The sequence below is a fragment of the Mytilus californianus genome, unplaced genomic scaffold (genome assembly GCF_021869535.1).
Source record: "Mytilus californianus isolate M0D057914Y unplaced genomic scaffold, xbMytCali1.0.p SCAF_13, whole genome shotgun sequence".
Lineage (NCBI taxonomy): Eukaryota > Metazoa > Mollusca > Bivalvia > Mytilida > Mytilidae > Mytilus > Mytilus californianus.
The window spans coordinates 28,766,499-28,910,677 of NW_026262615.1; the positions used below are offsets into that span (position 1 = coordinate 28,766,499).

The 144,179-nt window shown below is 32.5% G+C and overlaps 3 protein-coding genes across 4 annotated transcripts; 1 reads left to right on the forward strand and 2 right to left on the reverse strand.

The window, feature by feature from the left end:
* Positions 1 to 28,829: 28,829 nt before the first annotated feature.
* Positions 28,830 to 95,940, forward strand: LOC127723918 (zinc metalloproteinase dpy-31-like). The gene is made up of 16 exons (XM_052230636.1): positions 28,830 to 28,835; positions 74,001 to 74,108; positions 75,450 to 75,627; positions 80,188 to 80,329; positions 82,018 to 82,087; positions 83,037 to 83,240; positions 84,433 to 84,568; positions 85,014 to 85,148; positions 86,154 to 86,224; positions 87,157 to 87,308; positions 88,744 to 88,862; positions 89,549 to 89,708; positions 90,445 to 90,533; positions 90,941 to 91,154; positions 91,718 to 91,843; positions 94,434 to 95,940. The coding sequence occupies exons 1-16, from the start codon at positions 28,830 to 28,832 to the stop codon at positions 94,525 to 94,527; spliced, it is 2,004 nt and encodes a 667-aa protein (XP_052086596.1). The 3' UTR covers positions 94,528 to 95,940.
* Positions 95,941 to 98,086: 2,146 nt separating this feature from the next.
* Positions 98,087 to 111,342, reverse strand: LOC127723476 (calmodulin-A-like). The gene is made up of 5 exons (XM_052230129.1): positions 111,175 to 111,342; positions 105,991 to 106,018; positions 105,537 to 105,680; positions 103,213 to 103,467; positions 98,087 to 100,786 (listed from the first exon to the last, which is right to left on the reverse strand). The coding sequence occupies exons 1-5, from the start codon at positions 111,175 to 111,177 to the stop codon at positions 100,698 to 100,700; spliced, it is 519 nt and encodes a 172-aa protein (XP_052086089.1). The 5' UTR covers positions 111,178 to 111,342; the 3' UTR covers positions 98,087 to 100,697.
* Positions 111,343 to 113,322: 1,980 nt separating this feature from the next.
* On the reverse strand, positions 113,323 to 127,893 carry LOC127723473 (uncharacterized). 2 transcript variants are annotated; one of them, XM_052230124.1, is made up of 3 exons: positions 127,732 to 127,893; positions 115,312 to 115,396; positions 113,323 to 114,718 (listed from the first exon to the last, which is right to left on the reverse strand). In XM_052230124.1, the coding sequence occupies exons 2-3, from the start codon at positions 115,386 to 115,388 to the stop codon at positions 113,443 to 113,445; spliced, it is 1,353 nt and encodes a 450-aa protein (XP_052086084.1). In that variant the 5' UTR covers positions 115,389 to 115,396; positions 127,732 to 127,893; the 3' UTR covers positions 113,323 to 113,442. The 2 variants fall into 2 exon arrangements, with proteins under 2 accessions (XP_052086084.1, XP_052086085.1); XM_052230125.1 differs by lacking the exon at positions 127,732 to 127,893 and adding an exon at positions 117,552 to 117,663.
* Between the last annotated feature and the right edge of the window lie 16,286 nt (positions 127,894 to 144,179).

Genomic DNA, 144,179 nt, shown 5'->3' on the forward strand with positions numbered 1-144,179 from the left:
AACAGTACACAAAACACAACATAGAAAACCAAATACTGAGCAACCCGAACCCCACCGAAACCGGGGATGATCTCAGGTGCTCCGGAGGGGTAAGCAAATCCTGTTCCACATGTGGCACATTTCGTGCTGCTCATTTACATTTATTTGTTGTTTGTGTTGATAACTAAATAATTTAATTTTGGATGTAACGCGTCTTCTGATTGGCTGACGTTGTTTTGTTTATCAGCTCATAGACATAATTTTGTCATGTGACCGTGACGTCATCAACGTTTTCTTATGGTTAACTCGGGTTTAAAATGGAATTTAGAATTAAATTATAAGAAATGACTGTAATATTTTTTCTGTCTATTCGAAATAACATAAAAAATGTGGTGCACACTTTTAACCCTTTGAGCGCCGAGACGTTGTTTTTTTACATTGTTACGTTGCCATACATATTTGAATGACGTTACTATAAACGATACGTAACGTAACGTCAACACATTACATACAAGCACATGCACGTTATCCTCGTTAATCGATTGATTGGACATCTCATAAGGCATTTGCCTCAATGTAGTTACAGCCCTGTAATAAAAGTGAGGTAAGTGTTCCTGAGCCAATATACCTCAAGTTAAATGAAACCCATTTTCAGACATTTCAAGTATATTTAACATAATATTTATACCTTTATTATTAAAAGATTTGGGAAGTGTTTCCCGATTTTTTTGTTTGAAAAAAGATGAATTTTATGAAGATTCTGGTGCCACCTCATACTTTCAAATAGCATTTATAAAATGGCTTAAAGACCTGCCGAGTTATTCATTTTCAATACATTGTAAGTCAGGTTATTTATTTTCAAACAACCACAGAACAAACAATTTATGTTTGTGATTATCAAGGCTGAGTTATTTATTTTCAAAATCCTCCTGCCCCCCCCCCCCCCCCCCCCCCCCAGAATATCAAATGGTCGTCCCCTAAATTCGGGGAAATCCAACATCCTCAGGACTAATCTTTTAGTTTGAGTACACGTTACGGATCTTGCGGATATTCAGTGATTTTTTTTAGTTTTTGGGTTGGAAATCGAAGTTATTTTATTTTATTACATTTCTATTTCTTTTTCTAGAATACTATAAAAAAAAACACGACAATATGGAAATAGATAAAGGTTTTGATAATATGATAAATATTACAAACAATAAAGATATATTGAAGAAAATATAGTTCAATTACTGTTACAGTATTTTGATATAAAGAATCATGCAAGATTTGATATCATCGAAGGATTCAAAAGACGATCAGTGTTCTTATCTTCATAGTTGGCGCGGGTCTTTTTTTTTATAAAGCACCATAGATGAAGAGTACGACTTAACACTTTGTACTATACATCGCCACAAAAATCGGGATTCTAGTATATAGCATTTTAATGATTTATGACTTAACCATCAAAGTCTTAACTGATTGATCAATAAATCGAATGACAACTGCGTTCAGCGGCAAATATTTCATGAATATTGACAACAATAACTTATCTTTTTTCTGATAATGTATAATCTGAAATAAGTTTACTTTTGCATTACAATTGTGTGACTTACCCTTCATTGTTATTTGCCGATTTTGTTTTGAGGAATGTCACTTGCCTGACTAAACAAGTAATAGTGAACTTTTAGCATCAGTTTTGCTTCTTTTAATGTATAGCCTAAACTGATCTTTTATCTTTTTTGTATTCAAGTCAATATTTTACATGTCAAAGGCATGCGGAGTTCCATTAATTTCGCTAAATCTGTATTTTTTTATGCAACATTTAATGTCTTGATTTGATGTTTATCTGTGGTTCAAACTGTCTTGACCCTTTTATGAGTAAGCTGATTTTTACAGATAATATTGAAGTGTTATGAACACAATTATAGGTACAGGTTTAAAGAAATCCTTTGCTGTGTTAAGTTAAACAGAGATGCGGACTCGATGTAAATGAGAATTTAACTCCAGGACACAAACAGCTAACAAAGATATATAGAGGTCAACTTACAGTCTTAAAAGATAGTCGGACATTATACAATATTTCAAACACTAAAAGGATAAAGTATACATAGTCTGTGAATAAATTATCAGAGACTACTAAAATTTGCTATCGGCATTCATTTCCTAAAAAAAATATAGCAGTCGGATATTAACGAACACAACCTCTTGGACAATAAAAGAAAACACTCAAATATTAACGAAAACAACGACTGGCACAATAAATCAACTCTGACATGGGTGAAAACATTCGCCGTTGACTGACACAGATAAATGGTGCCGGGTCGAAACAGTCCTCATATCCTATCCCTTGCATTACGATAAAGTTAGATAGAAGAATGCACTTGTGTGAAGAATAGACGATTTTAGACGACCCTTTATTTTTTTCAGTTGAAAAATTTGAAATAAAACTCTTTTTACAAGAATGGACATTTTCAAATTACATGAATTAATCAACCCTTTCTTGTGTGTTTTTAAAACTGAAAAAAAAAATGCTTTGTTATATGCAATATTCAGGTTCCATCATAAGGAAAGCTTTTCACATAAAATTTAAAAATAAACTATTGGACTAGATGATCACGATGAGGACGTGGCACAGCGAATGTTCGCTCCCTCGAGATTTGGATTTTTGCAAGCCAAACGGAAACATTTCTTACAACACTGTGGTCTCGGAATTACAAGAAAGGCCCCATTATATTTTGTATACTTGTATCTCTTTTCCTTAACTCTATTGATTATATCTTGATCTTTTTCATATATAGTCATACGTTTTAGTTACAAATGTAGATTAGGGTCTTGTTTAATCTTTCCTACTAACAAAACAAAAAACAAAAACAAAAAAAAGATTCAAAATGCTGACAATAGTTTAATAGTTTTAATGGATCAGATGGACTGAAAAAATCTACATGCTGTAAATAACTTCTGTATAAAAAAGTTTGTATATCAATTTTGTGTGTTGGATTTGAATTTTCAGTACTAGTATTTAATTTAGCTTAACTTTTGCATAGAATCATGCACTGCCGTGCGTGTTTATATATTGTGTTTCTTTAGCTACTGTTAAACAATTTTGGTTGTGAAAGTAAACAATTCATGATTTTCTTTTGGTACCAGTATTATTTTGAAAAAGTCCGTTATGATATGAAAGTCATGCTATTGGGTATGGTTACAAATGAGACACCTATAGCCACCAAAGACATCAGGACAAGGCTATAAACCACGGGTCGTCGTACTGCCTTCAACAATAGTTTTGTATATATGATCTCACCCAGTTTTTGGTTGGGTTCGTGTTGTTCAGTCTTCAGTATTCTATTGTTTGTGTGTACTGTTAATTGGCTTTTGGTCAGTTTTCGTGTTTTGCCATGGCATTGTCAGTGTGTTTTCGACTTGTGAGTTTGACTATCCCTAAGGTATCTTTCGTCTCTCTTTTATGTATGCAAGACTGTCCTTCATGTAATTCAATGTGAAACAATTAGAATGAGAAAGTTCACGACATGTTAAGCTTTAAGCATTGAAGGATAAAAAAATAAATATGACAAACAAAGGGTTATAACGACAACCATGCACTTGGCCAAAGGCTTCTTCCTGGCTTTGGAAAAGTTCAGTATTTGTAGGCGCTGATCCCCTCTTCTAACCTTGAACTGTCGGTGTCGTGTACCAGTATAACATTAGAACACATAGCAAAATATATTTGAAAAAAGTTTGACTTGTCAGAATTGGACCAAGCACAAAAAAACACCTATCACAATGACAAAAGACAAAAAGTAAAAAAAAATAAAGGATATGTTATTCAAAACACGATCTTAACTAAAAATAGAAAATGTTTTCAAACATTGAATTGACAACAAAGTGGGACGCATGAACAATTAAGGCAGAGTATGAAATTTGTATATTAGAATGATAAATAAAAAATTCAGGGTATGATTTGGCTTTTCGCAGAAATTGTTTTAAAAGACATTGTCGAAATTATTAATAACTTTAATATTTTGGTATTTTTAATACTAATGAAGTCAACATATGTTTACACCAATAGTTAATTGGTAAGTTTCTCAGGAAATACGTTGGGTAAAATAGTGCATTCAAAAACATATATTCCAGAATTCGACCGACTTTATCTGCCGAACTAGCCTCCTAAATTTGAACAAACAGTTTTTATTAAATATATTTACAGAAATCAAACTGTGATATCAATTATCGAACGATTGCAATCTGTAACACTCCACATTGTGAAAATCGGTAAAAATACAATGGTTTTACTACAAAACGTTACCAGTAATTTCGAGTACCTGCCACTTTTATACACACAAACGTCACACACAGCACCAGTTTTGATGACGTCATTCGGATAAACGTTACAATTTGAAAACAAAATAACAATTGTTTTTTTTATACTGTCAACCATGTGAACTAATTTCACTAAGTTAATTTAATAAATAAAGGCATACATAGTTTATAATTGGAGTATAGCTTGTGTAAAAATTTGCACGTTGCCTCTAAAAAAAAAATTGTTTTCAACCAGGAAAATTCAATATATATTTGTGACTTTTAGAGTTATTCTTGTATAACCGAACAAAGTCAGTTATTTTTCTTCAAACCTTTTTATGGTTTCGGCAGTAAAATCATGTTTTTTATATACATTTTTAATGGTTTGTGGGTTCTGCTAAAAAGCAACAAAAATGTCGTTTTGGCGTGCTAGCGGTAAACGACAAAAATGTCGTTTTGGCGCCGAAAGGGTTAAAATAACCCGCTACGCGGGTTATTCAGTATGCACCACATTTTGGATGTTATTTCATTATAGACAGAAAAAATATTACAGTCATTCCTTAAATAACTTCCATATTCTCGTAACGGTTACAAATACTTTATAAGCTGCACTTTGTCTTTTCTAAAAAATGAAAATTTTCCCATCTTGAATTAATCATCTTTTCATGTTGGAATAGAATAGGATTACAAGGTCGTAGGAATATACTCACCAGAGCATTTCCCACCCTACATGATGGTCTCGATAGAGGGTTTTTCGATTCTGTATTTTTTAAATTTATTAAACCATTTTTCTCTACTGAATTCTTTCTGAATTTGGCCCCTTTTATCTATTCTTTATATTTAAGCACCCCATTATTCTCTATTCTTTATTTTGTTAGCCATTTATTCTGCCCTTTTTTCCCATTATTCTCCATTCTGTAAACCCCACCAAGACCCTCCTACAGTAAGATTTGCGCTGATGGGGCAACTGTTTGGCTATGTTGGGTACATAAATGCCTAGCGACATCTGTTTTGAACAGAACATTCAAATAGAAGATCCTGTGTTTTGAGAGTATCATACTCCTAGTATCTGAATTACATGCGAAACCCCTTTTAACAACTATATTTTAACAGTGAAAAAACTTCTTAGTTAAGGTGGTACATAACACTACAGGGAGATAACTCTGTAAAAATCAGCTGAATGTTTTAATCACGTTCCATTGTTAAGGAAATATTAAGCTTCTCAATGATCAAAATTAGTGTTTGTCAAACTGCTATATATCCAATGAAATTTTTCCGATAAAGTGTGTGGTTCAAGTTTTTTGAAATTTTTATATTTTTTTTTCAAAGGGTCAAAGTAAATATTTTGTCAAAATTTTATGAAAATTAAACGAGCCAAATTAATTTTAGTCAAGGTGTTTGGTACAACCTTAAGCTTCTAAATTGATCTTTTGTTTACTTTTTCTCATCCTCAATATGAAGAAAATGTTTACCTTAGGGTTAAAGCAAACAAACATCAATAATTCTTATATGATTTGAATATCTACAAATACTTGTGGGATTGGTCCGTTTAAATGTTTTCCTTGGTTTACACTTCGACAGGCGATGTTGCCGAAACTAATTTCATAACCTATTACTTCCTTATTCTTAAAACTTTCATTGAAAGATACCAAGACCTTGTTGATAAAGATTCCGTATCAACTTCACAAATAATACATGATGGTCTTGAAGTATATATTCTAGGTACTGACGTTGTTTATCATCTTAATTACGTGTTATATTGGTTTTTTTTGTCTTTGTATATCTTCAATCTTTACTGGTTTGTCCATTTTTTGTAATATCCTTTTGGCGTGGCTCGGTATTTACACATCCCGCCATTGTGTTATTGTGCTATGGTCATTTTTTGTGTTCTCGTATTTCTTTTTTGCTTATGTGCTTTGTCTATAGTGTTTAAATGCCATTTTGATTTTCTTTGTTGACATAGTTGTTTTCTTTATAGTGATTAAGATTATCACACAATGTTGACTGCTGTACCCCAATTTTTGAATTTTTTACCTATTATGTTTGTTTGTTTTGTTTACACAATATAATGAAATTCTATGCGACTGTCATACAAGTGAGAGGTTTAGCTAGCTATAAAATCAGGTTTAATCCGCCATTTTCTACTCAAGAAAATGCCAGTACCAAGTCAGGAATATGACAGTTGTTTTCCTTCCGTTTGATGTGTTTGAGCTTTTGATTTTGCCATTTGATAAGGGACTTTCCATTTTGAATTTTCCTTGGAGTTCGGTGTTTTTGTTATTTTACTTCTTTCTATGTAAACACTATTCAGATTTCACTTTGATATATGCATGCGCGATGCAATGAAATCATGTGGTTCCAAGAAAGAAAACAATAACAAATATTTGAATAGTTGAAAATTATAAGGATTGAAACACGTATTGTCTAGGGGAAAGCGATGAGTAAACTGAGACACTGACTCATTGATGCAACATACAATCCATTGAAAAATGAAATCCCCAGTTTACGCATCAATAAAGATGTGCTTAATCTTATAAAACATTGACATGTAAATCAACACAGCTATTAACCTTTCTGGAGCACCTGAGATTAACCTTGGTTTTTAGTGGGGTTAGTGTTGCGCAGTCGTTAGTGTTCTATGTTGTGTTTTGTGTACTGTTGTTTGTCTTTTCGTCGTTTATCGTTTTTTGCCATGGCATTGTCAGTTTGTTTTTCGACTTATGGGTTTGAATATCAATTTGGTATCTTTCGCCTCTCTTTTATTTAGACGAATAATGCAGCACCCCTTTTTTGGATTTAAACTTAATTATCCCTGATTACAAAATTGCTTAAATGGGGAAAAAAGTGTAATGCAATGCAATAAAAATACTATATTTTCAAATAACGAGTATCATTTCATATTGTAAATATATAATGTTCAATTCAGAATGTTAGTTTATTTTTGACGATTTTTTTATTGTCTGCCTTTTCTGCGACAATTTTCTTATCCTTTTAGTCTTCTTTTCGGGCAGCAATTTCCCCAGCTTTTTTAAGTACAAACATTACACCGTGCATACATTCTTTCTTATCGAAATCAGATGCAGCACAGAATCGCTTTCCTTCTTCAAAAGCACATTTTCCGATTTCCTTATCACCCTCAACATCCTTGCATGTTTCATAAACAGCCTTTAAGAAGTCAGCGAGAGCAGCGACCTTAACTCTGGCGTCATCTCTAGCCTCTTTTGGGACATCTTTTCCAAGAGCATCGGAAACAGCATCAACCTCTCCTTCCAAACAATCTGTTACATCTTCTTGTTGCATGCAGTCGTCGACGGTTTCTTCAACTTTATCTTTTACTCCCTCGATATCGAATGTTTCGACAATGACTTCAGTAGCTAATGCTTTGAGTGGTTCAAACCATTGGTCGTCCTTTGAAAGTCCTCTCTTATCACTTTTCTTTTTTCCATCAGCCATTTTCTTTGCCTTTCTAAGAACAAACATAACACCACCCATGCACTCCTTTTTATCAAAGTCAGAAGCTGCACAAAATCGCTTTCCTTCTTCAAAAGCGCATTTTCCTAGTTCTTCTTCAGGGACATCTTTGCATGTCGTATAAACAGCTCCTAGAAAGTCTGAGAGAGCAGCTACCTTAACTTTGGCGTCATCTCTAGCCTCTTGTGGTACATCTTTTCCAAGAGCATCGGAAACAGCATCAACCTCTCCTTCTAAACAGGCTGTTACGTCTTCTTTCTGCATGCAGTCTTCAACGGTTTGTTTAACTTTGTCTTTCACTCCTTCCAAATCGAAGGTCTCGACAATCACCTCGGTTCCGAGATCACGGAGGGGTTCGAACCAATCATCATCTTTTGATACGCCTCTTTTGTCATCTTTTCGGTTAGCGATTTCCCCAGCCTTTTTAAGTACAAACATTACACCGCCCATACATTCTTTCTTATCGAAATCAGATGCAGCACAGAATCGCTTTCCTTCTTCAAAAGCACATTTTCCGATTTCCTCATCACCCTCGACATCCTTGCATGTTTCATAAACAGCCTTTAAGAAGTCAGCGAGAGCAGCGACCTTAACTCTGGCGTCATCTCTGGCCTTCTTTGAGACATCCTTTCCAAGAGCATCAGAAACAGCATCAACCTCTCCTTCCAAACAATCTGTTACATCATCTTGTTGCATGCAGTCGTCGACGGTTTCTTCAACTTTATCTTTTACTCCCTCAATATCGAATGTTTCGACAATGACTTCAGTAGCTAATGCTTTGAGTGGTTCAAACCATTCGTCGTCCTTTGAAAGTCCTCTCTGTTTAAGACTTCTGGCGTTGATGATGCCAAATATGGCAACGGCTAACAGGAACAGCTTCATTATGCTACAAATAAAAAGGAATATGAAGTTTTAATTTATATATCTATATGTTTTTTTCATAACTAGGCTCAAATAGTATGTTTACACGTTATTCATAAAAAGTACTTCATATTTTATCAGCTTGTGATAGTCATCTTTCTGCATGCAGAATTTTCCGAGCATAGTGCAATTGACCAAAACCTTACAGACAAATAAATGGATTACTCTGTTTGATACCTTGCGATATTTGGGGATCTGGATGGGGTTTACAGAATAGAGAATAATGAGCAAAAAAAGAAAAGAAGGGCAAACAAATAAAGAATATGGAATAATGGGGTGCTCAAATATAAAGATTATAGAATGTTGGGCTAAACAATATAGAATAGAGATAAATGGTATAAAAATAAAGATACAGAAAAGACTCCCCCCCCCCCTCCACACACACATTCAACTTTAATCTAAAACATTTTTCCTGGCGAGCAGTAATAATGAGTAATCTCTGCTTGGAGAATAAACTTAAAACTATCAAATGATTTGTGCTGGAAGGAACAATACGGCAAAGTTCCAAAATATCAATAACGCTATCGACTTGAAAATAACTAGAATAACACATTCAACAATAAATTCTATGAAATGAAAGGACATATTTACAACTGAAAATGCAATAATTTTTTTTTTTAAATTGCACTGAACGTCATGCAAAATTCATATATATTTTTTTAATTCCTAAAATTAAATAAAGCGTTTTTTTTTTCTGTGGGAATTAGTTACAAATGTGTTCCTTTCTAAACAGATATTTAAAAAAAACCAATTTATTTACTAATTCACATTTTTTGGCCTACCAAAATTTAAAAACAATGTTTTTGCATTGAAATATGGATAAAACAAAAAATTCAATATATCTGGTTTAGAACAGACCAATAGAATTAAACATCTTCATTAATTCAAGACATATGAAGTCCTATAGGACCAATCAACATTAAAATTAATATCAATTTCAACCAAAAAATGGGAACGCCCTTCTCCATTGATCATAGCAAACTGTTTGCATTTCTGTCAAAAATTAAGTCTTGGGTTTAAGGCGTTCTGAAGAAATTCCAACGTTACTGCCAGAAATAACAAAGCTCTTCTTTTTCATGCACAATGTTTTAAAACGACAACAAAATTGAAATGTAGAGCAAATAATAGAAAAACAAAGGATATGGAGTATCCATCCATGACACAAAATCAGTACATGCACAGCAAATAAAAAACACATAAAAAGCAAAGGAACAGCGCGTTTATTGCTGTTCTTCATCTCAAAGTCACAATGAGGCCTTCAACACGAAGCAAAAAAAAAAAACAACAAACTTTCACCTCACTGCAAGTTTAAGACGCCCCATAGCACCGGCTTGAGCGGAATTCTTTGCAAAAATAATTTGGATAGACTTTGTAGGATGTAACACCACCTAATCGGGACCGGTCAAAAAAGTATAGTTGTTTAATATATTTTACTTACCCCTTTAGTGTTATGCTTTTGTTGGATAGTTGTAGAATGGTGACTGTTCCAAACAATTTTTACTTTTATACACCCTACCCTAATACGCCAGTCACGGTTTGTTTATACTGTGTGACAATTCCGAAAACTATGGACCAATAGGAACAAGCGCGAATTACAATCGTACGATTGAAAAAGAAAAAGCTGAAATGTAAATAAAAGTCAGAAATAAATTTTAACAATTGAATAAGTGTTGAAAAGGAATACACAAAACAATAGATATCGTCATCACGACTTAGGCATCGACCAATGTATTTATCTTTTTATTGGGAGCATGTTTTTATTAATCAAATTGTTTGATTTTTAATTGCGTGAAAACAATTGTTTAAGAAGGGAAGTGAAAAAAATTTTTCCATTAAAATTATGGAAAATAAAATAAAAACAGCATTTCGTTTTTGAAAAAAAGTAATCGAAAAATCGTTTGTCCCGAAAAAAAAACAATCCCCAAAGATGAATGGTTGGTGCCTTAAATTGTACTTCGGGATGACAGAATTTTTTTTTTCAATCAACAATTTTGCCCGTAAATACAAGTGCACTTTCAATGACTCTGAGAGGGTTGACCAATGTACACATAGTGTTTGATCAATAGATTGGATTATTGACACTGGTAATTCAAATATAAATATAGGTCATTTTCACAATTTCACACCAAACTCTACAAAAAAATAAATCTATGTTGTCATTCAATCTAAGGGTTATGCTAACTTATAAAGCTCTAGAGAATAAATATTGCAAATAAAGTTAACGAGGACAAACAACGTTGATAAATTAACAAGTGCCTCGGAATAGGGACACGGGAAACACCCAGGAATCGTACATGAAAACTTATATTCATCCGAAATATATGAAAACACTTCGCGCTGAATGTTTTATTTATGTAGTTATTACCTGTATCAAAATTCAAATATTGGTCGTTTCATCTGTTTCGTTTTCAGCTATCTTAATTACCTGTATTTTTTAATAGAATATTTACTCTTTTATTATCCAATATAGTAAAAACAATTCAGACTAAAAATAGACAATTTAATGCTAGCTTAAAGGGGACGTTTTTCAATTCAAAGATCATCAAACACCATTTCACTTGCAGTTGCTGGCGTTATATATTTTAACGAACGAACTGAAACTAAATTGTCAACCTTAATTAGGGAGCAATCATTTAACTTCAAGGGGAGGGTTATGGTTTTTTGTCTGAGTCTGAATTTTTTATTGCGCAAAGCGAACATTTTTTTTCAACGCTATCAATCAAATTATTTTTTTTCAAATTTTAACGCTATAAGGTATTGGGAAAATCTGGATTCAGAATATTTTTTTTTGTCATCTGCTTGACCACAATATTTTTTTTCATCAAATTGGGGATCAGAGATATTTTTTTAGGAAAAAACCATACCCCCCCCCCCCCCTTGAAGTTAAATGGTCGTTCCATAAGTAATTGACTCAAGACCTCTTTATATCTTTACTACCCTTGATTAGCATGGTTCATTTCATGAGTAAGGCCCAATTTTCAAATATTATTTCAGAAAGAAAAATATTGATCGCTACATTTGTATAGTATTTTGTGCAAGTTTCAAAATATTTTGAAATATTTGACATGTCATTACAATATTTACAGTAAAAAATGTATCATAACACCTTGTATATATCAAGTTTCCAGGATTTTGTTGGTTTATAGCTAGTGTATTTTGCATGTATTTTCTTTTATCACTGGGACCTGTGTACAAGAATGTGCCGTTTTCACCTTTGACGTGGTATTTGCTTTTTTATCAAATCTCTTTATAATTTATAGATTTTTTTTTATCAATGATGTACTTTTAAAACATAATATTTCCAATATAATATCAAAGTACTGAAGTACTGAACATCGGATGACCGCAAGTTCTTGTGGATGGTCACAAGCACTTGTCTCAGAAAAAAAATCACATCTCTATACCTGAAAGTGAGGTTAATTTACAGAGATATATTTTTTTTCTGAGACAAGTTCGTGCGTGGATGATGAATAAATGACAGGGAATTCGACCTCACCGTAATAACTATTATAGTGTAGTGATACAAATCAGTATACTCTGGTTTGTTATTAAGTATTATATTAGTATTTGTATATAACAGTTACATGTATATATAATTTTCATCCATTTGTATATCATTCTATTCTACTATTCTAATAATAGTGCAGTGCATGGTGGACACTCTTCTATAATAATTCGATTTTTCTAATAGATTGGATTTGAGTAGGCATTCATATTTTTCCGCAAAACGTTCTTGAGATATTCTTCCGCATGCCGTTAACACAATTTTTCTGTACGTGTGAATAGATATTAATTATTGTTTACTTATATATATATTTCTAACGACAAACAGCTTCATATTATTAATTTATGTTCTAAAAAAATATTTTTATGAATATTCATTGAAGAAAAGAATTTATAACAAGCGATAAGGAATGTTATTTTGCACTCGATAATGTCCGCGTATTTATAGATCGGTTACCAGTCAAAAACGAAAGTTACGTAAGTAGAAATCTATGTGGCAACAATTCATCGGGATGCCCTCACGGTCATCGCGATGTAAAAACGAAGACACTAGTAACATGTGAAAATATAAATAATGTACGGAGGACTCAAAGTGCCAGTGTAGTATTCAAAATATATTGCAAAAGTCTTCCGGAAAGCGCATAAATGACCGTGAGACCTTCCTGGTCTTTCAATGTCAACAATATTTGGCTAACAATTAGACTAGGTATCGATAAAGATACTTTCCCAAAACAATCGTCGTTTTCGAGTTGAAAGGACGACTTAAAGTGTCACTTTGCAATAACAAATCGTCGAAAATTCGGATAAAAGGACCCAGGGCATTCCCTAGACCTTCCTGATCATTCAGTCGTCCTAAAATACAATTTAGAATGGAAACGGGGAATGTGTTAAAGAGACAACAAGCCGACTAAAGAGCTGAAAACAGCTCAAGGCCACCAATGGGTCTTAAAAAAAATGTCATTATAATACTTTTAAAGTATGCATAAAGTTAGCTAGCATATAGATATTAATGACTTCAAGAGGAATTCATCGAATCATTTCGTCTTCGATATGTACGGAGGACTCAAAGTGACATTTTTGATATTCAAAATGTGTTGCAAAATTCTACCGAAAACCGCATAAATGACCATGAGACTTTCTTGTTCTTGAAATTCAAGGGATAAACAATAGCTCGTATTTTAACCCCTTCTTTATTAAATACCATAGTTACATTAAATGAACAGATCAGGATGGTCCACGGTTTGCCCTAAAATCTGATATCCTATATTAAAATAAAAATTTATAATCAAATCAATTGTTTTTTTCTTTCTGTTTAGTGTTTGATTTGGATAGTTTTGATAACTTCAAACGTATGAGATCATTCTGATTTGCAAAAAGATTGTGGTAATACATTATGTACTTGTGTAGGCTTGGATAGAAATATATACAACATTAGCAGCTCGTGAAGGTGAAGCATACAATGTGTCTTATTTTTTGCGACATTAGCAGCTTGTTAATATGCATATACTACTGGTATTTGTTGTATGGGCTTGGATAATAGTATTGTAAAGTATTTATTTACAGTCAACATAGGAAGATAACAGGAGCTCATGATGAATGGTTTGCTAAATAATCATATATATAAATTTTGATTTAATTTTATATGGATACAAGGTTTATGAAATTTGTTCTGTCTTAGAATATTTATGGGTTTGTGGTGAAGGCGACATCGGAATCAAATATTATACCAACATAGTTTTCCTTTTCGTGGTAAGTTTTTTTTCAAAAAGAGCCAATATTCTTTTTTGATTTAATGATAAAATAAATGAGTTGGAAAGGCGACTGCACCTTTACTCAAAATAATAAAACCTTACTATGCATGTATTATATATACTGTTATAACATGATGATGAAGAACAAATATGACGAATGCGGATGGCGGATTCAGAAAGAGTAGAGGGCGTCTCTCTATCTCTCTCTCTCTCTCTCTCTCTCTCTCTCTCTCTCTCTCTCTCTCTCTCTCTCTCTCTCTCGATAATTCTCTCCCTCTCTTGTTTACTCACTCACTTTCTCGTTTGCTCATTGTCTCTCATTAACTTAGTCATATTTTCTCACTCAAAATCTCGTTCACTCAGTCACTCGCGTCCTTCTCCTCAGTATGTCTCGTTCACTCTTTTATTTGCCTCGATTCTCTTTTGTTCGCTCGCTCACTATCTCGTTCACTTACTTACTGTCTCTATTGTTAGCTAACTGTTTCGTTTACTCATTCACTCTTATTTGCTCACTCTCTCGTTTTTTTACTCGCGTGTTTTCCATCAGTATTTCCCTCGTTCACTCACTATCTCTTGTTCGCTTGCAGCGACACTTTTTCGTTCACTCACTTTCTCATTCACTTACTCAGTCGTTCACTCACTTACTCATTCCCTTGCTCTTACTGATTCATTTAAAAATTCTCTCTCGTTTTTTCCTCCATTCACTCAATTATTTTTTCTCGTTCACTCTCTCACTTCCATTACGTCTCCCAGTGAATTTCTAATAACTTTACGATGCCGAAGTAATCAAAGAGAATCGGATGGCTGTGACATTACAAGAGTTCTACTCCTTCAGGGATGTGGATGCCACAGTCGATCGGGGCGGACACTAGTATAAAAATATGAAGACGAGGTATGATTGCCAATGAGACAACTATCCACCAAAGTTCAAATAAAGTAGATGTAAGCAATTATAGGCAACCGTACAGCCTTCAACAATGAGAAAAAACCCATCCCGTATAGTCGGGTATAAAAGTTCCCGACATGAAAAATATACAACAATTCAATTGAGAAAACCAACGGCCTAATTTTTAACAAAACAATTTACGAAAAATAAATATGACAGACATGACCCAAAGACAACAGTCCACTGAACTACATGCTCCTGACTTGGGACAGGCACATAAAGAATAAGGCGGAGTTAAGCATGTTTGTGAGCGCTCAATCCTTCCCTAACCTAGAACAGTGATATAACAGCACAACATAAGAACAAACTATAAAAATCAGTTGAAAAAGGCTTAACTCATCAGATCGGTACAAAGCAGAAAAACATGAAACTTAAACACAGACCGGACGTGGCAGGGTATTTATTCATCCCTCATCCCTAACAACAAAAAGGACAGTAGTTACTACCATTGTATGAGAATGATTGGTACACATACCTTCAGTTACCTTCATTAGGTTTGAGTATGAGAATGATTGATACACATACCTTCAGTTACCTTCATTAGGTTTGAGTATGAGAATGATTGATACACATACCTTCAGTTACCTTCATTAGGTTTGAGTATGAGAATGATTGGTACGCATACCTTCAGTTACCTTCATTAGGTTTGAGTATGAGAATGATTGGTACACATACCTTCAGTTACCTTCATTAGGTTTGAGTATGAGAATGATTGGTACGCATACCTTCAGTTACCTTCATTAGGTTTGAGTATGAGAATGATTGGTACACATACGTTCAGTTACCTTCATTAGGTTTGAGTATGAGAATGATTGGTACACATACCTTCAGTTACCTTCATTAGGTTTGAGTATGAGAATGATTGATACACATACCTTCAGTTACCTTCATTAGGTTTGAGTATGAGAATGATTGATACACATACCTTCAGTTACCTTCATTAGGTTTGAGTATGAGAATGATTGGTACACATACCTTCAGTTACCTTCATTAGGTTTGAGTACAACGTTTTTATGTTAATATAAGTAGACATTTTATTACAATATAAAGAAGATATTATGTGGTATTTTAACCTTTTATATTTGGCAATTTCATTTGAAATAAAGACGTCATTTTATTTAATTTTCATTTTCACTTCGCTTGTTTAATAATATCCGATTACTTTTCTAGTTCAGTAAGCTTTATTCTTTGCTTATTTTGTCTCCTTAAATTAAGATAGTTTGAACCAGTTCACGTGTAATCAGTGAAGCATTAAATATAAACATAACCTTAGTAGGCAATATCAAACGAAAAAGACTTCAGTTTGGACATCCATCAAAACAGTATGTTTATTTTTTTATCTTATGGATATATATCTTTAAAAATCACTACAAGTATTGAACAAAACCACAATCTGCACAAGGTACCAGTAACTCGCTCAAAAAAAAAGAAACAAAAAACAAACCATACAAAACAATAAAAAACACAAACATAGGTCTATTCGTTTCACCACAAATGTGGGATACTACTGATTTTAATTTCCTCCATTAGGGAACACCGTCTCAGACACCCATCATCGTATTAACAGGTACAACATATAATTCACAGAAACTTTAGTGCAAGCAATTTTTACAGATATATACAGTTTAAATACATTTTCACAGATGTGCAGCTTTACAGATGTATAGTTTATACAATACAATACAATATACAATACAATACAATACAAATATGTTTATTATAGTGACATTGTGTATGACAAAAATATGTAAAATATTAAAATATTTCAATTAAATTACACCCGTCTAATGGACCTATAAGTCCCTTTGAATAGATACTAGTATATATTAATTCAGATTGACAGAAGAAATTTTATATACATGTTGATTAAAATCGAGAATGGAACTATGATGTGGAATGTGTCAATGAGACAACAACCCAACCAAAGAGCAGACAACAGCCAATGGGTCTTTAACACAGCGAGAAAATCCCGCTCCCGGAGTCGGGCTTCAGCTGGCCCCTAAACAAAAATGTGTACTAGTTCAGTGAAAATGGACGTCACACTAAACTCCGAAACATATAAATGAATTAAAATTTAAAAAAAAAGCATACAAGACTAACAAAGGCCGGTGTTTAAATATAAACGTTGTCTGCGTTTTGTTAATGACTGTTCTAAGTATCGAGCTGTTTTTCGAGGATAATCAGACAATAATAATTTTAACTTTTCATTGTTATTCAAATTAAATACTGTTATATTAAGTCCAGATAATAATTAATTGCGTAGTCCCTTGTAGAATTGACTTTCAACCAAAAAGTGTAGTTCATTTTCAACGTGTCCGGAGTCACACATTCTGCAAATTCGTTGGTATGCTGGCTCACCAACAAAACGTCCTGTTTCTAACCTTAGTGGGAGAATACCACATCTAAATTGTGCCAATACCGATCTTTCACTGGGTTTTAAACTGAGTTTAAATTTAATATACGATTCTGTTGAATATGTAGATTTAAAGGTTCTATATGAACGCAATTTCGGAAAGTTAGATAAATTTGTATGCCATTCTGTTATATGCATCTTCACCTGTATACAGTTTATATGAACATTAAAATTGTGTGTACTAAAGAAGCTTTGTGGTAAAATATAAATACACGTACTGATGTGTTACCGACTTTTTGATTTCTGAATTCAAGGGGCAAAAAAAAAGAGGCCACTTCATACCTTATCCTTTATGGTTAAGAGATATAGGTTTTTTCTAAACACACGGTATTAAACATGTTATGTATAATTAAATATAGCTTTGATTTGACCACATTTGATCGCCATTGAAATAAATACTGAAATAACAAATCTTCGATGCAAAATGCAAAGATGTAAAAGCTACTAGTAAATGCAGTCATGCACTGTAAATTCAGAAATATATAATATATAATATGCAAAAAAATGCGAGACTAATTATTACGATTTCAAGAAATGCTGCAGGCAAATAATGCTATCAGAATTTTTGCAAAAAAAAGAACAAAAAAAAAGAACTTCGGAAAAATGTCGGAATGATTTCTGAATTTCTGTATGACTGGAGTATTTCACACAACTAAAGCACATCGGAACAATATTATATTGTAGCTATGCAATGTCTCTCATACCCCTTCATATGATTTATGTTTGCTGTACAAATCTAATATGTAATTTTCAAATAAATTTTATAATTATATGAGACTTTTGTTTGTCCGAGTCACAATTCTTGACCTATTTGAATCCGGAGAATAGACTGGACAGGTCAATCTATTTATCATGTATGAGGTCTTATTTTCAAATATTGTGTGAGGGTTGTTGAACATATTGTTAGTACTGTATTAAGTAGAAGTAACTAAATATTTAACATTAAACAACAATATTTATGCTAAAAATTGTATGATGTGACTTTAGTTAAAGCATTCTACCTTGAAATGATAAAAGAAAAGTAAACACCGTTAGTAAGAATTATCCCATATTTATGTAAATTTAACTCCCCCGCTGGTAGAGAAAGTTTGAAAACGAAGCCGTTTTTTTTTAAAGTAAAAATTAAAAAGTTAGCAAAATTGACCTTGTAAATGTAAGTTCTCTGCAAGGAAACCATTCGTTAAAAGTATGTTTCCTTCAATCACTTTTTGACAAATTTCATATTTTATATAAACTTAATCTCATATATTTGAGCAAGGTTATAGAAATACCGCGCTCTCGTATATCCCAATCTTTTGCTTGCCCGAACAATATTTATTTTCAATTTTATTAAAAAGGATTTTTGAAAACTATGCAATTATTAAAAAAAGAACAAGTTTCAGATGTTTAAGCAACTCCACTTTAGTCACATAGAACATGAATTACATTTTGAATTGATTAGATTGATTGGCTTCGAACTAGTTTTCAGTAACTGCGAGTACTCTTATATCGGTGCTTATGTCTATTGTTTTTATGTTAGTTGTTTTGTGGTTCGTGCTAATGGATTTAGTTAAGCCAATTGCAACTGATTTTTACAGTTTGTTCTTATGTTGTGCTATTACACCACTGTCCCAGATTACGGGGAGGGTTGACCGTACACAAACAGGCTTAACCCAGCTACATTCTCTACGTGCCTGTCCAAAGTCAGGAGACTGTAGTTCAGTTGTTGTCGTTTATTCATGTCTGTCATATTTGTTTTTCATGAATTATTGTGTTATAAAGTCGGGGCATTTCATAGCCGGCTAAACGGTGCTTTTTTTCTCATTGTTGAAGATCGTACGGTGACCTATGATTGCTTATATCCACTTCATTTGAACTCTGGTAGATACTGTTGTCTCATTGGCAATTATACCACATCTCCTTATTTCATTTTATATTTTATTTCGCCACTGGTCACATACGGACCCCAAAAAGAATTGCTGAAGGTGTCTTTAACTTGCACAGACTTCAGAGTGTGGCAGTCTCCCACAAAAGAATCGTATTGATGATTGCCTATGAGACAACTATTCACCAGAGTTCAAATGAAGTGGACATATCTTCATTATAACGGCCATCTGCTATTAATGTTTTTACAATTGTTTATCTATCTGTATCCTCAGTTATAATCTTTGGATTATAAGACATTTATTTTGTTTACATCAGTAGGAAGTTTTACGGTTTTCAGACTTTTTGACAGCCGATAGAACGTCCATTATAGATCATATCTTTTTTCTTAAGTCTGTTTTGGTGTGCAAAAGATCGTCTTATCGTATGTCACGTGATATCATCAACGAGAGGTACTAGAAGTCGTTCATTCTAACGAGTATCGCATCCAATGGGCATATGCATACACATGACGAATCTGATAAATTGATTGTAGTTTGCTAAGCCTCAATAGGCGATTATTTCATGTATATACAAAATAACAAAAAATCTAGTATACGTAAACCACCCTATACACATTTTTGTCCACCGTTTTGTGACGCCGAAATCATCTGACTAAGTTTAACATCTAAACGTGTTTAGGGTTTTCAAACACAATGTGTTCATGAATTCGGGCGTTTATATTTTTACTGTATAGACATTTTATGCGCTTAAGCACATATTGTTATGATTTCAATTGTTCCTTTATAATAATCCATTCGTAGTCTTTTTGTGTAGATTTGAGCCCGTTTTCGCCAAACAAATGTCTATTGTTAGAATTTATAAAAAAACATTAACCCACTTTTCCTAGATGTTTTGTACTCGATCCTGTATATGTGATGACTTCGTTATCTATTTGGATAGCTCTTTCTTTTATGGAAAGAAAAAGCGACTTTTCTTTACATATATTGGCATATAAATATTCATATACAAAAACACAGTTCCCATTAGAATGCTGCACTAATATAATCGAGTATAGCAGTATATTGTTACACGTCTAACATTTATAAACCGCCCCCTTTTTGTATTACAAAATGATTATTAGAGTTAAGTAATTCAGTCCCATTGGCATCAATATTAAAATTTGACAGCAGGAACTCATTTTGTTTTTCTTTGTTTGATTTTCAATTATTAACCAAATCGTACAGACAATAGCTATACGTAGTCCGTGTATGAAATAACCTAAAACATCATGATGTAATAAGGTATTAAATATAAGCATAATCCCAACCATGTCACACTAACTACAGACCCATCTCATAAACACCGATATGATGTAATATCCTAAAATATATTATGTAGTGTTGTCAAAAAACCTAAAACACATATGAAATATAAACCGACGAACAGCACAGTACTGGTTCAGAATGTTATTCTCCAGCAACGACCAAAAAATTACATATGACATATTAACCGACGCACAGCACAGAACTGGTTCAGAATGTTATGCTCAAGCAACTACCAACAAAACACATATAACATATTAACTGACGCACAGCACAGTACTGGTTCAGAATAGTATGCTCCAGCAACGACCAACAAAACACATATAAGATATTAACCGACGCACAGCACAATACTGGTTCAGAATGTTATGCTACAGCAACGACCAACGAAACACATATGACATATTAGCCGACGCACAGCACAGTACTGGTTCAGAATGTTATGCTACAGCAACGACCAACAAAACACATATGACATATTAACCGATGCACAGCACAGTACTTGTTCAGAATGTTATTCTCCAGCAACGACCAACAAAACATATATAACATATTAACCGACGCACAGCACAGTACTGGTTCAGAATGGTATGCTCCAGCAACGACCAACAAAACACATATAACATATTAACCGACGCACAGCACAATACTGGTTCAGAATGTTATGCTACAGCAACAACCAACAAAACACATATGACATATTAACCGATGCACAGCACAGTACTGGTTCAGAATGTAATGCTACAGCAACGACCAACAAAACACATATGACATATTAACCGACACACAGCACAGTACTGGTTCAGAATGTTATGCTCCAGCATCTATTAACAAAACACATATAACATATTAACCGACGCAAAGCACAATACTGGTGCAGAATGTTATGCTCCAGCAACGACCAACAAAACACATATAACATATTAACCGACGCACAGCACAGTACTGGGTTCAGAATGTTATGCTCCAGCAACGACCAACAAAACACATATGACATATTAACCGACGCACAACACAGTACTGGTTTCAGAATGTTAGGCTCCAGCAACGACCAACTGAAACCTAAGACCTTGCCGGAAGCCTCAACAAGAACCATCAAATTGATGTGATACGTCTGGATTTCAGCAACGCCTTTGATTAAGTACATCATCAGAGACAAGTGCCCAAATTTGGACACAACGTCACGAGAGAAAACCTGTAGAGTGAACATCTTGGACTGTCTCTGGAAAATGAAGGTGTGCTGGATAGGGACAAACGTTTTGTCCTGCAACAGGAACCTATTGATCTTTCAAAGAGTTGTAACATTTCATGTAATTTTCTAAGCAAATATAGAGCACAAGTAACTCGATATGAACCAAAAAATGAAAATAAATATTTTATAATTTGAGCGATGAAGTTAATTAATTTTAATCAAACATTTACACCGTAATATTGTTGCTTGCGTTACGTTCAGTGACAAATTCGTTAAGCATTTTGAGGACAGTAACAATTAACGGTGAAGTGGGTCATTACGTTATTCGACCTGTCATTGAAAAAGGGTACAGTATGTTTGATAGGGATAGGTAGTTGCTTATATCAACGTAATGTGGACTACTTATTTCATATTTTACCTTGGAACAGGTCTCCTACGGACCCCGAACAGAATTGCCGCAGGTTTTCTTTAACTTAAAAGACTTCAGAGTGTGGCTTGTTTTCGCAGAAGTCTCTGATTTAACAACAAAATTGGCTGCATATTTGTACATCCCGCACAGCCAAACGACAATCCCTTCGTATGGCGGAATAAATCAATATACAAACATATTGACGTGATAATTCTATGACATCGATACATGTTTTTGAGAATTTCGATGCTGACTAAAGATTAAGCGAAGTACATGTACTTAGATTATTACCCAAAAACATAGGTCTATATTATACCTTAGCTGGGTTTTTTTTTGTTTTTGTTTTTTTTTGTTTGTTTTTTTTTTTGGTGTTTGTTTTTGCGATATTTTGGATTGTTTTGTTTTTGAACGTTTTATTGTTGTTGTTTTCAAGCTGACTGGTGAAAACGGAGCATGTTGTGAGTCGAATTGATATTGTCTCGATGTTTCACGTGATTGTCTATACACGTTGGCATTATTCCTGTCTTTTGCAGTGAACAATGACAGTCATTTTATAACAGTATTTACATGTATAAGATTTATTGTTGATACAGTGTTCTTAAAATAATAAGTTTTTATACGATGTATAATACCCTGTATTCAATGCTCCATATTGAGGTTATCCAAAACTGAGTCAAGAAATACTCTTACTGGCTCAGTGTGAATATTCATAATTCCAAAAAATGTAATTTTGGGAGAATTCTACATTCCAAAATTTATATTTAAAATGCATTTGCATATACTGGTAAAAGAGATGCAAGTGTGTGCCTGTAAGAGGGGTATACGAATGCGAGAAAAACCTGTACAACATAAACTTTATTTCTCAGTTTGAGCCTCGTGTAATTCGGAAGTCCGTAGATCCACTCCTGTAGTACTGTACCTATATATTCTAAAATGATAAAAAAAATTGTATCAGTGAATTTTACGTATTCAAATTAATGCGTCAATAACATATGGGGTCATCAAATTGAATTATCAGTGTCACATGTGGTATGACGCAGGTATTGGTCATTATATCTTGTGTTATTTCAACATCATAATATTTTCATAAGGATAAACATTCACGTATACCCAAAATTATTAATACGATATGTACATATTTAATTTTGACATAAAATAGTTTGTTTACACAATATACCAAAAGGTGTACAGGTGACAATTAAATTGTATAATATATACTAAGACATCTTTGTATTGTTTTATGTTGATAAGATTATCTTCAGAAATCAGTGTATCTGGGGGAGTCAAGAAACAAAAAGAAAAAGGGTAACAATATTTAAAATTAACTGATAAGGCTTAATTGCAAAAATAAAACCGAAAATTGATTTAAGGTGGGACCTAACACTACAGGGAGATAACTCTGTAAAAATCAGCTAAACGTTTTAATTACGTTGTATTGTTAAGAAATATTAAGCTTCTCGATGATCAAAATTAGTGTTTGTCATACTGCTATATAACCAATGAAATTTTTCTGATTAAGTGGTTGGTTCAAATTTTTTGAAATTTTTATATTTTTGTCAAAGGGTCAAAGTAAACATTTTGTCAAAATTTTATGAAAATTAAACGAGCCAAATTAATATTAGTCAAGGTGTTGGGTACCACCTTAAAAATTTCCAGAATTTATGTGGTTTTGGTGATGATGATCTTGTGTGTGATTTATAAAATTAATGGCATCAATCATTTATTTTTATAATCAATATTTTTGTGAATGAAACAAAAATGCTCTTGAAATGCAACGTTTTTAGCTTGAAACAAAAGTTCAAAAATATTGAGATCTACAAATGTCAACAAGATTATATAAATGCTTAACACTAGTAAGCTGATAAAATAACATAATATTATAAGTATACAATTTAATGTTAGAAACAGGGGAAAAGTGTTAAGAAAATAACCTATTTCTAATAAAGACTTCAGCAAGTCGCCTATTTCTAAAAGGTTTTAGAAGGGTTTTTTCCCCTATGGGCTCCAGAAAGTAGCATATTTCTTATAGGCTTCAGAAAGTCGTCTTTTTCTAATAGACTTTATAAAAATCGTCATTTCTACTAGGCTTCAAAAACTCGTGTTTCTAATAGGCTTCATTTGGGGCCTTTTATAGCCGACTATACGGTATGGGTTTTTCTCATTGTTGACGGTCGTACAGTTGCCTACAATTGCTTACATTAACTTCATTTGAACTTTGGTGGTTAGTTGTCTCATTGGCAATCATACCACATTTTCCTTACTTTTATATTCAGCAAGATAGCTTGATTGTATATAATACAGTGGTGATAGAAACATATTGTCCTCGACCTAAAGCCCTTAAAGGCATGGGTGTTTAACTTTTGGATAAGATTAAAAATTCTATTTAAGTTTACAACTATTATTTTCTGATATTAACCTTTCATGCTTTGTCTTCTTAATAGAAGGAATGTTTTATGCCATGTTTATAAAACGACACTTTAAACAAACAGGACACGAAACGATACCTTTCTTAAACAATATTAATTTTAGTCAACATTGTTATAAAACATTTACATTTTGGATTTGTCCCGAATCACGTGCTGTATACATGCATCAGCATTAAATTTCTTATACAATAGCAGTTTAATAAATGGGACTCAATCACAAGCTTTCTCCAGGAGAACAAGTATATATTTCTTGACCATTATCATACAAGAAAGCATTATATGTGTAAATATTTGATACTTGACGTCCAGCAAACAATTTTTAATTTTATGTTATTACTCAGTCAAAGATTTCATATCAATGATGCTTAACTATAGACATTCTGCCCAATAAAAAAGTCAAAATATAGAACTTTGATGAAAGTGCAAAAGAACAAAATGTTGATTGATGTATGCTAACCAATAATTTGGTTGATTGTTGTCCGTTTTGAGTTGATAAAACTGTTTATTTTTGTTCCTGCAGTATAAACACAAATAACCGTTTAAATATGTTCCAATCACCAACCAGCCCTTTTACACACTAGTTAGTTATATCTCCGCTGGACTTTCCGTGCATGAATACGACGAAAAGACAAACAAAACAGTTCACAGAGAACTAAAAGAGCTTTTCTGGATTTACCTTCATCAGGAACGCCGCCGAATATTTGAAAGCCAAGGTTGTTTAAAGACTGAAACAGATGAAGAGCTATATGACCAAAAACGGACCTTAAAATAATGGCCGAACCAATCTAAGGTCAACTTTGCCAGAGGGAGCTGAAAAAACTGTGAATTATCAATTAAGAATTATTTACCAAATAACATTGCATTGTTGAATAGAACCTTTTACATATACGGAGCTAAAAAAACTGTCATTTTCATGAAAATTTTGAAAGACAAAACTATGTGATCTGGTCAATCTGTTATAATTGTACAATTATAACAGATTGACCAGATCACATAGTTAAAAAAATGGACGCAAAGTAATTGAAAAAACTCACATTGACCCTTGCAAATAGGTGAGCTGAAATGTTTTAGCTGCCAGATACCTTTCCGTCAAATAAATGCAATTGGCACTCATACCACATCTTCTTATTTATTATATATGTCTATTCCATGGGTAGTTGACATTTTATTTTTGGAAAGAAGTCATCATTATGATCCTCAAATTACCGCAAATGATTTTTTTAAATGAAGTCTTGTTTTGCTTCAATTTTCTGTGTTGTGTGTAATTTTGTTTTGCAATGTTTGTTGGTAACTGCCCTGTCTAAACTTTAGCCAGAAAAAAAAACTGTTTTCATTTTAATATTTCTTATCGCACCTCGGGTAAATTATGTCGTTATGATTGGTTTAACGCCGTCACATGGTGACCCCCTATGGATCTGTAGGGGGTCAGTGGATTTCATGTGGGGTTCATGACGTCATGCACGTTTACTATTGATGGTGACGTCATCGATTAATATTTTTGTATTTCATTGCTTATTTTGTATAACTTAGCAGGAAAAGTCCAATGTGCGATAAATTCATTTAACGGTTCACTACTGACCCCCTACGGATCCATAGAGGTTTAGTAAAATCCAAAGGATAGTCGGCCTTCGGCCTCACCCCCTGTTTTCATTTTGATATTTCATATGAGGCCATTATTAATGGTCTACGAAAGAGAGGCGGAAGACGCTAAGAGAATGATTAAAACTGACAAGTCGAGAGAAACTGACAACACTATCATGGCAAAAAAAAACCAAACAAGTTAAGGATGTTCGCTCCTCTTGTTTTTGAATTTTTGCCAGGTATTCGGAATCCTCTGGTTTTATCCATGTAGTGCCATTAAAAAATTTTGCCCACTAACCCCTACTTTTCTTTTCATAATTTGATTAAATATAGTTTAAAATGCCATCTTTGAAAATCTTATTAAATCCTTGTTATTTTTTTATACTTTTAGATAGAAAAAAGGTGCCAATGTTAAATGTATGAAAAATCTAGAGAGAATCATTTCCCGCCAAATTTTCAATGGCTTATATCTCGAAAACAAGCACACGGACCCTTCATTTTTATCTGCTTTTTTAGTTCCTTTATTTATATACTATCAATTTATAACAGTCTTTTAAAAAGCTTATTATTTTGAAACAGAGTAGCGAACATCCTTAACAAAATACTACATTATAAACTAAAGACTAAAGCAACTCTCAGATGCACCTACAGCCCCACCAAGTCTAGGGGTGATCACAGGTGCGCCGGAAGGGTGAGAAGATCTATATAACCAATGATCTTGTATGTAGTTCCTCGAAATATGATTTTGAATTGCTCTCTTTATATTTTTTCCCTTTATAGATGAGATGTTACAATAAAATTTGTAAATCTTATTGCTAGAATATCCAAGTCGGTGACCATAAAACTGTTTTATGTAATCAAAACGGAATTTTATTTATCAACAACATATGATTTTCTAAGGAAAATCTATGGATTTAAAATTGGAGATTTTATGATTTAAAATCATATTTAAAACGGTTTTCGTCAATTAATGTGCTTTCTATACAAATGTTCACCTATTCTGAAATAAATCAATTAGTAATATTTTAGGAAATAAAAGAGATAATTGAATTAATGTTTTTTTCGATTTTCAGTAATAGCTCAACGAGCAAAAGTTGTATGCAAATTTTACCAAAACCTGTGACATAGCCTATTTACTGTCCCTTGACCTGAAATCGATTTCTATAGTCTTTTATAAGATTGCATAAACAGGTGGAATCAGAGGGTAACGTTGACGTTCTAATCAATTGTCGTCATCAAAAGGTTAAGGGTCAGACACTTCATATAGTTTAAATAGTTATTTAAAGAATAATCGGTTGTATTAATTCACAATAGTTAAGTTTTTCCTATACATTTTTCTTGTCAATATTTTGACACAAATATTGAATTTTGATGTTATATTAATATTAAAATGATAAACGTCCTTTGTTTCGATTTGAATAAAGATGTTATATTTCGATATTATTTGAATATGTATTTACATATTTTTCTTGTAAAATCACGTTACAATATTCTTTTCACATTTAAAAGAATTGACTGTTATTTAAGTGTTTTGTATGACAATAGCACAGTATAGAATAGAGAAGGAAAGTTTAAATAATTTTGGTTATGAAACAAGTAACAAACGTGAGAAATTAAATAATCGGAATCGCAAGTTACAATAATCGAAATAATATAAAAAACGTAGATGTGGTATGATTGCCAATGCAACAACTATCCACCAGAAACCAAATGACGAATATGTATGCAACTATAGGTCGCTGTACGGCCTTCATCAATGAGAAAAACCCATACCGCATAGCAAGCTATAAAAGGCCCCGCCATAACAAAATGTAAAACAATTCAAACGAGAAAATCAACAGCCTGATTTATGTTCAAAACAGCAAACGAAAAACAAATATGATATATTGTACGAAACGACATCTATTGAATTACAGGCCCCTGATTTGGGACAGTCAAATACAGAATGAGGTGGGGTAAACATGTTTGCGGACGTCCGACCCTCCTTTTATCCCGCAGTGGAGTAACAGAACACCATAAGAACAAACTATAAAAATCAGTTGAAAATGGTTTTTCCGTTTGAATGGTTTTACACTAGTAATTTTTTTGGGCCCTTTATAGCTTGCTGTTCAGTGTGAGCCAAGGCTCCGTGTTGAAGACCGTACTTTGACCTATAAAGGTTTACTTTTACAAATTGTAACTTGGATGGAGACTTGTCTCATTGGCACTCATAAGACATCTTCCTATATCTATTATAACTCAACAGACCGATAAAAGACAAAACAAACAACGAACAAAAACACTAAAGACACAAAGTACATTGTACAGATGTGGGAGTACTCTAAGTTAGTGGATAGAATAGAGAATAGAAACGGAGAATGTGTCAGAGAGACAACAAGCCGACCAAAGTGCGGAAAACAGTCCAAGTCCACCAATAGGTCTTCAACGCAACAAGAAAATCCCGCTCCCGAAGACAGGCTTCAGCTGGCTTCTTAAATATAATGTGTACTAGTTCAGTTAAATGGACGCCACACTAAACTCCGAAACATACAAATGAACCAAAGTTTTAAAAGCACACAAGGCTAACAAAAGTTAGTCAAAAGCTAGTTCAAAGCCAATTACAACAAAAATCATCATTTTGTTTATAATAATTATCTATCAGTTAATGGCTTTCTCACATGGTATTAGTTTCTGTGTAAAATCAAAGTAAAACGATCCGTTTTTTTTTGCAGCTTTTACATGTAATAAAGCGCCTCATGTATCAAAGTTTTATACATTCTAGTTTTCAAAAAGTTTTGGTTGGTTGTACCTAATGAAGGTAAGTCCAGAAAAGCTCTCTAATTTATAAAGATTGCAGCACAGATGGGAATAAATGTATACAATATCGAAGTAAAATTTGTATTCATGCAAAAATCGCATAGTGTGTCCACAATAAAAGTTGGAGAAACAACGTACCATGCAGTAAACGTTTATGTTTGTCGATCAGGTTTTCAAATGTTCTGTTTCTTTTTATATCTCAATCGTGCTCACAAATTGTTTTATCTATATTTGGTTCTATCTCGAGTGTACTTGTTGAGTGTTATTCCAGAATTTTGATTCTTGCCGCTGAAATCGATATCAAACTTTTACATACCATAATATAAAAAATGTTATCTGGTGTCCTTTAATTAAAGAAAAGTTCCATGCTCGGATATCATACGATTTGTTATGATATATATGTGAGCATCGAAGTATAAAGATGAAATTGTGTACTGCATTTCAGCAGTGGATACTTTATTAAAAAGTTTTAGTATACTCAAGATATAAGAAGGGAGATAATTCAAACAATAAAGATAGTAATCTATAGTCAGCTGATAGTATGAGTGACAAACTGACAACCAAGACCTTCCTTTACGTGGAAGAATTACATTTCGATGGTAGCGTATTTCATTTCAAGAAGAATAGTTTTAAATTGTCTTCCAGTTGCAACTCCAAATGGAATTTATTCAAATGTACCCACAATGATTAATATGTTTTGTTAGAAACTGTAGATGAACATTGAATTCCATGAATGTCGTATAGCCGGAAACAGTTAAGACTGTTGTCATGTTATCAGAGATTTTTTTAAATTACGGTCGAGAAAGATGCATGAAAGACTTTCTATCTTTAGTAGCTTGATAATTGTTATGCCTTTTTTTTTTTAAAAGATGTACGTGAGATCACGAGACCTGAAAACAAATATACAAGAGAAAGACAATAAAGAAATCGACAATGTACATGGGCTGAGATGCATAAAATTACTTAAATTAAGATTTGTTCCGAACGGACGGATTTGTCTACATGTCCCACGATAAATTAGTACTACGATTGGATATCTTAACTTAAGTAGTTTTATGCATATCAGGCCAGCACTTTATTTTAAATTTGAACTAACAAGTCATAATAAAATTATATTTAATTACCTGTACACAATACCTTTTGTTTAAAAGTACATCTATTTTTGCTGAGAGTATGTACACCTGGTAGAAGTACATTTTTCAATTTGACATTTATGTAGCATTTTCCTTCAATTAAACATTTTGTGTATTTGCACTTGATCAAGGAGAAAATGAATTGAAAAAGAATGAATTAAGAAACAATTAAACATTTTTTTTTTAAATTAAGGAATTACTGTCTCAATGATGAAAATTAATTATAAGGAATATGAAAAGTGCCATCCAAATACAATTTTAAAACATAAAGGAGAATAGCGCATTCCCTCTGGAAACCTGTTAGAAAACAAACACAGCACACAATTACCATTACAAACAATCATGACAGTATAAATAAATTCAAATTAGGTACACAAATATCTATGTAAAAATAAGAAGCAATGATTTATGACGTGGGATTGAAAGAAATTCAATCCTCCGCATGTTGTATAGTCCATCGGCCCAAGTAGGGTTTAGACATAATAACATAAATGAAATACACAAAGACAACGCAAAAATAAGAAATTGAACTTTAATGTTTGAGATAAAAGTTGTATTTTTTTTTATCATGACAGTCCCTGGCTTAACAGAGATATTATCATGAGTTGGTCCTATTTTCTTGATCATTTTACCCCAACTGAGCGTTTATTTTGCATTTTACATAATACGTGCTATATTTTCTTGAATGGAGTTTATAGCGGTGGGTGTTCCACATTAACCTCAATATGAGGATATGGGTCCTATTGGTAAGATATCCATTACAACAATTATTTCGATTTAGATTTAAAAAAAAAGCCCCAAAAAATCATAATTTTCAAGTTATAGACGATAAAAATTCATTACGCGTTTTTCTCTCGCAAAACGTATATTCAGGAACTGCAGAACCCCCCCCCCCCCCCCCCCCACCCCCCCCCCCCCCCCCCCCCCCGAAGCACCTATACCACCCATTTTTTTTGGTTTGATAGACATAATTGTTCAATTTTTAGTTTGAGCATAGAGTTTTGTGAACTACTGTTTTTCTTTTTGTCTTTTTTCTTCTTATCATGGAATCGATTATATATCTTCCACTAACGTTTTTTTTTTGTTATTATCTTTGTAATTTCTTCTCCTTGTTTTGTGTTTTTTCATCTACTTCTCTTTTATGAAGTATTACAAATAAATTATAATATAAATAATAAATAATAAATCTTTGTATTCATTATCTGCATGAGGCAAATGAAAAGTAGTGCTTAAATTATTACATTCGCTCTTAAGGTGGTACCCAACACCTTGACTAATATTAATTTGGCTCGTTTAATTTTCATAAAATTTTGACAAAATGTTTACTTTGACCCTTTGACAAAAATATAAAAATTTCAAAAAATTTCCACCAACCACTTTATCAGAAAAATTTCATTGGTTATATAGCAGTTTGACAAACACTAATTTTGATCATTGAGAATCTTGATATTTCCTTAACAATACAACATGATTAAAACGTTTAGCTGATTTTTACAGAGTTATCTCCCTGTAGTGTTAGGTACCACCTTAAGTAAAAGAAAATAAGGCTTTATAAATTTCGTGCGTCCAAAGCGCTTTTCTGGATTTATCTTCATCAGGAACGCCAGAACCTTTTACATTTGAAAGCCAGGAAGGCATATGACTTAAAGTATTGCTTTGCTTACTAAGACGGTTTAACTTTGATAAAACTGTTGTATCATAACAAATAGAACTTATTTTTGATTTATTTCTAAACTATACTCCTTTGTATAAACATGTTTTATTTCAAAATATTCTTTCGTTAATATTTAAAAGAAAAAGAAAAACATTTTCTTGTGTAAAATCGAACATGTCGAATGCTAAATAAGAATTTTAAAGAAATAACTCAGTTAACTAAATAAGTAAAACAAAATAAATGATTTTTTGATCAATACAAAAAAGGAAAGAAATCAGTATTATTTACGTATATAACAACCATTGTTTTAAAAATTACGATGCAAAAAGTAATTACAATAGAAACAAATATGTACAAAACACAATGTTTAGCCTATCAAATAACTGTATGACAAATAATATATTGACATTTGTTATTGTAATCGTTTTGTGCCACTGTACCAGTCACAAGGAGTTATAATTCGATGGCGCAGCTGGACAACGTAAGTCTGTAACAATTTATTAACTCTTATTCATGGCTGTGAATCAGAAAGATGAAAACTTAATTTTTTTTTCATTTTTTAATTTATTCTTTAAACAAAAGTACATGTACATTCTCAAGTACGTGTTTGCTTTGTGTGTAACTCATGATCATTAGACCCTGATAATTCATTTCCGCTGAAGCGTCGGAAAGGAGGAAAGAAAAAGTGCCGAATTGATATATCCTTAATCACGAATCATCATTTTGGAGAATTATGATTCAACGGAGTAAGGTTGAGATTTAAAAAAAAAAACTTGTTAAATCCAAACACATGTTTTTGTGTCTGTCCGAAGTCCTATAATCCTCGTCCTTTTTGCTTTCATTGTTAAATTCTTCAATTTCAAGCATTCATTGCTATTTTGTCTTGAAGTCAAATGAAGTGACAGTCATTTCGTGTCAAAACTATACCTTATCCTGACTTGAGCTGAAAAAAATCATCACACCTTTAATTGCATATATTAGAGCGTTTCCAGAAGTTAGGTATAGTACACACAAATGTACTTCTGATCTGAACAACAGGGCAAATGTGCCTTATTATTTTAATTTTACATATTTTTTGTATTGTTCATGAGAAACTTTCATCAAGAGTTCTACAACCGGATCTCAAGTTCTTAAGCTTTCATTTCATACTATAATCACCCAAATGTTTTACTTATTGACAAAGTTACAGCTATGCATAGGAACTATTTGGTTTAAATCTTGTATGTTCTTTCAGACTGGGTCCGAATTAGTGGTTCTATATCTCAGTTAAAATGCAGACTGATGATCACGTAGCTCTTAGAGTTTCTACGTATTTATACATCCCTGGCATTCAAATGTTAAGCTTTAAGCGTTCCTGATGATAACATTTTTATAAAGTGTTATTTTCATTGAATGTATTCGCTACTTTCTCAGACTCGAGGCGATTTAGATCGACACATTGCATATTTACTGGTCTATCGTTGAAGACCGTATGTTGATTTACGGATGTCTCTGGTTTTTATGTCGTTGAATTGATGTTTCGTTGACGTATACACGATTGGTTGTAGAAAGCATCCTATTTTAGTAAGATATATCCCTCATTATATTGTACGACCGACTTAATGAATATATTATGAGTGACTATCCTAGCATGTGTCTTAGACTGTAAGTTAAAGCTATCATTAGGTAGTTCTAAACATGATAGTCTAAATTTTTGTGCCTGTCCCAAGTCAGGAACCTCTGGCCTTTGTTAGTCTTGTATGTTTTTTTTAATTTTGGTTCATTTATATGTTTCGGAGTTTAGTGTGACGTCCATTTTCGCTGAACATTTACTTTATATATTTACTTTAAAAATATTTTATTTTAAAAACATCATGTACATGACATATACATATAAATGCAGTAATATATACAGAAAATACAAAGGGATTCGGAAACAAGGTTTCCCTTATATTAATCCGTCTCCCTGTCAAAAGAAAAAGGGAAATATCTGCTAATAAATAGTTGATATTTTCTCTTCAGATCTACTTTATATATTTCCGACTATGCACTTAATTGTTTTTATCCTGCAAACAGTTGTCTCTGAGCTTCATAGAAATCGACATTAGTTCAAACGCGGACCGCGAAGAGGACACCCAAATAAATTGTTACGCCAAAAGAAATATTCAGATAACCGCTTACTCAACGTGGAAGCGGGGGTACCAATTTGTGTTCCTCGTATTTGTACAATAGTTGGCTGATTGCAGGATAAAAGTGATTTTTCGTGAATATATATTGATTAACCATTGCAGTTTTATGCAATCATTGAAAGTTATAGATGCTCTAATAGACTTGCAGCGTAATTAATTTTTCGCGGTATATCTACTAGAATGTCCAGCTCATACTTTAACTGTCATTCACAATTCCGAATTCAATGTTTCATTCAATCTATCTCATATCAAACATTACAAACATATATCGTAGATATCCTCTACAGAATTATAAGAGACTATGCCAGTATATCGTTGCAGTAGATTCTGAATGAGGTTAAAATAATAGAGAATAATAGTCCAAAATTTTTTTTTACACTTCATTTGAACTTTGGTGGATAGTTTTCTAATTGGCAATCATGCCACATCTCCTTATTTTTATAATAATTGGATGCTTTCGTATAAAGAAAAAGAATAAGGAGCAAAGAAAAAAAAGAATGAAAAGAGAAAAATAGCATAAAACATTAAAGAATGTAGAAATGAAGATCTCCATCCGGACCCTCAAATCTGATTCGTATATTAATCAAGAGGGAAAATGGATTTATTATTTCGATCAGTATACATATACATGTACACAGATAATTCTTAGTTTCTTACGCCATATGGAACATTATCTATTTTCTTTCTGAAGTTCTGTAATCAATAATCATAGTTTTCATGTAATCAAAATTGAAATTAGTTAAAGTCTAGGGGTAACTGTAAGCAGTTAATGCTTTTCTGATATTTCTTGATCGTTTTTAATAAGAGGCGAAAAATATCAAATGGAGAATCCCAACTCTATAGCCGGATACGAACAGACAAACAAAATCGTGGCAAAAAACGAAGAAAAAACAACCAATATATATATATATAATCTACATAATATTACCTAAAATACCAAATATTAAATTTCGCAAACCCCATTGTAAACTAGGGTTGATCTTAGGGGCTCTGGAGGGGTAAGCAGATCCTACCCCACATATACATCATCACCCGTTTTGTTGCTCATGGAATTTACAAATCTATATGAACATATTACACATTTTCTATTAAAAAATACATAATTATTAAATATTTGCCTGTTGCCTATTAAAACTATATTTCATATAGTCCTATAACATGAATACGACATCGTATTTTTTTGCATTTTGTAACGTTTTTAACGTTGGAAAGCAAACTTGGGCACCACATCGATAGTAAAAGCAGCAAATACCAAAAGTAGTAAAAAGAAAATATCAGAAAACACACAGAAATTGAAAATATTGTCCTCGCCGTCATTTGTTATAGGATTGTTATTGCATGTACTTACTGTAAGATGTGTCTGGAACAGTCAGTCAAGTGGAAAATATTTCCTCTCAAATGATTTCCTTTTATTTTTGCTATAAGTATACAAACCATTTAAAATACCATCTCTAAATTCTCTCAACCATTGGAAATCTATATCATCATAAATATTTGGAGAAATGATATAAAATTAGAGATTTGTTGTATGCTTATCAATGAGGCAACTACCCATCAGGTACCAAAGGATGTGGATATAACAAAGAGCAAAACTCATAATGAATAAGAGTCAGCCGTAAAAGACCCCGACATGACAATGTAAAAAAAAATTAAACGAGAAAACTGACGACCTAATTTATGCCAAACAATAAACGAAAAACGAATGCGTGTATAACATACAGAGACCAACGACAACCTGTCTTGCAATTCGAAAAAGCACGTACAGGCACATACAGAATGTGGCGTGGTTACACAGCACTGAACCCTCCCCTTAATCTGAGACAGTGGTTTAACTGTAAAACATAAGAACAAACTTAAAAAATCAGTTGGAAATTGCTTGACTCATCAGATTGGCACGAAACAAAAAAATAACAAAACAAACAAAACAAAAAACAAAAACAACCCAACTAACAAAAAAACAAAAATATTTAGTTATGTTTTATGCTATTAAAAATACCCAAAAATTAATGTTAGTACAAATAAAAACAATATTCAAAGATCTTACTACAATGTAAACTTGATAACTCTATTCAAAGGATCAATGCGTTTACATGGATCATATCAAAAACATTTTAAGTATATGTACACTTGAATTACCTCCCTTTGAATACAGTCACCACATCTTACTTCTACCAGGTAGACACAACCAATTTACTTTGTGTCTGTACGAAAACCAATGAAAGAAATAGTTTACCTTATAATAACATCGTGTTTATATTATAAGGTATTTTTTTCTAGATAGAAACTTTAAACTAAAAAGTGTCCCATGAAATGATACGATTAATTCATTGATCATCGATTTGTCAACGAACGTCCAGTGACAAATATGTCATGTACATATAGAACTATTACGAATAAATAATAAATTCAGTAGATGGGCTCAGCAAAAAGGACGTCCGGTATGAAGGACGGGAACTTTGAATTGCAAATAGAAAAAAGGGTATGTTGGATAGGGAGATAAATTTTGTCTGACAGGATATAATAAACCAAATAAATATTTACAAAATAACGAATGTGTAAAACCATTCAAACAGGAAAACCAACGGTCTAATCTATATAAAAAAGAGAAACGAGAAACACTTATGAACCACATCAACAAACGACAACCACTGAACATCAGGTTTCAAACTTAGGACAGGTGCAAACAAAAACAGCGGGTTTAAACGTTTTAATGGGCGCCAACCTTCACCCTACCTGAAACAAAACCAAAACGGATCTAAACTAAAGCCCCAATCGGACAATGAATCAGAGCTATGCAATAGGGAGATACATCCCATAATTTAAAAGGATTTCGAAACCTTATAACAGCAAATTTAAATAGACATCTTCTTCTTCTTTAAGTTTCTAGCGATCCTTCAATTATTGAAGATTATTCGCCGGGCGTCGACTATAAAATTTTATAATTTACATTGTAGCAAGAAAAATAAAAATAAAAAGAAACAAAATCAAAAAATCAAAATAATGTATGTACATTTGAAAAATTTCATTCAGATAAAACTATATACATTTGATAACAAAATAGTTAGGGATAGAAAAGGGGGATGAGAGCAGATTCTGAGATCATACTCTTGAATCCCTGTATTGTACTGCATGATACTATTTGTTGTGGCAGATGATTCCAATTTATAACTGTTCGTGGATAAAATGAATATTTATAACTGTCTTTATATGTTTGTATTTGCCTAAATGAGTGTGGATTGCTATGTCTAGTTCTATTGTCTAGTGGGATCAAAAGGTTATATGTAGGGACTGCAACAATTTCGTGTATAATTTTGTAGAAGAAGACAAGTCTGTATCGTAAACGCCTAATTTCAAGTGGGTACCAATTTAAGTCTGTCATCATTTCAGTAACTGAGCTGGTGTTATGGAAGCGGTTGCATGAGAAGCGCGCTGCTCTTCTCTGAACTTTTTCAATTTGTGAAATTTGCTGTTTTTGATGTGGATTCCAAATAGTTGAGCAGTAATCTAGTTTTGGTCGGACAAGAGCTTTAAATGCATGTGCTTTAACTTTAGGTGAGGCTATTTTTAGGTTTCTACGAATAAATCCAAGAGACTGATTTGCTTTTGATGTCATGTTATCGATATGTTTGTCCCATTTTAAATTTGATTGAAGAGTTAGGCCTAAATATTTTGTAGAGTCAACTTTTTCTAGAGAGTGATTGTGTAATTTATAAGTGAAGTCTAAAGATTTGCGTTTTTGAGTTACACTGATAATGTTGCACTTATCAGGGTGAAAATGCATTAGCCAGTCCTGCTCCCATCTGCCGGCCGCTTCCAAGTCAGACTGTAATTTATATGTGTCATCTGGTTTTTTAATTTCCCTATAAATAATACTGTCATCTGCGAACAATCTTAATGTACTATGTTCAATATATTCTGCCAAATCATTTATAAATATTAAGAATAAAATTGGACCAAGCACTGTGCCTTGAGGTACCCCAGATGTTACAGGAATTTTATTTGATGTTTCACCTTCAAGGACTACTGTTTGTGTTCTGTTTGTTAAAAAATCTTGAATCCAATGTAATGCATTTTATACATGAGATGGTGGTGTGAAACTTTATTAAATGCTTTTGCAAAATCCATTATTATGATGTCTGTTTGAATGTTTTTATTATTTGAATTTGCAAGATCTTGAATAAATGATATTAGCTGAGTTTCACAGGAGCGAGATGATCGAAAACCATGTTGTAAGTCATATAGTATTTTATTTTTATTTATTTTTTTTATTTTTTTTTTGAAAAACTGTAAACCTTCTTATTTTCGCGGATACTTTATTTCGCGTTAGCCCTTTCTAGTCCACTTCGCAGCGATTCAATTTCGCGATATTCAAATTCACTTGATGTAATAAAATAGGGAAATATCCAAGTTTTACATACTCGCGACGAGTTATATTCACGTTATTTTTCTACTCGCGAAAGTTCGCGAAAATAAATCATTCAATCTTTTTGGGGAGAAAAGATGGCTGCCGATGTGAATGGCTGTGTTGTTTCGGTAGGCGACTTCAATCCAAATTTGTGCGATATAAGTCAAAATTCTATTGGTGAAAGTGGATTTGACGGGATTGACGTTGTAAATCAAAGCAGTAATGAGACTTTCAGGGAGTATTCCCCCCCGAAATAGCCAAATGGTTCGAACTCTTACCGAAATGAGTACCCCATGTCGGTCGAGTGTAAACAATACCGGAGATGATTACATTGAGTCCCAAATTCTCAATTAAATGATGTTGTCCCTAACCAAGAATTTATAGCAAGATTAGATGACAATCTATTCAACCTCCCAAGAGATCTGTATATTCCAAAACTTATAGAAATGACTAACGACATCTACTAGCAGAGCAAAATCTGTACAGGGGTGCCCAGCAGGGAAACTATATACACGTAAAAGTACAAGTAAGAGCTCGTCAACACTTAAGTATGCAAAATATTGTTATATTCTGTACATGTTTATCAACGGTGACAGTTCTGGGATCGAAGAAGTATTCAGAAAAGACGATAGCAAATCACTCAGCGATCAAAGTACGCTACCGAACTGTAATGTTATCGAACTAAGAGCCACACTACAATCGGCTTTTAGAACGTATTTCAGAATTAGAGCGATCAGAAACGGAAAACCAAAAAACAATCAAACACATAAAAAGCGAAAACAATAAGTTAAAAACTGATCTCGAAAATGTGAATGACATATTAAGTTGACACTGTTTGGCGAACGAGCGAAAATTTATACAATATGACGCTAACCACAAACTATTTAATCAACAATTCAAAGCAATTGGAGAATTTAATGTTGATTCTTATACAACCAGCGTTAAAAAAATAGGAGCTGAGATAGAAAGGTTCAATAAATTACAAGCTTCTCTGCAAAAACAAGTGAACGAATTGAAATTATCAACCCAAAAATCATACGCCGAAAAAGTATCAACTGAAACACCGTCTCGTGCCTCAAATCAATCGCATCTAAATCAGGTGAACTCTATTCCGAATAGAAGTAATCAGCAGACAAAAATAAACATTCCAGTGTGCTCACCCGTAACGGACTTACATAGCGAAGTAAATAAATCAGCTAACGGTAACATTTCACCACTATCAACTCCGAAGTCGTCTACGACCACAAATTCGGGCCCGCATAAAGTTAACGGTTTGCGTGAAATTGATAAACAATTGAACATGACTTATAAAATACCGGTACGATTGGATGGAGTATACCTCCCCCGCAGATTCAGACGAAAACTTCTTTACTGGTGTTAAAAGAAAGAGAATGGCGAGATATTATCTCTCGGGCATTAATCCTTAATCCACCAGATCAGGGATTCTAGCTTATCTTGAGAAAGTAAACGTACATGTGACATACTTAAGATTGTTTAACCCAAAACATAGTGCATAGCGAGTATCAGCAAAACTTAATGTTGTTGAAAATTGCGCAGACTCTATTGAATCTCATTTTTGGCCGGATGGAGTACAATGTAGAAAATGGTTAAGTAATTATGAGTGGAACCACCGTTTTTCAATCGAAACTGAAAACGAACAGCACCATGAATAAACTCTATTTCAAAATGTGGAATACAAAACTAAACTATTGTAAAGTGCATATTTTTCTTTTGTTTTTGATTATGTCTAGTCTCAAATTATTAGCTTGGAATGTTAAAGGCATAATGTCCTCCACTGTTTGTTTAAGTAGTCTTTTGAAAAATACAGATTGTGATATTTGTGTAATTTCTGAACACAAACTCAAAAAAAGCTCTCTACATTACCTTTCAACTATTGAACAGGGCTATATTTGTATAGGTAAAGCTGAAGACTTAGAAATAGTTATCACTCTTATCATGGGAAAGGCGGTGTTGCTATATTGTACAAAAATACACTACGATTCTCTGTTAGTGAGATACATGATATTAACTATGAAAAATTGTAGGTTTACAGATCAAAAGCATCTCAAATGGGTCAATTTTTATTTTTGGAGCATACTTACCTTCTGATGGTAGTATAGATAATTATAGAAATGAATTGAACATGTTAGATACTTTAGTTTCTTATTATTGTAATTATGGCAGTGTCATTGTAGCAGGCGACCTTAATGCTAGTTGTCGTACAAAAGACAGATTGCATTCAAACCAATATAAATCTGATGAGTTGCAAAAAAAAAAGACATGATATGTTATTTTCAGGTGGTAAAATTAAGCATACAGGGCCTGATTACACGTTTATAACTAAGAAAACTATGATCGATTACTTTCTTGTCAATAAGAGTGTACTCAGGCAACAGAGGTCTTGTGAAATTCTTGACGAGGGTTCGATTAGCAGTACTTCTGATCATTTACCGATAATAGTGGAACTTTTGATAGATAACAATCATCAGAGAATAATGAACTCGCATAGCAAATTTCCATCTTGGCATAAAATTAATGACAAACACATTAGAAATTATCAGGAATCTATAGACGTACCACTGGAACTGTTAACCGACCGAATTTTTTCAGACAATGTAGAAGTAGATACTGTTAACACGGAAATTGAGAGCATTTTACATGCGGCGGCAGATTCCGTTATTCCTACGTTCGGATTTAACCCATACACAAAACCATACTGGACATCCGATGTTAAGAAAGCTCATCAGAACGAACGGTCAATGCGTAAACGATGGCTTGCAGATGGACGGCCCAGAGGAATGAGTCATGAATCGTATAAACATTACAAAAAAGCCAAATATGAATTTCGGAATGTGCAACACGCAGCCAAAAATGTTACGATGATATAAACGAAGCAGCAGAGTGCGATATCCGTTTATTCTGGAAACTAATAAAAAGATATAAACCATCAACATCAAGAATTTATCCAGAAATTATTCATAATGGTGATACATGTAATAACCCAGAAAGCATTGCTAATGCCTTTATGGACCATTTTTCAAACCTTTGCACAACGGACAATACTGACACTTTTGATACGTCCAAGAAACTATTTATTGACACTGCATATTCGGAGATTTTAAAAACCTGTTGTAACTCCAATGAGAACCTACCTGGTGGAGTCATCAACGAATGTGAAGTGCGCGATATCGTCAAATCCTTGATACGTAAAAAAGCCAGCGGACACGATCAAATTCAAAATGAACATTTAATATACGGCGGAGAAGTTGTTATCCGTTGCCTTACTTCATTTTTTAACCTCATAGTGAAGAAAGGTCGTGTGCCTGACGACTGGAAGTTCGGTTTACTAGTACCACTCTATAAAGGAAACAATAAACCTAAAACATCTCCTGACAGCTACCGTCCGATTACACTTTTGCCGTGTGCTTCAAAAATCTTTGAGCATGTTATAAAAAACCGTTTGCTAATCGTATTGGATAATATAAACTTCCCGAACTGCCAACAACAAGGATTTCAGAAGAACCTCGGTTGCTTAACAACTTCCTTTAATCTACACGAGACAATTTTCTATAATCTTGAATTTTGTAGTAAGATTTTTGTAGCTTTTCTAAATAGTAGGAAGGCATTCGACACGGTTTGGAGACTAGGTCTCATGTACTAATTGTATCAACTAGGTGTGAACAGTAAATTATGGGTAATAGTCAATGACTTTCATACAAACACAAAAAGTGCTATAGTTGTTAACCAGCATCAGTCAAATTTTTTTCCAGTGTTGGAAGGTGTAAGACAAGGCAGTGTGCAGTCTGGTTTATTGTATTTAATTTTTATTAATGATTTAATATGTGAAATTGAAAAATGCAATCAAAACACAGGTATATACAGTATCAATTGCTGTGCACCTGCTCTTGCTGATGACATATCTTGTATTGCCACATCCCCACTGTCTCTTCAACGCATGCTTGATGTGTGTTTCGAGTACTCTAGAAATTTGCGGTTCTGTTTTAACGCACATTAATTAAGTATTATACAATTCTCCGTAAATACAAGAGAAAGCAATGTTAACTTCAGCTGGTGTATTGGAAATAAGAATATTCCATTATCTGACAACTATACACGTTTAGGTATAGAACTTAGTTCTCGATTCAAAACTAAGAACAGAACTATAAAGGCTTGTAGAAAAGGTAAAAACGCATACTTTGCATTGAAGGGAGTAATGTCAAGAGCAACTAATCCGTCTGTATTAGTTAAATTATACAAAACTGTAGTCTTACCGAGCGTCCTTTATGGCTGCGAAACATGGAGTAACCTCAAATCCTGTGATATAACGACGCTAAATTGTTTTCAACACTTCATTGTCAAACACATTTTAGCATTAAAAACTTCTACCAGATCTGATATGTGCGAGAGCATTATTGGGATTCATCCGATTATGAGTTTTATTCACAAAAGAAAACTGTTCTTTTTTCAAAAACTGTGTATGTTGGATAACAATTATCTTTCAAAAAGAATATTTTTGGTTCGACTATTTTCATTCCTCATAGACCCTCACCGCCGTCACTATGGATACATTCCTGATGTTATTGACATTTTAAAAACATATGGACTTATTCAATATCTTCCCGAATATATTGATACTGGGAGTTTTCCATCAAAAAGTCAATGGAAATCGATTGTTCACAAAACAGTTAACGAACAGCAGTCAGTCAACTGGTTAAACCGTATTGCGTTAGATGACAATTTTATACGTTTTAAAAATATTCACAAGACAGTTTCTATGACCAACTTCTGGAAAAAAGCACAATCGTTTGCAGAAATACGAAATTCCTATTTTATTACAAAACTGTTAACTGATATACCAAATTCATCAGGAAATAAGTGCGTCGCATGCAAAAACTACCTTGATGATGTCTATGTACATGCATGTTGTTCCTGCATTTGTACTACAGAGCTGCGTGAATTGTAGGGGAATATGATTATTGAGAATTTTTCACTACAACTGTATTGCGAACTAAGTGAATATGATGATGAGGATGTTTATCAAATTTTACTAGGACGAATTCCGTTAAATGTCATTGCCGAACATTCGGAGTTTGAGAAACTTTGCCATGCCCATGTTGTTCAATGCGTAGCAACATATGGACGTTGTGTCGTCAGGTTAGGCAATACATGATATGTCATCATTCAAGATTGCATAAGAACTTTATGCCGAATGACTAAAGTATATATTTGTCTGTATATGTTAAAAAAAAAACTTTGTTGTTCTGTTCCTATTTCGTTTATTCTTTTTGTTGTGTGATATTTAGTTAATTTTGTGTATTCATTATATCTCAATTATGAGGAAATAAAGACATGAATGAATGAATGAGTAGGTTCGATAAGGCCAAAAAATGGCCCCCTTTTTTGGCTGAAATTTCAATTTAGGATTTATTGACCAATATCACAATGAATCATAGCTAATACAGTGATTAGATAGAAAATAAGCCTTTTTGTTGAAAATTTACGTTCATGCGACTCTTTTCACAAAAAATCTTACGATTAAAATTAATCGTAACTTATACTTAAATGTGTATGACTTGCGAGAATTTTTACTCTTAAGATTTTTTTGTGAAAAGAGCCGCTGTGTTTTATTCATGACGTCACAAATAGTACTCATTTTGATTTTCCACGAAAAATCAATGAAAATGGGTAAATTATCATTTGTTATTGGAAAGGAAACATAGAGCGCATACGTCTACAAAAAAGATCTTTTAAAATTATGTTTGTAAATACATTTTACATGTCTAACTTGAATATTTAGTTTGTCGAAGTCTGCGCTCTGTGTTTTCTGGTCCTAAATTTGGTTGAAATCGGGTCGATTTTGTCAAATTTCGCCACAATCTCTTATCGTGACCTATTTGGGATGTAAAAATCAACGCTTTAGAATAAAATTTTAACACAATTAGTTCTATTTAACTTTCTCATATGTCTTTAACTTAAAACATTTTTTATCTAGTAACATTGAACTTTATAATCGGGGCCAAATATGGTCCTTACTGAAATTACTACTTTCAAATAATGAATTTTAAATTTCGAATTTAGATATGGTCTCTCAAAGTTTGAATCTCGGATGTCAAATTGAGATCTTAAATTCCGATTACAGGTGGCGTTCGAATAAAACTGTTTAATCTATCTTTACGAGATATTGGTTACACTGACTTCTGAATTTAGGAGAAAAGATTTGAAATTCAATAGGTAAACTTGAAATAAGATATTTAGTATTTTCTATTAAAAAAAAAGAACCCAAATGAAAACCAAACTGGAATGACAAATATTTAATTGAATGTTCATAATACTGAGGGCCGCATGATAGCTAGTGGACCGGGCGGTCGTCTCATTAATAAGTATACCAGAAAAATTACCAGAGCGATTCTGAGGTTCCAATAATGATTGTAAGATGCCAGAAATGTCCTTAAACTGACATTCAGGCCGAAGTGACATGTACAATTTGTATTACATGTATTATTTCAAAATTTATATACTTTTGAACAAAATTCAAATGAACCGTTTTTTAAGTAAAGGATTTTATAACAACAGCAAAAAAAATTTGAAAATAGTTAAAAGCAATTGCTATATTCGAGTTACGTGGAGAGAAGAGCAATCATTTTGTAATTTTTTATTTTGAAATATATTATTTTTGAGCCATGTATTTGAAACAAAATTTTGACTTCTTATTCAATACGTTCTCTTTAATATTTAATATTCACTCGTATACAATAATCATCAACCAGATGTCCTGGTCCAATATACCATATATGGACCGGCTGATGTTTAATAGATCGATATGAGAAGTCAAGTTTAAGTTCTAAGTACAACATAGAATGCTATTTCTGGATATTTATATTATCATTTTTCTATTTTGCAAAATAATAGCATTCCTATTCAGTATGATCATTTTAAAATCATGACAGTTGACGTAGTAAAAAGCCTACGAGACATCATTTCAGTACGTCGTAAATTAAGCGGTGCTCCATAAGCAGGAGTCTAAAAAAGCAACCCAAGCTTCCCACGATTGACGTTTTTTATAATCAGATGTTGAGGGCGTATGATTTATACCTGTTTTTACGATCTCGTGATAGTACCGAAGCAAATTAAGCTCCGTATAATTGAATATTCATTACTTTTCATAACTACTTGTACTAATTTGCGACAAGACACTGACGAACATGACGAAGTAGCTGAGTCAGAGGCCAAATAAAATCAATATTCATGTAGTAGTACAAGTGGAGAGTTTTTCTCCGAAAATAAATAATAAGTATACCTTTCGTTTTAATTAAAATACTAATATTGCTTTTCAGTTTATCCTGACTTGTATAAATGCATTACAAAATCAATGAAAAGAGTAATTATGCTATTTGCATTAATATAAATATATCTAAATATGAGAGTATTAATTCACTGCTATTTTTTTTAAAATCATTTAGCAGGCTTTACATGATAATATCACCCAAGTTTTGTTATAATGATTTTAAGTGCAGATCTGATTAATTACCTAAAAAGCTTGCTCGCCTAACTATCTCCAGGTTACAAATGTATGCATATGACCTGAACAGGGGTCTTACTAACAGACCCAAAAACAAGATGGCTATATAATTGTAATAAAATGACTATTTATCGTACGTAGGGTTAAACAGTGAGGTGACGTATCTTAACATTAACCAATGCTTGTGTATACTGTTGCCAAGATCAAGAGTTGAAAAACACTTTCAAAATAAGATTTTAGTTTTTTGCCATTCTGACAACAGAATCATAGACCCGATATATTAATTTGTTCTCGGATGAAAAGGTTTCATAAGCACTGAATATTTTCCGCCTTAATCAAAATATTCAGCTCTGGCCAGTATCATATAAATGTTTTGATATTGGTGATACTCACTGAATACAAATAAATTATTAAACAAATTTTATTTTCGACATTAGTGCCATGCAAGCTTACAAGCACAAAACTTAATCAACAAACAAAACAATACACATGTATTATCCTACAAGTAGGATAAAAGATCATTTGTTTTGAAAAAAGTCTTTTATTTGATTTGAGCTAATTTACTGGTTAAACATATAAACTACGTGTTTATGTGTTCATCGACCTTTTAAAACATTTAAACATCTAGACAATAGTATTATCTTTATCATCCTGTTCAAGAAGAAACAGAATTGTGGTAAAATGTCTTCCCTCATACTCCCTTTTTGATTCACCTAACTTCAAATGCCAGTAATGAACTCTAACCTGAACTCTGAACCTGTAATTCAGTGGTTGTCGTTTGTTGCTGTGTTACATATTTGTTTTTCGTTCATTATTTTGTACATAATTTAGGCCGTTAGTTTTCTCGTTTGAATTGTTTTACATTTGCCATTTCGGGGACTTTTATAGCTGACTATGCGGTATGGGCTTTGCTCATTGTTGAAGTCCGTACGGTGACCTATAGTTGTTAATTTCTGTGTCATTTGGTCTATTGTGGAGAGTTGTCTCATTGGCAATCATACCACATCTTCTTTTTATATCTAACCAAATATTGTTTTAATAGTCAGGAATCTAATGTTCAGTGGTTGTCGTTTGTTGATGTGGTTCATAAGTGTTTCTCGTTTCTCGTTTTTTATATAGATTAGACTGTTGGTTTTCCCGTTTGAATGGTTTTACACTAGTAATTGTTGGGGCTCTTTATAGCTTGCTGTTCGGTGTGAGCCAAGGCTCCGTGTTGAAGACCGCACTTTGACCTATAATGATTTACTTTTATAAATTTTGACTTGGATGGAGAGTTGTCTCATTGGTACTCATACCACATCTTCTTATATCTATAATCAAAATACTAATTCTTAAATTTTGAAAAAGAAAAAAAAACGTGCATAATTATATCTGCGCTTTGTTAAGACTAAAACATAGAAACAGTGTTAGTGGAGTCGCATCCCTTAGTACAGTATATACTAGAACTCTAATAGACTCTCAGGAATTATTTGTGGGGGCTATGTAAGCTATTCTCATGACTTGGTGTCCGTCGTCCGTCGTCGTCGTAGTCTGTTAACGTTTACTAAAATCTTCTTCTCTGAAACTATAGGGCCAACTTTCAAAAACTTGACCACAATTGCATTGGGGTATTTAGTTTAAAGATGTGTCCGATGGTCCCGCCAACAAAGCCAACTTGGCAAATAATAGAACCTAGGGGTAAAATGCAAGTTGTGTCCATCACCTTGGAAACCGCTATAAATACAGGAAATCTGACGGTACAAAAATGATTTAAATGTTGAGATATATACCTGCTGCTTATTGCCACCAAAACTGTTAAACTGTTAGTACAACTTCTACATACGAAGCCCTTGTTTTTGATTATTTTCATCTAAATTCATTTTTAAATCTGCCATCTGCCAAAATCAAATATTGGCCTAATAAGAAGGAAAATATTTATATTTTGCAAGCCGAAAAATCTCCGGCGTGTAATTTAGCATGTTGCTAGTTATTTAGAATTGACAAAACTTAACCATCTGTGCAGATAACCAAATATGTTTGTAATTTTCCATTCCTGAGTGTCTTTTGTTGAATGTTTATTTAGTAGGCCCAATTATATAGAAAATTTACAGCAGATTCCATTGAGTGTGAAGCCAAAGGTAATATCTTTGGTTAGCTTGCTTGTTAGCTGAACCGTGAAGTCATTGTTAGGTTAGGTAAACTACCCTACTTTAAGAATAGACTAGTCCGACAGAAAACCAATCGATCTGTCTGTTGGACTATGCTACTTTGAAAGGAGGGTAGTATACCTGACCCAATAATGACTTCACGGTTCAGCTAACAAGCAAGCTAACCAAAGATATTACCTTTCACTACACACTCAATGGAATCTGCTGTAAACTCAGCTGGTACCCCTACAATCGTGTTAAAATTTCTTTGCATAGAAATTAGCAAGTAAACATTTCACAGATGTTCCTATTGCCGCTTACATAATAGTCTGGAGCATAATGACCCAAATCTATCGGAAAGAATAATTGTGCATCAAAATTATGAATTTCTGGATGTTAAAAAAAGCAAACGACATTATAAGTCTTCGGACCTTTCCTAAAGCCATTATTTATTTTACAGAATCACTTATCTATTCCAAGATCTTCAATTACAATCATTATAATTTTGAAATAATAACAAAACGTTTTTATCTTTCTGCGATCTACACTACTATTCCCAATGCTCTATTGAAAAATCGACTAAATATTCTCATTGAAAAGTATATTTTTTTCCTACAAGAATGAAAATCGTAGATAATTTAGGGACTTGAACAATCCTACTTTGTGAAGAATCACACTGATTCCAACAACAAATACACTTAAGATGATGTATTCAAAATTTTATATCCACCATGTTTGTGGAGTTTTGTAGATTGGTATTTAAAAAAAACAACATGTATTCCAATGGGTACCTATTGTTCACCCTTACTGTCTGACATTTGTGCACTTATATGGAGAATTTCATGTAAAACCATCTCAAAGACAAAAAAATGCATCGCGCCAAGTTTTTTAATCTCCCTTTCAGATATATGGATGGTGTCCTGTCACTTAATAATACATGTTCATATTATACACTTTATTAACAGGGTTGTGCTATTGACCCAAAAACTGCTCCAACAGATTTATGAGGAAGAACGACTGAAATCGGAATTACCTAGTAATTTTTTAAGGTCATCATGACAGATTGGTTTCTGTGTCTTAACTAACTAGCGACATGTTTTCTCGGTCATAGATCTTTCGATGACAGAACAGTTGTCTAATCTAATCCATTATCGTATACAAGGATTTATTAATAATGATAAATAATAAATCCTTGTATACGGAAATGGATAAATTATTATAAAGTCAGTACATGTAGGACACAGAAAGTTCATTGCATCACAAATAAGAAGTATAAACTGAGCATGGTAATAAAAACATACAAAGATGGGGAGATTGACTGCCTTCGCATGGTATTTATCTTCTGTCGTGCATACATTACCCATTCGGAAGCTGCCTTCGCACGGTATTTATCTTCGGTCGTGCATACATTACCCATTTGGAAGCTGCCTTCGCACGGTATTTATCTTCTGTCGTGCATGCATTACCCATTCGGAAGCATTCATATCAAGTAACAAATACAGTAGGTCACCTATAGTTCTTTACTTCTACGTCGTGTGGTCTCTGTTGGAGTGTTGACTGTTGTCTCATTGGCAATCGTGCCACATCTTCTTATGCTTATATATATATCTAAACCAGAAACATGACAAATCTGCTAATCAGGGCAAAATAATACTGTTAGTGTACAGTCAAAACGATTCTCGCATTCATTTTTGTTTATTACACATTCATTCTTTTGTTTATAAAATTTCTCCGCTGAAAATTTTGAGCAAATGGAGATAACTTTAGTGTAGAAAAATAAGTAGCCTCGGTTCCTAGCTTGACTTGTCAGTAGCGAGGCGAAGTTCAAATAGGGCCGGTATACTAGGCTCGAAAAAAAGTACCCCGTAGATCTAAACCAGCTCGGGAGCATGTTTTGATATGAAGTTACAAAATCAGCATTATTACTATATCATGAACAATTCATCGTGTTTTGCTATTGCTTTGTATAGTCAGGGATCATGGTTTATCCTACCTAAATATATATGGTTTATGATTTCCTTTCCTTTAAACAGATTACTAAATCTTGAAACAAAGTCGGCAGTTTGAATGTGGACTATTGACATTAAAAACTACATTCAAATACGTGTACATTTATATCATTTAATTTAGTAGTTGCACAAACAGAGTTTTACCAGATTTATACTATGTCCTGTGTACTTTACTGGTACCTTTTTGCAAACCAAAAACCTGCCGTGAAGGGGCCAAGTTAAACTGCAACTTTAATATACATAGTTCTTGTAACCTACAATACTGTTTCAATTGTTTTAATCCTGAAAGAAAACTGATTTATAACGCTGTTATAACAAGTGACTAAGCAAATAATTTTCTCATGTATAGTCGACAGTTTGACTTAGAAAAAATGTTGTTTCCCTTGTACCTCTTTAAAAAGGGCCTCGGTTTACCACACCAGAACCAATTTACACAATATAGTTTAGGAATCGTATACGGTTTATAAAAACTATCAATTGTCCTTAAAAATAACATATAAACTTCATCTCGACACAATGTGTCAATTTGATTTTAAAAATGTCAGAAAATGATGTAGTCGAATCTATCTTATACAAAGATTTTTCTGTTGTTTAAATTTATGTTAAATTAATGTTAATTTGCAGTGGGTGTATATTCTTATCTTTAAATAACAACGTAAAAATTTTGTCTTTGATAATTGTCATTAATTAGTTTCTATTTCAAAGTTGACAAAAATATTTGTATCTCTATACCATTAACGTAGGCAAGTGTCCCACCTAAAACGATAGCAAGATGAATATGCTATTATGTGGTTTTCTTGTAACTTATGTCATTTTAATGTACATAAATAAATATAGAATAGTAATAACACAATATGTCGTAAATTATCATTTCAAGATAAAAAAAATAATACATAAATTAGTTACCATCCACGAGGTTTGTATGCCTCTTGTAGGCTGTTTGTGCTTCAAATATAAGATGAAAATAAGTAGCTCCCTGTGCCATTCTCGTTAATTCCCGCGAGGATATTTTAACCATAAATATTGAGAAAAATTGCGAATATTATTAGTTAATAACTTTGATGTGTTAATTTGATATCGTACAAGCATACACAAGAAAAGTTTCAAGACTGAAGACAATGGTAAGAAACGATAATAAATCGAACACGAGACAAATACATTAATTTCGGATTTCCGACATGTAAAATCTTCTTGCATAGAAACTATCCAATCGGAACAGTGGATATAGCTATTGTTTTATGAAAAATATACAGTGGGAGTGGACAAATAACTAATTAATAACCATATCAGGAGATGGAAACATTTTTCCGTTAGTTTTGCAGGACGGACTTGTCATCCATTCGTGACCTCCATCGAAAAGGTGTTTCGACTTCCGAATGTTGACTCACAGTCTGTGACGGGCCGAAGGGTAACTTCTGTAGATATATAGATAAAATCCATGTGTTCTATTCCCCAAGCCTAAAACTGATCGAACTGATCTACTACATCTTACGACGTGTTTAAAACAACAGAAAAATTTTGTTAATAATTTATTGAATATAGTAATATATAACTTATATATATACAACTATGCTGAATTTCATACGAAACTTCTTGCTTAGGAATGGATTATTTTTATTTATTTCAACAATTAACTTTGTGTATCTTGCTCCTATATATACATCTTATACAGCAATGAACAATTCTGATGGACAGACAAATTTAGTTTTGTCACATGAAAATCATACGAACATTTCTACAATTCTGTATGCAAAGGATATCCATCTTTTAAAGGTAAGAAACCGTTTTGTTTGTTTGTCCTTAAATGAAAGTAAAAAAGCACAACTACGTAGGTTGGTGCTTGCTTTTTGATGAATATATTAATTATTTGAATTTTTGCCGAAGGCATTGATACATATGCATTATATATTTTTTTTATTGAAATTATCATTGTGTTAAATAATTATATGTAATACTCATTATTTAACACATTAATTATTTCAATGAAAAAAATATATGACTTATCAAATGGCAGACTTGATGTATGCGTTTTGAAAGTTAAAAGTTCAATGCAATATTGTCATGTTCGCATAATTGATCAAATAACAAATTGAATCAATAACTTATAGTTATGGACAAATTACAAACTGTATGCATTTAAAACATTAGCTCTAATAAGGGAACGAGCAATGCGAAAACAGTATAAAGAAAATGACCAGTTCATTCTACTAATTATTAATGGTAAGAAGAGAATTATATTTACATATTATAAGTACGCAGTTCATAGAAGAGGAGAGAGAGAGAGAGAGAGAGAGGGGGGGGGGGGGGGGGGGAGAGAGAGAGAGAGAGAGAGAGAGAATCAAATCATTCAGGCATATACACAAATACTAATTTTAAACGTTTCTTCCATTTTAAATAAAAAAAAGATATATCAAATTCATCACATTTAGCAAGCAAGAGCTATTGTGTTATCTGTGTTACACTTAGAACAAAAGATATAGCAAATGAGGTCCAATATTAAAAGATAGGCATATGTCGAGAGACTTGTAAAAATGATCGGGTTTTTTTTTATGCATTTACCATTTCCGTACATATAGCTTCTACTAAACTTTTGAATTTACCCTTTCCGTACATATAGCTTCTACTTAACTTTTGAATTTACCCTTTCCGTACATATAGCTTCTACTTAACTTTTGAATTTACCCTTTCCGTACATATGGCTTATATTTAACTTTTGAATTTACCCTTTCCGTACATATAGCTTCTACTTAACGTAATTAAATTTCATTCTGTTTCACAAATATGCTTAGAACATTTTATGAAACTTAGGCAATTTTAAACACATTGCTGATAAGAGGGCTGTATCCCTTAATTCAAGTCAACCGACTGAATAAGTATACCGCGTTTAAAAATGTCAATCAAAGATATTCAGTTCTGATTACAGATCACTACGTGCAGTTCGTATTTTCAGGCACTTTTTTCCGAAGATAAACCAGTCCAAACGGTTTTTTAAATGCTCTGTCGAGCGATATTTCATTTGGGATCTCCAGTAAATAAGTTACAGAAACTAGTCTAAACTTTCTTTAGAAGACGTAGCAAAGTGTAAAATCTAATCGTGGATGTCTTTGATCAGTCAATAATCCTTCAATTGCATTTTTTACATGCTGTGTACCAAAGCGACCACATTCAGGAAAATATATATCAATAGAAAATGCTTAAATCAGGCCGTTAGTTTTCTCGTTTGAATTGTTTTACATTTGTCCTTTCTTGGCCTTTATAGCTGACTATGCGGTATGGGTTTTACTCATTGTTATAGGCCGTACGATGACCTATCGTTGTTAATTCTGTGTCATTTGGTCTCTTGTCGAGGGTTGTCTTATTGGCAATCATACCACATCTTCATATTTTTATAAGACCAAGGCTTTTATTTAAATATAAGACCAATTTGTAACCTGTATACAATTCTGATATGATATCAAGATATTTCAAATCGAAAAAAAATACCTCCTTCTAATGCATGCATCTAAAATCTCCTTTTTATTCAATTTGACATTAAATGCAAATAATATTGCATTTATTATATACTGTTTTGCAAATTTGATATAGAAAATTCCATTCATTTAAAAAAATACAGAAATGGTGTCATTATTAGATTACGCAAAATTGTTTTGTTTTTCATCAAAATTTGTTGATACATTATTTACATTTTTTCTGTCATGATATGGACACACCAGCATCCAATGTGATCAAATGTTGTGTTGGAATTTGTTTAATTTGAATCAATGTAGTTAAACCAAATATACAAACAAAACTTTTTTTTTTAAAAATATTTATTGGAAAATATGTACACTTAAACTAAAACAAAGCTCTTGTCAAAATTCAACACTATTAAAATCTATAATTGCAAAAACGTAAGAACCCATTTAAGTAAAATAATCAAAATATATGCATGACTTTACGGCAAAATTAATGTAGTAGCAAGAGAAATTCCGAAACGACTCCATGGCGAATCTTTATGTATTAGTTTGACAAAATAAATTTTGGACATATTTGTGGGTAAAACTTACGTAGACTGGTCACTTGTTCGTGTTTCCTTTAGTAGGTCAAGATGTCAAATTTACACATATGTTATCAAAACATTTAATCATTTTATCTAAGCGCCATTTACTTTTAAAGATTGACAATCAAGATAATTTGTGATAAATATCAGAATTTACAAACTTTTTCTGTCCTGGAAAATGTGTGATTGAAACAATATAATTTCACTTAAAAATAAAAAGATAAACCTAAATCATAACGCCAGGACAAAAGTTCAAAAAATCCCACTGAAAACGTATTTTTGATTCATCTGAAAGTTAGCATGGAATCGTAAAGCCAGTCCTTGACACATTTAGCCAATATCACCCCAAAATGCAATATGAATTAAAAAAAATGCAAGCTGTTTGGGAAATGAAATTTTATCAGTTAATACAACATATGATTTTTTGGGGCTGTATTTGGTGACCGGTTTATGGCCTAGGGAAAGAGGTTAGCCTTTTAAAAGGTCAAAAATAAAATAAGTTTTGACACATAGATCATCTGAAAAAAGGTGTACAATACAGTCGACTTGTAAGTTTGAACATGCCTAACTTGAAGAGTAAAACTGTTATGCATTTTCTACAGCGACAAGTCCTGACGCTACTTTGTATACCTCTGCAATCACTGCGATTGATTGATGTTTGCTTAACGTCCAGTGACAAGTATTTCATGCATATTAAGTTAGACTTTTTTGTTGTAGCCGTTTAGATTCCTTCATAAGTTAAATAACTAGAGCAACTGAAATTACGGGCTTTGTCCATCATTGAAAGGCATATATAGAGCTCTTGTTTTCTCTGTTATTTTGTTCATATATGGAGACTTTAAATAAAATTTACTTACTTTTATGTCGCAAAATTGTGTTTTGGAGTTGTTTGATTTCATTACCAACATTAACGTTTTAAATACGGGAAATAAATTAGAAATTAAGTTTTATGGCGCATACGTTACCTTCGGTATAAGTATATATCCTTTTACACATCTTTTAAGAAAGAAATGAATACACAAGTGCTTTTCAATTCACAAATTTGTTTAATGAATGTATTTTAATTTTAAGTATTGTGTACTATTATAATATTCTTTCCATAAAGTTTATTAATAAAACAAAGTAAAAATAATTTAAAATTTCCCTTTTTATTATATAAACAATACAAAACGTCAGTGATAAGGAAGTACGAGCATGATTGTGACGTTATAAGCCGGGATGTTGAAATCCCGAAATATCATTTTATCTGGACAAGTTGCATCTTTGCACTTAAGAAAAAAAAAGTCCCTTACCTTCAGGGAAGTTAATCTTTGACAAATAGGTGTACTTTTTAGTATAATTACAACCTTAGAACAATTGAAAATTATGTAAATTGTTTGTTCATGTACCTCAATAGGGAAGCAATTATTTAAATGTGCACTGTTATGAATCCAGTAAATACGTTTTATCATTGTACAGCTGGTATGTAGTAGATTTTTTTTAAATTTCATTGACTAATATAAACTAATTGCACTATGCCACATGTTATTTTTTCTTCTTCTTTCTTTTTCTTTAAATCATTCATTGTTTGGGTTTTGTATTTAATCTTAATTTCATGTTCGTTTAAAAAATAAGATAAATGTTGGTTTTTTTCAAGTTACCTACACGGATTTATTTTATTAAAGTAACTAAGAGTTTGAAAATTATGGCTGGAGTACATATTTTAAGAAAATGGTGGATAGTTTTTACCTCATTGCAAGCCCGGGCAAAAAAAAATGTCGACAGGTTGACAGGGTTGTCCGTTTGGCCTCCAAAACCGTTTGGTATAGTAATTTTTTATATATATTAATTATCGGTGATCTCGTGGTGGTGCGCTTGATTCGAATTGCGGGACGTTATTTGTTCGATCCCTTGCAGGGTCAAATGAAAGAAAAATTGGTGTTACCAAAGTAACGCGTTATTTAGAAGTAAGACCAAAGATGGTCGGCACGGACGGGTAGGGTGACACGTGTTCATCTGGACTATTACCTTGTGAAAAAACGCGTTTCTGGAAAGACGTGTTTTGCGCAATGAAATCGGTCTCTTAGATTTATATTTTTTTTTAGGTTTTTTCGTTTGCTTATTTTAGTTTCGTTGTCAGTGTTTTTTTTTTTCTCTCTTTATACTGGTCCCTTTCTTAGGTTTAGTTTGCTTACGCTTTGCTTGAACTTGCAATGTTTTCTTTGTTTAGTATTGAGGTTTCATACAAGAAACCTTGAACTAATCGCGCAAACGCCTCCGTTTATTAATTTACATTTGCTTTGTTTGTTTTAGGTCTTCCATGTACGATTGTACTTACTTTAGATTAGTTGTCAGCAATTCTCATCTTACTTATCTCTGTCTTAAGTTTAGTTTGAGTACCCTTTGCTTAAAATTGCAATCTTTTCCTTGATAAGTATTGAGGTTTCATACAAGAAACCTTGAACTAATTGCGCAAACGCCTCCATTTAATTAATTTACCTTTGAACTATAAAACAGCGCTTCCGCATTGATTTATTATATTGTTTGACATTTATTATAATTATTAATTATTTCATAATTACACTAATTGTTTCAATTAACCTATCATTTAATTAATGACTTTTCCTTCTATGTCAACCCCTTACTGAACAGGACTTCAGAGAGATCAATAAATAACATCAAAGTCTGCAGCATTTTGTTTGATATTTTGACAGGCATTGTAAATAAGCGTTGGCCATCTTGGAAAGAAGGAAGTTACTTTAGATTATTTCCCTTTCATGCAAATTTTAACAAGAGGAAAACAATCATTTTCCTTTTGGTATAAGTTGCAAACAGATACAACTTCCGATAATCGACAGTAAAATATTATCATGAATAAAATATAGCAGATAATGATGTAAAGGATTCATTCATGTTCCACATTCATATTGGATGGATTGATTGTTTGGTTGTTGATGTTTAACGTCACATTCAGCACTATTGGCTTTACCATTGTGACCTTTTTTATGTCTGGAGAAAACCGGAGCACCCGGAGGGAACCACTGACTTTCGGCAAGAACTATGACAGTTCTAGACAATTAAGATTGAAGTCGAACGCACCTGCGATGAGTGGGGACTAAACCTAGAGTTTTTGAATATATACATGTACTAAAAAGTGAATCCATCAGATAGTTTTTTTTTTTTGAATAATCAATCTGTTATCAACGGATATCCAGGTGTTACTTAAAGCATGGTTGGCACTGACCGCTAGCATTGCTAATGAGGCATCAATATTCGACAGGTGCATTTAGTTCTTTGATTTCAAATTGGTCACTTATGTTTTTACCCACATCAAACAAAATGCATATCTTTGTTCAATTTTCTTTTGCATAATGTACTTCCCAGGTTTTGAGATTATATGCATTTTTAACTATGATATCAAATATAAGCAGCACTTTTAATACAATAATATTCAATCTAGACCACAACTGTCAAACTTTCTGACAGTTTTGACAATACTATTTCTCATTTACTACAGTACTAAAGACCTAATTTGCATAAACTTTATGAATGAAAAATACGTATTTGGTTTACATCTGCGGAGAGCCATGAGAAGGAAATCCTAACCTTATATTAATTAAATCAATCAATAAAATAATAAATGGACATTTATAGTACACGACGAACACGAGGGTCATTGGTGTATATCATGGAATTATAAATATATTTTTATAGTTTCATGTATATATTTTTTCTCGTACTCTAACATAATAATAGCCGGATGTGTTTGGTTGTTTACATCCGTGTCCTTGTTGTGGAGAGTTACCGCATTGGCATTCTTATCATATCTCATTGGAAATCATACCACAAATTCTTAATGTGTGGACAGCTGTCTTATTGGGAGCCAAACCCCATCGTCTTAGTGTGTGGATAATTGTTTCATTTGAAACCATACCACATCTTTTTTGTTGTGCTGATAATTATTTCATTTGAAACCATACCACATCTTCTTAATGTGTGGATAAATGTTTCATTGGAAACAATACCACATCTTCTTAATGTGTGGATAAATGTTTCATTTGAAACCATACCACATCTTCTTAATGTATGGATAAATGTTTCATTGGAAACAATACCACATCTTCTATAATAGTTTGTGGATAGTTGTATTTCCTAAGTTGTATTTCGAACCTGTTTCCCCCGTATCATTTCTCAGGGGTTTTTTCATCACGTAGGCCACGAATCTAACGCGTCATATCTGTCGTTAAATATGGATTTTAGATTTGATATGAGTTCCAACCTTAAATTTGTATTAGTATATTGAATATAAAAGTAAGGAGATGTGGTATGATTGCCAATGAGACAACTATCTATAAAGACCAAATGTCAGTGTACTTTCTCATTGATGTTATTTCAGTGCATTATCCCAAAATATTTTTTTGTCTAAACTGTATTCCAGTCACTGTGTCCCCTGGCCATGAATGAAATGATTTACTTAAATAAATCAGGAAGTATGTCCAATCAAATATGTTCAGCCAGGTACATATACATATGCATATGACAAAAAAACAGTATATAATTGAGGGCGATTTACAAGAATAAATAAATATAATATTGTTCAATATTTTCCGTCTAATAACAAATGAAGATTGATTGCATTGGGTGGGCGGTGCATTCACTACACTTGTATGTTTTAAGTTCAACATTTGTTTATTTGATTTTACAACCATGCCTGATAAATCACTTTAGCAGGAATTGCTTAACATTCCAGACCACCTAATTTGCTCCAGTTCTTTGTGGGGTTCGTGTTGATAAATATAAATAAGAAGATGTGGTATGAGTGCCAATGATACAACTCTCCATCCAAGTCACAATATGTAAAAAGTAAACAATTATAAGTACGGACTTCTACACGGAGCCTTGGCTCACACCGAACAGCAAGCTATCAAGGGCATCAAAATGACTTTTGTAAAACAATTCAAACAGGAAAACCAACGGTCTAATCTATATAAAAAACGTGAAACGAAAAACACTTATGAACCACATCATGTTAGGTTTTCTGTTGTATGTTTTTTTTTCACTTGTTTTTCTTCTGGTCATAGTTTCTCGTTTGAATTGTTTTACATTTGTCATTTCGGGGTCTTTTATAGATGACTATGCGGTATTGGTTTTGCTCATTGTTGAAGGCAAGTACGGTGACCTATAGTTGTAAACTTCTATGTCATTTGGTATCTGGTGGATAGTTGTCTCATTAACAATCATACCACATCTTCTCATTTTTATATATTAATAGTGCTTGAGAGTTTTTCACTGACTTTTGAATTTGTATTGCAAATTTGGTATCTTCCTACTTTATTTCAGACTTATCTTGTAGGCACTACAATTTGCTGGCTAGTGCACCAATTTGGATACTTGTTTTGCATTTCAGCTATACCGGCAAATTTCTGACTTGCTTCTGGAACAACAACAGTCTGTTCGATTTGGGTCCAACATTATTATTACCATAACAAGATATCGCTCGTTTAACATCCAGTGTCAAACATTTTATGCATATTTTTGACGAAAACAAATAAACAATCAATGCAATGAATATGTTCTTCAAATTGGTCGACCTGGAAGGGCGTGAAATTTGAACTGCCAATAGCAAGTCATGGTATGTTGGATAGGGCAGAAATTTTGCCTCCGAACAAGTTCCCAACAAACCCCTCAACAAGTTTTTGTTAAAAAGGTTTCTTTAACATGTATAAGATCTACTATGCAGTGGTTTTTGTAGGAGATTGTAGACGCCTATTGGTTCAGAGGCAAGTTGTGCTTATAAATTGACGTGAATATTATTCTGACTTTGGGATTTTAACTAACGCATGTATATTGTACGTTTTAACAATTTTGAAACCTATTTTCTTGGTCACAGTGGTGAACCTCGAAATTGTGTAATCTCAACAGACCTTCAGTTGAATTTGAAATCCCAGACTTGAAAAAAAAGAAAAGTATCAATGAAACATTTTCTGTGGTATATATTTATTTACCTGAGGCATCAAGCCATCATCCTGAATCAGTAATCTTAGGAGATGATGGTTTATTGTAAACATGACCACTAAACAAGACCACAATGAAGTTGTGTGTTTTTTTTTTATTCAAAACTATAAATACGTATGAAATATACATAACTTCGTCACTGAATACATGTAGCTAAAAAGGATGTACAGTTCCTATTCATAAAATTAATATGAAAGCAACCATGTAAAAAAACATGTCTGGCATTCGTGAATAGCAGTTATAAACCTTGATTAATTACAACATATGTCCAAAGCTAAAAAAGGGAATTTTTAAAAACCCTGAATATGTAGCATTCATGGTTGGAAAGTACAAATGTATTTCCCTTACAATAGGTCATAGCTGCAAGAATTTCAGGGAAACGTACAAGAATTGGCTACATACACGAATAACGCCATAAAATCGGTAAACCTCGGTTCTATTCGGCAAATCTCGGAAAGATAATCTAGCCGGAAAAAGGTAATTGCAGTAATGTCAGCGTATGCAATGAACTGATACCGACATCTTTAGTAGAAAAAAGATAGTAAAGACACATTACACTTAGCCTAGGTGCTTTTAATCACAACAGTTAGTAGGCTAATTCAAAAACGAAGTTATTTGACATTCAAAATAAAAATTAAAAAAAAGTAGTGCCAAATCTGGCTAACGTCACGTCGCATATATGCCTTGGGTTAGAAAACATAGCATTTTTGATAAGGTTAATATTATACGAACAATTAATTGTAATGACCGAAAAAGACAACGGCAATAAATTAGGTCATCTCTCGGTTTGACTACCTACGGTTCATATAACATAGGTTAAACCTCTTTAATTAACAATACAGATGCAGTATCTAGTTATGAAACACCTGCCGACCTTTCTTTGAATCGACCATAATCAAGAATTCTTACTTTAAATAAAAATGATAAAATTCATATTTTTTTTATTCCAACGCAAAATTAATTGTGCACTCTAAAAAAAAACATTACATTGAAAAACGTTAGAAGCTATAGTACTGCCTGTAGAAAGTTAATCAAAAAGTGGCATTCCACTCCAAGCTTCTAACGATTATATTATCAATAAAGCTAACAAGGTTAGGAATTGTTCTTTAAATCTTTTGCGTTGGCTTATTATACTTATTGATAAAGGTTACCAGTATACTGGTGTTATTGAACCACTATACGTCTGTATTTGTTTAACGACTGATTGATTGATTAATTGATTGCTGTTTGCTCCGATTTTTTCAGAGTCTAAAGAAAGTTTTTTTGATTTCTGGTTATTGTCGTTTATATTGATATAAGTTTAACCCAATTTAATTTCTAAAAAAACAAGGTGTTCAATCCACATTTGGGTATTATTGGTTGGTTTGGTTTGTTGTACAGTCCAATAGTTTTAGAAAAATATAAATAAGAAAATGTGGTATGAATGCCAATGAGACAACTATCCATCCAAGTCACAATGTGTAAAAAGTAAACAATTATAGGTCGAAGAACGGCCTTCAACACGGAGCCTTGGCTCACACCGAACAGCAAGCTATAAATTGCCCCAAAATGACTAGTGTAAAAAAATTTAAACAGGAAAACCAACGGTCTAATCTATATAAAAACGAGAAACGAGAAACACTTATGAACCACAACCTCTGTTATCTTTTTTTATTATTACTAGTATGTATTTATGTATGCAAGTTTTACCAACTTATGAAGTCTTCTGTTTTGCATATATTAACAATAACAATAAATATTCAGTGGTACACACATTGATTTACATTGATAATTCACCCCTACTGGCAGTTCAAAGTAAATTGATGCATTCTCAATTTAGATAACTATCTTGGAATACTGTTGATTTCCCTTGACCTTTCATGACAAACAAATAGTTTGCGACGTCTAGTCTCCTTTGCTTGTCTGCGGAGACATTTAGAAAGTAAAACAGACTTTTCATATTTTCACGTCACCTTTTTAGATTAGTTTCACAGGTCAAATGTAGAGGTGATTCTATAAGATAAATAGCTTTTAAATTAGTTATCAACATTATGGAAACTTAAGATAGATACGTGTGTTTGTTTTTGTTATAGACAAGCATATGAAAGTCTCGTACTTTTTCTCTGAAATCTATGAGAAGAATTTTATGAAAAATACATCAGGATTATTCTTTTTTAAAATCGACCAAAAATGTATTTGACATGTAGTTTTGTTAAAGATTGACGGAGAATAAAACAAATCGCTTAAAAAAATAATTTCCATACAAATTAGTCTAAGAAAAAACCCGAGGAGGGTAGAAAAGTCCAGAGGAGTTACGAATATAACGTAAAGTTTAAAACGTAAGAAACGAACTTCTTCTTGGAAAAAAAAAACAACTACTCGACCTTAGAAATAGATGTCAATAAGGCATTAATTATATAAATAATAAACCATTACATCACGAGCAAAGTGCTTTAGTAGGTTAAATGCATTGATTTATGTTGTTAAACAACCAATGCTTTTTGCAATTCATAATTTTTTTTGGCAATAAAATATGTAAAGTTGTTATGTTTAGCACACATTTTTAATGATGTATTATATGGTTTGTTTTAAATAGTTTTTTTCTTTATCTCGGGAGAAAGTGTCGTAATATAACAAATAAAGACATGCTTCTCTGCCTTTGTAATTAAACTAATAAAATAATTAAAGGAAATGAAAATATTTAAAAAAAAATTTGATAGCTCCTAATGTTTGACAACTACAAAAATAAGTTATTGCATATGCAAGCTTTACATTTAAAGTCATATGAAGCGAGCGCCTTGAATTTATAATGTTAATAAAATTATTGAATCAATACATGGGTATATGCTAAACTAAGTCTTTTATGCCTGAATCTTTACATTAATTACGAACCCATAACGTAAAATAGACACACAAAAAAATAGTACATTTAGTGAAAACTTGGCGTGCTAATTAACTTTCTGGTTTTATTGCCGATAATGACCTAAATAAAAAATCAACACAGAACCATGGAGCACGTGAAAAAATAAGTGAGATAATAGACATGCAATAGGGCGATGTAAACAAAATTTCAAATATTTTCCATGCGTTTCTATTTGTAAATTAAACTTTGTCATAACAGTTGTTGAATGATTTGGTATATTAAAATTGTTCTTTTAGAAACAATTAAGACTATCTCACTTCCATGTTTGTTTACCTTTTCTTTCATCACGGGTGTTCCCTCGCTGTGCGGCTGCTAAAGTACTAACGAGAGGACTCGAGGTTAAGGTCACTGCATACGGAAAAGCTATAGGCAAATTCGAGTACGAGAAGACAAAATTTCAATTGCAGTACATTTCTTAAGATTTTGATAAGATAAGGGGTTCTCTTTTAAAAGAAAGTCCATGTGCATGGGTTTTACAGTAAACGTTAGCCATTTAAGTAGAGAAACCTGTTCAACTTTTTTTAAATTTGTAGTATCATATGACTTAAATGGTTTCTAATTTCAAGCATCAAAATTTCAAAAATCCGACATAGGGCGACAATGTTTTATTGATTGGTTCATGCTAGCTTAACGTCCAATGATTTGTGATAAAAACCGACTTCAAACTATATATATATATATATATATATATCACTGGTTCAAGTGAAATGCATCATTACATTCAAGTGCTCATAAAACAATTTGTGTGGTCTTTTTCCACTATAAATCAATGAGTTATGTACCATTTTGTAAGTTTAGAGTGCATATAACAGGTCCCGACCAATTAGAAATTTTGTTTCTTTTAATTTATAACTCCCTTGAACCACTCGTTGATTAAATGTTTGTGTGACTTACATCTAAATGTAATAGGTAAATTATGTTCGGATTAACGAGGGTCCTGAAATGATAAGAGAAGCATGTTCTAATACTTTATCCTATTATTCAAGATACTTATAGATTATCGTTGGTTATCTCAACGAGATTGATTTTCTCGCTTGAGCCGGTACGGCGAAAGTGAGAAAAGCAATCGAGTTGAGATGATCAATGATAATCTGTTTATCGTTATTTTACCCATGACGACGTTGTTAATTTCATTGACAACAGGCACGTGAGCCCTTAGTTTCTAGCGATAATTTTTCATATCACTCGACTCCGCTGAGAAAGGAAATTATCAGTCAGCAAGATCAAAGGAAAATTACGTAAAATAGCGATAATGACAGATACTGGTCTAGTCTCGATAGTTTAATATTAGTCAAACTTGACAATACTTTGCAAGCCTTGCATTTCAAATGAAAATAACGCTATATTAGTAATTTCGTGCATCCGAAGCGCATTACTATAGATTTACATTCATCAGGAACGGCCAACAGCTATAATGATGTATAAGACCAAAATGAAACACGTGAAAAGCTATAATATATAAAAAAAAAGGGACGTAAACATGTTAGAATTTTATCTATCTCTGTTGGATACAATCTTAACATGGACAGAAGTACCACACCAAAGAGTTTTATCCCAAATTAAAGTCACGTTGCATGTAAGACATATACTGTAATATATTTTGCAGGTATTTACAACACTATATTTATGAAAAGTTATATCACTCTAACGCTTATCCTTGACACAATAGCGGTAATATCCGGAGTCCACAAGAAAAAAACAAGGTGCTATCAATTTCCGGAGTAACAAAATTGATAATTAACAGTAGAAGTGTGTGACATTTTACAACACATATAAATGTAACATGTCAATCTGTCGTACGACTAACGAGGACATGATATATATGTCGACTAATTAAATCATAATATATTAGTAGTACTGAGACACTTTAAGAATGACATAGGTAAACTAAACAGGAAGACAAAACATATAGGGGATTTCATTTTAAACAGCCTGTATATATACAGCCACACAAGTATATTTGTAACGTATATATAGATATATATATATATATAACGTTCCAACGTGTTTCCTGTACCCTTTTGGTATATGTAAAGATGATATTGAAAAAAAAATTTGATCTAAGTTTTTTGCATATGGTTAGTTGTCATAACTGTTTTATCTCCCTCTTTCTCGATTGATCGACCACACACACCGTTCCTTCCAACCTGAATTTGTGGGACACTGACAGTCTTTCGGGGGGGAAGGGGGGGGGGCAATATATCCTGCTATATTCTATATGCAATCCGGAATGTTGTCTTAGTACTGCCTTTTAGCCAAAGCCAAAATTGGGCAAACATAAGGGTCAAAACCAGTAGTTTCAATTTTTTTTTTATATAAGAAGCCCTTGCAATATATTCGTAAATAGCTGATGAGAGTATTTATAAATTAAGAAATACATATTTACATGCATACAACTTAATCAAGTTGGTTTATTAGACTTTTTTTTATGAATGGTCGATCCTGAAATGAAACATATTTACAATGAAAAATACGTAGTAAAACATTCAAAATCGTATGGAATAAAATGGAGTGAAGGATTTGGATTTGTTGATTTACATGTTCAATTGTTCATGTAAGATTTAGAATATTTTGTAATTGTTAGTAAGTCCCCCTAAATGTAAAATAAATACGCAACATTTATTCATTCTCTTAGGAATTTTGATATAAAAAATTTCAAACTTTTGAATATATCTTACTGTATTTTGAATGTATCTATCAGTGTGTAATTTACTTCATGTAGGTCGTAATAAATCAAAGATATGTGTTTAATCCTACTTTATTTTGCACGTATGAGTGTTTAACTTGGTCTTCATAAATCAAAGATATATTTGTATATATCCGTCTGTAGTTTGCACTTTTCAGTGCGTAACCTTGTCCATTTGACGTAATAAATTCAAATACACACATATTAGGAGGAAAATGAATATCATTGCTTTTGATAAAATCATTGAAAATTCTAATGAAAAATTTGAAGTAAACAAACAAAATAAAAACCAAATAAGATAAGTGATAAACGGAGGAGGGTTATGATGGGGTTTACAGCATAGAGATTAATAGGTAAATCTTACAGAAAAAAGGGGGGCACTAGGAACAAAAAAATAGAACAGAGAAAAATAGGCCCAAAAATAGAGAATAGAGAATAACGGGTGCTAAAATATCAAGAATAGAGAATTATGGGCAAACTTTATAAAGAATAAGAATAAAGGGGTGCTAAAATATAAAGAATAGAGATCAATATGTAAAATTTATAAAGAATATAGAGAAAATGGCATACAAAAAGACCCCATCCAGACCCTTATATAAATACATCAAAGTTGATCGATATAGACTTTGAAGACAGTCAAAACATCTATATTTTAAAAAATCTGCATTGATGTTTACAATGAAATTAGACTGTTATCTATAAACAAGGAATTCATTGCCAAAGGATAGACATAACTGGATAATATCCGCCAAGGCCGTGTTACATTATATATATTTAAAAACTTTATTTTACAATAAATCAAAGTCTGTTCGTACGACATCACGTGTTGGTGCATTTGGACTAAAAATCTCTAAAATGGCATCACAAATCAAAGGGCATCAATATGTGTTTGCTTAGGTTCTTCCACTCAGCATACGATCTATGTTAAGAAGGTTTTGAATGTATAAATACTAGGTGACGTCTGGTCGGAACCGTGGACGTTAATTCCGATGACACTCGTTTGGAGAGTAGTTCGCTCTCGGCACGATTGGTCGGAACCGTGGACGTTAATTCCAATGACACTCGTTTGGAGAGTATTTCGCTCTCGGCACGATATAAAACCCTAGCAATTTACATTAGTACCCGTTAAAATTTCCTCTCAGTGGCAGTCTTAATCAGCCAAGTCATTTCGTCCTAGATAACACTTGATGCCGAATCATATGTCATTTATTTTTCTATTAAATTGTATTGTCCTGAAATATTAATGAACTATGGCAACTGAACGTTAAACAAACAACGATTAATCAATCAAGCAATCAATCAATATCAACCAATAATCAATCAATCAATCAATCAATTAATTAATCAATCAATCAATAATCAACCAACCAATCAATCAATCATAAATGATCAATCAATTTAAATCCGTATAAATTGAAACTCCTTCTGAAAATATCCATTTCTTATCCTTTTGATGAGAACAATTTATTCCGATGTAAGTTTGAGAATTCTGTGAACCGTTTCGTCTGCAGTTAGTTCTTTCAGCTGAATTTAAAACGCACTTTAAGAATTGCAGGTATAAGCTTAAAATGAAGTTGCGCCATGCAAGTACACAATAGTTTTTGTCAATAATTTTTTTTTCGAATAATTGCTGTATCATTTTAAATCATAATTAAATTATTTCAGCCCAATATCTATGCTTTTAACTTTTCGAAAAGCATTAATTGCAGGACATTTAGCTTTGCTTCACAAACGAACATAAAATGTTCGCATAAAAAAGAATATGAAATTTGTGCAACAATTAAATTTGGTACTTTTAACTATAATAATTACTTAACACGACTGATATTTTCAGAGTCATTAGTCTATATTCATATATAAACAAATATGTTTCATTATTTGTTGACATTTCTGTTGCAATTAGGATATATATGGTGGGTAAATGGAATTCGTGTTTTTCAATGTAAGTTTCTGTGATGTGTTTTTTATTTTGATGTTTACTTTTTCGTTATTTTCCTTTTTGTCATAGTGTTGTCTTTTTTCGACTTATGGTTTTTAGCTTCGCCTTGGTAGCTTCTGACCTTTTCTTGGAAAATAAATCAAGTATGTTTTATTCATACGATCAAGTTTTACTCTAGTGACATGGTCAAACTGTACTGAAGTCACATGGTCAAGTTGTACTGTTCAAACTTCAAAGTCACATGGTCACGTTATACTCAAGTTGTACTTTTAAAAGTCACATTGTTAAATTGCAATACACACAACGGCATAAAGCTAATGTTTTTAAACTCTGATTAATTTTTTGTCTGACAAAATTTTGAAGAGGTTAAATCAGAATTAGCTTTAAAACGGAAAACAATAGTCACGTGCTTTTTATAAATATATCTGAAATACACATACTTAATCATTTCTTATCTAAATGTCAGTGGAACAAAGATTGTATTTAGATTTGAAAAAAAAGGTAATTTTTTTAGTTTTGAATATGTAAAGATTTCGCATAGATTATATTTTAATGAAGTAGATTTCTTAACTAATATATTTTGAGATATGAGAATATTAACCTGGTAACTTTTTTTGTTTGCATACATGTACTTGAAAGGTTAATTGCCGTATGCACTGAAATAATGACTTTGTATAATGTTGTCATTTTTTTCTGCATTGATATTTCCTTTTTGGTTAATTTTATAATTTTGCTGTCAATCATTAGAATTACTTGGTTTTTCCAGTGTTTATATATATCTTTAGTTTTCAAAGTGCAAAATAAAGTCCTATCATGATAGTCATGAAAAAGCGACTGCAATAAAACAAAACAAAAACGAGAAAAAAAAAACACATGATATATATGATTTGCGTGCATACAACACGTGTTTTTGCATTAACCTTCACCAGACACGCTCCAGAACAAAAGTTGGGAAAAACCAAAACATTGAACCTTAATGAGAGCAACGTTAAAAAGGGAATGAACATAAGTACATATCAACCAACAAACAAATAAAACCAAAAGAACACTTTATAAATTGCGTGCTCCAGTAGCGCTTTCCTAGGTTAAATCAAAGCTCAAACCCAAACCATTTGAAAACCAAGGATGTCTGAATACCCGAGTACGCGAGGATCCACACGACCAAAACGGGCATTAAAGAATAGCCAAATTAATCTAAGGTCAACTTTGCCTGAGGAACTTGAAAACTTGGTTTCTAAATAATTTCTTATTTTATGAACATATAATTAAAAAAAAGCATGATTGTTATAAATCATGTCAGTACCAAATCTCTGACTACTGAGCACATGATAACCTCGGGGACTTACACTCCATCATCAGTGCTAACCTCAGGGACTTACACTCCATCATAAGTGCTAAGAAATGTAAATATCTCTTTACAAATTGTGTGTGTCCGAAGTGTCATGTGTTTACGTGGCATTGTTTCTCGTCAAAACCCGTATGCCTGCAAATGAACAAAATGAATGAAAAAAAAAACTATATATTTGCTACGTACATATAAGTGCGGTTTGACTATTAGATTTTGGCCCTGTTAGATGGAAATAAGCCCTACTTCTTTTCTACCATTTAATGATATAGTTCAAATTATGGATATTTTTACATATTTGTTTTTTACTTGTTTAGTTAAACATTGACAGTTAGTTTAATAATAAGATGGATGTTTTTAAGCATGATTGAACATTGCCTCAGTTGAAAACATAGTTAATTCTAAACACAACATTGTTCTATAAATATTGGTAGCTTTAACGTATACTAGCAATACTAAAAATAAGTTTCTTTGCAATAATATAAAATTGACGTATTTAACAATTAGGAAAACTGCGTAGTGGCTTTTATAAATGAATAATAGGAGATGATGGTTATTGGTTATATGTCAATGAAACAGCAACCCAACGACACAAATAACCAAGGGGGGGGGGGGGTTAGGATAAAATTTGAAAAAAGGCAGGACAGGAGTTTTGAGTAAAAAAAAAGGCAGGATGAGACACTTTGCAAAAAAAAAAAAAACAGGATGAAAATTGATGTAAAAAAAAGTCAGGATAAACTAATAAATAAAAGGCAGGACCGAATAGAGTGAAAAAAATAAAAAGGCAGGACAGAGATTACAACTAAAAAAAATGCAGGACTAAATTTTTCATCCTAGCCCCCCCCCCCCCCCCCCCCCCTCTAAAAATCAAATGGTAGCTCCCTAAAGACTACCAAAAGTATTTATTAATAAACAGATGTCTATACAACATACCAAGCACTGAATCGTCCCGATTAGAAAAAAAAAACAAAAAACAAAACGTTGCGAAAAAGTTAAAACAGAAAAAATTCAAAGATTTCTTTATTCTTTCTTTAAAAATATTGTAAACATAAACAGTTTCAAACCAGTTCCGTTGCTTTCATAGTAAACTCTTTTTTTAATTCATTATTGCTGTGTTGAGTCGATGTGTTGTCTACTATTATTCATGTTGTGCTTCACCATAATTGCGTAATGCATGTAATAAAAAAATGCCATCTCCCATAACAATCTGATATAAAATATCATAAGGCTTTCAACAACATCGCAACTAGGTAATGATGTTTTATGATAGCTTGATTAATCGTTATTTCCTAACGTCCAGTGGCACGTACTTCATGCAAATTCAGGAATAAGAAAGAAAACAAAATAACAATACAGCAAATAGCCAAGCTCTGCATAGTGAACAAAAGAAGGGTTTGAATTTGAACTACCATTCAAAATACATTTGTGGAAAAAAAAATAGTTTCAATTGAAAAAAGTATGATAGGAAGACAAAATGATTCATGCGCTTTGGTCATATGAACTTAAGACTCTGTCATTCATTTCTGATTGAAATAAAGAAACTTGACCTAATTTCGAAATTCAGATTTTCTATTTAGAGAAACAATGTCTTCATTAGCTAATTTCCTGTTAATATTTGACCGACACCAGTTCATATATAGCCCATTTGACACAAGGATTAAAAGATAAAGTTTATGACTGATAGTTATATTTATGCTTCATTTATGTATTTCATCCGAACCTCGGTATCATAATACAATGACGTCATAATGTGCATTTTCATCATCTCTGTAATGTCTACCATATATGGAATAACATTAGTCTTGTTGATGTTGACAGTATTAAACTGTATTTTAGATGTTAAAGAAGGAAAAAAAAGTACATCCCATTGATATAAAAAAGATGTGGGTTGTATACATCAATTGGACAGCAACATAAGAACGAAAACAAAAGACAAAAAGAAGTTATCATTGGTTTTCAGCAATAGACAGGGGTCTATGCAATACAACAAGCTATAAATATCCGAATCAATTATTTAACGTCGTCACTTCACTCAGATAGATTGTCCCATTGTTCAACTGGCGTCACGAAAACTATAGTACACGCTTTTTTTAAAAGTTTCTTTGTACATTGTATTAAAAGTGCAAATGGGATTAATTTTGACGGTTTTTCCAACTGTACACCCCAGCCCACTCGTTCAACAAAGGTATGTTCAATAAGATCCCTAAAATAGTTTTATTAAAAACCACGCGCATAAACTATTCAATTTACACCTTTGAATTATTCAAACTACTTTTGTGACTGCCTACAGTCATTACAATTGTTAGTGTGATGTCCAGGTGACTTTCTCTGTTATACGTGTAATGGACGAGATTGTATCTACAAATTTGTACACTTAAGCCTAGGAATGTAATGAAGTCTTGTCTTTTCTAATTTCGATCTGACCATGCATGTAATATTTGCCACTGGACTTTAAGATAATATCAATCCATCAATCAATCTATTCTACTAGTCTTTTACCCGTGGAGTTATGTTAAAGATTATTTTATAATAGAAATACATAACATTGTTTTAATTTTTTAAATATCATAAATAAATGGAGATGTTTGGCATACACGTAAATGAGGCTGCAACCAAACTATATAAAAAAAACCTATGCATTCTGTAGTTCAATATATTAATATCTTTAACAATTGATATGAAATAAACACTTTATAGACCTCGTGCATTCGAAGCGCTTTTCTAGATTCACTTTCACCAGGAACGCTCATACCTATACAATTGAAAGTTGGTGAATCGTAAATAAGGGAGCTACCATTTGATTTTTATGGGGTGGGGGGAATAGGATGAAAATTTTGTCCTGCATTTTTTTTAGTTGTAATCTCTGTCCTGCCTTTTTAGTTTATCCTGACTTTTTTCAAATTTCATCCTAGCGCCCCCCCCCCCCCCCCCTCCCCACCATACAAATGGTAGCTCCCTAAGCTACAACGTATAAGGAGCTATTTGACAAAAAAAGGACACACATAGACAGAATTAAAAAATAATCTAATGTTCATCTTTAACATGTTTGAAAGGTGTAAATACATTAAAAAAATCATAAAAATGTCGATGACATTACACTTTTACAATTAAAAACATATCATTTTGAAGATTATTTTTCTAAATTTATTACACATCTGTGTAATTGTTAACCTAAAACATGTGAAGTTGTTCATATAAATAGTTTCTCGAAAAAGTGTCTAGTATTTTAACGAGTCTTTGCCTTTTATATATAAACAGTTTTAAGTAGACTTTCCAGGTAGAGGAACAACAGTTCTGTAAACAGGAAGACGATGTGTAACTTTCACATCATGCAGTTACATACATGTAGTACATAAACGTATAAAATATACACCAGTCTTGTTTTTGGACATTGATCTTTGCATGACCAATTGACAAACTGTCCTTTCTGTTACGCCCTTAGTATTTATAGTCTATAATATTACCACAGAGAACCATTCAAACTGAATCATTAGTATTTTCTAGTTTTTTATTGATGGTTTTATTTTTTGCTGTCACAACAAAGTTCCAACGCCTCAGCATACGCCCAAATTCATCTGTGTTTCAAGGTCAATTGCTGGTACGAGATCTGTCTTAGAATGCGATATAAGAGGTCATGCCCACATATAACTTTGGTTGTTTTGTACGGACGGTTTGGTTTTTTCTTACAATTATTTTAAATGTTGTGCTTTCCAAATTGGTCAAAAGCGTTGCTAAGATAAAAAATAAATAAATAAATTCGAAATATTAAAATGAACGGAAAAGGTCACTGTGTAAATTACCTTGATTTTTAAAGAAATTTTCAAAATAAAACCAGCATGTTTTCTTTCTGTTAAACACAATGGTTTATGGGCTATTTTCGGACTTTGTGATCTTGATATAATTGTATCACATTTCAAAATCTTATACATATTTAATGTTTATGCCAGTTAATATAAAGCCTAAATTCATCGTTCTATTAACCACTTATTACAAAGGTCACACATTTTTCAATAAGAAAAAACTTCGATATTATTGTGTTTTGCTGTGAAGGACGATTTCAAGCATCTTTGTAACGAAAACGACTGAATAGCATGAAAGCGATGATTTTTTATTTTAACAAATGGAAAAGAGATTTGCACTTGTTTCTAGGACTTTAAAATGTTGCCCTAAGCAGGTAAAATCAGGTCATTGGAATATTGGTAAGGGCTATTTTTAAGTCTTATTTGTCTATTCAGGGTGTGAGATCTTAGATGACAAGATTTATAGATATTTGTAGTGTGAAATCTATTATCTGATCTGTCTTATTTGACAAATAGATAGGTGTGGGAGTGCATAAACGTATTGTGTGTATTGACACATGGGAGGATTTATCACTGTAAAACAGAAGTTAAATGGGAGATTAATGAATATTTGACACTTTGATATTGATGCCTTTTTAAAAATTTGTTTAAAAATGTCACTCGAGAGAGTGATCGCCACTAATATCATCATTAAACTGAATAGCATAATAGGAATAAAAAATGTATTGCCTTTGTACGGTTGTGTCGAGCTTGTCTTTGATTTGTTTTGATTTGTTTGTTTCGTCAAATTATCATTGGGAATTCAAACATCTTTGATAAGTCTTCAGGTACAAACTTTAAACAGACATTTAAACGAATTAAACATTAATTATATGGTAGAAGTGTTATTAATTCTGCATTACGGCATAATTTCTACAATCACTTGGTCCATTTTAGTATACCGAGCTCTTTCCTTAAATCACAAAAAGATGCTTAAAAGGGATAGAACCGATCTAACTCTCCCGAACTCGTACCAATTACCTTCTTTTTTTTAATCTTTCTGAAGTTCAATCATCACAATGAACACATAAACTGCATGAAAATGACTCAAATCTTCAATGTTAACAGATATTTACGATTATTTGTAGTAATTATGATATTTCTAAACGAATATTGTATCAAAATAGTCTATTATGGTAATGTGTGGCCCCGAATAACATTCTGATACATGTAGGCTGAAAAATCTTTTGAAGTACCATTTATGTTAAGATTTTAAAATATAATATTCATCTGTTTTTTCTCGACTTTCCGAGTTTGACCCTATGAGTAAAAAAACATACATGGAAAAGTCTTGAAATATATTAAAATATAAAATAACTTTTTAATAATTAACTTTTACATGTGACAATGTACACATGCATTTAATTTTACATCAACCTAATGCCAATTTTTTTTTTTTTAACTTTAGGTGTCGCCACTAAATATAACAGATGGACTTACAATACAAGAAAAAATAGTTGTAGTAAATTATTTATCTGCTATAGAACAGAAAGAAGAGAAGGAGCATCATTTAACTGTAAGTATACGAAAAAACAGGTAGATAGTGTATTGATTCTGAATGCAAAAAGCCCTATACGCACTTGCAATAATTCCTATACGCACTTGCGAAAATCCCTATACGCACTTGCAAAAATCCCTATACGCACTTGCGAAAACCAGAACACAAAGGAACAGCGAAATCGCTGTAACAGCTATAGTAGTTCTTCATCTGAATGGTGCTTAACATTGCCGAGTGTTGTAAGTTTACGTGAAAAATTGAATTATATCTAGATTTATTATTGTTTATATATGATGTACTAAAATAAGAAGTTATTATTAAAGGGCTTGATAAGATAAATAATGATTGGAATCGCCCACTTTATTTAATTTTGGACTTTACTACAAAAAAAGATGAACTGGGTATGGCGCAATTTCTCAATTAACCACATGCAAAACAACCCGCTGGTGTATTCCTTTGTGATTGTGGTATGCCTTGATTAATCGCTCGACGATGCGATGTACAATATAATTTTACGGGATGATTCGAATCTTTGATAAATGCATGAGTGCTTGTATGCGTAAAATGCAGAGGAAGATAATTGGGGAAAATAACAGATGAAGCAATCTTTATCTCTATACCTAGGGCAATCTTGATCTCTATACCTAGGGCAATCTTTATCTTTATAGATAGGTATGATCATTCCTTACTTCTTGCGTAATTTCATATTCGTCAATACTTAAGAACCCGGAAATACAATATTTACACAACAAAATAAAAATTTTCTTTGAAGGTGATGCATCATATTTTGAAACCCACAACAAAGCATTTTTGTCTACGCAATTGCAACTCCCATTATTTTAGTAAATATTTGAATTGCTAATTAGATTGTTATAAAATGTAGAATCAATTCTATGATCTTCTGTTTGACGTTCCTGCATCTCCGGAAGTTATTATATCGTTTCAAATATTTTCCTCTATACATTTTATAAAAAAAAACTGGTTGCATTCTGTAAGCCTGGAAAATATTTACAAGAAAAGATGATTTTATGTAGTTTGCTTAACTTCCTGTGGCAAATACTACATGCATATTCAGGACGAATAAGAAAGAATACATAGTAACTACTATTTAGAGACAACTGTGTCCAAGTTAGGGTTCCAGTAGGATACACCGCTTAGGTCACAAGGTCATGTATAGAAATAGCCTCAGGTCACTAGGTCACTTTGAAGCAAAATAACAGTTCTGAACTGATCAGATTCTCGTTTTTTAATATTTGTAAAGGTCACAGGTCCTTTTAAATGAGGCGCCAGATCGCAAGTTTGCCCTTTAGAATGTTGAATAAATATAAAAAATATTACAAATTTTTTTTTCTCTTTTAGACGAAATCCACAACAGATAATACAGTTCCATATGTTTTTGAAGAAGACATAATTTTGACTCCTAAACAGGCTCAAATTATTTATGAAAGTAGAAATCCTCGACAAAAACGAAAGTTAAATACAGATTTACAGCGACATTGGCAGCTACCTATACAGTATGCATTTGACGGATCTCATAGTAAGTAGCAACAACCTATACAGTATGCATTTGAGGGATCTCACAGTAAGTAACAGCAACCTGTAAAGTATGCATTTGAGGGATCTCATAGTAAGTAGCAACAACCTATACAGTATGCATTTGAGGGATCTCATAGTAAGTAACAGCAACCTGTAAAGTATGCATTTGAGGGATCTCATAGTAAGTAGCAACAACCTATACAGTATGCATTTGAGGGATCTCATAGTAAGTAACAGCTACCTATACAGTATGCATTTGAGGGATCTCATAGTAAGTAACAGCAACCTGTAAAGTATGCATTTGAGGGATCTCATAGTTAGTAACAGCTACCTATACAGTATGCATTTGAGGGATCTCATAGTAAGTACAGTGTTCCAGCTTGAATCTCAGGGCAGAAGGGTGCTAGTTGTCTGAAAGGGCACTTTAGCGTTATAACCCTGATTTTAAGGGCAATGTTGGACAGTGTATAAATTACCTTGAATATTGCTAGGCTCAGCTGTCGAACATTAGTTGTATTTAAACCATATTCAGAAATTAATGTGTTCTTGATGTTGGTTCCCATAAGAATTTTCTTTTATCAAATTATCATACCATGAAGCAAAGCATATCATTTTGATGTTAATCTAAACAAACTTGTACATTTGATAAGGAAAATAATCATCAGAAATTTCAATGTTTTATAACTTATACCAGTCTATAAAAATAAACAAGTAGTTTTGAAAGATGGAGTTATACATGCAAAATTGAATGTTTAATGTAATTAAATTATCTACATTTAAATTACTTGTTCAAACATATAGTATATATGTTATTGAGAGTTATTTATTATCATTTGAATTGTTACAAAAAAGTATTTTTAAGTGCACACCAAAGTGCTCCTCGGTAAGGAGTTTTATAAATATAACAGGTGAGACAGGAGATGATCATATTATATTGATGCAATAATATATTGCAGAAGGTATAAACAGTTACTTTTTTCTCCATCATTGTTAAAAATAAATTTGTTGAGTGCTCCTATGTCAGGAGGATTATAAAATACAAGAAGTAAAACAGGAAGTGAATCTTGTTATGTTCAAAGTACAAATTTCTTTGGTTCTTCTTTAAATTTCATACTCATGGTTATGAAACAAAACATTTTTTACCAATTAAGTCAAAACTATGTATACATGCCTTTAAAATTGTTTAAGATTTTATTTTTTATGTTATGCCTACTGAAATAAATTTTTTCAGGTGTACATGCTGTACATAAACATTACAAATGGATAACATGTGGACATTTCATTCTGTATTAAATATCTAGTATTTGTTCAATTATCTTAAATCCACTAATTAGCAGTAAACAATCATTAACAAAGGTGATAAAACTGCCAAAGCATTAGGTATTTAACTTAATCCCATTGTCAGTTAATTAGTGTTACACAATCAGGTAACAATTTACCGGAAACGCCGGTAGGCATGAAATTTGGAAATTTTATTTTTTTGAAAAGGCAGAGGGGTGCATTCTTTTACTTTGGAGGGCAGAAGGGCGGGGGTAAGGGCATCAAGGGCGGGCCGCCCTTCTATTTAGGGCAGGCGGGAACACTGAAGTAACAGCAACCTGTAAAGTATGCATTTGAGGGATCTCATAGTAAGTAACAGCAACCTGTAAAGTATGCATTTGAGGGATCTCATAGTAAGTAACAGCAACCTGTAAAGTATGCATTTGAGGGATCTCATAGTTAGTAACAGCTACCTATACAGTATGCATTTGAGGGATCTCATAGTAAGTAACAGCAACCTGTAAAGTATGCATTTGAGGGATCTCATAGTAAGTAACAGCAACCTGTAAAGTATGCATTTGAGGGATCTCATAGTAAGTAACAGCAACCTGTAAAGTATGCATTTGAGGGATCTCATAGTAAGTAACAGCTACCTATACAGTATGCATTTGAGGGATCTCATAGTAAGTAACAGCAACCTGTAAAGTATGCATTTGAGGGATCTCATAGTTAGTAACAGCAACCTGTAAAGTATGCATTTGAGGGATCTCATAGTTAGTAACAGCTACCTATACAGTATGCATTTGAGAGATCTCATAGTAAGTAACAACAACCTGTAAAGTATACATTTGAGGGATCTCATAGTAAGTAACAGCAACCTGTAAAGTATGCATTTGAGGGATCTCATAGTTAGTAACAGCAACCTGTAAAGTATGCATTTGAGGGATCTCATAGTTAGTAACAGCTACCTATACAGTATGCATTTGAGAGATCTCATAGTAAGTAACAGCAACCTGTAAAGTATGCATTTGAGGGATCTCATAGTAAGTAACAGCAACCTGTAAAGTATGCATTTGAGGGATCTCATAGTTAGTAACAGCTACCTATACAGTATGCATTTGAGAGATCTCATAGTAAGTAACAGCAACCTGTAAAGTATGCATTTGAGGGATCTCATAGTAAGTAACAGCAACCTGTAAAGTATGCATTTGAGGGATCTCATAGTAAGTAACAACAACCTGTACAGTATGCATTTGAGGGATCTCATAGTAAGTAACAGCTACCTATACAGTATGCATTTGAGGGATCTCATAGTTAGTAACAACAACCTGTACAGTATGCATTTGAGGGATCTCATAGTAAGTAACAGCTACCTATACAGTATGCATTTGAGGGATCTCATAGTTAGTAACAGCAACCTGTAAAGTATGCATTTGAGGGATCTCATAGTAAGTAACAACAACCTGTACAGTATGCATTTGAGGGATCTCATAGTAAGTAACAGCAACCTGTAAAGTATGCATTTGAGGGATCTCATAGTAAGTAACAGCTACCTATACAGTATGCATTTGAGGGATCTCATAGTAAGTAACAGCTACCTATACAGTATGCATTTGAGGGATCTCATAGTAAGTAACAGCAACCTGTAAAATATGCATTTGAGGGATCTCATAGTTAGTAACAGCTACCTATACAGTATGCATTTGAGGGATCTCATAGTAAGGAACAGCAACCTGTAAAGTATGCATTTGAGGGATCTCATAGTAAGTAACAGCTACCTATACAGTATGCATTTGACGGATCTCATAGTAAGTAACAACAACCTGTACAGTATGCATTTGAGAATCTCATAGTAAGTAACAGCTACCTATACAGTATGCATTTGACGGATCTCATAGTAAGTAACAACAACCTGTACAGTATGCATTTGAGGGATATCATAGTAAGTAACAACAACCTGTACAGTATACATTTTAGGGATCTAATAGTAAGTAACAGCTACCTATACAGTATGCATTCAATTGAGCTCACAAGTAACAGCTACCTGTACAGTATGCATTCCATTGAGCTCACAAGTAACAGCTAACTATACTGAATATAATTGATAGATCTCTCAGTTAGGTTGCGTTTAATTGCACAGTTAGAAACAATTGTTTTAACTATACAGTATGCAATTAAAGGATCTAAAAATAGTTTACCGATACAGAGCGCAATTGATGTGTAGCATTGTAACTAAAAACTTATACTCTATACATATATATATATACAATGAATCTCATAGTAAGGAAGAGGAACCTATACAGAATGCATTTGATTGGTCTGACTGTAAGATCCTATAAATCACGCATTAGATGTATGAGGGTGTGGATGGAGGTTTACAGAATAGAGAATAATGGGCAAAAAATATAAAGAATAAAGAAAAATGGACCAAAAACATAAAGAATAGAGAATAATGAGGTGCTTAAATATAAAGAATGGGGAATAATGGGCAAAAGTTATAAAGAATAGAGAAAAATGCCCTAAAAGAATTAAAGAATACAAAAATGAAGGACCCCCATCCAGACCCTTTTGTATCACATAGAATGTAGCATCAAACTAAACAGTACGCATTTTATTGATCGCAAAAAATTAAGTAACGCTACAGCTGCCTATACAGACTGTAATGGATATCAGTAAGTTACAGCTAGCTATACAAAATGCATTTGAGGTTTTTAGTATTAAGTAACAGCTACCTATACAAAATGCATTTATTGGATCTCGGTAAGTAACAACTACCTATACAGTATGCATTTAATTGATCCCAGTAAGTAGCGGGTGCCTATACAGAATGCATTTGAGGTTCATAGTATTTAGTAACAGCTACCTATACAGAATGCATTTAATTGATCTCAGTAAGTAGCAGGTACAGGACCTATACAAATTACAATATTATGGATATTGTGACAAGTAACAGGACAATTACAATATACAATCGATAGACCACATACTTAGTAATTCATAGTTTGTAATGAATTTGAAATATACGTGTACCTCCAGCTGTGATGTCGAGTTTTGTTTTAAAGCTGCTGTTTAAGTAGGCGTATGCACAATATCCCATTTATATTCGTAAAAGAATTCGAAAAAAAATAAAAGAATTGTAAGACAGTCACACTTTAAGCTAAACAGTATATATTGTAAACTAAGTGAACCCACAGATCTTTTCACATTAAATGCCGCTACCTGCTAACAGAATATATTTCCAAAAAATGAATTTCATTTTTCAAGACAATATTTTAAACATATATTTTTTTCTGGATTTTAGATGAGTCTGAGAAAAGTATTATACGACGTGCTTTAAATTACTGGGAGAGTTATACATGTATTACGTTCGAAGAAATAACATATAAAGACAACTCCAGTGTGAATGAAAACAAAGTTTACATTGTATTCACAAGCAATGAAGGGTGAGTATTGACCGACTTCAAGTTCACTCATTTATATGAGTTGTATGTATTTAAACTTTTTGGATGAATCATTTAATACCAGCAGTTTTTTTCCTTTTCATTAAAAAAAAAAAAACAAAAAAAAAAACAAAAAAAAAACAAAATACGTTGATGTTACTACATTAAAATTAATGATATTGAATTCTTATACATGTAATAATGAGTTGATTTTACGTGCCATTCGCCCTGGTAACTAATATAAACATTAAGTGTTTTTTTCAAAACAAAATCGTAAACAAAGTAGCAAGTAAGAGTTATCTCCCTTCTTCGAAATTAAAAACTCCTTTTTAGGTATTAAATGCCAACGAATACTACAAGCACTCTTTTCAAAATCAAACCATATTTTGTGTTAGAAATTTTTTAATCAAATTGAATAAAATAAACATTCCTAACTCACTGAAGCATCAATGACTAATACATTTCTTGCAATTGAGATGGATAGATTTTGGAGTCATATAGTGTATGGAATAGCATTGACCTATTTGTAAAATAACAAACTTTTGTAATGAAAAAAAAAAACAGGTGATGACGACGATGCTGATTGCGTTCTTTAAAGCGTCAGGTATTATCAATGGTTTGCCTTCCGCGACATTCTTTGCAGGCGAGACATAAAAAAAAGTTAAAACAAAGCAAAATATTGTTTACAAACATGTAATTCGTAAAAAAAAATCACGAAAGTAAATTTGTCGATTCATTTGCAATTAAATTCGACATTTGTCTCGTTATGTCGAATATATAATTATAGACATTTTGCCTGTAGGTGTTATCCATTATTGAGAACATTTTTTGCACTAATTATTTATATGGTAAATATAACGACTTGTGATATATGTAGATTTTTAAACAGTTACATTGTAAAGTTTTACCTTTTTCATAGTTGTCACAAAAAATAATGTTATATTGATTATTTGAGATTGGGGAAAAAAGGGATATACCCATGGGTATAAATTTTATTCACTACTGAACAAAACCAAAAAGACACGGAACTGTGTGTGTTTATTGGGTATACAATTTCGACAAACAATTTTATCGTTTATTTTTCCGGATCATAATGCTATTTTACATTGTGCAGAAATGTATTATCATTAAACACAGTATATATTTGTTTATCTCTCTTTATTTTTTAATTTCTATCACAGGTCTTGGGTCAATTTGACCACGAACTGCTAGTCTTCGGGAATATCAATATTAAACTTAGTTGTTATTACTTTATCATTGACACTTTTCAGTAGAGATATACACACAAACATCATAAAAAATATATTACGTTTGAAAAGAAGACTATATAAAAATAAGGAGATGTGGTATGGTTGTCAATGAGAAAAATATGAAACAATTCAATTGAGAAAACTTACGGCCTAATTTATAACAAAACAATTTACGAAAAACAAGTATGACAGACATGAACCAACGACAACCACTAAACTTCAAGGTCCTGACATATATATATATATATATATACATTCTACATAAGAAGTGATGGATTGATGGTTGGTGTTTAACACCACATTCAGCACACATGGCGGCCAATTTTTACTGGTGGTTGAAGCTGGAGTACCAAAATTCGTAAGGAAAACTGGCAATCCTAGTCTATTAAGTAGGTTTCTTCATCCAAATTAAAGTCTCTTTAATCTACTGCCCAATTTCAGATGCTGGTCATTTGTTGGAAGAAGTACGTATAGAGAGCAAAAAGTTTCCATTTTTGAAGACTGTATATATGTAAGTGACATTTTTCTAAATTATGAAAAATAGGTCAAACTATAAGCTTTTAATTCATTTCTGTGGGTCATAATGAAACGTGCATCACAACGAAAAGAATTCGTCACAATATCTATTTATAACTAAATTTAATAGAAAAAGGAATAAATGTGAATAGCATCAGTTGATATTAACAACGTCTTAATTATATATATATATACAACTCGTCTAAACATCAGCCCAACAATGTTAGATCTGTGAATTTGCTTTCGCAAATTTTGTGTTCTTCCCTCGCCGGGATTCGAACTCATGCTACTGAGATATCGTGACACCAAATCGCCTGCACTGTATCCAACGCGCTAGACCACTCGACCACCTAGGTTTCACAATAATAAAGCTTTGGGTGGCCGGGTGTTACCTTTCCTCGTCAGTTTTTATCTAGCGTCGTAATACAGTACATGATATATAATGCATGAAGATGGTATTTTACAGATCAGCTGAAATATCTATTGTAAAGGATCCTACAAATTAATATATATGTATATATATATATTAATATATGTTAGAATAATTATGAGGAAAGCAGGTTTAAAAGTCATGTTATAAATGTGTTTGGGTACCATGTAGCAGTATACATATACATGAAAGCATTTGACAATATCGCTTCCACAAAACACACTTCTGATACCTACCAGTTTAACTCTATAAACCATATATCAATTATTTGCCAGGGATAAGTAAATACATGTCATTACGTTAGTAATTTTGAAATATATAATACCATCTTCAAATACTTGAATCGAATTTCTCCCAGCCATTTTTTTATCAAATTTAATAACGATATAAGGAATATCTTCCGGAGATTCTTTTGATAGCGTTGTTGGTCAGAAAACATATTAAATACATTTACCATAATCATGGCATATACCGTATAAGCGCATGTCATAACTTAAAATTTATAAAATTTTAGGAAGGTCATGTTCTACACGAAATTGGTCACGTGATAGGGTTTTGGCATGAGCATGCACGACCTGACAGGGAGGAACATATACAAGTACAACAGAATTCTATTCAATATGGAAAACAATACAACTTTTTACATATTTCTTGGAAGGATCTAGACAACAAAGATATGCCTTATGATGTTGGATCGATAATGCATTATGGTTCAAGAGTAAGTAACAGTATATACTACATGACATATCTGTCAATTGGTTTTGGTTCCGTAAAGTTTTCAGAGGTACACAAGTTTTAGTCTGAAAATGGCAATTTGTTTTCATCTTTACATCATCTGAAAAGTCGGAACATAAATACTTCAAGACTTGTTAAGTAATTTTCCGATATTTTCTTCTTGTAAATTCAGTACTGTTCAGATAATTCGCTTGCAGTCAATTCAGCACTGTTCAACCTTTTCAGACACGTCAATATGTTAATGTTTTTAAACAGGTAAATAATAGTTGCTGAATAATCTGACAAAGTTTGATTGACTGCAAGTGAATTGACTGAACAGTACTGAACTTACCACAGTAGATAAGTATGAAAGACTGAATATGGGTTACTTGTGAATTACAGGAGACGCTGACTCTGTCATCGCACCCAGCCACGCTCCTTTTTGAGTTCATGCCATTTCTCATTTTTTGTTTATTGCATTGATTTGTCTTCTTAATCGATTTATGAGTTTAAACATCGGTAATCTGCTGTTAGCCTTGCATTATTGAACAGTCTTCAGATCTAAAAGACCGGTTCAGTGTAACTTAGTGCTGAAATTGGTAAATATATATATATATAGCGCATTTTCAGCCTTATTTTTTCATATTTTATGCACAGCGGGGACAAAATTTATAACTTTTCAATATAAATATATATATATTATGTAATATTTTGCAAAATAACATGCAGTTTATTGTATATATGTACATGTATGTTTTTAAAGTGTCTCATATTAAAGTCAATTGTTTGGCTGGGCATTGGTTGCATTTTAAAGATATTACTTTTTATTTAAGTATATGTATTCCAGCAATCAATGTGTGGCACTCAAATAAAATAGAATTATTATTAACTAAGGGAGCTACCATTTGATTTTTATGGGGGGGCTAGGATGAAAAATTTTGTCCTGCATTTTTTTTTAGTTGTAATCTCTGTCCTGCCTTTTTATTTTCGACTCTATTCGGTCCTGCCTTCTTTTTTAAAGTTTATCCTGACCGTTTTTTACCTAAATTGTCATCCTGACTTTTTTTTTTTGCAAGTGTCTCATCCTGCCTTTTTTTTTACTCAAAACTCCTGTCCTGCCTATTTTTTTTAAATTTCATCCTAGCCCCCATAAAAATCAAATGGTAGCTCCCTAATGATAAACTGTAACATTGTAGGCGTACGCTGTTGACAATCAGACCCCAGTACCACCAACAATAATTACTAAAGATCCATTGTTACAACGAGCGCTCGGACAAAGATTTCAACTCTCGTTTTATGATGTAAAATTAGCAAACGTTGCCTACTGTGCCGGTAAGTTAAATTTATTCTGTATTACACAATCTAATTATAGTTATTCATTTGCAAGCATACAAATTAATGATTCCTCAAAATTAGTTATATCCTAAAATTTGGCATGAGCGTTCGTAATGAAGGGTTAATCCGAAAAGCGCTCCAAGCGGAACAAAGTTAAATATCTTTATCTTTATTCGCAAAAAAACATTTATAATGTATTATTTTCATTTTTTTATTGATAAGAGAAAATTATTATTGAAATAACTGGAACTTTCTAAACCAAATATTACTAATTGATTTTAAAAGGGATATAATGGATAAACAAATTGTGTGATATTTAATTAAGCAATTTTGGTAACATTTATCACAAAGGTTTGTTGTTTTCCAGTTTGTACCAGTGATGTTATATTTGTACTTATTGAGCTACCTATAGAATATGGATTATTTTCTATTTATATTTCAGATAAATGTAACAATACAAAATTGGCACAACCATGTCAACATGATGGCTACCAAGATCCCAAGTTATGTTCTAGATGTCGCTGCACGGAAGGGCTAGGCGGAAATTATTGTGAAACAGCTGCGCCATCTGTCGGAGGTTAGTTTGCTATTTTCTTCTAAAAGCACTCATAAATTGCAAAATAACTACTTTGACTGACACTGTATCACTTATCACTGATTCTACTTCTGAAATTGAGGAGATTTACTACTTTCTTCAATAATTTAGTGTTTAGGTTTGAGCGTGTCTAATGAAGGTAAATACAGAAAGTCATCGGACGAACGAAGTTTACCTAGAGTTATTTTCATTTCCTAGTCCCCGAGGGTATCATTAGCTCAGTAGTCAGTTTAACATATTTTTTCTAAAACTCCCCGTTGATAGATTAATTAAAAGTACTGAAGTACTGAACATCGGATGACCGCAAGTTCTTGTGGATTGTCAAAAGCACTTGTCACAGAAAAAAATCACATCTCTATACCTGAAACTGAGGTTAATGTACAGAGATATTTTTTTCTGAGACAAGTTCGTGCGTGGATGATGAATAAATGACAGGAAAGTCAACCTCACCGTAATAACTATTATATTGTAGTGAAACAAATCAGTATACACTGGTTTATTGTTATATATTATGTTAATATAACAGTAACATTTATATATAACTTTCATCCATTTGTATATCATTCTATTCTACTATTCTAATAAGAGTGCAGTGCAAGTGCATGGTGGACACTCTTCTGTAAAAATTCTATTTTTCTAAAAGATTGGATATGAAAAGGCATTCATATTTTCCCGCAAAAACAATCTTCCATGCAGAGTTACCGGTCCTTGCCGGGATTGTCGCAAAATGTTCTTGAGATATTCTTCCGCATGCTTTACCATATCAATGATTTTTTACTTATATATATATATATATATATATTTAACGACAAAACATTTTCATATTATTACTGATTGGATAAAATTCCAGAAAAGCACTTCGGATGCCTCAAGTTTATGTTTGAGCGTTCCTGATTGGATAAAATTCCAGAAAAGCGCTTCGGACGGCCTAAGTTAACAAATTATTATTTTCACTTTCAGATACTTGTGGTGGAGTTATAAATCTAGCTGGTGCACCAGAACCGATTGGATTTCCCACATCCTACCGTTTTGGACAACAGTGTAACTGGTATATAAAGGTACGTCATCCCCACTCGTTTCTTTTTGCTATTTTGAGAAACAAAATATACCGTTAAAGGTTGCGTATTGACATTTTTACTGAATGTGAATTTGCATGGCGGGTGGTTCATGCATAGCAGGAGACTATTACCCTGTCGAAGCATCCCGTCACGCTCTTTTTGGAATTCATGCGATTCCATCAGTCTCTGCTTGTTACCTCAGCTTCTTTCTTCCTGGTCTATTTTTGGCATCTGAACATCGGTAAACTACTGTCGCCTCAATTTTTGACCAAATAATAAGTCAATAAGAAGAGGTCTATAAGTGATATAATTTTGTTTTAGATATTCTGCATTGTTATGAAGAAGAATACTTTATGTCATAAAAGTACGTAGAATTGTGAATTTGACAAGAATCTTTATGCCTTGTATGTCATTAAATTAAAATCATAACTTGTTTTAATAAACGATTTGCTTTTTCAGACTTAATTTTCACATACATTTCTTGAACTTATGTCTTTTTAATCATATATAGCAATGACTGCTTCGTATTCGCAATTTATGTCACGTATTAAAGTCATATGTTTCTAAAAACGATTGGCTTTTTTCAGACATAATTTTCACATACATTCTTTGAACTTATGTCTTCTTAATCATATATAGGAATGACTGCTTCTTTTCCGCATTATGCATCTAGGTAATTGATATAGATAAAGTATGACAAAGTTTGTGAGAAAAGATTTTTGTAACTATTATAATGAAGTGTTCATTTTGATAGTTTAAAAAGTAAACAATATCCCAATTTTAAACTACTAGCTTTTTCATTTTTCTCACTCAGTCCAATTAAATAAATTAACAAAACTTTGTTTCATTTTTCTTTCGCTTAAATATATAGACATGATCGACAAATAAATACCCAAAAAAAAATTATAAAATTCAACAATTTTATTCTGCAGGCACCTAAAAATTCCCGAGTATTTTTCACGATAACGCCGCCTCGTATCATGGAATATCCACAGTGTGTGAGTGATACCAATAATAAATATGTTGAGTGCCTGAACTACCTGGAAGTTAGATATTCTCACAACATTGCTACAACAGGTGCACGGTAAGAATATGGTATATGAGAGTCTGGATGGGGGTCCTTCATTTCTGTCTTCTTTAATTTTTTATACAATTTTCCTCTATTCTTTATAATATTTGGTCGTTATTCTCTATTCTTTATTTTAAGAACCTCTTTTAGTCTCTATTCTTTAATTTTTAGACAATCAATTTTTCTCTATTCTTTATATCTCTTGTCCATTATTCTCTATTTTTTATATATTAGTACTTCTATTTTCTCTATTCTTTAATTTTTTGGTCCATTTTTCTCTATTCTTTATATGTTTTGCCCATTATTCTCTATTCTGTAAACCCCATCCACACCTAGTTTATTGGAATACCGTACCTTCAGAAATTATTGTGTGCATTGATGAACGATTAATTACTGCGATGTCAGAAAATGCTGGATACGATTATGCTATCAAAATTTTTAACGAATGTGAGTTTTTAATTTTGCGAAACATATCCAATAGCAATTTTCGCAATCATAATAAAAATTAAACATCGAAATAATTTCTGAATTTACAGTAATATGATATTAAGTAAAGATTAAAGTAACAATCAACAGTCTTAAAATGCAAGATAATAATAAAGAACTAAAACAATTAAAAGTTCTGGACTTCAATACGGAGTAAGAACTAGTGCATCATCAAACTTTAATCTTCTGCTATAGAATTTAATAGTCTTTTTTTTTACAAATTTTTACGAAAGCCAAACCCCAATGCTGTAAAGTGAGATTTTGAAGGTACTATGTTTATCAACAATTAGATTGGATCACTTGATGATAGTTTTTTTGTAGTAAAATAAAAAAAAATAGAAGAAGCAATTGAAAATGTTTGGATTGACTGAATTTATGAAGAATGCAAGGGACTAACACAATTATTGTCTTCAATGTTGTTTTACAGCAGAATGCATTGGGTGTGTAGGTTTGGGTGATATCTTTGGTTAGCTTGCTTGTTAGCTGAAACGTGAAATCATTATTATGTTAGGTAAACTACCCTCCTTTAAGAGTAGACTAGTCCGACCGATCAACAATATATCTGTCTGTAGGACTATACTACTCCAAAAGGAAGGTAGTATACCTAACCTAATAATAACTTCACGGTTCAGCTAACAATCAAGCTAACCAAAGATTCTACCTTTACCTACACACTCAATGCATTCTGCTGTAAAAAGAGAAGCGAAAGATACCAACGGGACAGTCAAACTCATAAGTCGAAAACAATGCTATGGCTTAAAAAAGACAAACAGACAAACAACAGTGTACACAACACACAATATAGAAAACCAAAGACTGAGCCACACGAACCCCACCAAAACATGGGAGTGATCTTAGGTACTCCGAACGGGTAAGTAGATCCTGCTCCACATATGACACCCATCAAGACTGTTAGATATACAGAAAAAGCTTTTTAAAATTAACTATTTTTTTGGAATTTCAGAATTTGCTGTTCCTATTTAGAATCTACTAAACCTATTATTTCGGAAGGCAACGAGATGCTTGTGCTTTTACGGGCAAATGGAGCAGGATCGTACGGATTTCAGGCTAAAATATGGGCAGGTATTTACTTTTAGAACTGTTTATATAGCATTTTAATGACAAAAAGTAAACATTTTTTCTCTTTAGAGATAATATCTTCTAATACAACATTTCTTACATTAGATACACTAGATAAGAAACTAAAAATTATGAACACAGCATCAACAACAACAACAATACATTATAAAAACTGACAATAAGAAGTACAGTAAAGGGTTAAAGCAGTCCGTTATGAAATCTTTATAAATTCAATGACACTGATTTCAATAAGAACCTGTTTAGATATTTCAGAAAAAATGAAATATAAAATGTGGTTAATTTTAATGTCAGAACAACAAGTACTAATATCGACATAAAAAACATTTTAGTCTCATTTTTTTTTCTATTCACAAATAACAAAATTCTATGAGACTAACAAATGTATTTAGTTAAATAGAAAACAATTGCATAGCATTGAATTTGGGAAAAATACAAATGGAATTGGTGTTAATATTTGCGATTACACCTTTTCAATGAACATAAAAAAGCAAGAGTACCTCAATAAAAAAAAACATAGCCGAGAAAAATTTCAGAAAACTTAAACATCTTAACGTAATAACCTAATTAATATATGTGAGTAATATCAATAGTATCAATACTATCAATAGTATCAATAATATCAATAGTATCAATAATATCAATAATATCAATAATAACCGACCTTTCAGAACCATGTGGAGGCTGTGTTACGGGGACAGAATTAAGTCATCGGCCATGCTCTAGGAATGTGCCTTACGTGTGTGAACGTCAGTGGAATTATACAGAATGGAACCCCTGTCCAAGTGGGAACTGGTGGTGGGCAGATAATAAAGATTGCAACAAACTTGTGTAAGTTAGAACAATCAATATTATAGGAGTATATTCTGTCAGTGGGAACTGGTGGTGGGCAGTTAATAAAGATTGCAACAAACTTGTGTAGTTAGAACAATCAATATTATAGAAGTATATTCTGTACAAGTGGGAACTGGTGGTGGGCAGATAATAAAGATTGCAACAAACTTGTGTAGTTAGAACAATCAATATTATAGAAGTATATTCTGTACAAGTGGGAACTGGTGGTGGGCAGATAATAAAGATTGCAACAAACTTGTGTAGTTAGAACAATCAATATTATAGAAGTATATTCTGTACAAGTGGGAACTGGTGGTGGGCAGATAATAAAGATTGCAACAAACTTGTGTAGTTAGAACAATCAATATTATAGAAGTATATTCTGTACAAGTGGGAACTGGTGGTGGGCAGATAATAAATATTGCAACAAACTTGTGTAATTTAGAAAAATCAATATTATAGCAGTATATTTCAGCAAAACAGTAATTGCATGTGCTGCCTACAAATTGTATTGTAATAACTAAAGTTTGATTGTCATAACTCAGGAAAAACGTTCTACTGATTTTTCATTTTAACCTTTTATCTATTAATGAAGAAATCGATAAATTAATCTCTGTTTAATAGAGTTTAAACGAAATCAAATGCTAAATCACTGCCGGTTTAAATCTGAGAACTATATTTTATCACAATTAAGTGAAAGGGGTAAATATAAAGTTTTCTTCTAATATTTCAGGAACAAAACAGCAGTGAGGTCTGGACTTTGCTCTAGGTCTGAACTATTTTGCTGTAAAGGCTATGAAATAAATGGAACAGATTGTATCAGTAAGTATTAAATATATATAATTTTATATGATGAAATTGTCGGAAGTGATTTTGTATCATTCTTTAATTTCAACATACAAAATAAACTATAAAAAAGTTTAAGAGACAATTGCATTGTGTTTTTCAAATGAAAAAGCAAAGGCCCCGAGGAAATATTTAGAAATACTGTAAATTAACCAACCTTATTTCGATTTATTTACACGACTTCCTGAGTAAAAAATGACGCAAATATGATATATTGTAGCAGAAACATCTATTATTAATATATGGGTACTGTGCATGTCTCTGGTCGTAGCGAATATGTCAAACTTGGATCTTGCCATGTGCAAATACATACAAAGATAGAAATAAAATCGCCTTAAAGTTAAATGATATAATGTGGAGGAACAAACTTTTATTATTTTTAGAATCATCGTCAGTAGCAAATATAAGTATAGTTATCCAGCCCGGTGTTTCATCAACGGAATACATAGTACCTACACACGATCCTTCTAAGGATAAAGAGAACGACCCATCATCAGGATGGGGAAACTGGACCACGTGGTCAAATTGTACCACTGCATGTGGTGGATGCGGAAATCAAACTCGCCAACGACTTTGTTACGACCCGCTTTTATGCAGGTAAGTTGAATAAAAAATGAAGGCAATGATTTGTATGTTGTACTGCAAACGGATCTTACAATTTCAAACGACTCCATCATTTTATTACTTTTCATGAACCAATAACTGGTTTGATATATTCTACTTTTGTTTCATTAAGTGTTTAGTGCCACAATAAAATTCCGATTTTTCTACAGCTTGCTTCATTCAAATAGGAGTATTGTCAAAACGTTAGTCTTTGTATTAATCTTGAACTACCAATGTATGGTCAACCAGATATGGAGGAGAAGTTTATTAATCCCTTATTGACTACCGCAGCATCGTGTTCTATGTTTCCTGATTAATGCTTGCGAAGAACTGCGCATCGGACATAGAAAACGGGATAAATTACTTTGGTTTCTAAAGGTTGTTTCTAGTTTGGATGTGAGGGGTTGTGTCAGCTAAATCTTTGATGAACACTTAATATAAATAATAAGGTTCGGTATAAACAAACTTTATAGTTTCTCCAATACTTTTTATGAATATGTTTAAACATTTAAACTAATTACCGACATTGACAGATTCATTTTTTTTATGAATTTCAGTGGAAAATCAATAGAAGTAGAAACCAGAAGCTGTAATACAAATCCATGTACTCAAGTCAAATTTGGAACCAGAACCATATCAAAAGTTGTCGTGTGTAATCCTATTACGTTACAAAAATGTACAGTGTAAGTATTGACTAGACACTTCATTAGAAAACTGTTTAAAAGTTAGTTTCCGGTGTGTGTGTCTCTGAATTCTATGCGACTGTCATATAAGTGAGAGTTTTGCTAGCTATAAAACTAGGTTTAATCCTCCAATTTCTACATAAGGAAATGCCTGTACCAAGTCAGGAATATGGCAGTTGTTTTTCATTCGTTTGATGTTTTTGAGCTTTTGATTTTGCCATTTAATGAAGGACTTTCCGTTTTGAATTTTCCTTGGAGTTCGGTATTTTTGCTATTTTACATTTTAGTATAGTATAGTATATTTTGATAGTTTTCCCATGTTACTTTCAAAAAGAAGCATCCTTCATAATACATGTTGAACAATGTTATAGCAATGTTTAATATTTGTTAAAAAATATTTTGAATCGGGTTGAAGCGACAAAAATCTTAAAATCGGAAGATTTTTCCGCCGGTTTTTGGTTTAAAAGCAATCTTCGTCAGACAAAGCGCCTTAACTCAGACCTAAAAAGGTTAACATTGTTTTGTTTAAATACAATAGTTGTTATGCTCTTTGTAAAAGATATCCAATATAAAAATTTAAAAAATCAATTACACAAAATGATGCCTTTATGAGATTGAAAATCTCTGTAAAGGGGGAAATTGATAAAGATATATAATCATTATGTTTGTTTGGTGTAGATAGTTATAATTTACAAACACCATTTTGTTATTTCCTTTTAATCGAGTGCGGTAGGTCTTTGGTTCGAACCCCGGCATAGTCAATCAAAAGACTTGAAAATTAGTATTTCCTGCTTCTCTACTAAGCACGCGGCATTAGGAGTAAGATCAAAGACTGGTCGGCTCGGTGTCAGTATAATATGTCCGAGGAGGATGAAATGTCTTCCTGTGTATACTGTGAACAGGCACGTTAAAAATTCCTGCTCAGTGTGTCAGTCTAGTACAAAGAAGGGTTTAAGATATGCATATCAAACTTTCATGTTCCCGTTCTGAATATGGATATAATTTGCCACTGGACGTAAAACAGCCATCCATCATCATCATGGCCATCTTGTTTTAAGTTGAACATGTAGTTGGAATACCTATATTAACGTTCGTTGTGTTACAACAGCGAAAGAACAATAACTCTAAATTGTATTTTAAATAAATAACAGTCCTATGATTTATTGATCTTTATTCTGTTTAATTTCTATAGATATAAAAAGATGTGGTATGGGTGCCAATGAGACAACTCTCCATCCAAGTCAAAATTTATAAAAGTAAACCATTATAGGTCAAAGTACGGTCTTCAACACGGAGCCTTGGCTCACACCGAACAGCAATCTATAAAGGGCCCCAAAAATTACTAGAGTAAACCCATTCAAACGGGAAAACCAACGGTCTAATCTATATAAAAAACGAGAAACGAGAAACACTTATGAACCACATCAACAAACGACAACTACTGAACATCAGATTCCTGTATACATTCTGTATATTTCTGAATTTTATAGTTTTATAGTTTTGAATAGGATGTTTGCCAGGTGTTTTTGTTGTTAAACATCCTCTTTTTCTTTTCTATCCCATACAGTATTATTATGGGGAAAAAGAAATTTAATATGTTAATAGTGAAAACCAAATAAAGTCAATCTTTCATTCTCAATAACGTATAGGCATTTAAATCTAAACAAAAAAACAATCAGTATCTTTCTAATGGCATTCCATACACCGTACACATAAGGGTGTGAATGGGGGTTTACAGAATAGAAAATGATGGGCCAAAAATATAAAGAATAATGGAAAATGGACCAAAAATTAAAGAATAGAGAATAATGAGGTGTTAAAATATAAAGAATAGAGAATTATGAACAAAAAGTATAAAGAATAGAGAAAGCTAAAAAAATGAAAGAATACAGAAATGAAGAACCCCCATCCAGACCATTATACATTCCATTATGAAAATAAAGTGTATAATATTATTTGTTCTGTTTAATGAAGTATATAATTTTAACTGTTCTGCTGTATAAAGAAAATAATAGATTGTTCCGAGGTATTTGCATATTTATGTGATAGTAAATCCTGTCAGGTATGGAAGGTAACATGTTGCATTTTATTATCTTAAGCTGGTTATATTAAAATATTGTGCAATTTGTACTCAGTGTAAACTAGAATTATTTATTTAATCTTCGACATTAATGTCATACGTGTTTTTCACTATGATGAATCAGCAATTCAAACCATATCCGTCTTAAATAGCTATCCTCTAAAGCAAATCCAATAAACACAAATATACAATGTATATTATAGTTGAGAAACGTCACTGTGAAACGTCACTGTAAAAACGCATTACAGATAGCTCATAATTTGTTACGCCAGATTCGTGTTTTAGGCGGTGCGGGATTTTCTCGCTGTGTTGAAGACCCATTGGTGGCCTTGGCCTGTTTTCTACTCTTTGGTCGGGTTGATGTCTCTTTGACACATTCCCCATGTCCATTCTCAATTTAATCGTCAAAATAAGACTTATTTGTGGCGCTCGAATCAAAACAGTTTGACGGCCAAATCAAATACGAAGTTGAAAAGCATTGAACTATATTCATATATTTTTCTATTGTAGATACGAGAAAGAAACATATCCATTCATTTCAGAAACATGTTGCACAGGATATACAAAGAATAGCAACGGAGTATGTGTTAAAAATGGAACGTGAAAAGCATTTGACGGAATGAAAATAAAAGTGCTTCTTGTGATAAAAACATTTCAAACACAGTCCATTTCAAAACATGTTTCCATTCCGTATATTTGATTAGGTAACATATATTTTGCAAGACAATCGTTCATTTGTTATTATATGCATTGTAACTATTATACATTACGCAGAAATTGGTGCTACATAATTACTATGTGTTCTTTTAATGATTGCAAACCTATTAAGTTTGGTTTTTTGTTAACATTTTGAACAATGGTGCTAATCACAGTTTATAAGGGAAAATACTATTGTATTTGATATTTTGCGTTCATCAATTTCAGATTTAATGGTTTCAAATTGAGTTTACTTGCGAAATGTTAGTAGAGCAAGTGAACGGTAGTTTACGACCCTTAAAAAATGATGTTTTCAAATAAAATACTGCTGTCTCAATTCAAATGCAACTGAAAGAAAACAACTTGAAATCATTATACATTTCAAATTCTCTGAAATAAATGCTGTACTTCCGCGCACAATGTCAAACGTCGATCGTTTGTGGCGTGATTAATTAAAGTTTTTCGGTAGAAACAATGCTATATTTAGATTAAGCATGTACAGACTTTAAAAATCGAGAACATGTATAAAAAAAATGTCCTTTTTTTCGAATTATGATATTTTAATGTCAAAATGTAGGACAAACATCCAAAAGACGAATGCGTAGATCTAGTTAGAAATCCATTTTAGTTTGTTTTGATGTTTATTGCCTTAAAATTGAGCCTTGTTTAGTTTAATGATAGTTTTCTCATTGAATATTCAAGAAATTATTTTTCAACAAAATATATTCATGTATTTCATTTCACTTATGTCATAGTCTCAAACAGTGAGTAGTATGCAGTATCTCACTTTCAAAGTCTTCAAACAAAAGAATGCCGTATCTTAATGGCATAGTCTCTAAACAAAAGTATCCTAAAAATTCAACTACCCAAAATTTCTAAAACGTCTAGATATATTTAATTTATATGATTCTGCAAACCTGGACATTTTAACATATCAACCACTTTTTGCCCTGGATGTATTTGACTCTTCAATGAATGAATAGTTCATGGCAAATACCATCCATAGCATAACAATATATGTTTTACTTATTTGCATCAAGTTGAATTTTAAAAATAAAAGAATTGGATTATGATCGGTTAGAAGTGTAGAGCAATAATCGATGTATTTGTTTGATTGTATTTAATTTTGCAATCGTCACAACTCGGCCGATTCCGTACCTCCATCTGAGAGATCGGAGTCATCCGAGGTTAGCCGATTGTTTTATTTTGTTGTTACTTTGTCTGTCTCGTTAGGTTGAAGAGAGTTAATTTATTGCATGAATGTGTATCTGTGACAATAATTTTATATAATGATATTGAAGTTTTTTGTAAATAAAGTTATATTTTCATAGAAAGTGTTTGTTTAAATTGATTCTTGGATTATGGTGGCTTATATTCAACGCAGAGGCCCTTGACCACTTTTGTAAATTAATACAACTGCCTATCCAGGAGAAATGTTTCCTGTATCCACGACGAATTCCACATGTGGAACAGGATCTGCTTACTCTTCCGGAGCACCTGAGATCACCCCCGGTTTTTGTTGGGGTTAGCGTTGCCCAGTCTATATTTTTCTATGTTGTGTTTTGTATACTGTTGTATGTCTTTTGGTTTATTTTTAGCCATGACGTTGTCAGTTTATTTTCGACTTATGAGTTTAAATGTCCCTTTGGTATCTTTCGTCCCTCTTTTTCGTTGCATTTAGGCCGTTGTACTGCTCTATAAAAGCCTCGCCAGAAGGTGTTGTTCCTAACGTAATGTGTATTTTTTTGTGTTATTTAGAAGATTACAGTATGTCCGAATATATAAAAGGGGGATACCAGTACTCTTAAACCAAAATTTAAACAAAATAGTCAAAATCTTGAAACGAAAGACAAAAAAACCCAGAAAAACAGACAAACAACTGTTCACAAAACACTACACAGAAACATACAGATTGAGCATTACAGAATAAATTAAATATCAATGGTGAATGTCTTCTCCGGAAGGGTCAGCGATTCTCGTCCTACTAGTGACACTAGCTGTTTAATCGTAGTACATAAAAGTGTTAAAGGAAATTACAAAAATATTGGACAATACAACAGACAACAACCAAGAACCCACTATGCCGATTAATTAAAACAGAGGCAAATAACGAACAAAACATGGTCAATATACCCGGACTTAGTATAGGACAGGCACATGATGTGGTGGAGTTATACACGTTTTACGTGCACAAACCTCCCTTCATTTTGCCAATCTAGATCCATGTATTCTAAGGTAATATTGTTTAACTCGAACCTCTGTTGATTTTGAATAAAAAGAGATACGGGTATAAACATCTATGAGACAAAAATTTCAGAACCAAAACATAACAATTTAATAAAAAAAAACTAAAATTAGAAAAGTAGTAAATACAGTTTGCAGAGACTATCACATACAAAATGTAGCTGCCACCAACGAAACAATCCCAAAGCGACAAACAAACCTTACAATGTGAGAAAAGAAAACCACTAGCAAGGAGTCCTGACTTATGACAAGCACATGAATATGTACTGTATTGTACAGTTCTGTTTGAGAGGTTAAATTCTATTTAACCAGTCATACATTCATGTGTGCTCAAAATGAGAAACCTCGCTAGCGGTTGTTGTCTCAAGTTATTATATCTTATTTGGTATAAGTGGCATATTTTTTGTCAAATTTGCTAAATTTGTTCAGAATTTTGCAAGACTAACGGTCATTTAGATATGTTGTAGAGAAACGCATCTGTTGTTGTGGTCGTATGATAATTACTATATATGAAAAAGAGAGGCGAAAATAAACTGACAACGCCATGACAAAAAAAAAAAAAAGACAAACAGGCAAACAACATCACATAAAACACAACATAGAAAACTAAAGACTGAGCAACACGAACCCCACCAAAAACTAGTGGTGATCTCAGGAGCTCCGGAAGGGTAAGCAGATCCTACTCCACATGTGGCACATGTTGTTCATGTTAGTACAAACCCGGTGATAAAGCTACTTCGGTAGGTCACATTCGGGGAAAAGGGGACGGGATTGTAGTTGCGACAATTGGAACATATCCGTTGTAATCTGTAAAACGGATATCCCATAACGGTCAACCAACTCCTGACTATTCCTTTTTATCGTCGTTGGTTTCATGTCGCTCTGACGTATACCCATCACATCCTTGAGCCTCCTTTTATCAAAATAAATTAGAATGTTTACTGTCTACCGATCCATAAATATTACATAGAATAGAGACTAGAAACGGAGAATGTGTCAAAGAGACAACCCGACCAAAGAACAGAAAACAGTCCAAGGCCACCAACGCAGCGAGAAAATACAAACTATCATTTAAGTCAACACTACCAGACGTCTTGGTCCAATGAACTGATCTCTTCAGTTTATTTATTAAAACCTAAAAAATACTTGTCATTTTCTTGTTTTCTTCAGATTGTTGTGTCAACTAGTCCATATCCATTGTTTTTCAATAATAAAACAATAAGTAAAATATAAACTATATTTATTCATACTAGAATTAGTTACAATATAAAAAAATAAACAACATCAATATGGACGGACACCATAACAATAAAATTATTCTGCAAGTCTGTCAGTCATATTTCACGGGGATGTATTGAAATAAAGATCTTTAGATTGTGTCAAATATCTTGAAATTGTGTAATAATTCACATATGTGCAGTATATATCGAGATCATATTAAATTGTTACTGTTTTCCGAATAAAACTAGAAAAAAAATCCGTAAGAATCCGAATACGGTCAATATATAAGGCAAGATATCTACTCTAAAACATTATGATTGTATTGTCCGTAAGCTATAATTTAACAAGGCGCTTGCGAATCTAAATAAAACTTCGGAGTATCATTGCCTCAACAAGTAAAATACCAAAAGGAAATTTCAAACAAAGCAACAAGCTTTCAGAAGGCTTTTTACGTGTAATATCAATATCATGTTGGTACGGGTTTAAAATATTTTTCATAATTATGTTAATTGGAAACTACATTAAAATTATTGTTATAAATAAAATAGTAGTAAAAAACTATTATAAAAATCATTAACTTTAATTAAAAGAAATTGTCTATTACAGGGAAACAGATTTCTTATTATGTATGACACAAGTTTGTTAGTCTTTCATCGACCATATAAGATTGCAAAGATAAACAATAAGATTCCAATTCGAGATTAATTCAAACAAATCTATATTTAGGCAGTGTCGATTGTTAAACCAATTCTTGAAAAAGTTCCAATAATGTTTGGATTGTAGATGATAGGGACAAAATGTAATCATGATTGATTAATGTTGCTTTTACGCCACCTTATCGCAAAAAGGCGATGTAAATATTATAGAATCAATCATCTCTTTATTAGAAATATGACAACGAAGAAGTTTAATTCAGGAAAGTTCAGATGCACCAAATTTATAAAGTATTATTTTCATTTGGTTTTCTAAACACACAAATACAATCCGATTAATCGATTATCAGATTTTTATCGTAACGGTATCGGCTGCTTGACACAATAACCCTATTTTAAGTCGTTTGCTGTGCTCACTCGACAAAGAAGTTTCATGTAGTGACTAGCAGCTGATATTTTTCAGTATCAATATACAGAAAACCTGATGATCGTTTCTTATTTTATGCTTATTTGAATTTAGAAAATACATGGGGATAACCCGGCTAAGACCTGTATATTTATCTGATAAATTCATGAAATACCTGTTACCGCTGTAGAGAATAGTTTCAGTATTTATCCTGCAATCAGCCTACTATTGTACAAATAACAAGTATACAAATATGTTTTGCGTCATTTTTCCTTGTTAAAAACAGTACCATCTTACCCTGCTTCCAACTGGAGCGCACAGTAATATTAAAATTAATTTTTACGTGACTTCTTTTTTTTATAGGTCCCTTTAGCGGTCCAAACTTAAGATGTCGATTTTAATTAAATTCAAAGACAACATTTTGGAATTAAACAAGTAAACAGTTTTTTTTTAATATGTACATTGTTGGAAATATAAAAATTATTTGTACTCGTTACGAAAAAGGAAAAAACCTCGGCTAGACTGTTTCTAAAGCTCTTCTAATAAATTTTATATTTTCCATCAATGTACAGATATTGTATATATATCTTAATTAAAGAACATCAATAAATGTACATCTATAAAGACAACAAATCTTTACACAGTATATAACAAGGTAAAAGTACTACCTACATTTGTAATTAATTCAGAATCAAAAATACTGTGGGCATTAATTAGTCAATTCACCGAAATAGAATCTAAAGACTATAGGTAATTCCATTGTTCGTATCACATAAATGAGAATAACGTCACTTCATTGGTTGAATTTCTATTATGACGTCGTCATTCAAGCCCATTGTTTTTGTATACGTTTTTGAAAATATTACCCACAATGCATTAGATTTAAAACCGAAGAATTGTATGACGCACACGACAAAACTATGGGTACTTTGTTATGTAACATAGCGGTCATGTAAACTACAATATTAACAAAAATTTCAATCTGTTGTTACAGAACATATATTAAAAAAATCATAATATACCAATTCTCAAATAACATTATCATTTTGTCGTACTACAGACGTATTTTGAAATATTTCTACCTTTTTTAATATGAAATGCAATAATATTTTGTAAATATGTATCTCGTATGTTTTACCTGGAAAATCGGGAAAAAATTACATTTCTTATAAATTACACCTTAGAATAAGTAGATCAGAGGATGCTAGGGACAACGTTTACCTAAACATCCAGATGAGATGAGACTCCCTTTGCTGTATAAAAATAATCTAACAACATTTAATCGACAATCAAAGTAAAAGAAACGGCTATGTGCAAATATTTCATGATCATAATGTACATTTTCCAATAATTAAGCCGTATGTTCAGTTCTTATCTAAATGAAATTAAATGACCCATATGCTTCTCAAGATTATGAAAGCGCAGATTAATACACTATTTTCATAAATATCATACTATAACATAATTGTCTGTTCCTGAAAACTGTCTATTATTAATTCTCTATCAAATAGTCTCTAGATTCTTTGAATGGAGGTAGTCCATATAACTGTAGGTTTATGTCTTATTTTTATGTGTGTGGTGATTTTTCTTTGAATGACCCATTGGCTGTTTACTAATTGGCTTCGTTATATATTTAGTGAATTCTGAAAAAGTGAATTATAGACACATATGATAAATGACTAAAAGATAGTAAATATTATGATATATACTACATTTTTGTTTGATTAATCTTGACCACCATGTTTGCGGCAAACATTAAAGTGTTTTATTTGAACATGCTGAAATAATCATTAAACTTATTGGCAAACTTTCGCACTTTCATCTGAAAAATAAAGTAAGGGGAAGCATCGTCTTATAGTTTCTTGTTTAAAATCGACGGCAAATACGTGTCACGTGGGCTGATACATTGTCAAATAGCAGTCTGACATTAAACATGAGTATCCGACATATTGCATATCAATAAACTTTGACAATACATGTAGATGACAACCAGTATAGTTTGAATATTGTTACCAGTACTTCAATACTATAATTATGTATAACATGTATATTTACTCTGACGAAAAGACAGACCAAATCAGCATTCCTGCATTTTGTAAATGACATGTACACATCATTTCAATCTTGTACAGTTATTACGCATCTCGAATCTTGCTTCGAATTTATTAAGGCAATTAACCTGTTCAAAATATTCACCGTTGTTCTTACAAATAACTTTCCGTCTTTTTTCATGCATTTTTGGACAACTGATGAATCTTCTACGTCACTGAACGTGCTAATTAGGTAGATTGACACTTGATACTACTTATTAGTCATCATGTTAATGTATTCATTGCAAAGTAATAATATAAACTTAAGAACGCTCGATTATAATGGCCATCATGGTGGAGAAAATCGATAAGATTGTGTTATTGTTAATGGATAGTCATCTCAGCGCAATCAAAGAACCATTCATACCTTCAGAAAGTACATAGCTTATTAAATAATGTAGGACGTAAAAATTTAGGCAATTATTATTGTCTTGAGTTAAGGTGATTTTTTAAACATTTGCATCCGACACATTCTACAACCAAGATATTGTCTGAAAAGTAAAGTCTGTATTGGCTATTGGTAGCACATACTTTAATAAACTGTTGACACAGAGTTTTGTCTCGCCTATCGGCAAAACATTCAGAAAAGACAATCTGATGGACAGCAACATTGCTTATTAATTCAGTCACTGGACCATGATCTAGTGGACAGGGCCTGAAAATGGTCTACAAACTGAGATGTACAGACAGTAATGTAACTTTATAAAAAATATCGTTGTTTATTGTAAGTAGTTCCTATCAATATAACTTAAGCAGAAAAACTTAACATTGAAAATTGCTAATTAATTCAAAGTCACTGTACCATGTCATAGGGGACAGGGCTTAAAAATAGTCGGCAAACTGATATGTACTGATAGTAATGCAATTTCATACAAAATATCATTGATCTAACACAAGTAGTTCTTTTCAAACTAACTTCAGCAGAAAAACTTAACATTGAACATTGCTAATTAATTCAAAGTCACTTGACTATGACCTAGGGGACAGTGCCTCAAAATAGTTGTGCAACTGATATGTACTGATAGTAATGCAACGTCATACAAAATATCATTGATCTATCACAAGTAGATCCTATCAAATAAACTTAATTAGAAAACTTAACATTGAAAATTGATAATTAATTCAAGGTCACTGGACCAGGGCCTTAAAATAGTTTTCAAACTGATATGTACTGATAGTAATGCAACTTTTATTAAATATTAATGATCTATCATAAGTACCGTTCCTATCAAACTTACTTAAGCAGAAACTTAACAATTGTTGACGCCGTCATCGCAGCCTTCGCCGCAGCCGTCACCATCGCCGGAAAAGCAATCCCTATGTCTCGCTTTCCGCGACTTTCGTCACAGGCGAGACAAGAATCGGAAGTTTAAGAACATATCAAGAATCAGAAGTTTTAAAAGAACATAGCAAGAATCGGAAGAAAATTTAGAACATATCAAGAATCGGAAGTTTAAGAACATATCAAGATTCGAAAGTTTAAGAACATATCAAGAACTGGAAATTTAAGAACATATGAAGAATTTGAAGTTAAAGAACACATCAAGAATTTGAAGTTAAAGAACATATCAAGAATCGGAAGAAAATTAAGAACATATCAAGAATCGGAAGTTTAAGAACACATCAAGAATTGGAAGTTTAAGCACATATCAAGAATCGAAAGTTTAAGAACATATCAAGAATTGGAAGTTTAAGCACATATCAAGAAATGGAAGTTTAAGCACATATCAAGAATCTGAAGAAAATTAAGAACATATCAAGAATCGGAAGTTTAAGAACATACCAAGAATCGGAAGTTTAAGAACATATCAATAATCGGAAGTTTAAGAAAAGACAGACAACACAGCATCTTTGTCAATAACAAAAAAAAAATACAAAAAGCACAGAAACTTACGATCAAACAACACAAAAAGACTTTAAAAGATAATATAATGTAAATAGTTAATCAACCATACGACTTAGTAAATATGACAACATACCTTTATAATCAATTTTGCCATCTTTGTTAGCATCTGCTATCTTAAACATTTGTGCTAACTCCTCTTCGCTGAGTGTTTCCCCTAACTGTGTAGTGACCCTCTCAAGTTCTTTCACATCTATCATCCCATTTCCGTCTTTGTCAAATATTTTAAATGCTCTCTTTAAAGTTTCTTCTTGATCCTCTTTCCGGGTCGCATCTCGTCTTATTATTTCCATTAACGCCACAAAGTCTTCAAATTCTATAACATTATTTTCTGAAATATAAAAAAAAAGGTAACTATAAATAATTATATAAACTATGCTTTTTCAAACAGTTGTTGTTCCAAGTACAGCATATTGCTGATAAATTAAATTTCGTGCACATGTCTGTGTATATTTTAAGCATTTTGGTCCTAATTGTCAGCATTTGGGTCCTAATTGTAAGCATTTGTGTCCTTTAGCTTATTATAAACATTTGCGTCCATATTGTTAGCATCTAGGTCCTAATTGTAAGCATTTGGTCCTTATTGTAGTACGCATCTGGGTCCTTATTGTAAGCATTTGGGTTCTTATCATAAGCATATGGTCGATATTGTAAGCATATTGTAAGCATATGGTCGATATTGTAAGCATATTGTAAGCATATGGTCGATATTGTAAGCATATTGTAAGCATATGGTCGATATTGTAAGCATATTGTCGATATTTTAAGCATATGGTCGATATTGTAAGCATATGGTCGTTATTTTAAGCATATGGTCGATATTGTAAGTATATGGTCGATATTGTAAGCATAATGGTCGATATTCATGATCAATGATTGTAATCAATTTATAACTGTACATTCAATGTTCATCCGAGCTACAATGCTTTTAATTATTCTAAATGATTGATTGATTGTTGTTTGCTTAAATTCCATTGACATTTTTTTAAATTGTTTTTATCTTTAATTATCACGGAAACAATATAATATACTATTGTGTAATAGTAGTTTAAAAAATTCAGGACGAGAAAAAATTACAAATAAAAATTCCGAATATTTAGATTTTCTGCAAAGCCTGGGCAAAGTGCTACCTTCAGACCCATCATACACTGTTTTACAAGTATTTAAGCGTACATAGGGCTTAGTATTCTTCCTAGAGAAGGCGTTGGATTTAACGAGACGGGACTTTGCTGCGTATTTAAAAATCTCGTACCAGAGCCCACAATAATATTGGAATGTAAAATGTATTTTTTTTTTATCTGGAAGCAAAGACAAAACGACACAGGTGTATTTTGGTGGTCATATTGTCGTATGTGCATTTCATATAAAAATAAGAAGATGTGGTATAATTGTCAAAGAGACAACTCTCCACCAGAGACCAAATGACATAGATTTGATTTGATTTGATTTTTGGTGTTTTAACGCCACTTTTAAGCACCGCTTTTGGGCTATTTCGTGGCGACCAGTTTTTATTGGTGGAGGAAGCCGGAGTGCCCGGAGAAAACCACCGACCTTCGATAGGAAAACTGACAATCCTAGTCAATTAAGATTGGAGTCGAGTGCACCCGCACGAGCGGGGTTCGAACTCACAACCTCAGTGTTGACTGGCTAGTGATTACAGTAGTAACTACTTAGACCACTCGGCCACCGAGGCCCCCCAAATGACATAGAAGTTAATAACTATAGGTTACCGTACGGCCTTCAACAATGAGCAAAACCCATACCACAGTTTGTTTTATAAAGTTGTTACTGTTGTTATGTTTATACTAGAAATGAGAAACACTGACTACATTGTACGTTGACACTTTCCCGTTGAACTTGTTTGTACTATTTGCATCAAACTTTTATCAGAATATTGTAGTAAGGGTTAATTTTGAAGATGTTTATTGGCTCGAAACTCGGCATTTTCACTCACTAACTGAATGAAATAAGTGGAAGTCCGAGATCACACGTCAATGAACGCAGTAAAAACTGTATAACTTATAAATAAAAACAAATGCAAAACGAAATATGTCGAAATCAAAAATTTCTTTATCACTTGCAGGACTATTTTGCATGAGTAAGAATTCACTCGTGGCATCATAAAACGCGTTTATAAATTTATAAAATTTTATGTTGCCATGACGGTCGACAATGAAAGAAATCTGATAGTACAGTATTGTTATTTGATGTCAACCGCAATTTCATCACTCTTGTCTTTTTCATGGCTCCGAATAACGGAGATACCAACCTGTACGTACATACGTGGCGGTTGGTTTTTATTGGCGGAGGAAGCCGGAGTAGCCAGAGAGAATGAATGACCTTCAAATGCACATATAGCCGCTTACTATATAGAAATTCTTAAATGGTAAATAAACCTACTGTTTTTATCACATGACTTTATGAAGTATTCGATTTCTCTTTGTGTTGGATTCTCACCGACTGCTCTCAACAATGTACCAAGTTCTGTTGCACAAATGCTGCCATTTTTGTTCTTGTCAAAGATGTCAAAAGTTTCCCGTAAAGCTGAAATCAAATTATCGAACGTACAATAATTATCTTAAATACGTATTGCGTACACACGAAAACTAGAACTAAGATTAAACTCAGAAAAGGATACCCCGCCCTTTAGATTCGATTTAATATCTCCCCGTTAACATGTTAAATTTGGGATTATACTCCTGTATGTAAATCGTTATCAAGTGTTCTTAACATGTAACTATCCAGCTAAATCAACACAAAACAACTAAGCTATGTGAGGTGTCATATATGAATATATTTCTGGTTCGGTAAAATATTTACAAAATAACATAACAAATTATATAAATATAAATACCTTCTAAATCTTCGTTGCCTGACTGTGTCTGAAACAATAATATAACGGACAATATAAGTATTTGGTAATAACTCTTTGATATTTTTTCCAGCATCAATTTTAATTTGGAAAACTTTCTAAAAGAACTCTTTTTCGGGTATGGATTCGATTTTCCATTACATGTTCAATACATACAATTATGATTTCTATATTCTTTAATATTTTTGTCATGTTTTCCTTTATATTTTTTCCCATTATTCTCGATTATTTATATTTCAGCACCTCATTGTTCTCTGTTCTTTATTTTTGACCTTTTTTCTCTATTCTTTATTTGTTAGTTCCATTTTTCTGTAGACTTGGTCTATTATTCTCTATTCTGTAAACCTCATCCAGACCCTCATAAACAAAGCTGTTGGAGTCAAGGATTTGTGCATTTAGCCTTGACACCATAATCTGACCTATAAATTGTGCATTACTTTACTGACTGTGTAATGACTGCACTTAAGTATTTTTAAATCACACGATTACAAACTAAATCAAACTTCGATCATAATTTGATAAATCAACATTCAAACTGAGGGAAATAATGGGTGGATCTACATATAGTTATACTGTACGTAGCGTCTCATTGGTTACTCAATGACCAATGGCAAATATTTCATGCATTTTCAGGACGAATATTATTAAAGATATTTTATTTATAAGGCAAAGCTGTGGAAAACTTGAACTTTGACTAGGAAATAGGGGATACGTTGTAAAGGGCCCGAATTTCTCACCTCCACAAACAAGCCGCAAAAAACTGTTGCACAAGTTCTGTAAAGTGTAGAGAGCATGGCACTTAATATATGGGGAATAAAATTACCTCATTATTCATATCGGAGGTGTATGTATGTTTTAACATCCAACACAGAAACCCTGATTGTCTCTTAGCATGATTTTTATTGTCGACCGGTAGAAGTGTAGGTGAAAAAATTTCTGCAACCCAGTCGACTTTTGGTGTGTTTTATTCATGTTACTCACTTGTTTTGTAAACACATCGATGAAATAACTAAATGCTGTATTGAATAGTATTTCTATTTACGTTATGTAGTTGAATTCTCATACTAATGCTGAATCAAACGATCTTTAACAGTTTAAAAATTGATTAATTGTTGTTTGTCTGACGTTCAGTGGCAAATATTTCATGCATACTGTAGAGTTCAAATAAACAATAAATTCAATAGGTAGGTCCTTCAAAGTAGGTAGTCCAGGACGAAGGAAGCGAATTTCGATTGCTACTGGAAAGGAGGGTATATTGTATTGGTTTAGAAATTATGTCTCCGAAAATGCTTACCCTAAAAACAAATAATTGTTGCAAGTGTTTTAAGAGTACGAAGAGCATTAATACACTCACTACAATAGTTATCGAACTTAGTGTCCCCAGTCCCACCTAAAGTGCAAAACGGGTGCATGGATTTACTGTCTGGTTGTAGAAGTCCATGAATGGCAATATTTGAAGTTTTCCATACACCAGTCAACCTATGGGGTTTAAAATACCAGACATTCAATACGGAACGCATAATACTAAAACATACTTTAAAATGAATTTGAAATATTTTCAAGGTCACAAAATAATCAAAATAGTTTCAATAATGTTCGATGCGTCAAGGATTTCAATGAAATTTAAATCAACACCTTAATTACGAGATATTAATAAGATTACTCATGCTGAACGATATCCTGATATGATAAAACTTGCTATAGAATGTCAAATTTTTGAAGCTTTTGACGATAATGTTCAATTTGATATGTGTATATATATATAGGATTGTCAATGGTAAATAATTTACAAACAAACCAAGCTTGACCAATAAAATTCACGTATTTATCCTCTCCTTTTGTGCATTAGGGTATGCAACAACAGGAACGAAAGCGTTATCATTGAGATGTAGTGTAGTACTATACTAATAGTCCGTATTTATATTTCAAAATTTGAATAAGTTTATTCATCTCTTTTTCAGAAAAAAATATATTTAGTCAAAATATTTCTAAAAATTTATCACAAATAAAGAACATCTCCAAATGTGATTTGATTTTTTTTCATTTTACTAGTATTATTAATTTCACCACCGCAAGACAGACCATAAATGATTTATAACTTATTTCGTAATTTCATATTTGCAGAATTGTTTATTTTTGATCGTAATCGCCCCAGAGTATTCATTTCCCAAATCAGATCTGAATTCAATTATGTATATTGAACAATCAAGTCAATGTAACAATACTATCGATTAACCTTTAATATAAATATTATGATAAAATACTTAAAGAGAGGATTAAATTCAAGTGGATGTATAACCTTACAACAGATGTTTATATACATGTACTAGGTACACACAAATGTACAACGTTCAGTGGTTTATAGATCTTTCAGTTCATCTTTCATTTTCTAGCCATTCTTCATAAGTAATTGAAGATTATTCGCATGAGTTATGCTCATACTGACAGTCCAAAATAGCGTGTTTCGCTATGTAAAAAGCTCTACAATTCCACGATCAATTTTATAAAAATCTTACGAGAATAAATACTCTTCAGTCATAAACATTTCAGCAAAACTTGCGATCAATTTTGTTGTGGAAAGAGCCAAAGTGGTATATGTGTATTATAAAATAACTCTTCCAATTCCAAAAATATAAATAAATAAATAGGGACTAAAAGAGAGGCGAAGGATACCAAAGGGAAATTCAACCTAATAAGTCGAAAATAAACTGACAACGCCTTGACTAAAAAGAACTAGACAAAGTGTCCCCGCACTCCATTCTGAAGTAACTGTATTATAACAAAGTCAATGTAAGACTTTCTTTGAGATATTATTGTGTCTGGGAGACACAAATGATGCCCCCGCAGATGCAAAGTGTTATTCTAACATACACAAAGTTGAGTATGGGAGCACGTACATAGGTCTATGGTTCACTGTAGGAGGAGTTATCCGGAAACGCTATGCACTTCTTACGCAAGTATATACTCCAAAAATGACAAAGTTCAATTATCTCCCAAAAGAGCAAATATTAATAAAAATCAAAACCCTACCACATGCACACCTTAAACATGTTCAATATATGTACAAACAGACAGCAAAGTGAAAACTTCCTAGCATTCAAACTGTAGGAGGAGTTATGCGGAATAACTATATATCCATAATGGGACGGAGGGACGGAAGGATAGAGGGACGGAAGAGCGGACGGACGGGCGGACAGGAATAAAACAATATGGCCCCAAATTTTAGTTGCGGGGGCATAAAAAGACAAACCAGTACACAAAACAAAACATAGAAAACCAAAGACTGAGCAACACATAATCCCCCAAAAACTGTATGTGGCACCTGTCGTGTTAGTACAAACCCGGTAAGAAGTTTAATTCGGTAGGTCAGAGGAAACACAAATTTACGTGGTTATCTTAACAAAGTTTTATTTAATATATTTGATTGGTATAATTTGATGCTCATTGCAATTACGTATCATTAATGTCACAACTGACCCGTATGGACAAAAATAGATGTTCTGTATACGTTTGTCACTAACGTAGTAAAACTATGTCAATTAGATAACAATCTCAATATGTTTCTTTAGATTGTTGTCTATTTGACATATACATCACAACTTCTGTCATACACATGATATAAAAATAAGAAGATGTGGTATGATTGCCAATGAGACAGTTCCCCACAAGAGACCAAATGACACAGAAATTAACATCTATATAGGTCACCGTACGGCCTTCAACATTTAGCAAAGCCCATACCGCAAAGTCTGCTATAAAAGCCGAGAAATGACAAATGTAAAACAAACGCAACAAACGACCACCACTGAATTACAGGCTCCTGACTTAGGACAGGCACATACATGTACATACAGTATGTGGCGGGGTTAAACATGTTAAACATGTTATAACTAGTATACATGTACATATTTGTTTAGGGGCCAGCTGAAGGACGCCTCCGGGTGCGGGAGTTTCTCGCTGCATTGAAGACCCATTGGTGGCCTTCGGCGGTTGTCTGCTCTATGGTCGGGTTGTTGTCTCTTTGACACATTCCCCATTTCCATTCTCAATTTTAGCTGGCGCCCCCCCCCCCCCCCCCCCCCTAACTACAATATATGAACAAACTATAAAAAAGGGCTTAACTCATCAGATAGATACAAGCACAAAAACCAGTAACAAAAACACAGAGTGGACGTGGCAGGGTACTTATACATCCCCACAACAAATAGGCAAAGATCTGAGAGTACTCGCAGTTACTAATAGCTACATTTGAAGTTCAAAGCCAATAACAACTAATAAAAAAAATGCATGCATCTAAGAATAAAATATCTGTACCTTACACACTTTTGACGTTTCAACTGCATGTACTAATTTCTATGAGCTTTTTATGGGTGAAAGGTGAAAATACCATAATGCTCAAATACAAACGTATGCGTAGCATTGCAAATTTTGCAAAACTAAGTCAGAACTTTAACCATCTAGATAAGTATAAATCTTCGACGTTATTTTCCTTATCTATTGACAATTAACCCCAGCGTTTCAACCCCCTTATGCAAAGCAGTTCTGCCTGGAACATTTATACAAACTCAGGCGAATCTGGTGATAGACTTTTTGGCCTTTTTGCCCCTAATTGTAAATCAATATATTTGGTTTCCCAAGCTTTTTGCGACGACCAGTCCTGATAAAGATCATTCAACCTACAAGTGCTTTAAGTATTGACATATGCTGTTGACATACTTTTATAATCTGATTATACAGTTATCACAATTTTCATTCGTGGGACACCCCTTTTTTCAACGAAGTCCATCTCCTCCCTTTCATTCGTATATGTCCAGTAGTTCATAACATGCCTCACTTGAAGAAAGAAGTAGGTCGGTGATTTTTCAGTACGAATGAAAACAAATTATGGAAATCGTTCAAATATTGATTTTCTATATATACTTTCAGTTTGTAGTTTTACCTTGTAGTATGTGTTATAATATATATATACAACTGTATCTATAATACGGGATCAATCACATTTTTTAATTAAACAAAAAAAAAACCAACTGTTCAATGTGAATTTTTAAAATGATGAATAAATTCATTTCGGTGCCGTCTAAAATCAGACATTCCACCTGTTCACTGTGACAACGGGTAACCAATGAAAAGAACAGGTAAAATAGAATAATCTACATGTTAACTTACCATTTTCCAGATATCTTCAACCTGAGTATTTCCAAATATCCACAAATTGCGAAATTATATTGCGTTATCAACAGATAAAAAGTCAATAACAGTGCAGAACAATGACCGTGAAATATTGCACAGGTAAACTGAGGTATGTTTTTGTTTACATGTTTCTACCTTTACCCTTTGTAAGATTAATTCTGATTGGACAATAAATTGCATTGTGTGTGATTCCAGTTACGGATATAGCTATGATTATCCGGATGATCTTATTAACAATTTTACAATTTTCATTAATTGAATGAAACAAATGACACTGTTTTAAAAATTAAACAATCATTGATAAAACTTTTTCATTTATGAATGTATTAAATACCCTGATACGTATTTTGACCTTTTTACAAGTGACAACATGTGAAATAACGTTCATTTACAACATTTTCCACAGGCTCCTGGAGAAAGGGCCCCCTTTTTCTAAATTAAAAAAAATTCTCTTATCTTTTTTACCAATGCATTGTATAACACGACACATCTGCACTTTTTTCATGTGTTTTCGTAGCTCTTATCCATACGATAATAATAAAACAGTAGTTTATGTTATTTTATTTTGTTAGTATTTTATGATATTTCAGTAATTACTGGTTCCCCCATTCAATGCACATAGAGGTGTTTGCCGCATGAGCATTGACCCTGGAGGTCCCGGAATCAAAATTTAATTTGCTTTCATTATATCTGCATGCTTTTTTATTTTTATTTATTAGTATTTGCATGAAGCTGCATTGTTTTTATATGATAGTCGGTTAAAGAGCTCACCAGAGCTCATGTTCTATCTGTTACTATATACATATATGCCGACTTTAGATGAAATTTACTTACTTACTTACTTACTTACTTACTTACTTTTTAATGATACCCCTCGATCTATTTGTCTTACGACTGTTGGTCTCATGTTAGGATGTTCAAACAGGGTGGGTTGATAACAATGTCTTCTTGAGTTATTCAAGTTATGCGACCACTCCTTTTGAAATTGTAAATTTCTGTTATCACGTTAAGAGAAGAACAACTGGGAAAAACAGCGTAATCAAAATTGTACACACAAATATATATAAACATTGTCTATATTTGACCACACTCCTCAATAAAAAAAAATCTGATAAAAAATGTCCCGTGTTATTTTCCATTGTTACTTATGAATATGGCTACTAAAAGTGAAACCAAGACACAGTGATTTTGTAAAAGCACACTAACCATGACCCAGTGATTTTGTATAAGTATACAGTGATTTTGTACAAGTAAACTAACCATGACACAGTGATTTTGTACAAGTACACTAATCAAGACACAGTAATTTTGTACAAATACACTAACCATGACACAGTGATTTTGTATAAGTATACAGTGATTTTGAACAAGTACACTAACCATAACACAGTGATTTTGTACAAGTACACTAACCATGACACAGTGATTTTGTACAAGTACACTAATCAAGACACAGTGATTTTGTACAAGCACAATAACCATGACACCGTGATTTTGTACAAGTACACTTACCATGACACAGTGATTTTGTACAAATACACTAACCATGATAGAGTGATTTTGTACAAATACACTAACCATGACAGAGTGATTTTGTACAAGTACACAAACCATGACACAGTGATTTTGTACAATCCCACTTACGATGACACAGTGATTTTGTATAAGTACACTAACCATGACACAGTGATTTTTTACAAGCAGATACTAACCCAGACACAGTGATTTTGTACAAGCAGATACTAACCCAGACACAGTGATTTTGTACAAGCACAATAACCATGACACAGTGATTTTATTCAAATACACTTACCATGACACAGTGATATTGTACAAATACACTAACCATGATAGAGTGATTTTGTACAAATACACTAACCATGACAGAGTGATTTTGTACAAGTACACTAACCATGACACAGTGATTTTGTACAAGTACACTAATCAAGACACAGTGATTTTGTACAATCCCACTTACGATGACACAGTGATTTTGTATAAGTACACTAACCATGACACAGTGATTTTTTACAAGCACATACTTACCCAGACACCGTGATTTTGTACAAGCACACACCTACCCCAACACAGTGATTTTGCACACTATGATTAAAAAGTCAAAGATATTAAAAAAAGTTTATATAATAACAGTTTCTTTTACAATGATAATGGTACATTTATTGCTAAATCAATAAAATGAAAATGAAAATTTGTTATACTACTAGTTACTAAAGTAAGTAATCATTACATAGATTTTGTCTTCTTTTCATCTTTTGCATTTTCGGTGTCTTCAGTTATTTTAGCCAATTCCAGAAGTGCAATGTCAATTGCATCCGGGACATTAGCTTTTGAAACAGAATATTGCATTCGCTGAGAAATAAGATCTAGATTTCTTTGCAGTTGCTTAACAACGTTTGGACTAATCGATTTTAAAATATCTCCAATATTCTTGCCTTGTAAAATATCAATTTGTTTTATAGCGATTGAAAATTTGCTGTAGTCCAAGCTAGATGGAAATGCATATGGAATAAGCTTGTCTATAAATATAACTGGGATACAACCGCAGAGAATGGAGTCGTAAAATGATCTTTTGGTGGTGGATTCCCCAGGGGGATGCAGACAGAAAATTGAGTGAGTCATCCAAGAAATAGTTTTACGAATCATTACCTCGTTGTCTCTTGCGTCAGTATTAACTTGAATCATATCGTATTGTCCGTGTTTGTAATTGCGGAAATATTTTCCATAAGAGTAAGTTGTGGTTCCGTTGAATTGAGCGGAAAGTTTTGTACTTAAGGTAGATTCTTCTGGGTGCGCAACCGGAAGCAGAGTAAAAACAGTTCTTTGAGAGCCGAAACCCATGACACTAGCAGTATTTGCAGTAAAATGGATATACGAAGGATATGGCACGACGATCAACGTCTGTGCAGCTTGATGCACCAACAAATTTCCTGCTCCTTGTTCGATTGGTGCTTCTTTTTCAATTGCAAAGAACGTTAATTCTTTCATGACGGGGTATAAAAGATATGGACATTCAAAATCGGCCAGTTCTCTGTGTATCTTACCAATGGCTGAAAAATGAGGTCTCTTTTCTTTGAAATAAGGTTGTTGTTGTAGGAAAGAGACTAGAGCGCTTAAAAACCGGTTGAATAAACAGCTCTGGCAATCTTTATCTTTCACTATACATCGTAATGCTGTGTATGCGGGTACATAAAAGAAGTCAGCCGCATCTGGGTCTAAAGTTCTGTAAGGACTATTTAAAAGTTTTTGATGCATGATAACTTCTAGACCAAACTGAAAAGTATCTCGTATGGACATGTCGTCGTATTTCCCCAATTTGGAGATCTCTCTGCCAAGTCCTGAAGCCGTCATCATGCCTTTTGTTACATGGTTCGTTTTCGTAATCTCTTTAATGATGTTCTCGTTTAAAGCTGGTGGGAGATTGTATACGTATATCTTGTATGGAAAATCCATTTTAAAACCGGCCTTCAAGTCTGCAGGGAGGCTTTTTCTGTAAATTACCCTGAAATAGTTTTATTAAATTCATTATTTTTAAAGAAAACGAAGGTTTGTTTTTAAACTAGACAACATTTCTTTTGTGTGTGTGTTTTTTTTTTTTATTGTATTCTATTATTTACAGATTATTTTAGAATTATTATCGTATAAAAACAAAATGAGTCATATGCAAGCATTTTCAGCTTGAATTGAATGTTAAGTGAAAGAAAACCACAATTACTACGCACATTTCATAGCATGTGACTTATTGTAACATCTGCGCTAACTTTTTGAACCTGTAAACGTGTAATATTTTCAGCTCTATGTTTGAGCACGTATGCTTTGCCCTTTACTGTATTATAATGAATGGTAATGCTTGGCAGTACAGACTTGTAAGGATTAAGTCTAAGCCCTTTTTAGGTGCGTGAAATGTTTATTTATCAATATATATCCCTTTTGACGACCATTGACAAATTATGTCTTTTATTTGAGAATGTAAATGATATTTATTTTGTCGAGATTTTTTATTTATAAATGTATCGGAAATCGATATGGCTAAAATTTATGTCTAGACAAGTAGATTAGTCTGTATTTATGACGTGGTGCTTATGTCAAATTTACCTGAGAAAATCAGACATCCCAGTTACCATAGTAACAGAAAATGTCACCAGAAGGATTTCAAATACCGTGTTCCACATTTCACTATCTGAAAAAAAATATTTGTCAGTCTTAATGTTACAAAAGTACAACAAAGAATTAAGGAATATTACTTATTGAAAATTTTTGCGAATGTTCACAATTCAAATATCATTTGCTGATTTACTTCAAATCTTTATTTTTCAATATCTGTGTAGTTTTACCTGCAGATAACTCACCTAAAAGGAATGTTTAACGTATTGTTTTCTACATAAGCAGCACGACGGGTTTTACTGGTGAACCAGGAACTTCTTATCTCTTTCCGGAGCACCTGAGTTCACCCCTCGTGGGGGTTCTTGTCTCCGTCTGTTGATCTCATTGTAGTGCTTCTAATTTGTTTTTTATCCGGATTGTCATGGTTAAGTTTTCTTTTTCTATATTTTTCTTTTCTTTAGGATGTTGACCCCCCTCACTTCTCCTCCCCTTTGTGTTTTTTCTTCCTATCTTTAAGGTTAACACATGCGAGAAATGTGACGAGGAGCATAATCTTTGAATACATTTTTTTAATATTTTCGTTGCGTTCAAATAGCATACTGATTATACAATATATAGTTATAGTTCGTGTTATTTTATCAATTTGGAAATTTCAATTTATTTATTAATTTTACATTAAATCATTGCAAACATAGAGTTGACATGGAAACTGGTTTATTTAACAGAAAAATAATTCAATTGAAAAAGGATGAGTAGTTCAGAAATTGTCGTTTAAAATACTGCTTGGCTTATTGTTTGAGACCTCATTGTGACTTCTTAATGTCAGTTTTGTGTTGTTGGGTATCTTTCTCATTGACCGACGGATGAATGGGTGGCTCAGTGGCAAATAAATATATATTCAGGATAAGAACATGATTATGTGATATGGAACAGACCGACACGCCGAGCCACATTTTTTAACGTGCTATTTTACAAGGTAACAATCCGCAGAAAGACATGTCGACCTACCCGGACACTCAGAGCCGACCAGTCTTTGCTTTTACTCCTTAATGCCTCTTGCGTAGCCGAGAAGCAGCGATTGCAAATTTTCTAGTCTTTGGTTTGACCCGACCGGGACTCGAACCCATGCCCTCCCACACTAGAGGCGAGTACGCTACTTTGAGACAACAGAGGACCGACACTGTTCACCTATTATCTATTCACAACAAAAATTTTACTTTTAATACTCCGTGTAAGATTTATTTTAAAAGTTCAACAATAAAACATGCACAGATAGCAATTATGTATAAATAATGTACATTACTATACTGATACGTAAAACGCACGCAATGCATAATTGCGGTCCACGTTAAACCATGTCAATTTCTATAAAAATCAAAGCAACGGTTGGGATTAAAAATAATACGTCTCTCAAAATAAAATAAAATAAGATAGAAATAAAACAGACAAACATACATACATACAAACATACATACATACAAACACACAAACAAACAAACACACAAACAACGAACAAACAAACACACAAACAACGAACAAACAAACACACTTTAAATGTCAAGGTAAAATTTCCCCAAAAAATATATACGTATATTGTCGGAAAATATAAAATCTATTTGAACTCGCTACCCAACAGGACAAAAGATCTGCGAGCCTCGTTTTTCTTTTTGCTTCTAAGAGCTAGCACACACACTTTTTATATTTTCCAACAATGTACATATATATTTTCAAGTATTTTAGATACAAATTTCCGACAAACTAATCGTTTTTCGAAAATAATTGAACCGTTATCAGATAGACGGTTTTGGGATTTACTGAACAGGTTTTAAGAAAATCTGTTCTTCGTGAATGATACAATTTTGTTCGGTTATCAATAGCTCATCAAACATTACGCTAGACTCATTCGCATGAAAACATTTACGCTTGTTCTTTGTATATTACTACGCCATGTGCGATAATGCTGGTAATAATCGTACAAATGAGTACTAAATTTCGCGTGAACAATACATGAAAGGCATTTGCTTGGATATGTATGCACACAGACAGCTGCTTTATGACTTTTCCGAGACCTTTCAGAAAGGTTTTCTCTATGTGAAGTATTGTACGTGAACACAATGTAAGCAGCGTCAGACAATTTGTTTGAAAGTGATGTACGAATATTACGTTAATATAATAAGTGTGTTTCAAAAAAGTAACGTTCAGATGAAACAATGAAAAAAGTAATATCTTACCTGTTTAAACGTAAAGAAATACAGAAAATGAAAAGATCAAATAGCCTACTGACAAATTAAGTAATTTCTTTGTTGGTTTTTTGTAAACGTGTAACTATTGTGGACCTTACAGGTGTGAAGTATTAAAACGTTTTTATTATTAATTCTAATGCTAATTGATTATTTACTTTGAATCTCACAAACAAGTCTATGGGATGATGATAAACATCCAATATGAGGTTCAAAACAGGATTTTACTACTGTTTTTTTTATTCTGTTTTGTTCGAGAAAATATAAAAATATCGGGAAAATGTATTTATCAGAGACCCTAGACAAAATAACTTGTAAACGGGGGAATGGAAGATACCAAGGGGCACAAAGTCGAAATTTCGGGAGGAAAAAAAAGGAGAACACCATGGCTTGGAGAAAAACGACAATACGAAAAACAACAAACAACATAGCACAACATAGAAAATTAAAAATTCTACAACACGTACATAAAAGAATGAAGAAAAAGCGAAAAACCATGGGGACTGAACTCTGGTGCTTCCAACTGAAAAAAAAACATGTTTAGGATTACTTAAGTAGAGAGACAGTATTCGATAGTACATGCAAATTCTGGACGACAGTAATTTAACAATTGATACAAAAGGTAGTTGGCTGGAACAAAAGGCGAGAAATTTGAACTACCGCTGGAAAATGAGGGAGCAAGTGTATGTTTGACATGGGCAGACATTTTACCTTGAAACAGAATACCTACGGACCCTTTATGCAGTTAATGCAAGTTTTTTTCTTGCAGAGGGTGTGTCACTCGGCCTTCATAGTGCATAAAATTTAACGTCTCGATTCGCACCTGATAGTTTGTACATAGAATGAGCAGTCGTAAATTATTGTTCGATCTACCTAGTATGTGTTTCACTGTCAGGGTAAATAGTATTGGAAAGTGCATTTTTTTATTGAAATTTTCTTGAATTTGAATATGGCAGTCGTAAATGATATACATAAAACATATTTCCATTAGTTTTACGCATATCGATCAAAATGTCAATCGTCCTAAAAATGTATAAAATATTTGCCACTGGACGTTAAACAACCAACAATCAATCAGTCAAAATGTCATTCAGTGCTACAATTATAGCTACATTAAGCATCGGAGATAATTTCGAAACAATAATGCAAATTTAACTCCTTTGTAAAAATGTTCATAGAAGGACATTTATTTTATTAAATCTGGAAGACAATACGTTTTTAGACTTGAGTTGCTGCTATAAACAAAACAAAAATCAGAACCCCACTGTTTAATCTTAAGTAAAGAATTTAAATTAGTTACAAAAAGAACCCTCTTACTTTTGGGAGGAAATAGTATGCGATAAGATGTTCACTTCTTATGTTTATTATTCTGTGATTGCCCGATTAGGTAATCATGAACTTTTCCAAACAAAAAGGCAGGAAAAAAATTGATAATGGAAACGGGGAATGCGTCAGAGAAAACAACCCGACCAAAGAGCAGAAAACAGCCCAAGGCCACCAATGGATCTTCCACATAGCGAGAAAATCCCGCACCCGGAGGCGGGCTTTAGCTGGCCCCTCAATAATAATGTATTCTAGTTCAGTGAAAATGGAGAATTGTTTACAAAAGTAGATTCTTTGGTCAGGAGTTAAAATTAGCTGAAATTTTATGTCATTGCAGTGGACCAATTGTGAACATTGGCATAGATTACATTTTATTCTAATGCAAGTTCATCTTCTAAATTCAATGTTAGGCTGTTTGAGCCAAAGAATTCTCATGATATCCTATTCATCTTTACCTTATTATACTATTAGCACAATAAATAATTTCAGCGGAATTTTAAAAATTCCCTTCAAGAACCTCTACAATATGTTACTTCTATTAATGATATTAAATGTATAGCCACATCATAATCGTCGTGATGAAGTCTTCATGACTGTATATTATTTCCATTCACAGTTTTTTATATCAAATTGTATTGAATTAATGTGCATATTTGTTTAAGCATGCTATAATATCAACTTGAATGTCGATCATTCGTGAGACAAAATATATATACAGTTCCAGGGAACGACAGTTACATGTAAACTTTTAGCCAGATAAAACAGAGACAGATGGGTTTATGACATTTATCTTTTTAAATGACAAATTTGGTCAATCAGGTGGAGAGAGAGAGAGAGAGAGAGAGAGAGAGAGAGAAAGAGAGAAAGAGAGATGAATTAATAAGGTAACTCACAGAAAATCTGTTTAAGGTAGCTTGAAATAAAAAGTAAATAGCTATATTGCCACACGAATTCATTTATATCTAATAGTCCGGAGCACTTGATAATTGACTTCCGGATAGTATAGAAAAATGTAAACTACTCTCCAACTTTGTTTTCTGTAGCCGCCAAGATGATCTCAGTCCGTACACGTAAAAAAATAAGTAACACGTAGAAAAACAAAAATTGTGTTGTTACATAATATCGACAAAAATGTAAATGCAATGGGTCCATGCTTTCAATCTACAATAAATATTTTGTGGTTAATACTTATACCACATCTATAACACCCTGTCCTCTAAATCAGCAAGCAAATAAGAGAAGAATCTGAACTTATACAAAGATAAAACGTTCAAGGTTGTTATGCTCCTCATTCATTTGACATCATAAACCAGCAGGTAACGATTAACATTAAACCCACGGATAAAAAGTAACATTGCCCCCTCCCCCCTTAATAACTATTCATACATTGCTACATCAGAAAACAAGGTTTCAACTCACTCAGGCAAAGTTGACCTAAGATGGATTTGGCTTTTGTTTTCGGTCCTTTTTATGCCCTACCTAGGGGCATTATGTTTTTCGTTCTGTGCGTCCGTTCGTTCGTTCGTTCGTCCGTCTGTCCCGCTTCGGGTTAAAGTTTTTGGTCAAGGTAGTTTTTGATGAAGTTGAAGTCCAATCAACTTGAAACTTAGTACACATGTTCTCTATGATATGATCATTTTAATTTTGATGCCACATTAGAGTTTAGACCCCAATTTCACGGTCCACTGAACATAGAAAATGATAGTGCGAGTGGGGCATTCGTGTACTATGGACACATTCTTGTTGTTCATATATCTCTTCAACTGTTTCATTTCTTATACATCATTGGTTCTGAGTTAAAGATGAAGTACACATGTATACTATCCCCAAGCAATACCATACAACATTACGTTACAGCCCTACGGTGGCCTATAGTTTCTAACTTCTACGTCTTTCGGTTTTGTTGTGAGTTGTCTCATTGACAATCATACCACATTCTCTTATTTTTAAATCTGCTTTAGTATACAATCCGGACACAGTCTTCACGGAACCACACCGATTTCAAAGAGTCAGAAAGCATTATTTGTTTACAAACATATCATATTTGCTTAAATATGCAAAATGGATGAGACACAAATCAATCAAACTTTTAAATATTTTCCACAAAGGGATGTTCGTTATTTGCAAGTAAAAATAAAAAAATCAACGGTTGTATCGTAGAGGGTTGCTGTCTCATTGACATAAAACCAATATTTCTTTTTCAAATGTATCAACAAAAAATCTTTGTTTTTTTCTCTCCATCAAATGTACGAGTAGAATTCCTTTGTTTCAATGTAAATTCGAGGTTCCCTAATTTTTATCTATTGAAACTGATCCACGTCTGTAACTATCTGTACACAGCTTATTGTATATTTTGACATTTTGATATGCTTTGTGCATTATATGTTATATACTACTAGACGTGTGTTATACACTTATCCGGGAATTACATTTAGCCCGATAATTTATTCTTACGAAATACTCTTATCCTGGAAATTTCATGTTTATCAAAAAAATATACTTACAAGTATTAACAAGCGGTTCTATTATTTGAGATCGTAAGTTATATTGATGAATTGTATTTTTTATGCATTTACTATAAATTTACTTACAAATTCATTTAACTAATACCGAAATAAGAATCATTGCTGCCGAGATCAAAATGATGTCTCCCATGTATCTGTTACCCCTTAGAAAACTTGAAATAAGAACCAGCTCTAGTTCGCGCTATTTCCGAAGTCCGTTATCAAGATGAAGTTTTCAACAATATTGATGTTGTTTAACTTTTTATTATTTCTTCTGATGAAAAATGTCAACACTCACAGAAATGAAAAAGAAAAGGTATGTATTAATTATTTGTGGCTTTTTTTTAATTGATAAAAAGCTTGTACACACAATTTTAATCATCATAGTGCAAGTAATATGCCGAAATCTTTTTAACATATAAAATTCTTTCATGTCAAAACAATTAAATCCAAATGATAAAGAGATAAACAAGAAACTTTTTTTTTAAACTTATACCGCTCCAAACATAACCCAACTTACCCTATTTGATTATATTGACATGTTCTCAAATACCGAAAATACAGAAAATATAGTGTGAGGGTTCAAGAAAAAACTTCAAGGTTTGTCGAGGAAGAAAAATTCGTAAGATATCTTAAGTTTAGATAGATAATTGTTCTAAACCTCATAACTCATTTAATCTATGATTTTGAACATCAAACTCTTACATTTATATGACAATGGGACGATAATTTTATTTTGCGAGGGTGTAAAAGGGGGAGGATTCACTTGAAAATTTTTGTAACTTAAAACTTCATTCTTTGTGGATAAGAGAATAGGTGTGCATACTTTTGTAACAAATCTATCACAGGTGATCCCACAATACCTTATACTCTATATTTCAATTTTGCCGGTGATTAAACATTTGTAGTAATTATTCAATCGGAAAGTACAGCATCAAATACTGTATCACAAATCAAATTTAAATATTACTGATCCGACAGAAATAAAAAAATATCATATTTTTTTGTTTTTGTTCTGGGATTTTATAATGCTATTTAGAGGGTACAACGTGTATACATATTATACATAAAAAAAAAAAGAGCGGATCGATTGGTTTGAGCGTGCTCGTATTTAAATGAAATTCTGGTAAGCTCATACTAGTATATTATTTATTTTTTCCCCTTCTCAATAACTCTACAATATGAGTTTACAAATACGACCGATTTATTTTACTTAAAAAAGTGTTTTCTCATTTAAATGGATAATTTGATATATATGGACATTCGTATTTTCCTGGAATAAAATTCAAGTAATTCAATTGATTATTTTATACACTAACAGTGTATACAAAAAAATCTTGAGCTATACTCTAAAGGTACCACCGCTCTAAGCCCTCTTTGTTTGTTTTAATGTATCGAAATAAGCAGTATATGCAACTGAACCAACCATTGCAAAATTAATAAATCTGTCAACATTCAGTCATTACCGTCTCCTCGGACTGCGGCTTTCTTACTACCTGATTGGAAGATATTACCGACGCTGTAATAATTAAAGTTCTTTGATTGGTTGGGACAATTCAAACCTAGTAAATGTCTTTTCATCCCGTAGAGTGTCGGATCTAAACTCTTTAATTTAGTAAATAGATTTGCCTGGTTACCAATCATGTGTGAGGGGATGGTTCTGGATACAGTGTATGGGGTATATTCCAATGCACTTCAAATAATACTCAAAGCAGCAAAACAAATAACAATTTAATGAAAAGAAAGTAAAGACATATTCAATTCAATATTTAACACATCAAAACATCTTAATAACATTTAGACAGAAACACTTCAAAACATTAATGCCTAAACCAGGTTAGCTTAGCCATCATGACGCCACAAGGCTTGCATATATGCAGCTTAATTTCAGACAGGCTTATCGTAGTTTGTTTTAATGTGCATCGCACTCAGACAAGGCAACCCGTCTTTTGGCAATTAAGTCATATTCAAATATTTTAATTATTTCATTTAAATAACTTCTTTCAAAATGGTAAGCAAAAATAAATAACATTGTAAAATTATAGCAAACGCCAAATAAATAAAGGAACTCAAATGTCAGTCTTGCTCAAAATATGAATACTAAATAGAATAAATCAAATGTAAATGAAATATTATCAAGCAAATCAATTAACAGCCTGAATAATTAAGTTATGAAAAGGGAAATAATTCATTCCTATTACACATGGTTACAAGAGCGCAATTATTCGTAATGCATTTTCCATAGGGTACCAGTGGTGTTCCGTATTTTTTTCTCGAAGACTACACAAACTAGCAAAAAACGGGTAGCAGTTCCTGTTACTGGAAATGCCAGTGTTGCATAACAACCAAAAAAATACATATGGTCATGCGGCAAAAATTGACTTAAATTGCAGTTGAAAAACATCTCTATTTTTTTTGCTTAATGAAAAGGGCATATTTTTAATGGCTCCGACGTGCAGAAATGGAAGATATTTTCTATACTTTGTAAAATGTGAATTTGATTTTCTGGACTTTTTAAACCTAATTGGATAAGCTTTCGATTAAAAGTAATTCCAATCCTGTATCATCCAATCAGAAGCCGTACAAGATTCTATTTTGAGTACCATCTTGGGGTAAAAAACTTGCCGGTAAAATGTAAACAAATAATTGCGCTCTTGTAACCTATAGCATATCGGTACAGCACAGGTAACACTTATCTATAATAGCCGAATCTCCTGAAGATTTGTAAACACACATGTGATTATTTCAATCCAGTTGCTCACTGTTACGTACATTTTATACGTGAAAACATAAGAAAACTTTTAGGACTGACGAGACAGCATCTCAGCGATAAAAGAATATGTTTGAAAGAACTATGCACTTGGCTACCTTTTTTTCTTCAATTCGTTTTTAAAACGTCTTGGCTTCTTCAACTTGAATAATAGAAAATAAAACTATATATCAAACGAAAACTGGATAAAGTGAGAAACAAGTTTCTTTCACTAGTGAAAATTACTGCTTCATTGCTTATCTCAGAGTTCGAACCCTACACGTGGTAGCTTGGTTCGACTCCAATCTTAATTGACTAGGATTGACAGTTTCCTTGCCGAAGGTCAGTGGTTCTCTCCGGGCGTCCCAGCTTTCTACACACAAAAAAACCTGGTCACCATGAAATAGAAAAATAATGATAAAAGTGGCGTTAAAGACCAACAATGAATACATCAATCATTGTATATCTTAGACGTTTCAAACACATCTCGTAGTTTTTTTAAACACGAATCTATTTTTTTTAAATTGAATTTGACAATAGCAATTTTCCCGCATCGTATAATGGTGAATCCAGATAACACTGTAATATGTGCCGTTGGACATGAAAAAGCTTAACCTCTAATAATTTTGAATAACTAGGAGAATAGATGAATTTTAAAGCAGAACTATGTTAAATATTTGTCAGCTATTTTAGGGGAAAGCAATAAGTATTGAGCAGATAATTCAGATTTCCGAGGATAAGGCAACATTAAAGGGACCTGTCTTTAAAGGTTGGTGTGTCCATCATATTACATATGTGGCAACCTTTTGTTTAAGGCTTAAAACAAATTAAACTTTTCAAAGTTATTCAAGTTCCATTACAAACTTAATGTCGACACCTTATAATGTAGAATATCTATTTTAAACAGAAAAGGGTAATTTCTATGTCAAAAGATTGCAAAATTTCTGAGAATGAATAGAACAGTCCCTATTCGAATGCAGCATTCGCTAACTTAGTAGACATGTCTTTGACAAGCAATACTTTGAACCACTGACAGTGTCTTTAACGATCCCATGCGCAAAAATGACAAAATTAAAAAAACAGAGTATTGTCCCTGCTAAACTGAAGAGTGTAGGTTTCAGCTGGAGAGTTCCCGATGAAGACATTTTTTTTTTCAGTTAAAAAATTTGAGGTACACAGTCTACAAAATGAAACAAAAGTTGAAAATATGATGCTCGTCTTGGCGTATACTCAAAAATGTACTTATTTGGGACTGCTTAGACATGAAATGATGTCACAAGACACATGCGACCAGTCACGGCTTTTATAGAACGAGTTGCCCCCTCAATCATACACCTTTGACACATAGTCCCACAATGCCCTAATGTTCTAAAGCATAATAAAAAATATCTTAAAATCCACTATAAAAGAAATAACATAACTAATAATTTTAACCATAAAATTTTATATGAAAAAAAACCCCACAGATATTAAAGTTTACATTCATTACAAATGACAGGAACTATATTTGTAGACAATCGATTACGAGCGACCAAACAGGTCATTTTTGAAAATCAGATCATTTCGTCTTTTTCTATTTAGTTCTTTGAGTCTCTTTTTTGCTTTTTTTTTTTCACTTTATTATTCATGACATGAAAGTTTTATCCTTAACTTCATGTTCTAAAACACATACGTGTGCATTGTGCTTCAATGAAAAAATATGGGGTAAACGTCAATGAGACAGCCACCTAGTGACAGAAATAACCAAAAGACATGTGCTCGGTTTGACGGTAAACCAGATATATGCGAGATTCCCTCACGTGATAAAGGAAGAAAGATCATTCACAATTTGTCTTACATTTGTTTTTCTCTCTTTTAATTAAATAAAAAAAAAACTTTCGAATGTTGAGTTCATAAGATAAAAATATTCCCTGTGGAACCCCCCCCCCCCCCTTTTCTTTTTTTGGTGCTCTCCAATTTCAACCCCCAAATAAGGCTTTCCAATCTAATTAAAATTAAAATCTTGCTTTCTAACCAATCTATTCATGTACCGGACCGGGAACTTTCTTTATTTAATAAGAAAATCTACAGTGCCGTTATATAAATGCATGTTGTCTGCTTGGAGTCCCCACCCGAAAAGAAAGAAATAGCCTAACTCCAAGATGCTACATTCCTGCATCACGTGATTTTTGCCACGTGGAGCTTACGTTAGAATGAATACCGAATATTGAAAGTGAAACTACAGTTCAAAACATAAAGTCCGAAGGCACATAGAAGAAAAAGAAGGATTTTTTTTTGCAAAGGGTGCCGGGGTAATCTTCTCTGTGTTCATAATATACACGAAATATTTGCCAATGCCCCTTGTCTGTTCTATAAATTGTAATCCTGAGTTTTCTATCTGTTACTGAAATGTTTTTTTTCTTAGGTTATATTTATCTATACTCAGTAAGATAATCTAAAGGCAACACAAACATTTTAAAACGGAGATATCAAATAATTTCTTTTCGAATAATATTAATTTACACGAGAATTTTTATCTCAGGGGGCGGGGGCGGGGGCGGCGGTACTTCGACCTTTCTATGGCAGGGGTGAGCAGCTGAGACATCCAATACCCCACCCTTTTTTATATATATATATTGAATGATAAAAGAACATACATGTAGTTACCCTAGCTATCATATATTTTTTTTACAATAAGTATATATACCTGCTCATAGCTATCAGTGTTACGCTATTTCATGGGGAGATACTAGTAAATAGATTTGACAAATATCTTAAACATTTACGAAAGTGATTTTAGAGACATATATACACAATCTCTGGTGATTTTAATTGCATCTGTAAAAAAAAATATCGACATCTGATTAGTTTCAGATTCAATCATCAACCTTGTCTTATATTTCACCTAAATTTCTCGACCTCATGCAATATCATGAAACTTCAAATAGTGATCTATCCCTCATCCCTCATCCCTTCCACTCATTACATAATAAGTGCCCCCGCACACACTCCAAGATCGTTGGGCTAAGTTGGATGTTGTCTAGATCTACCTAGCTAGCTCTTCCTAGCAATATAGCAGACGTTGAAGAACAAAAGACTAAAAATATATCTAAAAGGGAATATAAGAAGAACAAAAAACTACTCTCAGACGATAAAAGCAATTATACATGTATGCAAACATATTTTAAGCAATGTTTAATTTCTATGAATGATTTTTAAGGAGATGTGAAGTATACATAACTAATTTAGACAACAACCCAATTAAGCAACAAACAAAACGTGACAATTTACTTCTAAAGTTCAATCTACGGTCTTCTTCAATGGACATGTCATTACAACATTTTAAAGTATTTTATCCTCCCAAGTCTAACTATGATATATAGAATAGTTGTGAATATGTGAGCCACAATTTGTTCCTGTGAAAAAAGTTCCAGTGGAACAAATATCACAGGAAATATATTCTGGGAGAACTTTTTTCACAGATAATTTCTATATGATTTGTTCCATCTCTATAAAATAAGTTCCACAATTTACCTGGTGAAATAAGTTCTGGGTTTGTGAAATTTGATCCTTACGTAGTGAAATACGTTCTGGGTTTGTGAGATTGGTTCCTTACCTGGTGAAATAAGTTCCTTGTCTGTGAAATATGTTCCACTAGTTATACAAGTTATCTTTAATACTGAGCATTGTTATCAGTGAGTTTAAAGTTATAATTCAAGTACATTATAAAAACATGTATTAAATTGATAATGTAATAAATAAAAGGTGTAAACATCCAATATGGATTATGTGGAGTATAGCAAAATGTTTAATTACATTATCCATAAAAAAAATACCCAAATGACAATAATTTAATGAGTCAGAAATGCGAAGAATATGAAAAATCCATCAGAAAATTTTTATAGATCAATCATTTATTTATGAATATTGCAATTCAACATATGTTACTTCATATCAGAATTTGTAGAAAAATGAAATAGTGTGTTTTAAATGTTTATCACAGTTGTTAATCATAGTTGTGCATTTGTTTTTTAATCATATTATCTACGTACAATATACATGATATATATGCTGACGTAATTTGAATTTCTAAAAGATTTACCTTATTTTGAATGTTTTCGTGTTGTTTAAAGACTTCAATGTTGAGTATTAAATTTGTCAGGTACAACTATAGAATGTTTTGCTTGATATAAAGTTAATGCATCATGCTAATCTATAACACCCGGAACTTATTTAACATTTAGTAAACAAATTAGTTCCGGAACAAATTTTACAGTGCTGGAACATATTTCCTTATAATATATATTCCGGGTATAAATTTTCTGTGATATAAATTCTGGTGGAACATATTTCCTATGAAATAAGTTCCGGCGGAACAAATGTCACGCCGGAACAATTCGTGTGTTACAAAAAATAATTCAGATATTACTTGAAGCTATGAGCAGGGTCAGGAATAAACTTCTAATGTTTGTTTTGGGGTTTATTGACTATTTATACTAGACATGCTATATGAGAGAAAGAGAAATAAAAGAAAATTATAAATTTAAAAGGTGAAAATACTGTTGGCATTTTAAAAGATTATTCTTAATTGTATGTTTTCTACAAGAATTGTAAAACAAGTATAAACATACATATACTATGATCATAAAACAAAAAGACATTTATATGCCAACATACGAACGGTCTCCATACAAAAGATTATGTCAAGCTTTTAAGGGTAAGTATGATAAGGGCCTTATTCGTCATCCAACATTAAATGGTATAGTAAATAAATATGAAGATATTTACAAGTAAAACAATAACAAAAGATACAGTATCAAGCTGTATGCTTAATAAAGTTTTTGGTCAAATTTGTTGATTCTCTTATGTTGATGGCCTCATAGTGAACTTAAAATAGCTTTGCAGAACTTATCACCTTCTTTATAACCAACGACGTCCATTATAATTTGAAAAAGAATGGCGACGAAACTACTATGTTTTGAATTTCAGGCGCTTACAATAGGTCTTATATAACAAATTACCCGTCTCACGACTCTGAGTATTTTTCATCAAAAAATATAATCAAGAAGTCCAATAAAACCAGATAATCTGAAAAAAGAAACATTTAATTGTAAGTATACTCATTATTCAAATATAGAAAAAGAGGCGTGGGGCATTCCACATTGCAGTCCAACTACAATTAATAGACAAAATCTTCATCGACAACAAAAATAACTATACATATATGTGAAGCTTTACATTTTAAGGATCATTTTTGAAGAGATGTGAGATACCATTGGAAATATATTAATTGTGTTCTTATATGTTTAAATTTTACTACGTTTCACTCTCTACACTTTTCGATGCCTATTATGAACGAAAAACTTTCAGGTGGAAGCGGCCATACTTTTCTAACACAAATAAATAAGCAAACAACAAAAGAAAAAGTCAACGAACAACTCCGATATCTGTTTGAAAAAAAATAATCGATAAAAAGACATTACCCCTCCATTTCCAGTGTTAATACTTTCCCCAAAAGAAATTGGTAAATCTAAAAAATTGTATGAGCCTTTTATAATTTTTGTAATCCACTACAATTTACATACAATTCTGAACGAATTAAACTACAGAGAGAAAACATTATCCACTTTCATCAGCTATGAGACGGCTAGCTTTTTAGAAAAGCTATTACTTGTTACTAATAAGCCTTCAAATAGATAAAGTGAATGGAGAACTCTCCATTCACTTTATCTATTTAATTTGGATGACTAATTGATTGTTGTTTGCTTAAATAAATGTGGTATGCATGCCAATGAGACAACTTTCCATCCAAGTCACAATGTGTAAAAAGTAAACAATTATAGGTCAAAGTACGGCCTTCAACACGGTGCCTTGGCTCACACCGAAGTCCAATTGCAATTTGTTATGAATATTCAGGAGAGAAACTATAAACAATACAGTAGGCACGTATTGCATGGTATGTCGACTGGAATGAATGGTTTGGAATTTGGACTGCCATAACAAAAAATAAAAAAGGAGCATTAATACATATTTTCCCTTCATAACATATTTCCGGGATAAGAGTACCGACATATGAGAAAACATTACAGGCTAAATTTTTGAGACTGATATGGAAAACGGTCAAATTAAAAAAAGAATAGCACTGTTTAGTCGTTATTTCTGTTTACTGTGTATTGCAAACACAGCTTGATTATATATTCTGTCTGCTCGAATGTCCGTTTAGAACGTACAAATATTAAAAAATGTATGATGTGAGCACTTTGCAAAGAATGTGATTAAAAGAAAAGGGGACACAACTAAGGCATCGCAGCTACTACCCTGATTTTCTGCTGTAATAGAAAGTAACGGATACATGGGGTATCTATCAAAGACACAAATCAGCAAGTGCACAGCCAAAAAAAATGCAAAGGAATAGGAATTTTCTTTTCATCATCTCAAAGTCAGTGAGGCCTTGAACACAGAGCAAAAAAAAAGAAAAAAAAAGGAGCATATACATATTTTATCTTTTTACATATTTTCGGGATAAGGGTACCGACATTATTAATTAAGTAAAATTGTAAGCGAATTTTTTCAGATAAATTTCGATAAAGGTACAATCTAAAAAAAAACATAAAACATTGTTAATCTTTATAATTTAGATAAAGGTATACACATCGTCGCATTATATATGACTTGAAAGTGAAATGTTTTGTTTATTGGAATCATATTGGCCACACGACTTTAAAACGGAAAAGCATCTAAAATAAAAAATGTGAGCAGTTTGCACAGAATATACGAAATAGATATATATGAATACATATATCCAAACATGTTATTTTGAAGAGAAAGGAAAGACTTCTGAAAGCATCGCAGTTACTTGCCGCTTTTCCCTGCATCACATGTTTTCCCTTCATAACATATTTCCGGGATAAGAGTACCGACATATGATATAAAAATTACAGGCTAAATTTTTTAAACTGATTAGGAAAACGGTCAAATTAAAAAAAAATAGCATTGTTTAGTCGCTATTTCTGTTAACTGTGTATTTCAAAACAGTTTGGGGTAAATAATAATATATTCAGTCCGTTTAGAACGTTCAAATATACACAATTTATGATGTGAGCACTTTGCACAGAATATGATGATGAAAAGAAAAGGGGACACAACTGAGGCATCGGAGCTACTACCCTGATTTCCTGCTATAAAAGAAAAGATAAGTTATGGAATATCCATCCATGACACAACACCAGAAAGTGAACAGAAACAGCGCTTTTATTGTTTTTATTCATTTCAAAGTCACAGTGAGGTTTCAACAGGTAGCAAAAAAAAAAAAAAAAAAGAGCATATACATATTTTCTTTTTATAACATATTTCCGGGACAAGGGTACCGACATATTATTTAGAAATGCAAGCTACATTTTTCAGATCAATTTCGATAAAAGAATAATCTATGAAAAAAATATGGCATTGTTCAGTCTTTTTTTTCTTTTTCTTTTTTTTCTTTTTTTTTATATTTTAACCAGTCTTGCAAACAGATTCCGGCATAAAGGAAACATCCTGTTCGCTCGACTGTCCGTTTGATGTGAGCAGTTTGTAAAGAAGGTAAGAAACAAAATTGTTTTATTTTGGAAAGAAAGGAAAAGCAACTGAGGGAATTTACTTACCCTTGCAACAAATATTTTCCCTTCATAACATTTTTTCCGGGATAAGGGTAAGACATAAAAAGTAAAATTGCGAGCTAAATTTTCCTGACCAACTTACACTGTAAATATAACGCTTAAATTTAGATGTAAGTGTTACATGTTTAGGTCTAAATATGTTTAGGATTGTGTTTAAATTCTATGTTTAGATTTTAAACATGTAATGCCTATCTATTGTGTTTAGGTCCTAAACGTGTAATGTCTATTGTGTTTAGATCATAAACGTGTAATGTCTATTGTTCTTTTAATGATTCATCTACATTGAACAGGTGGCGCTGCTAATAAATAATATTTGAAATCAAACAAAGGAAAAATGAGGTCCTGTTGGCAAATATTGATGCCGATACCAATGTGACAGAGTGGTGAAATATAAGTCGTCATAATCATTTACTTTTGAACTCATTCATATGAGTAGCGAGTTCAAAATCATCTTGGAAATTTCAATGGGTTTATGTTTTAAATTTGTAACACTAGAAATAGTGTAGGTGCAAACGGACACAATTCGTCACAAACTCCAAATGATTATCAATAGGGACACCTGAAATCAAAACAATATGTACATACCTAAGCCCGAAAATTCCTAAACATTAAAAATTTGAGTCCCTCAATCCCTAGGCACATAAATTTTCAAAAAGCTTAATGCGTATAGATAAAAGTGTTTAGATGATTTTGGCGTTTCAGAAAGTGGGACAAGAATTTGCTTAGGATTGTGTTTAGGATATAAACGCTATTTGTGTAGTGTAGATAGAGGTATAATAAAAAAGATTATAGTATTGTTTAATTGATATTTCTATTTACTGTATTGTGGTTTTTTTTTAGTGTTGGAAACAAAGCTATGGGTATTTAGGAGTCAGTCTGTCCTCTCGACTTTCCTTTTAGAACGTTAAAGAATATTACAAAAAAGTATTGTGCTATTTTATCAAAAAGCGGAGACAACCGAATCATTGTAACTAATATTTACATAACTCCATTGCATATTTCAGGGATAAGAGAACAGACATAAAAAGTACAATTGCAGGTACATTTTTTGCAAACTTATTCGCATGCAAATCTAATATAGAAATATTCATTGTTTTATCGTTATTTCTAATTTAATTGTGTCGTATTTGTTTTACGTCTTGCAAGCAATTTTTAGGGTATATAGGAATCATTCTTTCCACACCACTGTCCGTTTATACGTTTACGTATTTAAAAAGGTATGATATGAGTAGTTGTACAGAATATAAGAAACAATATTGTGTCATATTTGGGCAGAAAGGGGAGAAAACGGAAAGCATCGCAGCTTTCCCTGCAACACAAGCTTTCTCTTTACTTACACCCCAGTTCTATTGTTATTCTTCATAGTTTCTATTTCTGAAACAAGTGTAAATTGAATAGATCTATTGTTACGAATAACAAAGGATTTTGACCACAGGGTGTGACGAGCGGGGTTTCTGGAAACCCCTGCTTCTACATCCCGCAAACAAAGTCCATTGTTATTTGTAACAATAGAAATTGATTATTTTTTAAATAGCATGAACATAAGAAATTACTAATAGTGTTCACTACAAATTGTTTCAAGATATTAAAAAAACACATTTTATGAAATTCCAATAGCGAAAAAAAAATTAAGCATCTATTTTGAATACAAAAATAATCCTTTAAATACTACTTAGCTTGAAGGTAATTTTTTTTAATCCCAGTCATATGTCTCTATTCTAAAGCATTAAAACATTGGTCTTTAAAAAAAATAGGGATTCTAACTCCCGGGACCCCCCCCCCCGGTTACCCATTGGCCGATCTGGGGTTGGGGGTTCCGCGGTTTGGACCCGACTTTTATTTAAAAGATCAATGCATTTAAATGGTTAGACCCCCCCCCTTTTTTTTCTCTTGAGTTGGGAACCCCCAGCTGGATCAGCTACTGTTTGCCCCCAAAAAGAGAGTTCCTAAATATTAAATCTGTATCTTTGTATGTTGAGCGTGTCTGGTAGTCGGGTCACACATATCCCTTAGTATGTCCGAATATGAATGTTTGTTTATTCTCGAGAAGATGGGGGGGGGGGGGGGTTATAAAATCGTCAGATATAAAATACAGTTATGATTACCTTTATTACACTGATACAGGTAAATACTTTGGTTATAATATTGCCTTTATCTTAAGTCTCTTCTACCAAATCCAACGCTTGCCACAAAATGTCGTCCGTCTTATACCCGTCCATATTGACAACTGTATACAAGGAGCATGATGTATTTTTTGTTTGTAATAAGAATACACGAAACGGTCAACCTTGACCCGCTGATCCATTTTAGCACATGGATTTAACGGGAATATGCAAAACAACTTTGACATTTGTAAAATATACTCACTTGTCAAAGTTTGAACCAAGATACCTTAAGAAAGGTTACTAGTGGGGTTTCATTTAAAAAAAAAATTCTTATAAATCATGGTTTGATATTGTCAATAAATATGCTATCGTTTTTTTTTTTTTTTTTTTTAATAATCAATGTTAACAAATGTAGGGTTTAGAATGGGGTGTATAACTATTACATCATATTTCCGGGATAAGAGTACCAACATAAAAAGTCAAATTGCAGACTTCTTCGGAAGGAGGTATGATATGAACAATAATAACATGGTCTTATCGTTTCTTTTTCCGTTAACAGTGTCATAATTTTACATGTCTTACAAACAAGTTTGGAGGTATATATGCATTATTCTGTCCACACTGCTCAAGCCGCAGTTCAAAGCGCAATTACTTTGTTTATATGATGCCAGCAGTTTCGCAAGTTTACAAGAAACTTGGTTTCATTCCGGAAAGAAAGGGGAAAAAAAACCCAACAGCATCAAAGCAACTATCCACTTTCACTGAATCATACATGTACTTTTCTTTAATAAAATATTGACGGGTTAAGAGTACTGACATTAAAAATAAAATTGCAGACTAAAACCAGACCAATTCAGATGAAAGTATCATCTAAATATTTATAAGATAGTCTTATCTATATACATAATATTGTTTTCTATTTCGTACGTGTTTTAAACGAAGTTTAAGGTCAACAGAAATTATCATTTCCATATAATTGTGAGTTGAATACGTAAAATGATTTGTGAGAAGTGTTAACAGAAAAATTAGAAATTTGTAATTACAAAAGAATTTTTTTATATCAGCCTTAATTTTTCAGACTTATTTATATACATGTAGCTGTAATATGATAAAGTGTTATTATAAATACGTTTTATCTATTTTCTCTGTATATATATAGTGAGCCGTTTCTTAGGGAACCGAGGGTTTGGCAGTAGCGGAGTTATCTTACTTTTTGTAGTTCTGCAAAACAGCTGTTGGTCGTATGTTTTTCCGTCAAATGAGAACTCACTTTTTATTTCCGAGATAAGAGTATTGACATACAGTAAAATAGTAGACTATATTCAGAAGCTTCTATATACATTGTAGTCTGTCTCATATATTCGAGAGAAAATATGTTGCTGCATTTATCGGATAAGAGTTTATTCATTAAACTAAAATTACAAGATACCTAATAGCCTGAATCGCTCACCTGTCAAAAATATATCTTGCATTGTTTTATAGTTCCAACCTATCATAGTTTTCGAGATAAAAGGCAAACATCGCGAATAAGTCAAAAGTCGTCATTTTAGGGGGGGGGGGGGGGTATTCTTGAAAGGAGTCATTCAAAGAAGCCATCTGATTATTTTGGTGGAAATGGGAAATAAGTAAAAATTGATATTCTGAGCATTTTTTGCGCGAATGATTTATTTCTCTATCTATTATGGTTTTTTAGATATTAGACAATTAATTCATATAATTCCTATGTTCAGGTAACATGGTTTTTAGACATGGTAGCCATGGTGGTTGAATTTTAAGAAGATAAAAAACACGAACAAAAAATATAATACTATCGCGCTCATCCATATATATTAAAGATATCCTGAAATTTAAATACTGAAGGACCTTTAGAAATAAATCAATTTTCACCGATTATTTGTAAAGGTCATGAAATATTTCAGGATATCCTGAATTCGAATTATGAAGGTCCTGAAATACTTTAGGATAAAAAAACAAGAGATGTGGTATGATTGCCAATGAGACAACCATCCTCCAAAGTTCAAATTAAGTGGTTGTATTTGCGGATTGGCTATTCATTTCCATCTATCATAACGTTATGCACGCTTACATTTGTTGCGCGAAAATTTATTTTCACTTTTGTGCACAACTGTTTCCTGCACTTTGTGTCTATTTACAGAATATTTATTTAAATCCTTTCTAATGCTAGGTTATTTATTTTCCCTGCAAACCCCACCCCGGGAAATCAAATGATTGTCTCCTTAATGATACAAAAATAAAATTACCTTCGACTTTAAAGCTACAAGTCTATTGAGGAAATAAAATTGCATTTGGATTTTTGTTCATTTATATCTATTTATTTTTAGTTGATTAAATATTGGATATGCCTTTCTGTGTTCAGACAATTAGTCAATAATAAAACATTACATTTTCTGGATAAGAGTAAACTCGTTTCCGTTTAAGAGTAATAAGTTGCAGTTGTCTCCCTTTCCATGAAATTCAATTTTTTAATGTATTCTCCCTTTACAAATAAGAATAATTTCAATATTTGTGCATTATTCAAAAATTATCGAAATACTATATACCGATAAATGCTTATTAGTTTACTGTAAATCTATTTAACAAAAAATACTTTACAAATTTTGCTTTGTTGAAAAAATATTACAGAATATGTTTGTTCCCTTGTTAAGGGTAATGGGATAAATGTAAATTTCCGGGTTAAGGGTAATTCCCGGATAAGTGTATGACAGACGTGTTACGAAATGATATATATACTCGACGCTGAGGTTGACAAATTAGACTTTAAATGCGGGTATCGTATCAAAACACAAAAGTGATTTAAAGATTTAAATTACCCGTGTATCAATTGAATTTTGTGTTTAAACTGCATAGTACTGATGTCCATGTATATTTTGTTCCTTATAACAGACGTCCCTTTGATCTCTTTATTATGGACATTTCATTATAAATATTCATAATGGAACAAAAAGTACATAACAATAATTTCTTGAGTAATAAAAACGATGAATCCCATAATATTTCTTCCTTTTGGAACACTGACAGGAGGCAAGAGTATTGCAGAAAGGATATAAAATCCAGAAGAAAAGAGAGAAGGAAAGCCGAGAAAAAGAAGAAATAGACGAGAGAAACAACCCCTACCCCGCCCCCCACCAATCCTTATAAATTAAATCAATATTTACTTGCTACTCTTAATTTTTTGAGTTTTCGAAATCAGCAGCGACGGACCATTTAACTTAAAGGGGTGTTTACCTGAGGTCAGAACTTTTGGACGTGTTGCAAATAATGCATAACCGACTTATTTTATAATATGACGAAAGAGGGGCGCGTGGACGTGCAGAGTACCTGTTTTGGGTAATAAACTCCTAACCTAGGAGCTTCTATACATTGTACAATGCCGCGGTATTTATATACATATCAAACATAAACTAAAAGAACTAGCCAAGGAATTTGTTTTTGTCCCGGCTGATAACTGATAAAGCTGCTAATAATATCATTATAATTTGACGTAAATTTTACATTGAGGTTCTGCAAAAGGAAATCACGAATTCATCAACATTCCAACTGACTTCATTTTCAGAAAACGATATCTGTAACAAACATAAACTATTAGCTACTTCTTTACAAGCAGAACCAAATACAATGAAAGTCCCAACTATGTACTGGCTTCCGAAGCTACACAAATCACCTTAAAAATATAGATTTATTTCGTCTTCAAGTCATTGTTCCACTACTAAATTGTCTATTCTACTTACTAGTACACTTGGTACAATCAAAACCTGATAATAAATTGTTCAAATAAGGCCTATAAAAATAGTGGAATTAACTACTTTTGGAGTGTCAAAAACTCGTTGGAAGTACTTGATAAATTGCATGCATATATTGGTGATTTTGAATCTGTTCAAAGTTTTGATTTTTCTACCGTATATACCACTTTGCCTCATATTCTTATCAAGAAAAAATTCACGCACCTAATTAAATGGGCATTTAAAAAGTCGGAATGCGAATACATATGTTCAAACTCTTTTAGGTCATTTTTTAGTAGCAACAAACAAAAGAACTATGTCAATTGGACATGCTTTGATACTATATCTGCCCTTGAATTTTTACTTGATAACATTTTTGTTCGCTTTGGAGATTTCGTATATCGTCACGTTATCGGAATTCCAATGGGGACTAACTGTGCACCACTTATTGCGGACCTGTTGTTGTATTGTTATGAGTTACAATTTATGACTAAAATCAGCAAAGACCCATCGAAAAAACATCTGATACAAAAATTTAACAATACTTTTAGATATTTGGATGATATATTGGCTCTCAATAATGACGACTTCAGTATGTATACTAAAGAAATTTATCCTGTTGAACTTACTTTAAATAAAGCTAATACTAACAATGATCACTGTCCTTTCCTCGATCTTGATATCTATATCATTAACGGGAAGCTTAATACAAAAATTTATGATAAAAGAGATGATTTTTCATTTCCTATCGTTAATTATCCATTTTTAGATGGTGACGTTCCCTTGTCACTATCTTATGGTGTTTACATATCTCAACTTGTACGATTCGCTCGTGTATGTAACAACGTATTAGATTTTAGCGAGAGAAATTTATGTATTACTGAAAAATTATTACACCAGGGTTTTCGATATCACAAACTAGTCAAAACATTTACTAAATGTTATCATCGGTATAAGGACATCACTCGTAAATACAACTTAACATGCAGACATCTTATACGTTCGGGTATTTCACATCCAATCTTTTATGGTAATATTCTTTACAAAGCACAAAAATGTCAGTATTCACCTCTAAAGCTAACAAAACCTTCAAACAGACTTATTAAGAAGGGATATCGTTACGATACTGTTGTCAGGTCATTAAAGATTGCATATTTTGGCTTTAATATTGATTCACTTATAGGGTCTTTGCATCGGAATTAAACATATTTATTCTAAAACCAGTTGTTGGCATGACACGGGTTATGTTCTTCTCATATATTTTATGATGGTATAATACTAAACCCCTAACAGGAGGGATTGTGCCTGATATTCATCTGATGAAGACATAATCTTTCAATCAGTTTAATTGAGGTCTGGAGCTGGCATGTCAGTAACTGCTAGTAGTCTGTTGTTATTTATGTATTATTGTCAATTTGTTTATTTTCTTTTGTTTCCTATTCTGACATCGGACTCGGACTTCTCTTAAACTGAGTTTTACTGTGCGTACTGTTGTGCGTTTGTTTTTTCTACATTGGCTAGAGGTATAGGGGGAGGGTTGAGATCTCAAAAAACATGTTTAACCCCGCCGCATTTTTGCGCCTGTCCCAAGTCAGGAGCCTCTGGCCTTTGTTAGTCTTGTATCATTTTTAATTTTAGTTTCTTGTGTATAATTTGGAGTTTAGTATGACGTCCATTATCACTGAACTAGTATACATATTTGTTTAGGGGCCCGCTGAAGGACGCCTCCGGGTGCGGGAGTTTCTCGCTGCATTGAAGACCCATTGGTGGCCTTCGGTTGTTGTCTGCTCTATTGTCGGGTTGTTGTCTCTTTGACACATTCCCCATTTCCATTCTCAATTTCATTATAGAAAATGTGCAATTCCTTTTATGGATTCATTTTGGATATAGTTTGCCATTTTTTTCGGAGTTTGAACCTTCGTGAATTTTTGGCAATTGTATATCATGCATATGACCAACATGACACCTCTATAGCCTCGCTTGCCCTTATTAGACCTTAGGAATGATCGATTTTATAATACAATAATCTGTTAATGTCTACTCAGGAAAAGCTTACTTTCCCCATATATTATTTTCATGTAAAATGTTACTGGTTCGACCAAACGAAATGAGAATCTTTAGAAAAAGACATCCTATATATATATTAATGCACAGTTTTAAAACATTTTGAATTGTAGTTTTGAGGTTTGAAATTGTCTTATCCGTTTGACCAGCCGTTCAAACAGTCCGAAAAGTCTAAGGCATGTTGTTTCTTTGTTTATTTCTTTAACTTTAACTAAGTCTTAGGAAAAAAAGTTTAAACTGAAATTGTAATTCCTCTTGTAACCCTTAGGGTTCTATGTCAAATGTGACTCGTTTTTCGCCTGTTTGACATCCTTAATACATATTTCAGCATATTTCTCTTTGAGGTTTCTGTCCATGCTTCAAGTGCACAAATACATGCTTAGATGCCAATTCTTTGTGAAATCTATACACTGAATACTTCTTAGTCGACCGTAGAAAAATTGCTATAACTACCTGGCTGGTGGCATTAAATACATACACCGTTAGGGGCAATTGACAGAAATTGTCATGCCATGTACAGACCACAAACGGAGCCTCGGGCACAGTTTTATTCAAGATACCGGCATTGCATACATACGCATGTTTTTTTTTAAAATTCACACGCAGTAGTTTCATAGCACAACAGAATGATACTCAACAGCTGCAGGTTGATTTACTGCCTTCAATTGAAAAGGTATGGACTTTGATTTCCCCGAGAATTTTGTCATTTTAGGTAATAAAATATACAGCATGTCGTTCTCCGCTCGTTACTCTCTATAAACGTAAATAAAATCATTTAACGAATAGTCAAAACCAGTATGGAATCTTTTGTTAGTCTACAAGAAATATCGAAGACGGGGACCCTAATATAGCTTTGATTTTTTTTACTATGTATAAAGACGCTATTAAAACTGGGGGATTGTACAGCGTATTATGAACCTAGACCTTTACAAATATAAAAAACACGATTTCTCAAGTTTTGTCTTGTTTAAGCTTCTATTTGATATTTCTACGAAGAACGTACAATAGCACATGGGTAGCATTTTCAAAGCCCATGTTTAATAAAAGAGTAGATCTGAACTTCCTGTAAGGTTTACAAATGTAAGGTTTTAATGCATTTTATAGTTTTATCGGTGCGTATATGTAGACTAGAGTACCTAAGGGTAATGCACCACTGTCAGATCTGCCTTTTAAATGCTATTTAATTATTTAATTTATTTGTATGATACAACTGGTCCTGGCCACAGACCACAATTAATTTCCCTAACATTAAAAACAAGTTGCTTTCTTTAAAAAAAGAAAAGCAATACGTGAACCTACGACCGCTGACTGCCGGGTCACCAAAACATTGTTGCTGAACTTGTGTTTGCTTTTGAATTGAAATAATTGACTGTGATTAGAAGAAGTCAGCTGAAATTGAATATTTACATCTACTATTTGAATATACATTTTAAAGCTAGACTATTTTATTTATTACTTGGGAATGTACATAATTTTCCCGATGATAACCCTTTTTGCAAATCCCAATTTCTACAAACCGGATGACTTATGCAAATTGCACAAACCAGTCGCAATATAAATTTATGCACTCAGTTTGCTTTATAATTTGGAATTCTGCATGCATTTATTTTATCTATCATATCTTTATATTTTGCTTCCTGCATGGACCTTCATGTTCTCAACTCGTTATTGAAGCTGTCATTGGTCATGCTAGATGTTAATTGTATAGATAAATCTAAACTCCAACTTCCATGTGCAATGAAACCTGTGGCATGCAACTGATTGGGACATCTTATAAAGAGACGTTTTTTGGTCTAATAAAACATCTCAAATTTTAAGGATTTCCTGATTTTACTTAAATCAATTCAAATATTCTACAGGGAAACTTGGTTTTGCCGAAGAATATCTGAATTCAGAAATTTTATGAATACCTGTACATACCCTCAAAATAACTAATTTATATAAAAAGGTATGTAGATATAAAAAGATACCAGAAATGAAATGATGTTCGCCAGACGCCAGTCTACGAAAAAGCATCAGTGACACTCAAATGAAAAAAGTTAAAAGGCCAAATAAATCACAAAGTTAAGGAATCTATTCCTTTGGTAAACAATCCTTAGCTTTTCGAAAAGGTCAAAGTTTATTATAGGACAGTGACTCAAAAAAGAAACAAAAGAGAAACAGCTAGAGGTCAGAATACCGTAAGTAATGATGACCGTGCATGAAAGTCAAATGTCAATCTCTTACAGCCGTGTCCTAAATTTAGATAAGAAAAACGAAAATGCGCATTCACGAGTGAAATTAGTATTATTGGAAATTTTGAGAACGCAAACCAATAGTGTGAGTTTGAAATGTGATCTATAATGTGAATGAATCAAGACGTGTAGGATAGTTGGGCAACACAGTGAATACAATTTTCAAAACCGTACCATAGTACAAATATGTAGATGTTATAAGGTTAAACTATTAAAACAAACTAACAAAAATAGAATTGAAATTTTATAATTAACATAGTATTTACGTTCCTGAAAATTTTTAATATATTTACATGTAGTATCAATAAACACAAACGTCAAGTATTTACGGACGGACATTTTATTTATCAAATGAATCTATTTTTAAATTCTACCATTCCACTATATGAATAGAAGAGGGACGAAAGATACCAGAGGGACAGTCAAAATATAAGCAAAGACTTATAAATCCATACTAAAACAGTACAAAAAATTAACATTATGATAGTACTTAATTAAATTTTGTTATGACTATTGTAAATTATTATTACGTTTTTTGTGAGCTGCAAGGATTTAAAATCTTTGTGAATTGAAAACACTCAAGTATTTTTATTCACGACCGTTTAAAATTAAATATTTAATTAATTTATCTTACTTTCCGTTTTATGGATATTTATAATACAAAAAAAATAAATAACAATTACTTATAAAACCTTACTAAAACGGTAGGAAATAGTTAACGCAGAAATATAATTATTATGGTTTATCAACATTTGTTTTTTGTATGATGCAAAGATTTATTCAGATTTAATTATTATGCATGTTTCATTTACAAATGAATATTTAAAAATACCAAAGCAGAGTATCTTGTCATATAAATACTTATTTCTTAATTGCAACTCTGAAAATATTCTGACTTCAATTTAATATTTAGTTTCTACAGAAACATAAATACAGTATATATTTTGTGTATATTTCTTTGATTTCTATTGAATTAATTAAATTGAATACTTTTGATAATGATATTATCTTTCTGTTTTCCGATCAAATATACACATTTAAACCAGAATGTTCTCTCCTCAGTCTATGACGAAAATACACACGTGGTTAAATCTTCAGACACAATTAGTTTAAATGTTATCATGACAAATTTTAATGCACAATATCACGATATAATTGACCTAGATACACACAGTGTACAGGGGTCGTTTTAAAACAAATATAATTGCATTGTCATAATATTTGTTTAGAAACTTTCACATCAAAGCGCTTATAAACATTCACATTATTAAAAACACATATGTTTTGTGAAAAGGCAAAAAGGTTCTTATATTTAAACGATTTATTGACTGCAACCAAGCCTTATTGTTTACTTTCCAATTTACTTTGATGGTGTAATGTCACGTGGTAGCCTAGCCATAGAGGGACCGTATCAAAGACATAAATGATCGAAAACTTTTGAGACGTTCCGAAAATTTTATTCCGACTTCCGGCCGAGAGATATCGAGTGGCCCATAGACACATCCAAAACTCGCCAATATATAAACAAGTTGCTTTTAAAAAAAAAAAGACAACACGTGAACCTTAGAACTTTTTTATTCTAATTATTGATTCAACTGAATAAAAATTATATATCAGTGTTATCTTGGCCATATGTGTGGGGGATGATATTTTCTTTTTATTGTAAATAAAGCAAGGAGAGAAAAAAAAAGATTCCCAGACGTATAATTTCTTAAAGAATAGTAATAATTCAAAACATGAAGGACACATATACCTTCTTCCAAAAATTCATAAAATTAATCTAGAAATAAGTAATGAGGCATTGCGAACTGGTCAGCTAGCAGGACACATTAATGTTCGTTACCGACCAATCATAAATAATTGTAACTCTCCTGCGAGAGATACTTACTTGATCTAATTACTGTAAATTCAGAAATTATTGCGATGTTTTTATTATTGCGAAAAATGCGACAGGATTATAATCGCGATAATTTAAATCTCATTTTGAAATATTTTATATGATATAAAAAGGATTTTTTTCAATATCGCAAAAATTAAAATCGCATTTAAGTTTAAAATGGCAAAATCGCAATAATAAATGCACGCAATAATTTCTGAATTTACAGTATAAATATAAAAAAGAAGATGTGGTATGATTGCCAATGAGACAAATCTCCACAAGTGACCAAATGACACAGAAATTAACAACTATAGGTCACCGTACGGCCTTCAACAATAAGCAAAGCCCATACCGCATAGTCAGCTATAAAAGGCCCCGAAATGA

Excerpts from the sequence above, each read along its gene's own strand:
- LOC127723473 (XM_052230124.1), bottom strand. The coding sequence starts at position 115,388 with ATGTGGAACACGGTATTTGAAATCCTTCTGGTGACATTTTCTGTTACT. Across the intron at positions 114,719-115,311 it reads GGGATGTCTGATTTTCTCAG|GGTAATTTACAGAAAAAGCC; the intron begins GTAAATTTGACA and ends AAACTATTTCAG.
- LOC127723476 (XM_052230129.1), bottom strand. Across the intron at positions 105,681-105,990 it reads AGGCAACGAAGATTTAGAAG|CTTTACGGGAAACTTTTGAC; the intron begins GTATTTATATTT and ends ATTTGATTTCAG. Across the intron at positions 103,468-105,536 it reads AAAGTCATGTGATAAAAACA|AAAATAATGTTATAGAATTT; the intron begins GTAGGTTTATTT and ends TTTATATTTCAG.
- LOC127723918 (XM_052230636.1), top strand. Across the intron at positions 85,149-86,153 it reads AGCTGCGCCATCTGTCGGAG|CTGGTGCACCAGAACCGATT; the intron begins GTTAGTTTGCTA and ends TTATAAATCTAG. Across the intron at positions 89,709-90,444 it reads AAAGATTGCAACAAACTTGT|GAACAAAACAGCAGTGAGGT; the intron begins GTAAGTTAGAAC and ends CTAATATTTCAG.